This window comes from Ruditapes philippinarum, unplaced genomic scaffold, assembly GCF_026571515.1.
Source record: "Ruditapes philippinarum isolate M1 unplaced genomic scaffold, ASM2657151v2 ctg566_1_1_1_1, whole genome shotgun sequence".
Taxonomy (NCBI): domain Eukaryota; kingdom Metazoa; phylum Mollusca; class Bivalvia; order Venerida; family Veneridae; genus Ruditapes; species Ruditapes philippinarum.
In genome coordinates, this window is record NW_026858381.1 from 59,403 (window position 1) to 179,651 (window position 120,249).

The following is a 120,249-nucleotide window of genomic DNA, read 5'->3' on the forward strand; positions in this document are numbered from 1 at the left end:
GTAATGGATCCAACACAAAATTTACCCACCATCAGACAATGTTGACCCTAGACCTTGAAGGTAGGTGTCAGCGTTTTACACAATACACATTGTCTTATTATGGTGAACAATGTGCCAAGATCTTTCAAAATCCTTTGATGGACTGTAACAAATATGAACCTGACACAAAATATACCCTCCACCAGACAATGTTAACATTTAATCTCCAAGTATGACCTTGACCTTGGAGGCAAGGGTCTGGGTGTAGTGCATGACATGTCGTGCCAAGTTAATTCAAAATCCCTAAATGAATGGCTGAGTTATGGACTGGACAAGAAGTGTGGCAGACTGACCGAGCCAACATTTGATTATTATGAGCTTCATTCCGTAGTTAAATAAAGAACATAAACTCATAAAATTTAAAATTAAGAGCTATTTTTTGTTTTTATGAGCTTATTTTGCTTATGGACGTTGGTCCAGGTGGTGTTTATGAGCTCATTTGCCTCATAAACATCAAATTTTGGTACGTCCGAGCTCATTTCTATATCCCCCATTTTTCTTCTAAAAGGCAGGGGACAAAAAGATTTGATCAGATTTGGCCCCAAACCACAGCATTTACCCAGCAAGATGGCTCTTTTTCCCAAAAATTAAAGTCATTGGATGGAGAATTGACTGATACATTGTATCATACAAGTTTACATCAGATGTGCTTCGTGCTACCAATATAGAGACAATACCCCGTTATACCCACGAGAGAATTCTCACGCAGACCTAAAACAAATGTGCCTGTCTGGGTCAATACATTGCTCGCAATCACAGCCAACATGTTATATGATTAGAAAATATCCTAGCAAGACCCATGAGTAATTAATTTTTTCAAGAAAATGATATAAGCTACTTTGTTAGTCTGCCACTTAAACCACTGAAAAATAAATGTTGACATATCAGTGTTCAATTTTTTTTATTTTGAGAGTAGATTATTTTGAAGCTTTCTTAAGACAAAACAAGATTACCACAGAGATATTACAGTGTCTCAAAATATTATTGTAATATCTTTTGTGAAAAGGATTTTTTTCTATTTCCAGCTCAGCTCTAAAAGGGGCCAATCAAACTTATTTGAGCAAACTTGATAAAAACCCTCTAAGAAATTGCATGCTACAGACAAAGTTTGGTGATCATCCATCCATCAATTATTTCAGTTGAAGATGTTTAAAGGTTTTTCTATTTTTAATTCTAAGAGGCCCCTAAAAGGGGCCAATCAAATTGATTTGAACAAATTTCAAATAACAGACGTTCCAAGAATGCTACAGACAAAGTTTGGTGATCATCCATCAAATAGTTTAGTAGAAAAATATGTTTTAAGGTTTTTCTATTTTTAGCTCTGTAAAAGGGGCCAATTAAAACTAGAACTATCACTAAATGTGATTAATACCCCCACAAGTCTGCTTCGGAAATGAGGATATTCCTAGTAACAGAATACCTTGTAAAAGAATTGAAACATAGAGTTATAGATGTGGGCAATTAAAGATAATTGTGCTTCATGTATGTTGCATTTCCTTTCAATGTGGTTGGCCATTGATGAAGTTTAATTGAATTACTCTGTAATAAGTCCAGAAAGACAAAGAAAAAGAACAAAGGGCAATAACTCTATAAATACTGAAGATAGAGTTATAGTTCTTGTGCACTGCACTTCCTCTTATTGTGCTTGACCATTGTATGAAGTTGTTTTGGATTCCAACCAGTACGTTTTAAGTTAAGCTCCGGACAAGGAAAAGTATCAAAGAGCAGTAACTCTGTATTTTGTCAAAATGGAGTTATGGCTCTTGTGCACTGCACTTCCTTTGAATGTCCTTGACAACTGTATGAAGTTGTACTGAATTCCAAACAGTAGTTTTCAAGTTATGCTCTGGACAAGGAAAAGTAACAAAGGGCAATAACTCTGTAATTAGTCAAGATGAAGTTATGGTTCTTGTGCACTGCACTTCCCCTTATTGTGCTTGACCATTGAATGAAGTTGTTTTGAATTCGAACCAGTAGTTTTCAAGTCATGCTCTGGACAAGGAAAAGTAACAAAGGGCAGTAACTCTGTAATTAGTCAAGATGGAGTTATAGTTCTTATGCACTGCACTTCCTCTCAATGTGCTGGACCATTGTATGAAGTTTTAATGAATTCCAACAATAAGTTTTCCAGTTATAGTCCGGACAAAAGAAAGCAATGGAAAAGTAACAAAGGGCAATAACTCTGTAATTAGTCAAGATGGAGTTATGGTTCTTGTGCACTGCACTTCCCCTTATTGTGCTTGACCATTGTATGAAGTTGTTTTGAATTCCAACCAGTAGTTTTAAAGTCATGCTCTGGACAAGGAAAAAAACAAAGGGCAGTAACTCTGTAATAAGTCAAAATGGAGTTATGGTTCTTGTGCACTGCACTTCCTCTCAATGTGCTGGACCATTGTATGAAGTTATAATGAATTCCAACAATAAGTTTTCCAGTTATAGTCCGCACAAAAGAAAGCAATGAAAAAGTAACAAAGGGCAATAACTCTGTAATTACTTTAGATAGAATTATGGTTCTTATGCACTGCACTTCCTCTCAATGTGCTTGACCATTGTATGTAGTTATTTTGAATTCCAACCATTAGTCTTCAAGTTATGGTCCGGACAAAAAAAAGAAGGCAATGGAAAAGCAACAAAGGGCAATAACTCTGTAATAACTTTAGATAGAGTTATGGTTCTTGTGCACTGCACTTCCCCTTATTGTGTTTGACAATTGTATGAAGTTGTTTTGAATTCCAACCAGTAGTTTTCAAGTTATGCCACGGACAAGGAAAAAGTAACAAAGGGCAATAACTCTGTAATTAGTCAAGATAGAGTTATGTTTCTTACGCACTGCACTTCCTCTCAATGTGCTTGACCATTGTATGTAGTTATATTGAATTCCAACCATTAGTCTTAAAGTTATGCTCCGGACAAGGAAAATGCCAGGGAAAAAAAAAAAAAGCAATGGAAAAGCAACAAAGGGCAATAACTCTGTTATTACTTTAGATAGAGTTATGGTTCTTGTGCACTGCACTTCCCCTTATTGTGTTTGACAATTGTATGAAGTTGTTTTGAATTCCAACCAGTAGTTTTCAAGTTATGCCCCGGACAAGGAAAAGTAACAAAGGGCAATAACTCTGTAATTAGTCATGATAGAGTTATGGTTCTTGTGCACTGCACTTCCTCTCAATGTGCTTGACCATTGTATGTAGTTATATTGAATTCCAACCATTAGTTTTCAAGTTATGCTCCGGACAAGGAAAATGCAACGGACGTCTGGACCGACCGACCGACCGCCCGACCGACCAACCGACCGACCACCGGGTGACTCCTATATACCCCCCCAAACTTCGTTTTTGGGGGTATAATGATATGAGCAAATTTAAGTGTGACTGTCACAAGAATGCTACAGATCAAATTTGAAGTAAATTTGCTCAGAAGTATCAGAGAAGAAGATGAATGTTAACGCATGACGAAGGACGACAGACGCCGGAGCATCCCCCTGTAATACTAATAGCTCACCCTAAACTTCGGTTCTTGTGAGCTGAAAGAATGAAAAACTGGGTTGTCACTTCATATCTATAATCTTACATTTAACTTGTCCTGAAAATGTTATAAAACTCTCCACAGACTCCCTTTAAAGCACTTTCCTAGACTCATTTATTTATTAACTATGAAATATTGGATATTGTACTGGCTTTCTGCTCTTCTTGTTATAGGAGATATAAAATGAAGAAAAACCAAATCCCTAAAGAACCTCTGCAACAACAAAATTTAAATGTTGTAGGCTTGGTTTCATTGAAGGAAATATATTGTAACAAAGTGTTAATATGATATGGTCAGGGCATATAAAAAAAGGAACAGGTCCATTGCTAAAAAGAGACAAGGATTTAGATAAATAGTTTTCAAATTAAAGAGCGGAAACCATACTAACATTAAGAACCCTGTGACCTTGACCTTTGACCTGGGTACCCCAAAGTCAATAGGGGACATCTACTAGTTATGACCAATCAGTATGTGAAATATGAAGACTTTGTAATAAATACTTTTCAAGATAATAAGCAGAAACCATTCTAACATTTAAGCCACTTTGACCTTGACCTTTGAACTAGTGACCCCAAAAGCAATACGGGACATCTGCTGGTTATGACCAATCACTACTAGTACATGAAATATGAAGACTTTGCTATAATTATCTTTCAAGATAATGAGCTGAAATCATACTACCATTCAAGGACCCTGTGACTGTTGACCTGGGTACCCCAAAGACAATAGGGGTCATCTACTAGTTATGACCAATCAATATGTGAAATATGAAGACTTTTTGATGAATTGTAACCATGATAATGCACAGAAACCATTCTGACATTTAAGGTCCCTGTGACCTTGACCTTTGATCTAGTGACCCAAAATCAATAGGTGTCATTTACTAGTTATGACCAATCACTATGTTTTGAGATGAATACTTTTCATGATTATCAGGAGAAATCTGACATTTAAGGCCCCTGTGACCTTGACCTTGTGACCCTAAAATCACTAGGGGTCATCTACTAGTTATGACCAATCAATATGTTTTGAGATGAATACTTTTCATGATAATCAGGAGAAACCATTCTGACATTTAAGGCCCCTGTGACCTTGACCTTGTGACCCCAAAATCACTAGGGGTCATCTACTAGTTATGACCAATCAATATGTGAAATATAAAGTACTTTTCAAGATAATCAGCAGAAACCATGTGGTTTACCGACAGACAGACCGTCCGACATAAGCAAAACAATATACCCCGTCTTCTTCAAAGGGGGGCATAATTAATTAAATATATAGGGAGATAATTAATATAGCAAAGTAGAAAGAGTTATAGCTCTTGTATACAAAACTGCATTTATATGTAATTTTAATTTTCAATATTTACAAACAAAAGACCCAACCAAAAAATAACAAATTGACAGTTTCAGGTTTTTTCATGGTCACAAATGACATAAAAAGTAATTTTCATGGAAGCTTCATCTTTCAAAGCAAGACATTTTTCTTTCAAAGTTTCAAAGTTTTACTTCACAAAAGTTTAACATATGTTTGTGACTTTTTGTCTCTATAAATGTACTTATTAACTATAAAGAATATAAGGTATCGTAACCAGACTACATTTACCTTTACAAAAACGTTGCTACTTCTTGAGATGCACTTTTATATATCAAATCTTTACTTGCTTAATCTAGTTCATTTTAGAGACATTCAAGGATGAAATAAAAAAATAAAAAATAGAAATGGAGAATCAATTTTTTGCTCTCAAGTTGAGAGGAAACAATGACTAAATTATTACAATGTCTTTCAAAAAGTCCCTGGAGGTGATTCACCATTAGGTGGCTAGATGGTGAGTGTTTAGGAAACAAGTTGCTATCTCTTGAAGGAATACTTTTAGCTGATCCATGGTAATGGGCAGACAGTCTATTATATGACCAATATTTTGTAGACAGAAATTTGATGATAAAATTGTAAGGTACAATTCCAGCCAGACAACAGTTACGTGACCGTGCTTTTATTATTAATGGAATATCTCAGGTTTTTTTCTGAAGTCGCAAGAAATCTATAAGAGGACATGTAAGAGTCTAGTGCGTGTCATAAGCCGAGCCATTACAGACGGACGGAAATAAACCTGCCCAAGAACTGATGTATAGCTATCTTCAGGCTACAATCAAATATTGCCCGGCTGTAATTTGATGTATATTGTATTGATACTAGACAGTATAAAGTCACAAGGTCTATAAAACAGGATTTCCTGCCACTGACTTCACCAGTTGGCAAATGACATTTATGTAACAATACATCAATGTCAGACATTATTTCATCATAACATATCCTTTCTTTTTTTTCTTCTTTTATACCTCTACACATGACATTGAACGAGATAGACTGATGATGCGTGGAAACATTGTTCAGTTCACTTTTAGACAAAAGTTGGAAACCTGTCCTCCTTGTTGCCCCATCATTCAACACCAATCTTCACCTTCCAGAACAAAAGGGACATAACTCTGACGATAAACAAAAAATATATTTGAAAGTTGTTTTTTATTTTATTTTATTTTAAAACTGCTGCAATATTTCATGCAAGTATGTATAGTAACATCAAACCATTTCAAAATTATGTTGAAGTTTCAAGCGGCTTTGTCCTTAAAAGAATTATGCATAGCATTATCATTACGCCCCTTTTTGAGCATTCTGATTTAAGCCATTTTTAATATACTAGTCATATAATCATAAAGACAGAACAATCACTTTTTTGTCTTTTCGGAAATGCAATTGATGATTTACAAAAAAAACTAGAACTATCACTAAATGTGATTAATACCCCCACAAGACTGCTTCGGAAATGAGGATGTTACTAGTAACAGAATACCTTGTAAAAGAATTGAAATATAGAGTTATGGTTGTGGGCAATTAAATATAGTTGTGGTTCTTGTATGTTGCATTTCTTTTCAATGTGGTTGGCCATTGATGAAGTTTTATTGAATTACTCTGTAATAAGTCCAGAAAGACAAGGAAAAGGACCAAAGGGCAATAACTCTATAAAAACTGAAGATGGAGTTATAGTTCTTGTGCACTGCACTATCTCTTATTGTGCTTGACCATTGAATGAAGTTGTTTTGAATTCCAACCAGTCTGTTTTAAGTTATGCTCCAGACAAGTTAAAGTATCAAAGGGCAGTAACTCTGTATTTTGTCAAAATGGAGTTATGGCTCTTGTGCACTGCACTTCCTTTTAATGTCCTTGACAACTGTATGAAGTTGTATTGAATTCCAAACAGTAGTTTTCAAATTATGCTCTGGACAAGGAAAAGTAACAAAGGGCAATAACTCTGTAATTAGTCAAGATGGAGTTATGGTTCTTGTGCACTGCACTTCCTCTCAATGTGCTTGACCATTGTATGTAGTTATATTGAATTCCAACAATTAGTCCTCAAGTTAATCTCCGGACAAAAAAAGCAATGGAAAAGTAACAAAGGGCAATAACTCTGTAATAAGTCAAGATGGAGTTATGGTTCTTGTGCACTGCACTTCCCCTTATTATGCTTGACCATTGTATGAAGTTGTTTTGAATTCCATCCAGTAGTTTTAAAGTTATGCCCTGGACAAGGAAAAGTAACAAAGGGCAATAACTCTGTAATTAGTCAAGATAGAGTTATGGTTCTTGTGCACTGCACTTCCTCTCAATGTGCTAGACCATTGTATGTAGTTATATTGAATTCCAACAATTAGTCTTCAAGTTATGGTCCGGACAATAGAAAGCAATGGAAAAGTAACAAAGGGCAATAACTCTGTAATAAGTCAAGATGGAGTTATGGTTCTTGTGCACTGCACTTCCCCTTATTGTGTTTGACAATTGTATGAAGTTGTTTTGAATTCCAACCAATAGTTTTCAAGTTATGCCCCAGATAAGGAAAAGTAACAAAGGGCAATAACTCTGTAATTAGTCAAGATAGAGTTATGGTTCTTGTGCACTGCACTTCCTCTCAATGTGCTTGACCATTGTGTGTAGTTATATTGAATTCCAACCATTAGTCTTCAAGTTATGCTCCTGACAAGGAAAATGCAACTGACGTCTGGACCGACTGACCGACCACCGGGTGACTCCTATATACCCCCCCCCCCCCCAAACTTTGTTTTTTGGGGTATAAAAAAACAGCAACACGACCTACACACATGTATAATGTCTTGGTCTAGTCATTTGATTTGTTAAGATACTTCAATCGGTTGTTATCTGAGTGTGGCCAACAATGTTATTATGATTGTTAAGGTTGAACAAGGTGACCTTTCTGCAATCAATAACTTTGACCCATGTTTTTCTTGAATCCATGTTTTTCTCAAACAGTAACCTTGACCCATGTTTTTTCCTACAAATAATTTCACAATTTGAAACATAATCTTATATGTATCATATATACATATATATCTGTGTAAGTGTGTGTGTTGCTTTTTTGTGGTTATTTTTCCCTTTTTTGTAACATCAACACTGCCAAAGCACATGGCTACTTTTAATCTTTGCTGGTCTCCAGGAACAAAATCCTCTTCTATGTTTGCTGGATAGCTTTTGCTCTTGAAAAACTTCAATGTTTCAATGCTAAAAATATCTTAATTTAAAATAAAACAAAGACCTTTGAGAATCAAAGCACAGAAGGCGCTGAATTTGTTTGGGTCTCAGAATGTCAGAAAGGTGAAGGTTGTGAGATTACAAACCAATTTGTTTTTGTATAGTGCCACCAATGTTTTCCAGTGTTTTAACTGTAGTAAATTGGCTATAAGACTAATTGCAACACTGATATTCAATTCAATGTTTATTTGACTTAAAAAATTTAAAAAAAAATGAGTTGCCTCAACTGGGATTTGAACTCCAGACCTCTCAATTCCTAAGCGAGAGTGCAAACCCCTCGGCCACGGTGAAGTTATATGTTAACGGCCTGAAGAAAACCATATTATTCTAAATTATGGTTTGTAACTCTTATTATTTCGACGCTAAACCTATTGTTTAACACTGATGTATATAATCATGGAGCTTACTATTAGCATGTATATCTATAAAGAATAAAACAATATTAGAAATCTTTGACCATTCGGGAACTATTTTGCTTGAAAATTAATGCGCCTGACAATTGACAATCTTTACGCAGTGATCTCCCCTGATATTTTCGGCATATGTGTACATATAAAGGGAAGTAACTGCTTCAAAAAAGCGGACTACTTTCAGCATTTGCAATTAACAGCATCAGGGTCTGAAATTTCGCTACCATTATTTGTTTGGTCTGGCGACCCAAACAAATAAAAATGTTAAATTGCCACAAAGAATCTTAAAATTTAAATGTCTAAATAATGAAGGCAGTGTAAATTTACTAAGAAGTTACTGCAGATATAGAAATGTACCACAGGATGCCCTTACCATACAACATACTTACCTCAAAGTACAGTTGAGAATGACATACCCTACTTTGGTGAAGAAATCTGCAAAATGTTTAGACAATCCTGGAATAAAAGCTATATAACAAAGATGAAAGTCAAACACAATTTAACCTCCAAATGTGGCATGGGTCTTGCTGACCTTAAAGTACAACCTTGACCTTGAAGGTCGTAACATGGGGTTTTCCATACAGCATCTTGTCCCTGAGTAAAATGAAGGCATATGCAAAATATTTCGACAATCCATCTAGTTAAAAGCCAAACACAACAAAATTCTGACCTCTATGCACAACCTTGACCTTGATGAGTTGGTCTTAAAAAATACTGCAGTACAAAGGTAATGTATTGTGGTATGTATAGGTGACACTGAATGACAATGTACTAGTATATCAGTTTACTATTGTACCACTAGTCACATATCGTCTTGTAAAATAAGCAACAATAAGCTTCTGTCTCTTAAGATCTGATTGGTTCTATACCGATGACATAGAAAAGTTATTTTCAATGCCAGCTTTCTAACAGTGAAAGAACTTTGGCATTCTGAAAATTAAATAGATATTTTAATGGACTAAATGATAATTCTTCAAAATAAATTAAATTCAATTAACTTAATATGATCCAATATATGACTTCTATGATGGAGAAAATTAATATGTATTTTAAATGAATCATTATTGAGCATTTGAAAGTCACTGTAATACTAAACTTATAGCAAAATAAAAATCAACAAAAAACAATACCAGTATCAGCAAACAGCAAGACCAATATCAGCAAATAGCCAAACCAATAGTTGACAGTTAAAAAAACAAATTAAAAACACAAACATTGTCAGCTTATAGCCATACCAATATCAGCAAATGTACTAAACACTGTCCGCATATAGCCATACCAATATCAGCAAATGTGCTAAACACTGTCAGCTTATAGCCATACCAATATCAGCAAATGTACTAAACACTGTCCGCATATCGATGGCATAGTGCTAAAAGGGGATAAGTGTTACTTAACGCCTTCTTGCATGATAACATATTTGAATACTACAGACTTGGGCGCATGTGCCTATCTAGTTCCCGTCATTGTACCTACGTCACATAAACCACAATGAGGCTTTGAAAAAAGGTGATAAGTAAAAATAGAAAAATATTAAAAGACAAAATGGTGATATCTACCACATATCACCTTTTTATCAATTAGGGTATTCAGCATTGTGTCCTATGCTAAAAGGGGATAAGTGGTAGATACGTCTTTGTATAAATGAAAATTTTGTTAAATCTCTACTAAGCTAACCGTTTAAAATATCATAACACGCATTTCTTAATCATTTAAAGTATTTATCATTTTCATTTCTTGTTCCAGAATAACATGGAAAGCAATAATTTTAATGTTTATGTTTGGTAAACTCTAGAAAATAACGTAGCTAAGATCAAATCATTTGGATTCTAGATTATTAAATGTTAATTTCAAGGCGCATTATTTTTGAAAAGAAGAAACAGTTTACATGGATGACTTTTGGTGCAGCATCTACTTTTGCAGATAAACAATTTATATAGCAGGTATTTTGTCACATTATATTCGTATTATAGTGAAGATTTTGATGTATATATTTGTCTAAAATTGATTTCATTGAAAGTGTTATAGTACTCGGATAAATTATATTGGATAACACATTAGAGGTAAAGTAACATATTGGGTTTCCTAAAGCCGTGACAACAGTATCATTTGTATTGAGAATATTCTGTCACTTTTAAAGATTAAAACTTTCAATCTAATTCCAGTTTTATTTGATATAAAAGAAAATGATAACATTCTTTCAAAGTTGTTCAAATTGATATCTTACTTATTTCTCTTTTTTAGAAATGGACCTACCAGAAGCAAGATATGCAAGTCACGTCTTTTACAACTAAAGCAAAAGAAGATGCAGGTGAATGAAATGTATGAGAAGTCCCTCGACCGCTTTATTCAATGTCATGAAACAATGTCAGAGAATCTTTACTTAAACTGATCGCAAACCATATTTTTCATCTTGAGAATATACTCGCAGTTGTTTGTGAACAAGAATATGAACAAAAGCTGATTTTAAAAAGATATACCAGTAGTTCATGTTAAACAGAAAAATGGGAGATACATTTTTGAAAATTCAGATTCAGACGATGATGTTCCTATCAATGAACTTATTAGAAGAGAAGCGATAATGCAAACATGAAAGCAATTTTTCTGATAAAACAATCGAACCGAATTTACCGCTTGAAGATATAAACTTAGATGAATTCCTTATACAGGTTTATGTTACAAATGATAATGAAGAAGATAGTGTTTCAGATTTTTCATTGCCGATGAAAATGGTAATATTTTATGCAACAATTCCTCTCTTAAAGATGAACTAAGATAATGATTTGTATGCACCAGTTTTGATGGGCTACCATTCGATCCTATTGATATAAGTTTTAAATGATTCAATAGGAAGTGAAGTTGAAATAAAGTCTGGATATAATATTTTATCTAGTATTGAAATACCAGAAACAGAAAGTCAAGGTTCCGAAAATAATGATTCAGGATCTGAATATGTGCCAAGTAACTGATGATTCTGAATATGAAAATTTCACCCAAAGAAAATAATAATCAAATTAAAAATTATGCACATACAAACCTTGAGGAACCATGTGTACATTCATATGCCAAAACTCCTGAAAATGAAAAGAGCAAACTCTAGGAAACGCACCAGAGAACCTGATAAATGGCAACTGGTGAAATTACAAAAAGAAGGCGGGGCAGCATGGACAATGTTATCAAAATGAGAAAAGGGGTTACAGTTCCGATGAAGGCATCAAAGGAAATCAGTTGTAAATGCAAATACAGATGCACAAGTAAAATAAAAAAAAGAAAGAAGAGGAAATATTCAACCATTACTGGAACTTGTCATATAGACTCAACGAAACTTTATATCACATCATATAAAAGTTATAAGTAAAAAACGGCGAACAACAACTAATGATGAAATCTAGAAGGAAATTAACTTATGAATATTTTTTCCGCTCAATGATGATAGTGATGATATGATTCAAATTTGTAAAAGTAGCTTCATGAATATTTTAGATGTTGGACCAAAGGTGATCGAGTACACGATGAATAGAGACAAGATATATGACACTACAGATAGAAGGGTCGGCATAAAAAGATGAAGTTTCCAAAGCAGCCAGAGATGGAATACGGAAACACATTAGACAAATTCAGAGAGTAGATTCACATTACTTGCCGAAGGGATACCGAGAGGCAATATCTTGAAAAGGGCTTGTCAGTAAATAAAATGTATAGAATGTATGTGGAAGAGTGTGAGAAAAGCAACACAATTCCTGAGAAGCTCTGGCTGTATAACTCTATATTCAATAAGGAATTCAATCTTGGTTTTCATCACCCCAAAAAAGACTTATGCACCTTTTGTGAAGTGTATAAAAGTCCTGATGATGCCAAAAAGAAAGAAAGAGAGAGTGGATACCTTGAAACATCAACAAAGAAAAGAGCAAATTCGACAACAGAAACAGAATGACAAAGAAAAGGGGCCTTGGAAGATACAAATACACGTGTAATAAATTTTTGATCTTCAAAAAGTTTTGATTTCACCCAAAACAGAAAATAGGTGAAGTTTACTACAGCCGGAAGTTTAGCTACATATAATTTTACTGTATTTGACATAGTCTCAAAGCATGCATCATGTTACATGTGGTATGAATCAGTTGCTGAAGCGAGGGAGCAATGATATCTCTTCATGTATATACAAATTCAATGAAAGTCTTGGAGCTGTTGATCATTTGATATACTACTCCGACAGCTGTTCTGGGACAGAACAGAAATCTTCCTTTCTCCAGTATGTGTTTATATTGTGTACAGAATATGCCTATTAACACAATCACTCACAATTTTTTTGAACGTGGACATTCGCAAATGGAGGAGACTCTGTACATGCCACTATCGAAAAGCTACGAAAAAGCATGATATGTTTGGTCCTACGGATTGGATGTAGCTGTGTCGAATAGCAAAGCAGTGAGCCAAGATATAAGTAATTGAAGTGGCTACATCTGATATAAAAGATTTTAAGGATTTAGCAGATCATACTGTGGCTAATAGAAGCAAGGCAGCAGATGGTTCAACACTTCAGTGGACAAAGGTACACGTATTTGAATACCGTAAATCTGAGCCAAACAGAATTTACTACAAGTATGAAGTTAATACTGAATTCAAATTCATTGAAATTGCACGCCCTAATTTGAGAAGAAAAATGAGAACAATAAATATTGAGGGCTATGCATTAAAGAATGCATATGATAGTCAGATATGTATATCGAAAAAAAAATATGACGATTTGTTGAGTTTGTGCCAAAGGCAAATAATACCGCCAAGATACCATTCATTTTATGGTAGTCTACCCCACAGAGAAGACCATGAATCGGATGAATGTTGAACTATAACTCAGTATAAAGATTTGATTTTTTTTTTCAAAATGATTTAATTGTAAGGAAACGGTCCATTGGCATTGTAATAATGAACACAGCATGAACTACGAAATCATGCAAACATAATGAAATACTTTCATTTATCAGCATAAACACTTATATAAATACACTTCTAAGTTGTTTTAATACATCATGAATAACATTATTATGAATGTGAACTATAACATGAATTGTGTTTCAAACTTGAGATTGTGGGCAATTAATTAATTACAATTTGTTATCCTGTTTCTTTTTAATTGTTCTTGTTTACGAAGGTAATGAATTACTTGTTTTAATGTTAATACATGATGCTAATATAAGCACATGTCACAAATTTATGTTAAAGGTTTTGAAATGAAATAAATTTAATTTTAAAACTTGGCGTCATTGTGCATTATTTTTCCTTCAGCTATGCCAAAATAGGATTTAAAAAATACCTTTGAACTAGTTTGTTATCATTTGTTACTGACAGCTAACAGGACACAATCACTGTTTCAATAATTTTAAGTGGAGAAGTTGAAAGTTGCATGTCGGCATATACATGTATGTTAGAAAGGCATATACATGTATGTTAGAAAACAACCGAAACATTGTTAAACACCGAGACATTCTTTGATCATTTGATTTCAAAAGTAATAGAAAGTCAGGTGGTAAGTGGCAGTTGTCACTGTATGTTGACTTATGATATGGTTACATTGTTTATTCTAAAAGGAGTGAAGTGGCAGATAACGCCTTTTACCGAAATGCAACTTGTCATTTCAGCAAATGTTATAAGGTGTTAAGTAATTATTAAATGATTTTTGAACTAACAAACGACCACACAATAGGTAAAAATGATTATAATGCTTCTTACATTACTCGTTTACAAGCATGCAAAGTCATATTTAAAAATGATAACAAATAAAAGCAGCAGACAGTTTTTCTTGATTATCTCAAAACTGTCATTTTTCACTTATCCCCTTATAGTACTATGCCATCGATATAGCCATACCAATATCAGCAAATGTGCTAAACACTGTTACCATATATCCATACCAATATCAACAAATGTACTAAACATTGTTACCTTATAGCCATACCAATATCAGCAAATGTACTAAACATTGTTACCATATATCCATACCAATATCAGCAAATGTACTAAACATTGTCAGCTTATAGCCATACCAATATCAGCAAATGTACTAAACATTGTTACCATATAGCCATACCAATATCAGCAAATGTACTAAACATTGTCAGCTTATAGCCATACCAATATCAACAAATGTACTAAACATTGTCACCTTATAGCCATACCAATATCAGCAAATGTACTAAACATTGTCAGCTTATATCCATACCAATATCAGCAAATGTACTAAACATTGTCAGCTTATAGCCATACCAATATCAGCAAATGTACTAAACATTGTCAGCATATAGCCATACCAATATCAGCAAATGTACTAAACATTGTCAGCTTATAGCCATACCAATATCAGCAAATGTACTAAACATTGTCAGCTTATAGCCATACCAATATCAGTAAATGTACTAAACATTGTCACCTTATAGCCAAACCAATATCAGCAAATGTACTAAACATTGTCACCTTACAGCCATACCAATATCAGCAAATGTATAAACATGTCACCTTATAGCCATACCAATATCAGCAAATGTACTAAACACTGTCACCTTATAGCCAGACCAATATCAGCAAATGTACTAAAAATTGTCAACATATAGCCAAACCAATATCAGCAAATGTACTTAACATTGTCAGCTTATATCCATACCAATATCAGCAAATGTACTAAACATTGTCAGCATATAGCCAAATCAATATCAGCAAATGTACTTAACATTGTCACCAAATAGCAAACAATTATCAGCAAATTTCAAAACAAATATCAGCAAATACCCAAACCAATATCAGGAAATAACATCAACAAATAGCTATGTCGGTATCATGTTCAATTAGGTAACAACTTTAAGTTAATACAAGCGAGTATGTTGGAGTAATGTTAGATGTTTCTTTTTATTTGTGTACAAGTTAGCTTGTGTAAATCCAAGTTTCCCTCCATTTTTGTACAATATTTTCTCAATTTGTACATTTGAACAAAATTAAATTGGTTATTTCCTTCCATTTTTGTTCAATTTTCTCATTTCGTACATTTGAGCAATATTAAACTGGTTATTTCCTTCTGTACAATTTAGCTATCATCCCTTATTTTGCACATTTGATAAACAATTTCCTTCCGTCATCTGTAAATTTGAGCACACATTGTCGCTAAATGACCTTCACCTTGCACCTGAACTACAACTTGGGACACACAACCAGTCTATGGTCCTCAAGTTATGGTCTCAGGGATAACGAAAAGGTTGTATTCTTGTGTGCTCAAAACCATGGTCTAATTTCATGTAGTGACAATTGAAAAAATAAGTGTAAAAGTTTCCAATTTGCTGAATTTCTGAATTTGTTGTGTTCCAAAAACCTCCTATCAGTTGTAACAATACAGGCAGGGTTTTGCGTCATCTTAGGTCTTGTACTTTTCCATTTCATAAAAATGTTCTTAAAAGACATATCTAACTGTACTTTTTGTTTCAGTATTAAATAAGGCAGGTGAAAAAAAATCCTATGGAACCCTGGAAATTCATGCATCACTTGATATTCTCTGATCAAATAATCCATGTTCTCCAATCCATTAGTCCATGTTTTGCAGTCCATTTATCCAGGTTAATACATCAATATTAATGTCCTCTGATCCATTATCTATGTTTCACAATCCATCAATCCATTAATTTATATAATGCCCTCTGATCCATTATCTATGTTTCACAATCCATCAATCATGCCCTCTGATCCATTATCCATATATTGCAATCCATTAATTTATGTCCTCCATATCATTCATCCATGTTATGTGATCCATTGATGCATCAATGTCCTCTGATCCATCTGTTTTGTGATCCATTAATCAATGTCCTTTGATCTTCTAATGTTTAGAATCAATGAATAACCACGGGTAAAAGATTTTTTTTCAATAATGTAATTTTTATATGTTGTGCAATTAATGACTGATTTTGCAGTATTTGCTCATTGACTAACAAATTAATGGTTATTTTCACATGTATTGACCTCCTTTGGTATTTTACTTGGATTGTAAGTCCTCCTTTGGTATTTTACTTGGATTGTAAGTGCAGCCTGCAATATGTAAACTACTTTCTTTGTTCACTTCACAATAATTTACTTTTAAATATCTTAGCATGATCCTACAGGCATGGTGCTTTTAAGACTTATGTAAAATAAATTTATGACAAATAGATGTAGGAAATTTATGTAAAAAATATAATGGACTATGCTTCAATTAACAGAGATATTGTGTCAATAGTACAAAAAGGTTCAAAAAGGTTTTTGTTGTAATGTATCTCTATTTCCATTGTCAGCATCTTTTAAAGACCAATTGTTAAAATCTATATTGAAAAAAAAAACAACAAAACAAAAAACTTCTTTTTTGCAGACAGAATATTTGGATGAAATGCAATAATAAGCACTCAAAGATGATTATAAGAAGCGTAAAAAGCCTTGTGTCGGAGGTGCAAACACTGACAAAAGAATGACAAAGATTTGACAACTTCTTGAGATCTACCGACAGATAAAATTTCATTAGAGGTTTACAGATATAGTCTTACTTTTCTCTAAAATCTTGGAAGCAGGTTGACTGAAAGGAAGGAAAATACCCCTTTTACTGACATTGGGTGAATCCTTTGTATTTCAGAGGAAATTAATAAGTCTTTTTGCAATTATTCATATTCATTGTCTGCAAAACCACAAATTATCTACATTAAATCTTATTTCGTGTTTATTTCTGAAAGTCAAATTTTTTTTGTCCTATATTACCTAACAATGTCAACTTACTGCGACATAACCCAGAAACAAGGACTGTTTCTGATGGTAGTGAATTATATGCCCCATCTCCACAGCCCCCCCATGTGAAGGTGTTTTCTCATGATATGCAACATAATGTTAAACGTTTATCAGAAAACATGTAAATGGTTTGTTCACAACTGTTCTTATAAACACGAACAAGAAATGAAGTCCCATTTCTATAATGTGACAGTATATTTAAATAATTTTCTCCTGGACCATGATCCCAACCAAACAAATCCCAACAATAAAATGCCAAAAAAATATCAAAAATCCGTAAATGAAATTTATAAGAAGACCTTATGCAACATTTACTAAGACATTACATAACCTTTGTGGTGACATTATTTTACATTTACCCTGACAATATGCAACATTTACATACAGACCTTGCATGACATTTGCCATGCAAAATATAACCAATTACGTGATATCGTCACCCTTAGTCCAACATTACATGTAGAAACTCTATGTTACGATAATCAATCTGGCATTGACTGTCAGCGCCCTCTGGTGGCATGGACATTATTACAACGTCTATTCAACGATACCAGCTTTCCTCAGTAAACCCAATACTCTACATGTAGTTCACTTTAATATAGGTAATCCCAATAATTTCTCCCTTGGACAAAATTAATTATAGGAGAATCTTAAGACATAACATAATCCCAGGAGATAGGTTATTTGGTCTTAGACATGAAAGGTCAGAAATAACAAAGAAGTCAGACCATCAAGAAAGTAATGCATTACACAAGTTGAGACCTACTTGAAGTGAACTATAAATGTATATACTGTTGACTCATTAAGTTATGCACAGATTATCTTGTGCCAAATCCTCATGCGCTTCAAATATGTTGTTGTTGTTGACACATAAAAACACATCAAAGGAAATAGTCACAAAACAAGGTCTTTGACCATTATTACATTTGTGAAAGGAAAAACATAAGCCAATAATTCTGCCAAAAAACGGTCAAATCACAAAATAAAGTCAAAATGCTATGACATCAAATCACAAAATAAGGTCAATTTGCTGTGACATCAAATCACAAAATGAAGTCAATATGCTATGATGTCAAATCACAAAATAAAGACAGTAAGCTATGACAAACATACTGTGAAAGTTTGGTTGAAATCCATTCCGGGAATTGTGTAATGAACCACAAGATTTTTTTAAAGCACAAGCTTCATGATTACTGACGTTCACATATGTAATTACCAGTTTATCACTGAATAACCATGTTCAACCAACATATGTTACCATATGACCGCAGCCTACATGGTGAGAAGATGGTTAAGGTAGCTGACCGAGTCATAAGCCCCTGATTGTTGTGGGTTTAAATCCTACAAGGGAGTTTGGAGTCTTTCTAGTCTAAATACCAGTTGATATCTAACTTAGCTTATCAAAAGGTCTACGTTATTTCACCTTGTCATTATAAGAGGCATGAGATTTTTCTTCACCAATAAAACTGGAAAGTTGTCGTATCACATTAACAGTGTTGGTGTAACTTTTTTGGGAGTAGAAATGTCAAAGTAAAAACACCAATAAACTATCATAAAGAGATTATATTACCCCATGATTGAACATGCTAGCTGCAGTTACTATTACAATGAATTGTGTTGGAAAATATACACTTTATGAATAGATAAAAAAATTCAGTACATCTGTTGTCTCCAAGACAGTGGCAAACAAAAACCAACTTCTAGTTAAATAGCAACATCATATGGAATTTATGTTTAATTTGTAGGAAGTTAAAAAAAACAAACACCCTTTTTATTAAAACAGGTGCATCATATTTATATAACATCTTTGTCATAGGTTCTTTGCAAGTTAAAACAGCACTTTGTCACATTAGGTCAACAACAAAATAATTGAGAGAGAGCACGAGGAAAAAAAGAGGGTTATCAAATAAGTAAAGTTACATGTCAGCAGTGTACCAGCAAGAGCTTAACCTACTCATAAAGGACACGACCTTGACTATTACAAATTACAACTACAGTTCAGTTGTGTCCCCATATTACTGATTTGTCTTACCCCAAGTTGCAGATCTATGTGCACAAATCTTGTGTTGTATGTATTGGCAGTGATATTCTACAGCAGAACTGTACAGTGTAACCTCTATAGAGCTGCCCTCTATAGTCCAATAACCTCTATATAACAACCATATCAATTTTTATCACCAAGAGATTTAACCTGTCTACAGCAACATCTCTAAATGACAACCATGTTCAATGTCTCCAAAAGAATATTGCTCAGCAGAAGTAGTACTGTATCTTCAACACCTGCCTATATTATTCCTCTTCTAAAATAGATTAAGTCACCCCTTACTTATCTTTACCTACAAATATATGATATAAAATCTACCATATTCTATCAGTCACCTAATTCACTTATCATTATGAAAAATTTTCAAAACAAAGTTGAACAAATAAGTACCATTTAACTGAAACACTTTGCTTATAACATCTTTAACAAAACTTTGCATATAGCATTATTTTCTTTGTTTTGCAAATAATATCTAAAACAAGGCTTTTATCACATTGACTTTATCAAAGACTTTGCTCACTAAATCTCACACGGGTTCTGCAAGTAACTTTTTTTTTCCCCAGAGTATTCATGGCAATTCAATCAGAGAAAAGAGTGTAAAACAAGTTTCAAACTTCTTCGTTCTTTCAGTCATAATCTGTTTCAATTTGATTTTCCTCAGCAGACATTTATATATTCAGTATAACAAACTACAATGACTAGACTGCATACAAATCAGTATATTAGAAACAATTATGCCAAAAGAATTTCAAATCATTCCCGTTTATTTGAAATGTAATCATTTATTTACAAGCTACATTACATTATCAGACACAGTTATTGAAGAGAAATTTGAGAAAATAAAATTAACTTACTTTCAGGTGTTTATACAGATATAGACAGTTTCTATTGGATTAAAATGTTACAATTTCTGAGCGATCTATTCAATTAAAGTTAGAAAATTCATTTAGAGACCAGTTATAGGTGTATTAGATTAAATAGCTCAAATGTTGGTATTAATTTTGAATTTGATCAGCAATGAAAATAGCTTTAAATATTAGATTATTATTTTTCAATATTTTTATACAATATCATTTAAATATCAAATTATCTAAAATTATTAAAACTTGAATCTTTCTAGACATAAGCTTTTGAAAGCCAAATTGAATAAACTGTAAGCAAATATAGCTTCTGTATAAAAGGCAGGTTAAACAAAATTATGACTTTTATTCCATCTAATTCATGTTTGAATTTAGAGTTGTTTCCCTTATACCATATGCTGATTCCTAATATCTGTACTTTCAATATATTTCTACTTCATAATTTTTAAGATTTTTTTAACCGTAATTTGTCAAAAGTTCCTTTTTTTTCTTCTTTAAAACATGGATCACTCACATTTTTATAGGTTTATCACTGTATTGTTTTTTTTGTTTGTTTTTTTTAAAAAGTTAAAAAAAAAGGAGATTAAACTTAATGCAACATTAGATGCAACAGGTATAATTAAATTAAAATGTAAAAACACAGAGACAAATTGAAATCGGAATTATTTTCATACTATACATGCATCAAGTGATACTATTTTGGTTACAACACAACATCATGACCTGTAATCACCATACATAACACTGCATTTTAATGTATTTAAAATACGCTGATATCAGCAATTTACAAATCTTGTCTTTATCTCATCACCCAGTAACCTTAGATATATGACACACTTGGATGTTTTTCAAATTTGAAAAACTAGGTTACACCACAATCAATGAATATCTTGTTTATATTGTAAAGATAACGACCAATAGTGTTTATTTCCTTGTTTTAAACTTCATGTTTGCCTTGATAACAACTTGCCTCAGTATTTGTGCAATCTGATCAGACCGTAATATCATTGGTTACTTTCTTTTACAATTACACATACTGAAACCCTTTAAATTACAGATACTGAAATCCCTTAATTTAAACAAATTAATTTTATTTCCAGATTATAAACATATTAGCATATTTATAATACAAGTCAAATCATAAACTCAAAGGAAAGGATTAAAATGCTTGAAATCCCTAAAATTACAGATACTGAAATCACTAAAATTACAGAAACCAAAAACACTGAAATTACCTGTAAATCACTAAAATTACAGAAACTGAAATCCCTAAAATTACAGAAACTGAAATCCCTTAAATTACACATACTATCCCTTACATTAAAAAATCTCAACTGAAGTTAGACATTTTACAATTTTAGCCAGATTTAGGTTAAATTGGCCTGCTAAATTTATTTCATAACATCGGAAAAGAAAAGGATCATGTGCTCCTATGGATTGAATTTATTTTATTTGCATAATTTATTTTATTTGTAAACAAAAAAAGAAGAAAAGAGAATATTACCTTTAACATTAAGATATAACACCTGCACTGGCATACTAAATAAGCAATTTGAAACAGTCCTTTTCAAGAGACTATACATCAGATCTGAAAGGGGAAAAATCATTTATTCAATTATCAATCCCTTGGAATAAGGAAGATTTGAAGAATTTTGTTTGTGATTTGAACATTAAAAAGCACAGCTGTATGAAGTAAGACAATTATAAATGCGTATTAGAATTATTAATATTAAAGTAAAAATTATTGGTAAATATCATCATTTGAATTGTCATTTGAATAAAAACCAATTCTCTAGTTACTATATTTGTAATAATGGTAAAATGAATAAAATATTTTAAACATAAATCCCAGCTTTTATCAATTTTATTTTTTCATACAATAAAATTAATTAGAAAAATCTTTTGACATCTGTGCTCAATATTAACCATGGAAAATAATATCCAAAATGATGATACAAATACTTCCTGGACAACGTACAAATTATTTTACCAGAGTTGTCTCCCTTACACCACAAAACATACTATTGATACCCAGTAGGTAAAGTTATTCCTACAAAATAAAGATGATTTCATTTTATTATTATGAGCCGCGTCACGACAAAACCAACATAATGGGTTTGCGTCCAGCATGGATCCAGACCAGCCTGCGCATCCGCGCAGTCTGATCAGGATCCATGCTGTTCGCTTACCAACTCTATTACAAGTAGAGAAACTGATAGCGAACAGCATGGATCCTGATCTGACTGCGCGGATGCGCAGGCTGGTCTGGATCTATGCTGGTCGCAAACGCATTATGTTGGTTTTGTCATGACGCGGCTCTTATCATCATTATTTTAAATTCAATATAATGATTAACCAATTATAATACCATTTTAAGCAAGTTAAGTGCCACGAACATCTGCAAACCTATCTTATATCCGTGTACTCTGTAACCGCAAACATCTTAAAATCTATCTTAAAGCCCCATTCTGTAACCACCTCATTCTGTAACCACAAACATTAAAGCCTCACTCTGTAGCCACTAACATTAAAGCCCCACTCTGTAACCAAGAACATCTAAAAATCTATCTTAAAGCCTCACTCTGTAACCACGAACATTAAAGCCTCACACTGTAACCACGAACATTAAAGCCTTACACTGTAACCACGAACATTAAAGCCTCACACTGTAACCACGAACATTAAAGCCTTACACTGTAACCACGAACATTAAAGCCTTACACTGTAACCACGAACATTAAAGCCTTACACTGTAACCACGAACATTAAAGCCTCACACTGTAACACGAACATTAAAGCCTTACACTGTAACCACGAACATTAAAGCCTTACACTGTAACCACGAACATTAAAGCCTTACACTGTAACCACGAACATTAAAGCCTTACACTGTAACCACGAACATTAAAGCCTCACACTGTAACCACGAACATTAAAGCCTTACACTGTAACCACGAACATTAAAGCCTCACTCTGTAGCCACGAACATTAAAGCCCCACTCTGTAACCAAGAACATCTAAAAATCTATCTTAAAGCCTCACTCTGTAACCACGAACATTAAAGCCTCACACTGTAACCACGAACATTAAAGCCTTACACTGTAACCACGAACATTAAAGCCTTACACTGTAACCACGAACATTAAAGCCTTACACTGTAACCACGAACATTAAAGCCTTACACTGTAACCACGAACATTAAAGCCTTACACTGTAACCACGAACATTAAAGCCTCACACTGTAACCACGAACAGTAAAGCCTCACACTGTAACCACGAACAGTAAAGCCTCACACTGTAACCATGAACATATTAAAACCAGTTGAATACTGATCTCACCTGTTTGCTATTGTTATAAGTGACATAATTTCATTTTGCCAAAATTTCATTAAACACATATGTACAGTAATCCACACATTGGCTGGCTTTGCAACAGAATAGTATGTTTTACTTCTACAGCAATGCTTAGAAAAAACATTTTGTGTAAAAAAAAAGCATACACGAATAAAAATCCTAACTGTTCTTATAACAAACAAATATAAGAAAACTGAAAAATGTTGGCTTTTACACGAGACATGCTAAAAATAGCTTTGCAAGAAAAATTCTACCTTGAACTTTGCAAGAAAGTAAGTATGGAATTGATACCGACCTATCTATAAATAATAAAAGTTTTAATATAAACATTCCAAGGCTGTCTATCTATTTTCCAAAATGATTTTAAGAGAATGTTTCTGTTGAAAAAATGATTTTATGTGGACATTTCTGGAAACTACTTCGGTAGAAAATATTTCTGTTATGATATTTCAACTTTAAGACTGATAATAACTCTGCCAGTTTTATCAATTAAAGTATGGGTTGCCATTTATATGTGGCATGTTTATGGTCCCTTTATATCTTTAAATTCTGCATGGTAGGATTCTTGTAACATGTACATTTTGATTACAGACATGTATGCTTGTTTAAAAGCATTCCCGTAACATAAGCAAACATCACATCCTTATAGATGTTTAATCTTTGACACAATACAAAATGCCATTGCTATTGCCGATTAAAGAAAGGAATGTGTATTTTTTATAGGTACCTCTTGTTGTGCAGATGGAAGAAAGTGAAATCCTCAAATTCCTTAAAAACTGAGTCGGTTTTGAAAATGTGCTAGATCAGAAACTAGGCCAAAATTTTGTTCAAAGATTCTGATGATTTTTAAGAACCTAACGGACACTGTCACAAAAAAATGCCCAATGTTAAGAACATCATTAAACCACTTCCAACATCTCTAATGTTCATGCCCTGTATCAAACTGAATTGATTACAAATAGCTGTAACACATCCAATAATTATAATTCTAACTAGCCCATACTTTCTTAGTGTACTACTAAACTGTTCTAAATTTAAGACACTCACATAAGCTATAAAACTGAATGCTGAAATATTTCCATGACTTGTTTTCTTATATGGTAGATTTTTTCTCTGTGTTGTCAGCTCTCCAGACAAGATGTGCGACATATGGCCAGACTTATAATCCTTAGTAATGGGAGAATCAATCTAGTTATAGCTCGCGTGGGTGTCTGGGATTGTTATTACATATACCAATAATAATAATCTGTCAATATTTTCAGTTTTTCCCCCCCTAATGATATCCACCATACTACCTTGGCAAATAGGGCGTAATTGGACTATGCACTCAGTAATTTGCGTCCCCCGCTATTGTCGACATAATTGTTAGTTCTTAATAATGGGAGAATAATATTGTCTTTTAATAATAATGAAAGTCTAAATTATAAATCTTAATAATAATAGTTTTAACCATGACATAAAATATTTATTTCTAAAATAATGAAAACTGTACTTCTTGATGCCAACTTAATTAATGAAGAAAAGCCCAGGGTCAAAAACTTGAAACATGCACACCAGTCTAAAATGCTGGCCTTTCATTGGTTCATTTGATGATTGTGCACAAAAACAAACAATTAGATGCTAGCATTTTCAGACTGGTATCTATTTCAAGTTTTAAGTTATTATTGTTTTTTGTTGTTGTTTTTCTGTACCTGCAACAGTTCTAGTCCCACACCATCAAGAAAACCTGTTCTTCAGCTTTCTCTCTCTTTTTCTCTTAGAATCTGTTCTCTTTATGCCCACAAACAATCATCTATGGATAATCACATCACACTGTTACCTGAGATACAATATCAAAACCTAATTCTATCATTATAAAACTTTACTTGAAGAAGAAAAAACACAATATAGACCGTTCATGACACTCAAACAATATAATGTTTTCGACCAGCATGGATCCAAGAAGCCAGGCTCTCACAGTCGTAATTAGCTTTTTTTTTGATTGCCTTTCATTTGAATACTGTTAAGCAGGGAAAAATTACAGCAACAGATGATCCTGTTAAAGACTGTGCGGATATTCAAGCAGGCAGCTGACTCTGATATTCAATGCTTGTCTTCCCCTTTTTGGTTTTGTCATGGCACGGCTCATATTTTTTTTTTTTTCAAGTATAAAACCATTAACCATCAACTTACTTGCATTGAAAGGGATAAGTCTTTGCCACCAGTATAGAGCCATGATCCATACAGTCTGGCCAGGCTCTGTACAGTTGGTAATTTACCCTTTTTTCTCTCTTAGATATTGAACCCTTTAAAATTTGAATGGACTGTTCAAAGCAGGAAAAAACAATTACACAAAGTCAACAGGTTAAGGGCTTTTTCCTTTTGTTTCAAGACTGCTGCCCCTTAGGATATATTTTTCAAACCATGCAGCATGACTCTTATATTCAATTTATATCAGGCTTTTCTTCCCCTTTTGCATAAATGCTGTGTTATTTTTCACAAAATTTAAGGGAGGGGCCCTTTCCCATTCAAGTGAAAAAAAAGTGCTGAACAGAGTGTTTAATAAATAATTCTCCTTTCTTTTTGTCTTGAAAATGAATATTCACCTTTAAAACAAAATCATTTTCTAGAAATTTGAATTTTCCAACTAAAATGAAAGAAATGTACAAGTATGTACAGACTGACACAAGATACAACCAGGAAGCAGGAAAACATCAGTTTAAATTATTGGCCAGATTATAAATCACGCAGAAAAATATATAACATATATACATGTAAAATGGAAATAACAAGATATTTCAAACCATTTCATAACATGCATGTATTTTTAATAGTTTTTTTTTATTTTTGGTTGTAGTTTTTTCTCTCCTTTTTTGTTGGGTTTTACATCTTACCAACGCAGTATAGATCATATGGCGACTTTCCAGCTTTACTTGTGGAGGAAGACCTAATGTGCTCTACCATGAATTATCTCAAGTATGACGGGACACTAGCTGGATAGCTTCCAGGTTCCAAACCCACAGCAGTGTAGGACAAGTCATTTGAAGGGTTACTATATAAATGTTTTGGTCGCATTAAGATTAGGAAATTATTTTTTGTACCCATACATCTTAGGTTTGCAAAATCTCACAATTTTCTGGCCAATTGAGAACCAGGATTTGGAGAAGAAAAATTGTCCTATTTCAGCAATAACTCATAATACCTGTTATATATACATTTCAAAGTTAACACACAAGTTCCAGGCTAGAATGAACCTGAATCACCACATAATCAGTTGGAGAAGAAGTTGTAATGTGTAAATGTCTTCTTTTACATTTTATCTAGCAACATTGTGCCAACACTTGACTAAGGAAAACACAAGTATGCAATATATACTGTATTTGGTTTTGAAAACATTTCTTAACTCGCTGATTTTTTTTGTTATGGATTTGCCCTGTTGTGAATCAAGAACAGTCCATTCAATGTTTTAATATACAGTAGTCTCTATGGGAGTGTTGACTCTACACTGGTGTTATGGCAAGTAATGGGTTTATCAGTAAACCCTGATCAAAGATTATTTTTTAAAAATTCTCTACATATTCATTGTTGAAATATATATTGTTGACATAACATAAATATTCATTCTCAGGTTTATTAATAAACCCACAAAAATGAGGCAATTTTTACCTTACTCGATTAGGGCAAGTGATTTTCTAATTCCATACATGTAGAAAATGTTCATCAAACATATCAAAAAGACATTCTTGACAAGGAATTCCAGCATCAAAGATTACATTTCATAACAATTTGGTCCACTTTTTCTTCAACATCCTGCAAAGAGAAAAAGATAAACCTTGGTTAATATCAATGCTTTTCTTTTTTTTAGTATAATAATGATAATATTTTCACTCTCTTTTTTTAACACCTGTGGGCACAGCTGTCAGTAAACAGCCTGGTCAGTCTCTGTCAATAAACAGCCTGGTGAGTCTGTAGCTGTCAGTTAACAGCCTGGTGAGTCAGTAAACAGCCTGGGGAGTCTGTAGCTGTCAGTTAACAGCCTGGTCAGTGTCTAGCTGTCAGTAAACAGCCTGGTGGGTCACTAAACAGCCTGGTGAGTCTGTAGCTGTCAGTTAACAGCCTGGTCAGTGTCTAGCTGTCAGTAAACAGCCTGGTGGGTCACTAAACAGCCTGGTGAGTCTGTAGCTGTCAGTTAACAGCCTGGTCAGTGTCTAGCTGTCAGTAAACAGCCTAGTCAATGTCTAGCTCTCAATAAACAGCCTGACAAGCCGGAAAGAACTTTCTCCAGCTATGATTGAAAGAATTGAAACTGTTTTTTCTTTGTACAACCATAAGTATATTGAATTTACAACATGACATTCTTCTTTTTTTCCACAATAAATCAGTATGAAATCAAGACTTTTTTCCACAAGAGAAAGCTTCATTACAGTTGTAAATCAGCAATAATGCTATGGGGGTTTTTGTGTGTTGTTTTTAAATGATTTACAACAAAGTTGATACTTTTTTGGAATAAAAATGCTTCAGGACTTATTCACCAAGAAAATCTTAAAAAGTCTTTACTCAAACACATTAAACACTGCCAAACAACAATAAAAATGCATCCATCATCATATATTTAGTCTAGGTTATAAATAGCACATAATATATATGTATTTATATATATGCGAGGTCAGACGAGGTAAAGTATTCAGACAGACTAACCTGGCCTAGTTTTCAGTTAGTGTATGCCAACTATATGGTTTAAACTGATCTATCTCACTGAACATACCGACAGTTAAACATATAGGCTATAGACTAATATATATGAATACTGTACCAATATATGTGTTAACACCAATGTTTTATAACATTTTTATTACATAAATCAATGTTTATAATGTCTGAAAAATGTTTATTAGACCATTGAAAGATGTGTATAAATGATCAATTGAAAGATGTGTATGAGTGATCAAAACTCTTTATAATTCATTTAAACCTAGCTAAAACAGTGAATTCAAGCCAAGATCAACTGGCACAACCATTCAGTTAAATCATGGTCGGCACTGAATTTTATTCAGCCAGTACACATTTAAAAATTTTATAAATGAGGGACCATAACCTTTTCCTCAGTCATCTTAGCTAGAATTAAAAGTTTTCTTTCCAAAGTTTACAATACGTTCCTACATGATTAGTTTCAATCTAAAGATGGTGTGGTAAAATGAACATCATTACTATACTATTCCATCTTCAGGGAAACATAAAAAACTTTTTTTTTTCAAACTCCAAACATTACAATTGTTTTTAAACAGCAATAAAATCACCATTAAAATATATTTTTGCCCTTTATAAAGTGCCTTGGGCACTGATGACTTCTGCATGCCACCAACATAAACCGCCACGTCAGCTAGAACATCCAGCAGTTTGATCCAACTTAGCTGAATTTTTGATTTTGAAATGGGATGGATTGCTCCAAATTTAAAGCTAGACAAATTCATAAGGTAAAGGGGTAAAGAGAGAAAAAGAACAAATTGTTCATGAGAAAAAACCTATCAAGCCCATTTTAGCTTTTATATTTACTTATCGCAACCAGACAAATCCTTATTAATTCTTTTTTTCCCCATTTAACTCCTGTATCAAATTTCATCTGCAATCGGTGTCTAGTCTTTTTTCAATGTATCACACTGAACTAGAGATCAATCAACTCTGCAATTTTTCACCCTCAGTCTAGACTGTTAGTTAATCTGACAAAATAAACACACCACCTTTTTAAAAACAGATTCATCACTTTATAATTTATTTTATGTAATGTGTCTGAAGATGAATCCCCCCTAAAAAAATTTATTTTATTGCCTTTTTTTTTCTTTTTGTTTTATTAAACCCCCCCTCACATAAAATGTCCCGAAAAAATTTTTGAAAGGTAAAAAAAGTTTGGGTGCAAAAATTGGGAAATTCCCCGCTGAAGTCTTTCTTAAGAAAATGCAGTTCCCTGCACCATATTCGATTCCTAATACTAATAAACCTGCAGTCGAATAATCCTTTGTAAAAAATAAAAACAAACAATGCCCGGCCTGTACTTTCAAAGAAATAAATGTGATACTCTTTTAACTGGGTCCAAAAAATGGCCATCTACTATTTCACTAAAAATCCCCATCAAAATTTGAAGTCCCCAGAGTCATTTTAGGAGGAAGCAATGTTAACGGCATTCCGAAAGGCTAAGTTAAAACCCGGAAAGTTCTTCAAAAAGAATTTTACACTATTGCTCACTATTATTTGTCCAAAAACGGATTCAGGGTGGTCAAAATGAGCATTTTGCACCCTACCAAATAAAATAAATAGATTATAATAAAAATTAGCAAGTGCTTACAAAAAAATTTAAAAATTTATTTTTTTGTAAATGTTTCAAAAATTTTAAAAATCATCTTTATAAACCACCTTTTCCCGTGTCACAATGTTTAATGTCATGGCATTTTCAGGACATTTTAGCTTTTTACATTTTTTTAAGAAAAAAAAAAACCGGCTTAATTTCCCCTACTGCAATACAAATTTTAAATGTTCCATTTTTCTAATCAAGGCAGCAATTTTTATATAAAAAGAAATTTTTCTAAATATGTATTTTAATTGTGATCCAGAGAGAAAAAAAACAAATTTTAAATTTTAAAAAATCTTGGAGTTTTTTTTTAAAAAAATTTTTTTTAAATTTTTTGTTTTTTTTTTTAGATGAGTTTTTTTTCTCATGTAGGAGAATACATCTTTCTATATTTAAACATACATTTAAAAAAAAGCACATAATAAAATGAGCAGGTGTGTCGCTCACACCTTCTGCCCACAATACATGTATTTTCACTTATTTTACGTCACTACAACAGGCAGTTCTTAGTAATCTAGAATTTTTTGTTGTAATCATACAACCTTTCATAGATTATGTAAAAAATGAAAATAATGATAGTTCAGAACTCCTAGAAAATACTCTATAATGGAAATTCAATGAACTTACTGTTGTTGTATCCTGAAATATGACCCTAATTTGAAGCAATAATCACCTCAATTGACCCAGAAAGAAAAAAAAAAAATTAAAATTTTCCCCTTCACCTCATTTGACCTTAATCTGACCGAGAATAAAAAATTCTCTCACAAATGAAAAAAATGATTCATGAAAGATGATTAGAAAGTGGGGGTCTCATTGGCTTAATTTCGACCATGATAGCCCTCAAATTTCAGGGGTGAAAGGAAAATAACAAGAAAAATTACACAACCATACAATGTGTATCTTATATTTTCAAAATTCAGCCATTTTAAACACAACCAAACCCGTATAAGAAATTTTAAAAGTTCCCCCCACTAATAGAACAGCTATGATTTTGACATATGTAACGTCCCCGATAAGGGAAGCAAAATGCTGACTCGGTGAAATCTCACATAACATATGATTTATGTTAAGAGCATTGAATCAATTTGAGGTTTAACAGAGTGTGTGTTTTGTTAAAATTTTTAGGTTTAATTCAAAAAACCAACAGTTCATTGTAACAAATAAAATCTGCTGAATGAAACTGTGTAAAGACATAAGTTTTAAAAGAAAGGCAAAGAAAAAAAAAAAAAATTTTAAACTGTGAAAATTTTAATCAACACTAAAAAACCAAGGTTTCAATTGAAAAAAAATTATTATGATGTTCCTATCTCAAAACAAACAAGCGGGGGGCAACTTTTTGCCTTTTTCTAAAGAAACTAAAAAAAGGTGAAACTTTTTAAATGATTTCCTTTTTAATTTAAAAATTTAAAATTTTGGCCCTTTATGTTATAATTTTGAAAAATATTAAAAATTAGAATTTAAAATAGAAATCGAATTCTTTGTGGTGGCAATTCATGCAACATGGGAATTTTTAAAAATGCGGCAATAGAAAAAAAGGCTTTTTCAAGACTCTAAAAATTAAAAAAATAACCTTTTAAAATAAAAAAAGGGAAATTTAAATGCAACAAACAATTCGAAAAAATTGGTTTAAGAAAGCATTATATTTTAAAGGTTCAAATGTTTAAAAAAAATTTTTATTTGAAAAAAGAGAAAAAAAAACCTACAATTCAAAAAGAAAACCCGAGTTCTGAATGGGAATTCAAAATTAAATTTAACACAAAAAGCAAAAAAACATTTTTAAAAATTTGAAAAAGGGGGAAGTCCAAAAAAGGTTTTGCCCAAATGCCAATGGAATCATTTTAACAATGTCTCATCACAAACATTTCAGAAAAAAATGGATTTTTCCTGAAAAATTTTTTTCATCTTCAATTTATCATCCATGTTTTTTTATTCTCTCAAGATTTTCAAACACCCCTTCAGATAATGAAAGATCGTAACTGCCTCATTATATGAAACAATAAAAAGAAACACAACTTGATAAATGCATGTTGTTCACCTTTGTTCTAGCTGTTCTATCTCCGTCATACACAACCAAGAATGAACACCTTCTTCCATTTATTGAAAGTGATAGTTGACAAAAATATCACTATTAAAAAGGTATTTATTCTTAAAAGACTAGACTCTACAAAAATATATATACTTGGGAGGAAAGAACTCTCGTAAAAATCCAGATATAGTTCATATAACATCATCATTGTCATCATAATTTTTTCTATTAAGAAAATATTAGTAGGTTTCAATAACTTTATTTCTTAAAAAAGATATAAAAGAAATGAAGATAATTACAAAAAGACAAAAAAAGAAAGATCATGTCATTCCCAGCTTTTACATAAATGAATGTCTCACAAAAATTGATAATTTTCAATTTCTCTTTTGAATTTATTTTATACCGGTTTATATAAAGAATTCATTTTACTTGGATTGCGTAAGATCATAAACCCAGGACTAAGCAACTGGTGTAAAGAAAACAACGGCTTTGACGAACATGGCCAGCAATTCTTAAGATTGATAGTAGTTCTACTAATGTCTTGTTAACAACTCTGCCATGTTGCCACTTGTATTATTATTGCAATATTATTAGATATTTGGTTAATATTTACAGCTTCAAGTCAAACTGTCACTGCAGAAGTCATGAAATTACAGCAACTTGCAGCTTTATAATGGTTGACAAAGACCGCAGATGCTTATGCCTGCATTATTTCATGCATACATTATTTTTGCTGGCATCTCAACCGTCTATAATCTGGCTGTGTAAGGAATTGAACGTCCCCAACAGGATTTAAACCTGCAGTGATTATTGGCAAGTGAAAGACTTTGACCAGCCAGTTAGACAGCTGGAATACCTTCTGTGACAAAAAAAAGTTTGAAGTTTGAAAGATGAAGTGATGGAAAATGTTAAATCTGACTTTCTGTTAAGCCAAATATTGACTGGTCTTCTGGCTAAAAGTGCATGGCCTTAATAGCAGACTGATTCAGAAACAATTTGATGTAAAATACTGATGAATAGAACATGGTTTCCTCTCTAAGAAAGACAGTTTCCCTTGAAATAAATAATAACGCCACAAAAATCTTTTATTATACGTAATATGAAACATGTCGTGTGAAGAAATTTTAACTTTTATTATTTAATTTCTTGTATGATACAGTTACGGCACAGTTTTTGACTTATGTAACTTGTTGGATTGAAAAATTAATAAAAACAAACTAAAAGAATTCCCGTCTTGAATTTCATACTTATGTTATCAACAATATTTAATATCTGATATTTAAGAGGGTAGTTCTGAAGCTGGATTCATTCAAAATCACAGAATTTCATTAACATGATGATAAGTATGTGGAAGGAAGTGAAATATGTGGAAAGGAGTGAAATAAGTATGTGGAAGGAAGTTGGGGAAGGAAGTGAAATAAGAATGTAGAAGAAAGTGAAATAAGTATGTGGAAGGAAGTGAAATAAGTTATAAAATGATATGAAAGTGGCAGTAATGAAATTTTTACACCAGTTTCCATGGAAAACAAACCTTCTTGCTTGTACAACGTAGATGACCATAGGGCAAAACATTACATAGAAGAGCTTTAATTTCTTGGACTAGAAATTTCATTGAGGAAATCAACATGTTTTTACAGTAACACCATTTATCAGATCTTTGCAAGGATATGAATGAATTCTCTGAAATAAAGGCCATTGTCAGGACTTTGCCCTCTTGTTTGTCACAGATGACAATACATATAGTACAAGTGTACTTAGATTCAGCATAAAACATAATACAATATATACAATATATACAGCATGTCTGAGCAATAAAAAACCTGTGTCTTTATGATCTGATAACTGATCCGAAATGTCATTTCTGAACAATTATTAAATCATATAGCTGACACAAGTATAAGATATAAAACGCTCTTTCCTTATTATTTCTTAGAATGTTTTGTAAAAAACTCTAGCAACAAGACATTGTGTTTAAGTATACTCTCAAAAGTAAAATCTACTATCAATAGCAGACAAGAAATTTAATAAAAAGGAAGTCATATTTTCACAGCAAAAATTTCACAATATTTCAGAAAATTTCAGTGCAGACAACATCGTATTTCGTTAAGTAAATTTTCTATTACATTTCAGACATTCAGTCCCAATGAAATTGCAGCAAGATGTAAAATCCTACAAGACATTCTGCCCACATTTTAAACCACATAAAATTATCCTACCGGCTTTAAAAATATGAACTTACATTAAGCAATAATTACCAAAAAAAATAATAACAATAACAATTTTCATACTTACCCGTAGTCCAAGTCATGAAGAATCTTACAATCTTTAAAATAATCATAATGTTCTAACCAAAATATGCTAAGCAGAAGGAAGAAGTTCCATAAATGCTTAATCCGAACATATCAATCCATCCATATATATGTTATAAAGTAAGACTATGAACATCCGATACAGTATATTTGTGTATTATCTTCACAACCAACAGCTGTTGCGCTATACAGTTCAATACCAACAAATGACAGTAACATAACGTAGACAAACAAGTCAAGCATGACTACTTGCGGAATAAATTTCTTCAAATACCATAAAGTTACGAACACGATTTTTATTATTTTTTTTCCGTGTGTCTCCATTTCACATCCTTCCAGTGTCACAGTCACAATCAGATTCAACATGATGCTTGTTCTAAGCAAGCATCCACATCATCTAGCTGCTTTGTGATAAAATATTCCTGACGCGAGAATTGATTCTGTCTAGACAGGACCGGTATTCTCACAAAATATTACAGAGGTGAAAACTATTCTAGAAATTCCGATATTTTGCCAATTCCTGGCAATATTCTTATGTCTGTACATAATTACTTAGAGGTATGTGATAAAATGAATACTGTTGCTTCTTTTTTACAAAAGACGATAAAAAATATTCATCTCCTTCAAAAATGAAAGAAATTGAAGAAACTCCGATATCTTTTCCGATATAATTATACACTGATCTCTCCTCAGTTTAATTTTTGTAATTTCTATATAACTGACAATTAAAATCAAACATTTTCAAACAATCATTATTGCATTCTTTTCAGATACTGACAAAATAAAAGACTTCTTGCAAAACTTAAACAATAATTTATTCTACTGAAAAACCTACCCAATGGCGATGTCCCTGTTGCTCCGACGAATTTATCCGAGCAAAAAGACAAAAATATATTAATAACCAAAACCTTTTCCAGATTATAAAAACGAATTACTTTCCGCAGTAATAAAAGTATTATTCCATTATTAATTCTAAAACAAAATCCCCGATTTTCCCATTATTCATACACACAGTCACAATTCACAACTAAATCTGAAAAATATCATCGACACAATGTTATATTAGAAAGACGATTCCACAACTATACTATACCACTATGTATTATCCATTCTATTCAATCATTTTCCAACATCTCAATTCTATCCCAATTTTTCGACTATTACATAAGAGTTACTCTGTTATACAGAAACATGTTTTTCTATACAATATGAAATCTGCTGATACAGCAAGTTGTAAGCATACTGTATCCAGAGACATGAATATTCATGATGAAAATTTCTCGGCAAGAAATAATGGAGTCTCGCCAAAATATTTCAATAAAATAATGTCTTCCCGAATATTATAAGAGACAAACCTCCACTGTGGCTCCCAATAATTATTTATGGTCTTGAATTAAGAGAAATACAAACAAAATACACAACTAGTGGAATAAGATATCCAAAAGCTATACAGAAATCCTTGTATTCAACTGAAGAGAATACATAAAACCGGGCAACAACCTTTATTCTGTGGAAAAAGATCTATCTGACACATAGAGAAAAAGATTATTTTTAGATATATTGTTGCTAATCAGTTCACTGGGTCGCCAAGACAACCGGGTCAATCAATAATTGTTATGTCCATTTAGCAGGACATTTCTCTCTACGAGGCTTGTCCCCAAATGACCTTTCAAATTTTGTTAATCAAGTTTTACTCAGTAATTATGTCCAAGTGAAATGCTATATCAATTTGTATTCTTGGGTCCACAGCTCTGTAAAGAAAAGGAACATAAGTAGGAAAAGAAGAAAAAAATTCCTAAGATAATAGTTTGTTTCATTTGTACCATGAAATGCCATGTATTTATATACTGAAATAAATTGCTATTACTATATTACAAGAAACAAAAGTTGCAAGAAAGGAAAAGTATTTGTATTGATACATATACAAAATGTGAAGCAGACGCCAAAAAAACAACATGACCAATAATTGTATAAAGCTACTAGACTGTATAATCAATGAGACATCTACGTCACTGGTCACTGTAAACTGAACTCTAGTGTCTCTTATGTAAATGACACTGGAGACTGTCTCAATGGAAATATAAAGAAAAGCTCTGGACAACCGCTCACTTCACATTTCCAAACAACATCACAGTATAGAAGCTTCAAGAACAAATTATAACTTGGACGATTTTATGACAATTTTGTTCTCATCCCACTACTCACAACTACATTTGTTAACACCTCTCATCAATTTGTTTACATCACTCATCACTAAGAGTTTGACTCAGTCTGAGATATTCATTTTTCCCTACAAAAATGCTACTATACTGGGATGCATGAATGTGCTTGAAATAATGCAGAAAAGGGCAACTAAACCAATGAAAGCAAAAAAATTGCCATAATTATGAACTTTAGATTGTTCATGTAACTTTAGATGCAACCAAAATAAGTGACCTATACTGCACAGACGGTACCAGTAATCAGACTAAAGTTTCTCAGTTAAACTTATTAATGAGCCAAGTCATCAAGACCATCTACCTAGACAGACAACTGAGCCAAGTCAGCAAGACCATCTGCCTAGACAGACAACTGAGCCAAGTCAGCAAGACCATCTGCCTAGACAGACAACTGAGCCAAGTCAGCAAGACATCTGCCTAGACAGACAACTGAGCCAAGTCAGCAAGACCATCTGCCTAGACAGACAACTGAGCCAAGTCAGCAAGACCATCTGCCTAGACAGACAACTGAGCCAAGTCAGCAAGACCATCTGCCTAGACAGAACAACTGAGCCAAGTCAGCAAGACCATCTGCCTAGACAGACAACTGAGCCAAGTCAGCAAGACCATCTGCCTAGACAGACAACTGAGCCAAGTCAGCAAGTAATACCATCTGCCTAGACAGACAACTGAGCCAAGTCAGCAAGACCATCTACCTAGACAGACAACTGAACATTACACAGAGTATTTGTAATTTAAAAGATGGACAGTGATATATAAGAGTATAGGAGACTAGACCAGGGTTATGACACATGGAACAATTATAAAAGCAAAAATGTATTCCTAATAAAGCCATTTAAACAGTTTATAAAGATCATTACATTAATTACTCCTCACAGAAAGGTATCTCTATGTAGACTAGACTTGTTTTGCTTTATAAATTAACTTCCAGTAAAAAGCGAAATTCCCCAAGCCAGAAGTGGTTTTATGCAAAAATTCCCAACTGATTGCTTCAATTTGGACATTACTTATATATATATTTCTTTAAAACAAACTGTTCTAAAATATGAATACCAGACAAATAGAATTTAAATGCCATGTCCTGTCCTCAGACATATTAATAAATAAAACCCAGTAATTTTACGAGAAGTTTCCATTTTCTACAAATCTCAATTGTGACAATTTTTTTTTTCCAATTCCATCAGCATTATTGGTATTTCTAAATGAATATCCAATTCAATGTTTCATATGACATACAATTAGACTACAGACATAAAAAACCTAAGCACTGAAAATAAATGTATATTCTAATGGAATTGTCAACTATTCTGTATAAATTTTAAATTTTGTATTCATATGTATTTCCATCATCCAAACTATGTCTTTGGCACCACTCTGCTTTGACTGCTTACAAGAATCAAAATCGGTGTTAGAAAATTTATTCAGAATCTATGAATATCTAAATTCCTCAAGCAGTTTGTCACCTTTTGCTTTATTTTGTTGAGAAGAAGCATATGCATTATGTTTATATGATGGTTAGATGAAATAAATATTGTTATACCAAGTTAATGATGTCCCTCTAAACTAAAGACAAAACATAGCCTTTATTAAAAGAAGTCAGAATATTTATTTTTAGCTTTGGACACCTTGAGTGATCTAAGCGCAGATATTAAGTTATCGGGTCAATAAATCAATTTGCTTTTGGAAAAGTGTCACCCAAAGATATAAAGAACAAACCTGACACCAAAATTTTGGACAGAATTAACACACAAATGTACAGAACATTCTTGTAATTTAGTCTGACCACGCTCTATATGTATAATGTTGGTCAATCAAGTCAAAATCTTCCCTTTTGGTGATAATGGGCAGTTCTTAAATAGATGCAACAAAACTCCATTTAAAAAATTCGAAAATTAGCTAAACAACAAAAAAACTATTTGAAATAAATCAATGTTTATTCCAGCACATACCTGATGTGAAAATACATCAACAACAGTCCATCCAATGATATTTAAGAGAATGTTTCTGCAAACTTGATGACAAGGTAATGTCCAATGACAAAATGTTTAGTTGTTTTTAGAAAACTTCACACAAAAGGTAAGACTGTTTTGTTGTGGATACTTGTACAGTTGGAATGAGGAAAATGTAGACATACCTGAACAGTGTAATCACATAGCAAGGTGTAACAGGTACATCATCATATTCAAATGAATGTTTTGGCATGATATATGATCCCACTAGTTTCAATTTGCGTTTTTCGCATTTTTCTTTTTTTGTGGCGACTTTTTTTTCACGTATGTCAAGTCTTAAACTATGAAATAAAATTCAAACTTTTCTATGTGTCTTGTCTGTTTTTAAATAAAAACCAGTATTTATCTACTTTCTACCCATACATACAAAGAATCTGTTTCTTCAATGCAAAAATATTGTTATGTCTACAAATTTTACTAGATCTTCATTTACCACCAATGGGTTTCCACTTGTTTATCCATGCAGTAAAAGGTTTAGATAAAAATAACATGTCAAGGATCAACCTCAAGAATACTCCATGCTGGTGTCAAAAAAATGATTCTGTAAGTCTATTTTTATACCTCATTCTTATTATGTTGTTGCTGTTTGGTATAAAGTCAACATAAATATAAAATAGCCACTTCACTAGATGTGAGATTTCCTCCAATCACTGAGCAGAACCATCTCTTCCTTGAATGGTTCAGCAGAACCATCTCTTCCTTGAATGGTTCACCACCATTGGCATCTCTTTAGAAGTATTTTTTTTTAATCAATCGAAAAACTGGTGACATTACCTTTAATTCTAATACTAAACACTGATATAAATATCTTTAGAGCACTACGACTGCCACAGAAATTATTTCTTTATTTCAATTAAATTGTACACTGTCACATATTATACGAATATGACACTATGAATTTTTTGTTTTACTATGTTTGTAAAAGTGTCTAAAGTAACAATTTCTAGTACCAATTTCTAATATCTCTTTTCAAGGAAAAAAGTACAATCTAAAACTATTTGTACAATAACAAGGTTTTTGTAATGCAGAAGAGAATAAAAAAGCACAAGGTTGTAAAAGTACCTTGATCGAAATATTAAGTCAATGAGTCATTTTAGCCTTAAATAGAGGACCAAAATCCACATCAAAATTTGACGAAATTGTTGAAAATTCCAAATTTCATCTTGCAAATTTCAAAACCTGAAAGGATTTACCCCAACAAGCTCAATCTTTTACCATATGGTTGTTCCATTCACCTTCACCTCCTGTTACTTTGTCATGATAAGACAGGCAAGATGCAAGCCCTAAAAGGTGACTGGCAAAATCATATTTGAATAATAACAATAACAAGAATAGAAATCACACAGCAACTAACTGTTGGTTTAAACTGGTGTAGTCTTGTTGTTTACCATTGCCACTCCCATCCCAGAACAGACTCAATCTAACAGCGCTCCTGCCATATTTTCAATTTGAAGAAGACCTTTCATATGGGTTAACTTATCTGAATATGTAATTTTAAATGTCATGAATGTATCTGCATGTAAAAGGAAACCTTGCTATATAAAAGATATTCCTTGTAACCTGATTCATAACTTCCTCTAGACTAAACCCATTCATCCCCCATACTTCATATAAGTAGAGATATTTAAAGGCCAAGAGCTGGCAAGTACTTGTAATGAATGATGGCTCATCAAGGGTCAGGTCAGCATGGCCAGACAGGCTCTTAAAAGATAGCGCATTACATACAGAAAGACCAAACTTGACAAAAAAAACATCATTGATGTAACTTTCACCAAGATAAGTTCTAACCTTGCTCCTTTCACCTTGTCCAAACTTCAGCAAATGCAGATTTTTCTAAGGTAACCCCTGTTTCAAACAAACAATTACAGTTTCATTGTGCACTACCATTCACTATAGATAAATCCACCCAATGTGTTAACCTTGGTGCAACTTAAGTTTGTTTGTACACCCCAATTAACTGGGCAAACTCAAATATCTTCGTTCTGGAGGAAGTCCATTTTTGACATTTGCAATTTACATCCAGACATAATATTAAGATATAATTATATACAATGCAGCAAGTTTAGATACAAATTGTTAAGGATTAAACTGTTGTTGTGTTCTTCAATCTTTCTAAGCTACTTACATTGCATGGGTTCTTCTTTTCAGTTCTTCTTTTCAGTCAAATGCAAAAAGAAGCTTTTCTATCCAGAATTATTTTATAGATACAACATCCAATAAACTGTAAATAACTGAACACACATATCGCAAACTAAGAGAAATGTGATCTCTTTTTTTGCGTAATTAAAAGAAAATTTACTTCGCACACTATTATTGATAGATTTCTATCAAACAATAATGTCTGATTTTTTTATTTCCTAGTCACTTGGAACTGTTATCAATATTCCCATCTCTTATCATAATGTCTGTTACATAATGATGAATCGTCTCCAAAGACCTTCTATCAAAGATACTCGCACCAGACAGCCAACATCAACTCCCGTTATATGTCCTTCAGGCAGGTATTTTACGCATTGTAGACTCTCCGTCCAAGGCCTGCCTCGAAAACTTTCCAAAGGCGTCATTCTTCTTGCATACAATGATTTGAATAAATCTAATTCCAAACAATTTTTTTGATTGGAAAATATTTGTGCAAATCCAAAGTTCTCTCTGTATTAAAGTGCTTACTCGGGAGATTTGTCCAATTTATGGCGCAGACAATTTGATTTATCATGCTAAGGCCATTGATAAATACTGCAAGGACGCAATAGGCCGGCATCTGGTTTTATAATTCCGCATTCAATAGCATCGGAAACTCTTGTGCAAATTTTTTATTTGTAGTTGAAATAAAAAGCTTCATTAGCTCCATAATACAATTATGTATGGTACTGTCGCAACCTCACAAAAGAGGGAAGTTTTTAAACAATATACTGAGCATCTCTGTATATAACAATCAAACATAGATCCGAGCTTTCCAAATATTTCGGAAAACACTTAATCAAAACTGCACTTCCACATTATAATATATATTATTCAATATTAATGATAGTGAAAAAGAAAGACAATACAAGTTAAGGTATTGCATACAAAACGTTGTGAGCAAGATTTACAGTCATTATAAGATCCCTTATATACGATGTTGAAGATGTTCTGTGTCTACCTAAATAACCCCTACATATACCAAATCATTGTTAATTGGTTACTGCAATCTGAATACACTATATTAAAGCAGTCAACATTTTAGTGCCCTGGGTCCTAGTGGCATGGCTATTATGATTATTACTACTGGTATGGCTCTACACTAGTGGCAAAGTCTCCACAAGGTAAGGGCCGAGTAGCAAATATTTGCCAAAAGAAAAACACAGACAAAAAAAGAAAATCACATTTTTCTAGTATCAAATGAATACCCAAAGGAATGGAAAACAATAAATTAAAATCCAAATACAAATTATCCCAGCAAAATAACTTTCCTCACCAAAAACAACTTTTCCAACTTATCCTTCAAAAATGCTCATAACAAAATATTGCAAGAATTTCAAAATTGCAAGAATTAAACGTTCTTTTTTATCATTTGTCAATAGTAGATATTGTTGTCTCATATATGGCATTTGATGACACCTAGCAGTTTTTTTATTTGGTTAAATAAATGGCACTTAACTACTGTATAATATTCAGCCACCTAGTTGACACATCCTTGAGAGCTGTTCACATTTGGGTATTCACAATACACCTTTTCTTCTGTATAGATGTAAATTATCAGACTCATCCAAAAAAAAAGAAAAAGAACAAAAAAGATCTCCCTCCAAAAAAAATGTTAATTTCACACATGACAGGATTCTGTGTACCTTAATGGAGAATTAAACATACAAACTGTCGCAACTCCTTCCACGTAAATATCTAGGTTTAAGGCAGTCTTCTTATGAATTTTTTAATATATTTTCACAGCTTCAATGTAAAACTTCAAACAATTTGTGCTTCCATAAAATGAAAACCTTTCAGAAAGAAAATATATTAGGCAAGCTAACTATGTATTTCTGTCTGGGTCATATTGAAAAGTGTCCAGCTTATTATTATGTTGCCTTAAATTTACATATAGCTTAGTATTTTAATGCAGAATTTGTTAGTTTTGTCAAGTTTTCAATAATTTACATTAAGTTTTAGTGTATTTTATACTAGATAAATGCTGTCAGTACTTATATGTCATCTCTGGTAATGTTACCTCAAAAAGTACAGTAAACTGTAGGATACCAGACGACAATTGGGAGGTAGTTAATGATTATAATGCTTAAAATGCTTTGCACTTTTAAAATAAAAATCTGTACTGTTAACTTACAATAATTACAGTGAAACAATGAAGACAAAGTCTAACCATTTTCTACAGATACACCCAAAATTACCGGGATTCCATTATATCATTGAAATACATAAAACAAAGATAAAAGATAAATATTTAAAAATTATTATTATACCAAAGAAAGTTTTAATATACTGTAACGAGGGTTAAAATTTTGTTGAAAAAAAGAAAAAGCAATCCAACAACACAACAAAATGACAACAACACTGTCCGTATGATCTCAGAGTTGACAAATGAAAATATTTAAATTCTTGACTGTTTGACAAAAAAAGAAATGCAAAATGTATTATCAGTCATTGATAGTACAGCTAACAATTCAAGAGCAAATATTTTCTTTACCTTACTGGATGAAGAAATCCTCGCTATATCAAGTATTTTTCTAAAAAGATCCATTTGTAACAATAAAACTGTTTAATAAATAATAACTAAAGGCTAGCACACACAGTTTTAAATAATATTCCAAGTCAATTCCAGACAGACAATGCTTGTGTAGCTTGAAACTGCGGAATAGAATAACGAAATTCAAAATCGATGAGATAATATTCCTAAATTCCTGCAGCGTAATATCTGCAAATGCACTGTGCATGCTAGCACTTCCCGTCCAGACGTGAAATAATTATATTCCCTATCTCTAGCTAGTCACCCAGCAATTGCGCAATAATTCAAGTTTCTCTAGCCTACAATACTGTACCATCGCCAAACTTTAAATGATCGTGGCTTTCTTGAATCATACGGTTAAGACATGTTAGACAGGTTACTGTAATATTCATGACCCAAGATTTTTTGGGAGTGTCTCAGGGCCAGCTCGGCCACTTGATTCGGCGAGACAATTTTTTCATTTTTTCCACACAATTCAGCAGAATGCAATAATTACTTCTAGCTATATTAATGTATTCGATAATAATATTCACAGCCATAAACCTTCCAATAGCAACAAATCAGAAAAATTCTGATTTAAATCACTTTTTTTTTTTTCCGCCTTATATTTCCTCTGGATGTTTAAACATTCACAATCATCAGGAAATATTTCACTCAGATTAATATTACATTTGCAATGCAGGTAAATTATTCACAAATATTTCAAATCACAAGACACATAGTCAATGCAGAAGAGAAAACAAACAATACAAGAATAGACATGGCAGTACAGACAAAGTTATTTAATTAACTTCAGCGGGAACCAAAAAAACAACAACAACCCTATATAAGCAGAATTTTTTTAAATCAAGACAACATCATCCGGGAGCTGACTGTTGTGAAAATTTCTGTTGCTAAACTAAGGCTGAATCAGTCACTTCCTTTAATATTGTGCGTTCAAAACTTTTTTCCTTACGCAAATCCAGTTGAACTTTTTTTCTAGATAAACTGAAAAAAAAAATGGGATTATTTGCGACTTTTAAAAATATGCAGACAAGAACAATCAACCAGTTTAAATGATGAAAAAATAAATGAAAAGACAAAATGTTGTCATCTTGACCTTAGTGAGTTGATCTTATGCTACTGCGCAGTTTGCTACGAGATTTTACTGAAAAGAATTTGGGAGCATTCTTATCCTTTATCCCGTCCCCTCTACAGATTGTGTACATCCAAATATCAACCGACAGAAATAAATTTAGAGGCAAAAACCCCCTTTTTTACCACCAAAACATAACCATATATCACTGATTTTCACCGTTTTTATTTATTTTATTTTTTACTTGCAACAGTTACTGCTAAATCCTTGTTTTATGTTATGTGTAATGCATTGACAGGGTGCAGAACAATAAATGCCAAGCTGTCGAAAACTGCTGTGCATGGAATTCCCGAAATTTCTAAATCCAGAATGTACTTCAAAACACTTCTGATAAAAGTAATATGTCCTCAACAAGATTACTTTTTCAAAATTCAGAGAATTCATTTAATGTTTAAACAGAGTTACTTCAGCAAAGAATGTATAACAAAGAAATTTTAAGGTATTCTGACAGGCAGATGATAAATCTTTTTGAAAAACCAAGACCAATTCTCCTCTAAATCTTCACTTCTGGGGCTCTTGTAGAATTCAATTTGGTGGACAAATGACTCGAGATAACATTTTCACAGGAAAGGTGCCATGTTGAAAGTTTGAACAAACACCTGAAGATGAAGAGTGTAATGACAAGAATGATTATAAAACATTTTCATGACCTTCATACTCTACACCTTTGATGCAATGATCAGATCTTCTAACACTTTCACAACATTCATATGATCATCTTCTTTAAATTCATATTTTCAAACCTTTCATAAAAGTACAAAATCTGGAACCAAATTCTCACACTTTTGATATATCTAAAATAGCATTATCACTCTTAATACACAAGGACTTTTGTGCCTGAAGTTTCATACTCACTCTTTTGATACAAGAACCTTCAAATCTGAAATAACATTCTCACACTATTGATGTATCTGCAAGAACATTCTTTCTCTTTAGATACAAGGATTCACAAAATGATCCACACACAGTACAAGTAGGTTTACTTTATTCTTACATATACTGAAACCACATGGCAAGATCTTTAAAATCATCCACAATACCTCATTACTAATATTAATACATGTTCATTTTCAAATTGATCTAGTCAAGATGTGCCCTAGAATTAATCAATTTAGAAACCATTTTTCTCTCAGAAAACTTGGTCTAAAGTAGAACAAACTAGAAATGTGTCCATAGGACACGGATGCCCCCACACGCCACTGTTCTGTCAATCTTATGACTCTAGGTCAAATATTTTTTGGACTACATGTGCCACAAGTTGAAAACTAAAAATCAACAAAGGGCCATAATTCTGTTAAATTTGGTCGCAGCAAAAATTCCTTCTTTAACACCATCTACACATTAAGGTTGTTAATCCCTGGAAGTTTAAGCAAAATCTGCCATCCGGTTTAAGAGGAGTTGCGTTCACAAAATTTCTACATAGTATATAATGAAAAAATCAACAAAGGGCCATCATTCTGTTAAATTTGGTTGCAGCAAAAATTCCTTCCTTTACTGCCATCTACACATTAAGGTTGTTCATCCCTGGAAGTTTAAGGAAAATCTGCCATCCAGTTTAAGAGAAGTTGCATTCACAAAATTTCTACATAGTATATAGTGAAAAAATCAACAAAGGGCCATAATTCAGTAAAATTTGGTCGCAGCGAAAATTCCTTCCTTTACTACCATCTACACCTTAAGGTTGTTCATCCCTGTAAGTTTAAGCAAAATCTGCCATCCGGTTTAAGAGGAGTTGCGTTCACAAAATTTCTACATAGTATATAGTGAAAAAATCAACAAAGGGCCATAATTCTGTTAAATTTGGTCGCAGCAAAAATTCCTTCCTTCACTACCATCTACACATTAAGGTTGTTCATCCCTGTAAGTTTAAGCAAAATCTGCCATCCGGTTTAAGAGGAGTTGCGTTCACAAAATTTCTACATAGTATATAATGAAAAAATCAACAAAGGGCCATAATTCTGTTAAATTTGGTCGCAGCGAAAATTCCTTCCTTTACTACCATCTACACATTAAGGTTGTTCATCCCTGTAAGTTTAAGCAAAATCTGCTATCCGGTTTAACCCATTGCTTCATGAGCATTTTGTGAAAAATGGCTGTTTTCATTGAAAAGTCTCCCGTTACAAGTTCAAATTGCTATAATACTATAAAAACTGCTTCAACACTAATCAAACTTGGCACAAATGTTGACTGGACCATTGCCCTTGCAACAACATGCTCAGGCTTAAATTTTCTGTTACCATGGCAACGAGGGGACATCTCAAAATTGCCAAAAATCACTATTTTGCGTTGATTTTTTCCATCAAAATTGATTTCAAAGTGCTGCAACTTCTCAATGGATTGAGATAGAGTCAAATGCTTTTCAGCGTTGGTTACACGTTACCTTATGATCAATCTGGGGTCATTTACAGCCTCTCACAAGTCCAAAATTTTCTTGGCGATGAGGGGGACTCCGCCCCCCTTCAAACCCCCAAACAGAAGGGGGCACATCCCCCTTCTGGCAACCCCCTGATGTATCTTTTGGTTGGGGGGCCGCGCCGAAAAAGAGGTCACTTTTTTTAACAACATTTCTCAAACAAAAACAAGTGTTTGGGGCCTAAATAAGGCATTTTTTCATCATTTGAGACAAAAAAGTGGGGGTGAAAAAGGCGTTGAAAGGCGTGTATATGAAGTAATGGGTTAACAGAAAATGATGAAAATACTTGAAATTACCCTAAATCGCGTTTTTTCATGTTTAAACATGGCCTGTCATATAAATTTGAAGAAAAATTGTTGTTTTGTAGATTTTTTGATTTTTTTCATTAACCCATTGCTTCATGAGCATTTTGTGAAAAATGGCTGTTTTCATTGAAAAGTCTCCCGTTACAAGTTCAAATTGCTATAATACTATAAAAACTGCTTCAACACTAATCAAACTTGGCACAAATGTTGACTGGACCATTACCCTTGCAACAACATGCTCAGGCTTAAATTTTCTGTTACCATGGCAACGAGGGGACATCTCAAAATTGCCAAAAATCACAATTTTGCGTTGATTTTTTTCCATCAAAATTGATTTCAAAGTGCTGCAACTTCTCAATGGATTGAGATAGAGTCAAATGCTTTTCAGCGTTGGTTACACGTTACCTTATGATCAACCTGGGGTCATTTACAGCCTCTCACAAGTCCAAAATTTTCTTGGCGCTGAGGGAGACACCGCCCCCCTTCAAACCCCCCAAACAGAAGGGGGCACATCCCCCTTCTGGCAACCCCCTGATGTATCTTTTGGTTGGGGGGCCGCGCCGAAAAAGAGGTCACTTTTTTTAACAACATTTCTCAAACAAAAACAAGTGTTTGGGGCCTAAATAAGGCATTTTTTCATCATTTGAGACAACAAAAAGGGGGGGGGGGGTGAAAAAGGCGTTAAAAGGCGTGTATATGAAGTAATGGGTTAATAGAAAATGATGAAAATACTTGAAATTACCCTAAATCGTGTTTTTTCATGTTTAAACATGGCCTGTCATATAAATTTGAAGAAAAATTGTTGTTTTGTAGATTTTTTGATTTTTTTCATTAACCCATTACTTCATGAGCATTTTGTGAAAAATGGCTGTTTTCATTGAAAAGTCTCCCGTTACAAGTTCAAATTGCTATAATACTATAAAAACTGCTTCAACACTAATCAAACTTGGCACAAATGTTGACTGGACCATTGCCCTTGCAACAACATGCTCAGGCTTAAATTTTCTGTTACCATGGCAACGAGGGGACATCTCAAAATTGCCAAAAATCACAATTTTGCGTTGATTTTTTTCCATCAAAATTGATTTCAAAGTGCTGCAACTTCTCAATGGATTGAGATAGAGTCAAATGCTTTTCAGCGTTGGTTACACGTTACCTTATGATCAATCTGGGGTCATTTACAGCCTCTCACAAGTCCAAAATTTTCTTGGCGATGAGGGGGACTCCGCCCCCCTTCAAACCCCCCAAACAGAAGGGGGCACATCCCCCTTCTGGCAACCCCCTGATGTATCTTTTGGTTGGGGGGCCGTGCCGAAAAAGAGGTCACTTTTTTTAACAACATTTCTCAAACAAAAACAAGTGTTTGGGGCCTAAATAAGGCATTTTTTCATCATTTGAGACAACATAAAGGGGGGGGGGGTGAAAAAGGCGTTAAAAGGCGTGTATATGAAGTAATGGGTTAAGAGGAGTTGCGTTCACAAGATTTCGGGACGTACGGACTGATGGACGGACTGACTGACGGACGGACGGACAGACAAGTGCAACGCTATATGCTCCCACATTGTGGGGGCATAAAAAGGTAAAATAAAGTTAAGTTAAAGAGGTTCAGATAAAAGATTTCAGACACAATTTCAACTAAGTTCATCTAGATATACCATTGTCACACTTCATACTTTTGTAAGCACACATACATACAATATGGAAATAAAATAGGACATATAGGTACTAATGCCAGACGTCACAAAATTATAGTCTGAACCTCTTTATAAAAGAAATCAAAACCCCAGCAAAACAACTCTTATAATACTTATTGGAGACAGTAAGTAGATGTGTAGCATTACAGGTGTGGTTAAATATCTGCCACAGACATCATTTTCTATCTAAAATATTATCTGACATTATGTCAGACTCGTCTCCTGCAGAATTATATACTGTAAAACAAATTCACAAAGGTACTTGAAATGCATCATTTCTGAGTAAAGTTTCCATCACCATTAAAATATACAGCGTGGTTGACATACTTCGAGACCACTGACTACCAATTTTCTCTAAATAAATGGTCATGAATATGTTGAAGGGAGTGTGTGGGGATAGGTTTTTCTGTCGAACTATTCAATATCATCCTTGTTAGTATTTTCCCACCGTGTGACAATCTTTTTACAATGGGTTCAATTGTAATAATTTTTCATCCCTTACATTAAGGTCTTTGCTTAGAGCTTTTAAAGTCTTCCATATTTTCATAATATCATATCATATAATTATTTTCTTCAAGCATTTTCAGAAAACCACAGACAAAAGCTTCCATGTTCCACACTGATCCATGTTTGCATCATACTTGCTACAATATTAATGGAGTATACTATTTGTGAAGTCACTCAGTGTGCCACAATCATGGAATGCACTTTTACTAAATTAACAGGATATACTGAATGGTAAAGTACAATACAGCAATTTAGTGAAGTAACATTCGGTTTTAGAGATTACAACGTTCAATAGCTTCAATTTACAGCATACACAATTTATGTAAATTGTAAGGTATATTTTCCTTATGTAATGGTCTTCATACATATTGTATACCTGCATCAAAGAACAAAATATCAATGTAGGATAAGTCTTCTCCTAACCTTTGGCAATAAGTAATACCAAGGTCTATTTAAATTCATTACAGACTAAAAAGTGACAAATAAAGGCAAATATTTCAAAATGTATGCTGGACATCTTCGGTTAAAAACAAACTTCTTTTGTTCTTTAATTTGGTTAAATTTGGGCAATTATCTACATCAAAGAAGTATTTCAAAAGCTTTTGCTATAAAGAAAACAAAAATACAAAATAAACCAACAAAAATACATTTCATCATATACAAATATCATTTCAACTCTTAACAGCTTTTAGCCTTTGCCACCATCCAGGTCCGTCCAACCAGGTTCTATGTTGTTGGTAGTAAATTTATTTTTTTGTATATCGATACAGACTATCCAAAGCCAGAGCTGGGCAAATCCTTTTCAGAAATAAATAAGACTTTAAAGGCATAAAAACAACAACAAAAAACAAAACAGAAACCATTCTGAAATTTGTCTGCTGGTCTATACTCAATGGCATGAGCTTAATACAACCATAAATTTCAGTTTATATCTCCAAAAAGTCTGCCATCTGTATGGCAGTAGCAATTCTTGCTATCTTCTGCTGCAGACAGTTTAATCAGATTTTAGTGATCTTTTATAAGATGCAAATTTTCCTTTATGTTCCATGTTAATCTGATAAATCTCCAAATATTCTACATTATCTTGGAAAACAAAAACAGCAAAAAAACGCTGCTGCTGGAATAGCAATTAGATTTCGTCTGGTTGAATAACATGCATTTTGGAACCAGCCTGGTGTAATCAGTGTCTTTTAGATGCTTACCATGCCTTTCTAAATCAGATAGACAATACAATCAAGCTTCTCCATGATAATCGCTATTCAGATTGTCTTTTGGCACCAAAGATGTGCTCAAGTTGTATGATAATTGGCTCCCCTTCATGAAGTTTATTGCCCAAGTATTTATGTTATCTAATTTCCAGCACTTTTCAAAGTTTTAGGGCATTTTGTGCCTGCATGCAATATCTTAAGCCTAGTATGGACCTTTGGCTATAAAGGCTGAATTTCCTTCTTCTGCCTTATCCAGTCTTATCCCCATAAAAGAGACTGACTCATAAAATAATCCAGGAACTTTTACATTATTATCCATATGACTAAACTTTACTCTCTCAAAACCTTTAAATCACTAATATCCTCAGACACCTGAACATTTCTATCCTCAGACAACTTTACATTACTATCCCCAGACATCTGTCAGATATTTTTATAATACTATCCTCAGACACCTGAACATTATTATACTAAGACACCTTTACATTACTTTTCCAAGATCTTTACATTACTTTTCTCTGACACCTCCACATTACTTTCCTCCGACACCTTAACATTTACTTCCCCAGACACCTTTACATCCTCAGATATCTTTATATTACTATTACATTACTAGCTAATTTTTAAAAAAAGGTTCTCAGTGTTTCAACATAGTTCAGAACAAAAAGGTCGAGACCTCTTTGTTCAATATATTATTGTTAACAAGGTTATAATTTATTATATAATGTAATTTCTTTCACAATTACAGGGCTTTACTAAAATGTTATCAAGGCCAAATACAAAACTGTTGAAAATTCCTCATTATATTAAGATTTAGTATAATTATATGGCCTTTTTTATAAAAACAAACACCATTTTTACATTTGTATTATTTGAAAGTAAGCTATGAAGTTCTGTAAAATTGTCCAGATTTCTTACGTTACCATGCTAAAATTTCCAAACATTAGGGGGCATTGGGTTATTGAAGAACAAAGATAATAAAGTTGCGAAAGACTCAAAAACTTTCATTTTATTATAATTAACTGTACTCTTGTCACCAGCTGCCTGCTGGGAGATTCCGTCTCTAACAGTCTCCGTCCATCATTTTTTGTCTACATTCTTGTCTATATCTGTTGCATCGTCAAATAATCTAATTCATGTAATAATGCAGAAAGGGCCATAACTCTTTCAAAAGAAAAATATAAAGCAACAACAGTGATACACATAACAAAAGTTATGGTCCTTCTCTACTGCCCATATCATCAATTGACAACAAAAATTATAAGCAATACCAATATTAACAACAAAAAAAACAGAAAAAAAAAAAAGAATTTCAGCAAATAATTTTTTAAATATTAAAATTTACTTTCCCAAAATATGACAAAACAATACAAAAAATACAAAGTACATACCTTACAACGTTACACTCAAAGACAATCCATGACGTCTTCACTAGACTTCCAGCCAATGACAAATAATATGAAACTGAAAATAAATTCATTGATGCGTAAGAACAACGTAGGAATTTTTTCAAGCAAAAACAAAGCACCAACAATCCTGTCAAAAACACCACAAAGTTTAAAAATAACCAAAAATAACCACATCACATCTATACAAGTTCATCTGAAACAAGTTCTACTCGATGGAGATGAAATGGGAATAGATTTGTCTTAAGTTATCACAAAGGGGAAGGAATTCATAACAGTTCTTCAAAACAGATATCAGTTACTTCCAAAGAAACTCTTGCAGACAGAATTAATAACACTTTAATTCATTTGTCAGTTGATGGGTAACATTTGGAAGTCATCCATAGTTATCTATTTGCCTGGAGGAAATTGCTTTCCTCTTTTACTGACTTATGAAGTCTGGCTGAGATAGAATTTACATCAGCAGAATATGCATATATAATCCTATAGCCTAGACATTTTCTATAAATTCCATGAAAAATGTTTCAAAAAGATGCCCTTCTTAACAGCCCCTTAAATATGAGTTAAGGGAGAATAAAAAGGTTTGTGGAGTAAAGAGTGCAAAACAAGTTGCATTGTATGTCAAGTGATGGCATGATGGCAATACAAACTTTCTTTGGTTTCTCCTTTTTTCCATTAAAAGGGTAAAAAACTTTTTGACCTGAACCATTGATTAGTTCATTTTCTTAAGAATATCAAAGATAGAGAAAACAGACTTTTGATGGAGATTTAAAACCAAAAACTTTCACAAATTGCTACAAACTGTAAAACAAAGTCTTCTACAATTATAGCATAATTCAAAAGCCATGTCCATTACAACAAGTTTACCAAGTGAAAGAAAAGAAAAGCTTAAAATTTCTTCTCAAACCCGGTAAAGAACAATTTCATCCAAATGATCTGTTAATTAGAGAATTCCCAGTTCAGTAGGATAGGATCAATATAGGAATAGCCTAAAAGTGACCTAGAAACTGTTTTCTTAATTAGCAGTCTTAATGTTTGTTTCATAACCATTGCCATACATATATAATCAGAGCCAATTCTCCGACAATCCTTTAAAATTTCGTTCAACTTCAATTAAACATGTATTAAAATAGAAAAGTTTCACAAAAGGGAGATAAAGGAAGAACAAAAAAATATTGTTAAAATTGCCGTACAGCTTTTCATATAGGAATATTAACAGTACACGAGTCTCTAGAAATAGCCATCAGCCAATGATTTTTCTGTCTCCCCTTTAGCAGACAGCTTTATTGATAAAATGTTCTATATTGCCTGCCAGACCTGATAATTGCCTTCAATACCATCAAGAGGTATAGCCTTTTTATTCATTAGGCCACCCCAGAACCATAACTTCACCAGTAAGCATTGTAGCCAGACAGGACCGTATATTTTTTGCCTTCAATCTCAATATTACCTTTAATGATATTATTTGCACAAGCTTATTGTATTCGATGTGAAATTGATGGCCTATGTTAGTTAATTCCGTATTACAGCGTTTTCTCCCCCCACATCCTGTCAAGATGAATTATTTCTGCTTTTTAACCAATTGAAATTTAAGAAAGTCTTGTTATTTTATAACAATAGAACACATAGTACATGTACAACTGCAAATGCAACTGTAAACATATTTAAATACCAGATTATATATGAAATTTTACACTCAATGCTTTGTAATGGTTGGTTCCAGGAATAGAATCAAGAGTGTTTCAATAAGCTTAATGCTTCCAACACAATCAAACTAAATTAAATTTGTAGAAGAACAAAAGACAACAAAAAGCATGTGTTTATGTGTCACAGTGTGCGAGTCTGCATATGTTTAATCAAAAAAGAAAACCATATGTTAAAATTAATTTTACTATAATGAAACAGAAAATATTATTTAACTTTTTTTTTTCCTTCATCATCATATTTCACTCCAAAATCATAGAAGCAAAAAACAATATTCCAAAGTTCTGAAATCTTGATCCATATTGCAAACTAAAGAAATTTTATTTCATTGGTGTGCATCATCATAGTGCATTTTGCTGCCACATTAATAACCAGAAATAAATTTTATTAACTGTATATATTTTCATATGTGTATTTCATTTCTAAACAAAGGTATATCATGGGTTATATCATTCATGTGTATACTGGGTGTATTTTCTTTATGTATATCATGGGTTATATCATTCATGTGTATACTGGGTGTTTTTTCTTTATGTATATCATGGGTTATATCATTCATGTGTATACTGGGTGTATTTTCTTTTATGTATATCATGGGTTATATCATTCATGTGTATACTGGGTGTATTTTCTTTATGTATATCATGGGTTATATCATTCATGTGTATACTGGGTGTATTTTCTTTATGTATATCATGGGTTATATCATTCATGTGTATACCGGGTGTATTTTCTTTATGTATATCATGGGTTATATCATTCATGTGTATACTGGGTGTTTTTTCTTTATGTATATCATGGGTTATATCATTCATGTGTATACTGGGTGTATTTTCTCTATTATGTATATCATGGGTGCATTTAAGCAGTGCATTTCATCTGCTTACATCATGCATATATATTTTGTTTGCTTATTTCATGCACATATACTATTGGGTGTTTTTATTGGTGTCTCCCTCTCGTTTATCTTATATGTGTGTATCATGCATACATTCCATTGCTGTGCATCAAGGATGTTGTTTTTTTATTAAGGTTTATTTTATTGATGTACATCATCATAGGTGTGCTTCATCACTGTATACCATCTGGTGTATGGATGTATTTGCATGTTAAATAGTACTCCTACATCATGTCATTAGGAAAGCTAGAAGGTTGAATAGTTCTCCTGTATGGTGTAGATTATCATGTCACTAGGAAAGTTAGAGGGTTGAATAGTTCTCCTGTATGGTGTAAATTATCATGTCACTAGGAAAGCTAGAAGGTTGAATAGTTCTCCTGTATGGTGTAGTTCTAACTATACAACCTACTACCTCATCTAGTATCCATGCTTTCTGTCAAGTTTCCCCTTCCAGTATTACTGCTATCTTCTGTATGGTCCAATATCCACTGCTTATTTCCTGATGGTCCAATGTCCATTGCTTTCTTCTGCTTGGTCCAATATTCCACTGTTTCTACCAAAGGGTCTGATATTGCCTGCTTTCGTCTTGATGTTCCAAATCCATTGCTTTCTTCAATATGGTCAAAAATATCCATTGCTTTTTTCTGTATGGCCAAATATTCATTGCTGTTTCTGTATGGTCCAATATCCATTGCTTTTTTCTGTATGGTCCAATATCCATTGCTTTCTTCTGTATGGTCCAATAGCTTTTTTTCTGTATGGTCCAATATCCATTGCTTTCTTTTGTATGGTCCAATATCCATTGCTTTCTTCTGTATGGTCCAATATCCATTGCTTTCTTCTGGATGGTCCAATAGCTTTTTTCTGTATGGTCCAATATCCATTGCTTTCTTCTGTATGGTCCAATATACATTGCTTTCTTTTGTATGGTCCAATATCCATTGCTTTCTTCTGTATGGTCCAATATCCATTGTTTGTTCTTGCCATGATTTCTGCTCATCTTTTCACCAGTATTCCTACTTCCTTAGTAAATATGTTTTCTTTTTCTTATTAACCAGTACTTATGTTTTCTTTTTAACTCAAATAATATTCTCAATAAAGATTCCACAAATTCTTGTTTGCCTTCTAGTTTCAGTCACTTTTCATCTTCAGCCAGCATCTTTGACTGTTTAATCCTGTTCATAGTATTCTTTTATTCACTGTAATAATGGTAAACTAGAGCAAACAGTTATCAGGATGTTGTCACCTGCAATACAGACCAGTAGGTACGAGCTTGCGAATATATCATACAAACCACAAGTTCGGATCTACGGGTTTATACAACAGATTACATTTAGACGTTGCTCTTTTCCAAAAGACAACTGGAAACCTTTGCTTCTATCATAATCCATTGAGGAACTTGTTCTTTATACAGCAGATCATGAGATGCTGAACAGGTAGGCATCAAAGCAAGTATGTCAATACATTTGTCTGTGGAGTGCTTCTTCAATGGTCTGTTAGGAAAATCATTTTTACCATGGTCAGGTCTGTGAAGTTAAGTGCACCTTCTACGGGCTGTTAGGGAAATGTTTCTTATTCCATGGTCTGTGAGGGAAGTGCTTCTTTTATGGGAAAATATTTCTTCAATGGTCTGTTAGACTTAGAGCAGAAAACTTGTACTTCTTCCATTATAATATTGTTGTTGCTCCATAAATCATGAAAAAAGTTGGTCTTCTTCCTGTGTCTATTGTTTTGTTGTTGTTGTTTTTTCCCCCATGGATCCTTAAGACTTGTCCCTCTACATTCTGTGCCTATGAATTGCTCACAGAAGTAGTTACTTTTAAAGTAAACTTAAATTGCTAAACAGGTATAAAACAATTTTTCAATATGGAGTACACACTGTAGATGATGATATAATACATAAAGGTCCACCTACACACAGACCAATTAGTTATTTGCTGCTAATTTCCTTTTTTGTTTGTACCAGTTCTATTTCTGATACAGGGACAATTGCTACCATAACCAACTGCTTACTTAATATGGCAATCAGCTGGATTGCAATTTATAAATGCTGGCAAATTCTGCAGCAACAAACCAGTCCTAAATGATATGCTTACCTTTATGACAACTGTCTACAACTAGCACAACTTTCTTCTGACAACATGACACCTGAAAATACACAAGAAATGTATTGTAGTCATATAATCAAATTTTGTGACAGAGCTTTATATTCAAAACATTCTGCCTTTTTTAAATTGAAATAATTTCCGAAAGTAAAATGCTACAATCAAGCAGTTTACCAACCATTATCAGATCATAACTTATTCTATGTGCTGGTTAGGCTGGACTCCATACTAGTGCCAAATGCCTCACATAATGCACCCATCCAATAGTAGTCAATTTATATCATTATGGAAAAGTATGACATTTTTTAATACTGGATCCATTAAAAGAGAAAATATACCTTGATTTTTGCTTTATTGATGAAGTAAATTGGCTCAGCAGCTGACATATACATGATAATAACATTTTTTTCCGATATAATTATCATGTACAAGCAATTGTTGTTTGACACAACTCTATCAAATCAAGACGGGCACTAGTGATTGGATGATTATACAGTGTATATATATTACAACAGGTCACATACAGTAAAATTAAAACAGATAAAATTGCTTTTATTGTATATATAGTTTCTATGCCAACACTTGTATAAGAATAAATAGATAAGCTGAGCTCAGCAAATCAGTCCACTTGGGATTTCCAGCTATGTAATGATCGGAACTGTCTATTAAGACTTCAAGAAATCAATTGCCTAAAGCCCCTCACGTGAACACTTAACCAAGGGGAAAAAATCCTCAGACAATGTGACATATTTCTACTGTTACCATGGAAACCTAGAATTATAATACATTTTTTTCTTTTTCTTTTCCTCTAAGCCTTATCCTATGCCACAACATACACTGATTTCTTCTTTTGCTAATGTACCAATTGTCTAGACTATTGATGGAACTAATCCCTAGGCTTGATGGATTCACCGTTAACAAATAACACTGAATCGCCGTTAACAAACAACATGGAAACGACCAATGACATTTCTCATCAACTACCGCGCAGACACCTTCAGAATCTATTTGCATATACAGCAAATTAAGGAAATTTACTTCACTCTACCCGATGAAGCTCAAGTTCCTGAATAAAATGTAATCAAATTGGAAAATGTTTACAGTAACAGAATTGTGAAACTTTCCACAGACTTAACAAGTAAAAACCAATCTCAGTCAAAGTAAGCACCTTCTTTGCTTGGTAAATGTTCGATGCCACAACTTTAAAAATCATACATTATTAATCTGTCAGTAATGTTCTCCGTTTTCAAGTTAAGACTATTTTCGCTTCCTTCTTTTCCTATTTTTTATTCATTTTCTTTTTTTTCTATTTTTTATTCATTTTTTCTTATTTTTCTGTTTTTACTATCATTTCATTATTCTTTTTTTTTATAAATGTATATTTATACATATTTTTATATAGATATTATAGTGCTGGGAAACGCCCTTCAAGGAGTGCCTGAAACTGATGATGAATCTACTGAACATATATCTATATAGATATTATATATTTAACAACTGAATTTAAAACTCTTACAATTTAGGTAAAAAAAAAAAAACTAAATTAAGAAGCTCTGTAATTAACAATCTATCATCTCAAAAAGATTTCACCAAATGCAAACATACATATTGATACGAAGATTAAAGTTTAGAAGAAGCGCATAAATTATTCTTTCTTACCCATGTGCGTGTAATTAAAAGCCATGTCACATCCGTCGTTTTAAACCAAAATATATTAATCATTTTGTAAATTACCTTAAAACAACTCGAAATTTGGCAAACAATTTACATGCAATTCCATTCTTAAGTGATGTCTAAAGTGACAGCCGTGCTACATGTCTACCTGTCGCTCATTTGAAAATTGTTTTCTGCCACGCGCCAACAGCGTTAAAATATATATATATATAATGCATACAAAGACATCATATATATATATATATATACTGCATGAATACATTTTAAAGTCTGATGAGCTGCTCTACGACACTGTAATGACTGCGTAAATCAAGTATATAGTTGCCACTCTGAAGGTGCGAAATTAATTCCATAGATTTCATTGATTTTAAGCTATTGACTAGACTGTACTAGGAATATTCCAATTAAACCATAAATATCGAACCAACATGAAAGGATTTTCACCTGCTCTAGTGTCTCGCAACGAGAATTAATTAGGTCAAGCCGTCTGTACACTGAAAACTGGCACATGACCTTAGAATAACTTTCAGATTAAAAGGCTGCTCAAAAAGAACAATTAATTTAAAAGGAATCAAGATCTTTGGAAGTTCTGAACATAAAAAAGATGAAAAAACACACAAGAACGATAAAGAAAAAAGCAAAGACTACAAAAAACGATTTGAAATATTTTCAGACAAAGCCAAGAATTCAGGAGAGGATGTCTTCTGAAATTCTCATAAATTGAAAGTTGAAACCGAGATTTTTTATGTAAAAGATCAACTAAACTTTCTTTTCTCAAAATAAGACATAACAAAAAATTTGGCATACAGAATATCTGATTATCAACAATCCTTCAATTCAAACTCTTTTAAACAAAGCACCTTGCCTGTAAAAGCAATTGAGTATAAGCTGGGTGTCTTTTCCATTAATATCACCAAGTATGACAATAAGAATAATCAAGCGAATATTACAAAATACAGAACAGTATGATGTCATGCTTGTTCTTCATTAAACTAATCAAATAAACAAGAAAACTAACCAACAATACGTCATGCTGAGTCAATGCTTACAAATTATTTCTGATTCAGAAGCTTCCAATTCTGAGAACAAATTAGTCGATGACCAACAGTCTAGCTTTATTACCAAGACAGCGGTGGATTCAAAGCAAACATTTCCCATGCAAGTCAGCAGCAACTATCACAGAACATACTTAACACATCAGCGAATGTTTCTAAATTCAAAATTTCACCATTTTAACTGAGTCTGCAACATTTTTCAATTTTGTCTTGTTGTATGTTCTTTAAGGATTTTGTTTTTGTCTATATGACTCTTCAAACTGTTTGATTGAATATAATTCTATCAATAACCTGCTACATGGATAGGACCTACCAGTCTGCCCTTGTACACGAGACAACAATTTAGCGTTAGAGGTAGTGGGGTAAAGGGGGAAAAGATTTACAAGATAAGGAAAAGCAGCTGATAAGATGTACCAAAATTCGAGGTCTAAACCCTTTTTTCAATAAAACAAAATTCTCAGACATCTATGCATCGACTCCAAATGAATATCTCAAATGCCAAAACTTGTACAAACTATTCAGCGTCATGTTTATTTGTCTTTTCTGCATCAGACAAGAAAGATGCACTGTTGGCATTGTGACCCCCATCTCTTTCTAACGATTTCTTGAAGAAACAATAAGACAACAATATACCACATCAAATAGAAGTGAAAAAAAGTAAACTTGGAGAGTTTATAGCTATTTCTTAATGGTTCTGCCATCGTTCTTTTCAAGAAATGCAGACAGAAAGCAACATTTTTTCAAGATACAATTATGAGCCTCTCTCAATCCGACTGGGTTGTTGGATTTCAATTAAAGCCCAGACTCAAGTAAATCATCTCCAAAACTGATCCTGTAACATCTGTGGCTTTTCAATACTGGCTAGACATTCTCTGAAAGCAATAAGCAGCACGCAAATATAAAAATGTCATACGGCCATATTAATAAAACCACTCTGATCGCGACATTCTAGTCTTAACAAATATACTTCCATCTTTAATACACTATTTTTTTCTTATTTTTTGGGAATAATTCTTTATGCATACAATAGAATCATTCCTTAAGTGAGTCTGTGTTATAAAACTTCTTTAACTTTTTGTGTCCCAGACATTATTAGTAATAAATCATCGCAAATTATATCTTAACTAATAGATGGGGATAATTCTTGTCTCAAATTTCCATTTTTGAGTTCAAATATAATATTTATACTAGCGTCATAAAAAAAAAGTTCTAAAAAACATTGCAAGCCCTTATTTGTTTACAAACTTGCATGCATAACTGCAATAACAGTTTGTAAGAACAAACTTATGCATAAAGAATGAAGTGGTATAGACAAGATATGATATATATTATATACGATTTCCCAATGTGGGATGGATCATTAATCGGGAGAAACGCATTATCATCAACAATGGCGCAAACGTGTCAAAGTCTAGACATCTGGATCAGTCATCTATGAAATCACTTTTCCGCAATTAATGGAAAACCGGCAAGTTTAATCAATACTGTGACACTTACAATAGATTTTATAATCATTATTGAATACAGCCTACACTCCATTGTAAAGCCATCTTTGTCACAATGTATCTTTTTCTTTCTTATCATTTGTAATTAATAAATTGTTTGTTTTTTTTTACGCTTGTTGTAACACGTTTTTGGTCATATCTCAGAAGTCAGTCAAGCTAACCTGCGTTCCTGGATGACAAACCAGTAATTAATCATTTTTTCACCCAGCGAGGCGACCAACTTCTAATCCTGCACGAGTCCAATATCAAATATCAGAGAAATTTTGTCTCGCACTAGGACTGAGCCAGTGTCCTTGGAACCTTGGATTCTGTTGCAATTATGACATTATGGTTTTTATAAAATTTAATTAAGTGACATGATAATGTCTATTCTTTAGAGAAAACTGGACACCAACGTTAGATACCTTCATTAGCAGTAATATAATGTTGATCAATTTTAGTAGTTTCTGTAATGCTTTCTTCATCTTTGGTTTTACAAGAACAATAAATTTGTGATAAAGTATCTGTCAACGTGGCAAGAACAAACATTTCTGTCAACAATACGACCACCATCTCCATCTTAGTCAGGTTTTCTATGACCATCAATATAGCGCCACAGAACATTTTCAAAATTGGTGAAAAAAGGCGGATTTGTCTAGCCATACGATTAGAGACCAAAAATGTCAATCAATAGTGTAGCCAATGTTAGACCATCCCGTGGAGACAGCAATAGCTAGACAAGAAAAAATAACCTTGTATCATTAGGAATTGATCATGAATGTATCCTGTCACAAAATGTAGATTGGACATTAGATCAATAAGTCTGTCTGCCAATATAATGTAGACTACAATAAAAGCCAATTCCATTTGTATTTGCATAGGATATACTTACTGTGGGCAAATTTTAAGTTAATTAATCCTTAACGTGTCTTAGAAGTTTGAGTTACAAGTTGAACACTATGACTTAAGTAGCCTTAAATGTTTTTTTCTCCCGCAAGTAGAGCATTTAACTTGTCAAGATGGAAAATATATGAGCTATAAAACAAAGCTTTTTTTGATCCATCAATGTCAAGGGGCATCCTCCCTCAAACTATATGATCAAAAAAGAGAGTACAGGTCATGTTGCACAGGTCATGTTGCCACTCAAACACTCTTTGACCTCTAACGGTTAGTGATGAACAATAGCAATGTTTGAAGACTAACCAATATCTATAGAAACTTAAACTTAGTATTTTGATGTCTTACAAACAAATAAAAAAATAACCTATAATATTGTTAAAACATTTACTGGAACTACTGTCAAAAAGAAAAAACTACAACAAAATTTGAATAAAAATTCAAGATGTAAATAAAAACATCACAAAATGGTCCTTCCATCCTTTCTTAATTGGCCTGAACTTTTTAGTTAGAAATATTGAACTGGCTGGGGGCTAATAAGAGAGGAATGGCCTTTCTACTTGTAACTAAAAAAAATCAACAAATGAGTGTTCAAAAACATGTTACTTATTACAATATCTTTAAGGTCACTTGTGGACAAATACGCAAGCAAAACATTTACGAAAGTATTTCTGACCATATTATAAATACAAGTAACAAAAATAATCCGGTTTAGCCTGTAGGAAGAATCTGCGCAGACTACTAATTGGCCTCTGATGTCACTTTAGACATCACAGGAAACTGTTGTCATTAATGTTAAACAGTACAGAATAACAAGTCTATTCCTTAAAAACATTTTTAAAAGTTTAGGCAGTTAAAAGCTGCTTACAAAATAATCACTGTCTAGACGATGCAAATCAAACCAGAATCAAAATCACTGTTTTATTATGTAACAATTCCTGCAGGGAGGCTATTAAAGTGAAGGTGAAAGTGGCATAAAGAACAGTATGATTTATGATGTCATATACCGTGGATTGTGAATTCATCAATGAATTAATTTTTTTAATTATTGCACCTGGTAAAAATAGATACTATAAGATATTCATATCCCAACCTATTAATGGACACCTTATCTTGATACATTCATTTAGATAATACAGGAATATCCCGCCTAGCAAATCCACTAGAGTGCAGGGTGACCTCTCCGGAATTGGAAAGCGTCTTCTTTATTGTCCAGACAAGAAGCTTTCCCTTATGGAATCGATACTTCATAAAGGACGTACTTAATTCTGTAATTACTGTAGTTTGGTGAGAACTGCCATTTTTCACCGCCTTAGTTTTGTCTCGGAATAATCCTCTACGGCAAGACAACTTCAGACAATCTATTACGCAGTCAACACACTAATAATTACATCGCAAAATCATCAAAGCTTTAGTGCTCCTGCTCAATTTTGTTTTATTAGACATCCTATTTCACAATTAGAAAGCACAGATTCACTTTATGACACTAGCAAATTATATCAAACGAATACAAAAGACAAGCTAAACTCCTTAACAAAAATCAGTAAAAAAAATGCAAGTTACATTGTTCTTTTTTTTCCTTTTATTATTAATGATGGCAAGACTATTTAAAAGCCAGACAATTTGGAAAAAGAAATTTTCTTTTAAAAATGAAGCTTAACCTTTAAAATAAGTGTGTTTAATTTGTAAAATGGACTTGTCCTTACTCAAACTTATAACTGTACTATGTTAATACTGATAGGAAGTTTGATAAAATTCTAAAATTAAACAGCTAACATTATTGTCCGTTTGTGCCAGCTGGCCTCCCTCCATTCTGGTGACAAACTGCCTCCCTCTACACTGGTGATATACCACCTCTGTTTATACTAGTGATAAACAGCCTTCCCCCATACTGATGACATACAGTCTACATCCATACCCCCTTGGTCTATACTGGGGACATAGTCCCCCGCCCCCACATACCAGTGACATACCACCTCCCTCTATTCTGGTGAAAAACTGCCTCTCTCTACACTTTTAAAATACTGCCTCCATTGGTGACATACAGCCTCCCTCAATACTGGTGACATATGGCCTCCCTCTATTTTGGTGACAAACTGATGAGCTAAAAATGTGACATTTGAAATAAGGGATCTCTACAATAGATTCAGTGGTCTTACATATTGTAGCTCCTGAATAACTCTGATATGAAGGTACATATCTTTGTACCTTTTGATATCTAAAAGACATCACATATCATCAATTTAATGCCACAGGAAAGCACCAAACCAAGTTAAAGCCTAAATTAATGCTACAGGAAAGAACCAAACTCAATTAAAGCCTTAATTAAGGCTGGAGATATTCCCCCAGACAACCTTTTAGTCACATTGACATTTCTGATTGTTGGTTTGCCTTTAAGCCTTGCTTAGAAAAAACTTTATTCTAGTAATACGTCTAGACCAGTAATTGTATTCAGCCACCTGTTGGCTATATAATACGCAGTCTGCTGCACTTTTAAACAACAAGTTGTTTGTGAAGTTAAGATATTAAAAGGTTCAATAAAGATTGTATTGTTGAAGGCATAGATAAAAACATACATGCCCTTAAATCATGCACAGTCTCAAATACGTATTGTCACCTAAGTGCAATGACGGGTTAAGTCCTTCTAAATTTAATAGGAGTTAACTAGTTATTGCACTGGGCGAGGTGACGCTATATTCTAACTCCTTTTGGCAATCATTCATATTTTCAGTTTCATTTATTATTCCAAGTAAAAATTAAACTATCAAGCCAATCTAAATATTTATTCTAAGAAAAGTTGTACAATCAAATCAATCTAAATTATTCTTGAGGACCATCGTTTCCTTTCAGTTCTCTCTGAAAACCTGAAAAGTTGTCATTTAACTGAAGCTATACAGTTTATAAGAAAATGAAGGTGGACGAGACAGTCTACATGTTGAATGCTAGCCGAAAAGACCTAATAGGGAAAAGATAAGGCTAAAATAGTTCTCCGTCTTTGGCACTCTATAATTTTGCGAGTGTCTGTGCGTATAATTGGAAAGCTATACCCAATTTCCTAGACAGGAACATATTTAATCGTGAATGTTGCTCTCATAAAGTTCTTCACTTGAAAACCTATCCTTAAAATAATAGATAATAACGATCCCTCAGACATCTTAAGGAAATACGATGGGCGACAATTCCTTTTTTAGATAAAATAAAGATATCCGATATCTCCAATACAAGCAATTTCTGGCATCAGCTGTCTAGCCAATTTCGAAGAAAAACTTGCTTAAGAAGCCAATGAAAAGATTATATTCTTCTTTAATCTTTTAACATTTTATTGAAAATGTTCTCACGAAGTAATACTTTTATTATTTAATATGTAAATTCCTTAAACACATATACAATAAGAAAATACAATAATAAAAAAAATCAAACTAAATGAGAAAAAATGTTTTGAATTTACTGTTAAAGGAAAAAAATACTAACTTTTAAGTTTAATATTCCAAAACAAGGTCTTGATTTAAGTTTGCGTAATTAATAATTTTTGTCTGAAATTCCAGCTTCTTTTTCCTTCCATCTTAATATTTATGTTTTATCAAGTCTTTACATTAGCAAACAACAATGTAAAGGTTCAACCAATAACCTGCAAAAATTTGTAAAATGAACTTGCACCACTTTGTATTAGAAACAATCCATTTCTACTTAAAGGGGTATCCATCAGAAAATAATAAAACTGACCGGCCAAGGCTCTGGTCAGACAACAAGAAAGTTCAGGTTGTCCTCACTTTATACATATAAACATGACAAGTTTGTTATCACTGCCAACAATTCAAGTTCGGATTAAAATGAAAAAGATATGAAAAAGAGACTATTGAACCCTCGCAGCAGCTGACATAGGAGTAACTTTAAAATTCTGACAAACTAATTACTATTATTACCTCCGTTTCTTTTTTGTTTCTTTTTTTTTCTTCCCCAGAGCAAAGTACACGAAAACCAGCTACCTATACTAAAACTTCTACTGCAGATAACGTGCTTAACTGTACACGCCTGTAAATTAAATAACGGACAATGTTTCGTGCCAGTGCATTCACCAAATGTGTAATTTTAATAAAAGCTCCACTATTTTCAATAGAACTCAATGTTATGCAAATTGGTTCCAAGAGGTTGATGACAAAAAGCAGTGAAAGCACCATCATCAATAATTTCCCCCCATCAAATTTAAATGCAATAGTGAGTGAACACTTTCATTTAAGTACAAACTTCAAGTAGATGGCAATTTTAATTTAAACGCAAGAAACGGAGCTTCGGAACTTTCACAGAATTAGACAATGATATATCATCTTCATAGATGTCGTAAAATTTTATATGCTCATTGACAAATGCTCTACTAAAGAATTAAATCTTGTTAAACCTCGTTAAGTTTTTTTTTCTTTTTCATTTTTTGCCTTGTTAATTAGTAGGAAAGAATAAAAAAGAACAATAGAATTAAGAACGCTACCTTTAGAGGCAAATCAAAACAAAAAAATATTGATGGAAAAAAAAGGGAAAGAATGAAACATTTAAAATTTTGGAAAAAAGTTATCGTCCGCGCCAAGTAGTCCATTTATATGCATGGACACTAAAACTAAAATCATGTTTTTATTTCAAAACTATTGTTTGATTCGTACTATTAAACACATCATTTACCAGAAGAAGCGAGTATCATATATACATGTTCCCGTCATACAATGTCACACTCGCCTGGCCATTGATTGGATGCCTCAGCCACTAGTATTATGTTGTCTATCCTGCGGACATTGAGACATTAGGTATTGATCGATTTAGCTAAAAAAATATATATACATAACATCTCTCTTCATCCACTTTCATTACTCAGTAACTAGGTCACTTAACTCGATCATGTCACATTTAGCGGGAAATAAGTTTAAAGTCAGGAACAAGCTGAAACGTTATTGATTCAATTTGAAAAATCAACTCCAAAAATAGAACATATTTTATTGGATTTATTAAATGATTAATTAATAATGAATAAAAAAGTAATATTGGCCCTCTTGACAGTTATAAAAGTAAAATTCAGATATTTGCGTTTGATTTCCAACTCATTTTCAAGTCTTGTTTACATAATTTTATGCAATAGGGATGCAAGGGGTGGTCTGTGAATTAAAAATAAATAATAACAGAAAAGGGATGGTCCTATTAGTCTGCTTGTATATATGAAATCAATCTTATTAAATATTGACACAATCATTGTTTTAATGATGAGCCAAAGACAAAAGTTGCCAAAGACAAAAGTCAAGTTGTCATATTTCTGTTGAAATCCCACTGTCATGAAGTAACATTCATCAAAGCCCATGGGCAACTAAGAAGAGTTAACTCATTCCAAGATTTCTGAATAATTCTCAAGATGTTTGCAAGTTTGTTATTTGATAATGCCTGACATACAGAACTCTTACAATTCTAACGATGCAGATTCATTTGTGAGGTAATTTCCAGCAACCCGTGAAAATTTGCTGCAGACGACATAGGAGAGTTCTCTCCCTTACTCCAAAATATTTCCAGCTGGAATGCTTGTCGTCATTCCTTCTTCAAGCTTTTTTTTTATTTAAAGAAAATATACAAAATAGTCTTCACATTATTTTGTGGAAATATAATAAACATATTATCTATGAACTTAATCTATATCCTTGAACAGTAACTGTTGTTAATCAATATTAAAACAAATTAAAAGAAGAAATATAGAATCTAAAAAATTTGGATTTCTACTAAAAAATGTAAAATGAATCTTGCACAAACTTTTTAACTGCCTTGATTTTATACAAAATGCAACATGTAATTTTCCTTTATCAATTTATAAGGAAAAAAGCCCTCATAAAATCTGAATAGAGTCTAAGCCATTACAAATATTGGCAACTTTTTTTTCCATCAAATACAAACTTCCTTGTAATAAATAGATACTAATTATAAAGAGATTTTAAAAAAAAGTACAAGTAAAAAAGTATACTAATAACTAATGCCATTACAATATTGCAAGTAATTGACGACCAGGATTGGAGGATGGAATTTGATACAACAAAGAAAAAACAACAACAACAAAAGCAGCAGCAAAATGGATCATAAATCCGGAACTAAAATCAGTTATAGACATTTTCCTCTCATTTACATATTAAATGCCTTTTGTCTGTGAGCAGTGAATAAACCATTCTTTTATACTAATTTATAACCGGACATCTGACACCTATGGAAGCAATCACACTTGAGTTATGTTTTTCAGCCTGAATAATTGATAATATCTGAGGAACATTTGTCTACTATCCGCTATGACTATTTCCTTTTATCTGCATAATGACGGCTAATGTTTCCATATATGTACACAATATCCAAGTGCCCGATTATTGGGTTACCGTTCACCATTTGCGAACTTCACCGGTTAACCCGTCTGGCAATTATGTGTTCAATATATGGAGATTATTTTCAAACTCGACAATATACACAGAGATCAAAAGATTATCTACACTGTCTGGGTATGTATAGAAAAAAAGCACGACTGGAGTTTGCCAAGTCATACAATATTAAATAAATTGCCATGATCAAGCTCGACATAATGACATACATTTCACTGCTGGATCAGTCGATAAAACCTGGAATTTTTACTGATTAAAAATAAACATCAAAAACAGTAGTGATCACATGCTATTATGACTGTCACCATGGCATCTCCATGCTTGTTTCTATTCTATATGGAATACACTTAATACAGAAAATTACAGTGTAACCTCCATGGAGCAACATCTGAAAATACCACTCACGAAATACTCTTTGTAAACAAAAAGAAAGCATTCACTAGTCTAAGTACTCTTTTTGACAGGCACTTTTAAGGGGAATAGGAAATAATTGTCTCCAATCAATTTAATCTTTTATAATGACCAAGCAAACATGTAAGGACAATTAAAGCACATAATAAATATATACATGTACATATAGAAGTTTTACCAACTGCCATAATACTGTATTTGATTTGCATCTAATCAGAGGTGGAACCATTGAACATTTCTATGGGTTTTTTTTTCGCATGGACACAATAAATTGTTGATTTTATATAAAATTGTCATCAAATACACAGACTTGATAGGACAAAACATTTGGGTACTAAACATAGATATACCTTGATTTAAAATGCACCGCAATTCACAGAAAATCCTAGCCATTTGTATTCTGCAAAGCAAGAACGATATAAAAACACACAAGTACAAATCAAAGACAAATCACAATTGCAAGGTCACAAAGCACATTCTTATTTTCTAGAAACCAAAAATAAAACACCTTTCTTAATTTATAGAAACCAAAAATAAAACACAAGTACGACATAATATAAAATACTAATAAACGCCAAGACTTCAAGTATTGCTTTATTGTGCATGAAATCACAAATCTGAACAGAGCTGCCAAGTGAACTCTGCATCCTTAGCTTCTAGTCAAAACAACCTTCTATTCGTCTCAATGCTTGGTGCAAACACACTGGTTACAGTTGGTCAGACAACTATAGAGAAACAGTAGCATGAAAATGTAACGTTAAAACTTTTAATAATAAGGAGGACACACCCTCACCCATGACACGAGTATAGAGCCAGGCCAGCCTTAACATCCATGTAATTTGACAAGACTTCAGATTGTTCGGTTACATGATCTTATTAAAATTAGTAAAAACAACAGACTGCAGGACAAGTCCTTTTTTACCCTAAATATTTCACTGGTAAATTTAATTTCTTAAACATTTATTTATAAATTTCCAAATATCACTAGCATGGTCATATACAAGTATATAGAAAAAAAAATTTTTTATAAAAGGTAATTTGGCCAGGACTGTGTGAAAAGAAGTTAGGACTTGTTCCTGTAATATCAACTTTTATGAACTTACTTCACTGAAATACAACAGACTTCCCGAAATACGTCGGTCCGACGGACATGTCCGATAAATTTTGATCAGGTCCGACAATTTTTTATTCCGGATCGGTCCGACTGTCCGGCTTTTATCCAAGCCGCATGTATACAAAATGGCGTCGCTACAGGTGCCAAACCTGGGAAAAAACGAAAATCTACGTCAGAAGAGTGCGCAGAACAGCAATAAAAGGATGAAAAGAATAGACCTGAGACAAAATTCAATGAAAAATGGAAGCAGAACCATGAATCATTGGTGTATGACAGGGCGGAGATGAAAATGCACTGTACGAATTGTGCCGATTTTTACGGCGAAAAAATAAAAAACAAAAAGTGTCTTAGAAGTACAAACACAAGTTTTTCTTTGATTTTGATCAATTTTATTTGGTCCGACAGATTTTGTTTCGGTCCGACAGATTTTCATGGTTTGTCAGACCGAATGTCTGACAGTTTTTTTCAACTTTCGGGAAGTCTGATACAATTCACTGAACTTTTCTCTTTCTAGCCTAGCAATATGTAATAAAATTCAAAGTTAAAATGGAATAATTTTCAAATTGTTTCATATCATATATGAAAACTTGATATATAACCAAGTTTATGCATAATCTTCTTTATAAGTTACAATTTTCAAATTCCAAACTTTGATTTTAAGATCCCGAATTGAAGATCAAAACAAGACGAGTTGTTTGAGAAGCATTACTTAACATATTCTTACCTATTTATACACCATTTGGAAACGATACTAATCATCAGCATCTCTGCGGGCTGTTGAACTCCGTCTGAAAATGTACAAGTGAAAATTAAAAGTCTTATTCGGGTTATATCAGATAAATATGTTTCACTAATTGATCATTACAATGTCTGAGAAGTTACCTAACGGCAATATAGATGCTTTTCATAAGTCTTTTAGGGCCTAACTATATCAAAAAGAGAAAGGTGAATTCAATGTATTACTGCTGATATCTTAGTCTAGGCTCTAATTTAACAAGTACAGATAGCTGAGGATTTCTCCCAGTCTTACATCTTCTCATAAAGGGAAGAAGAAAGAAACCTGGCCAAGATTTTCTACATGAAAAGCTTATCATAAAGTATGCATTGGAAACTGCTTTTTTACAAGCTTTTTCATAGTGCTTATCAAAAGATATAAACTAGTGTCTAAGGACAATTCCCTTGCCCAAAGGTATTTGACCTGACTATGTACGACATGAATGTCCTTCTTTGGACACAAAGTTCACCTATACATTGTCAATATTTATAAAGTAAATCTTCTATCCTATGTATTTAAGTATTTAATCGAAACATTCAATAAAACTGTGTCAGGAAAATAGCCGGAGAAAAGAAATTTGCGTACAGAAATCTGAGACGGTCCTTTTATTCTTTTATGGCCTCACTTTAGACAAAGGTTAACTTGACTGTGACCTTATAAGTTGATTTTGTCACAATTTCCTGATAAAGAGACAGACAGTTTGACCTAAATCCAAGTATTCTTTCCTGACCTTTAGTTCGGCTTATCACTTGACAAAGTAATTAAGAATAGGAAAACAAACTCACTGAACTCCTCAAAAGATAAAACCACAGGAAAGTTTATATCTGCAAAGAAGTGATCTCACAGACAGATGTTTTAAATCGATGACCTTATAGATTAATTCAACAAATGAAAGAAAAATAAAATACATTTCTAAGCATGCTATCTCGAAGGACTAGAGTAAGAGACCACCTCTAAGGCACATTACATGAACACTTTTATAGTCAACATAAAAATGCAGTGTACATACATGGTAGTGTTTGTGGACAAGCAGAAATGATAAAGTCAGAGGCATATATTTGAGTGTTTCTTCATGTATGGAGGATTTACATTTCATAATCAAATGCTAGGTTGTTACAATTATGCTTCATGTGTAGCCAGATCTAGTAATGAAAGAAAATATTAGACCCAAGGTGTGTTAAGAAAAGAACACTTGATTTAGTATCAATACCAGTACAATCAGAAGTAAAGAACAGCTAACAAAATATACATCGTCTTAAACTAGCTACACAAGCCAAAAACATGGTTACACCATGGTACTCCAAATTGTGGAGACCCTGACAGTTTTTCCTAGTGGGCTTAACCAACTAGATAGTAATGGGAAGATAATTTTAGCAAAATAAAAGAAATTAACTGTTCATTTTCTAGCATTCTTATAACATAGACGACTGGCTTGTCTGCACTGGTTGTATCCATGGGTAGATTCAGGCTAAGAGTTAATGAAATGTTTCTCTTAAATATAACACCACCTAGCAACAATATCATAAATGGCACAAGTCCTACAATGTAATATAACAATCTCTTGCACTGTAAAAATTATGTACTAATTGTCTGACTCTAGTTTCTTAACTATAAATAATCATTTGGAATTTCAGTCCTCAATTTACATGACATTCACCCAATGATAAAACTATTGCAATGACCTCACCATAACTTTCCTTAAGAGTACCAAGTAGCCACTGGTCAGATTATAAAGACGAGAGCTAGGGTCTGACTTGAAGTTGATACTGGTTGCATAGGTTATTTCATTATTGCGACACATGTTGAAGGAATGAACTGTTTCTCTGAACTTGCTTGAACTGAAAGTAATTAGTTTTTGCCACGAGAATCGAGTCAGGCCAGCCTGCACATCCATGCAGTCTGACCTGGTTCTGTATTTTTATTCCTAAATCCTTTAACCACTGAATGGACTGTTTGACACTCAAAACTTAAAACACCAATGGATAGGAAGAGGGAACTAATGAAATATAAATGATATAACTGATTTTGTCAACTGTTGAACTGTCGACAAAATTGTCACGCTGTTACAGTGCTAGTAACAACTATGTAATGAAGTGTAATAATGAAACATTAAAAATTGAAAAGTCTCGAGTGAAATATCAAGTTTTGCTTTGAAAATTTGCATTATTTCAAAAAAACTTGTAAAAAAATCATATATAAACTTCTCTATTTCAAATATCATATTTAGCAATTGGTGACTGAAGTATATCGTGTTCAGCAAGTGAAATACTTTGAAAGGAAAATTATTTTAAAAAGTATAAGTAATTTATTCAATATAAAAGCGAAACACCTCTACTTTTGCCAGCTGGCTATTATCACCTCATGAAAAGGAAATTACTCCAAGCATAATTTATTTCAATACATTTCAGGTCAAGAAACATAGAAACGCCTTGTTAAGCTGTCCTTTATACACACCGATAGTTCAACATTTAAGTTAAGGAAAATAAACTGAAGTATCACCCTACAGTAGCTGCCAAAAACTTGTAAAATTACAAAACTACACAGATATATTCCCCTTCTTAGATTTTGGGAACCTAAATCATAAATAAGGAGGAACATAAAACAGTGTCAATAAACAAGGCCGACATAAATGACATAAAAAAACAGCTACATTTTGTCAAGTTTTCTACCAAAGAAAGCAGAATTAAGGAGGGGGAGAAAAATGTATGTCTTAATAAATATTTGGTTATCATAAATACGTATATACATATTTATATACATCCTGTCACTTATAATATATAATTTCTATATAAACTCATCTCGTAAATCAATTATGTTTTTACCTTTTCTAGTTGTTTACATAGTTCTTTACAAGTCACCTTGTCACTGTCGTCTGCTCAATGTGTCACCATACAATCATATAGCTTGTTCCTCACTTCCTTCAAACTGGAAAATATACACATTTCACTCTTGTACTATTGTATGTTTTTTTTCTTCTAAAAATGCATCATTTCTTAGATATCTAAACATCATAATTTAGAATATTTTGGGTTTTCCTAGCTGAACCAACTTTCACAAATAAGTGTGACTGACTATTGTGACATGTGAACTATTGTGAGTGGCAGAGCACTATGAAGCTGCTCAGTAAAAGTTTGTTTGTACTTATGGATAAGCTTCAAAGAACCCTACTTCCTACTTCTTCTTCCTAAATTGAAAATTGTTAATTATCAACAAGATCAATTTGCCTTTGGTAGGAGTGCATGATAAAAAAAAAATTTGATGGCTATAGTTTTTTTTAAGAGCGCATTCTTGGCAAACAAATGTCAACTGCATTGTTCGTTAATGTATGTGACAAAATATGCTAACACTTGTATCAGATCAACAGAAATACCAAAATACCACATCTGTGTTGACCATTAATCAATGTAATGAACATTCATCAATTTTCTCTTTACATTTATATTATCAAGTTTTGATGAAAAATACTTAACAGTTACAGGTTAAAGGTTCATAGTTAACAGTTACTGGTTAAAGGTTCATAGTTAACAGTTACAGGTTAAAGGTAACTGGTTAAAGGTTCAGTGTTAACAGTAACCGTTTTAAGGTTCATTGTTAACAGTTACAGATTAAAGGTAACTGGATAAAGGTTCATTGTTAACAGTTCCAGCAAAGGGTTAAAAGCTAACAGTTAATTATTAAAGGCTAACAGTTATAGGTTAAATGTTCAAAGTTAACTGAGAGAAAAACAATAAAACAATATTAAATTCTGTCTGAGCATGAGGCTGATCATCAAAGGTAAAATAACCTAGAAATAACTAATTTACATATAGATTGGTATAAAAACGAGTCATGGACTAAAATGATAAACTTAAAGACACCTGAACTAATTTATATAATGGACTTACCCTGCTTACAAATTTTTATTTTAAAGGGTTTCCCTGTCAAAATTCTAAATTTGAGCATCTTATAATGTACAGTTTATGTTTGACTGATTCACTGAGCAGACTTGCCCAACTCCTACATTACAGGACCAGCAACCACTCTACTAGAAGCATAGGTCTCTATCACCACCAGCACTTGTCAAGTTAACTACCTATGCTAAATAAAACGATAGGTAACAGTTTCTTACAAAGTGGCATAGTCAAAACAGACCTTTCATAAACTGATATTTCTAAATTCCAATCAAACATAGTGATGAAATCAGGAGTCATTCAAAACCTATTTTCTAGTTTGATTCACCATTGTCGAAGTTTCGCATTCCAGATATTGTCACAAAGTTGGTCCAATAGACTGAGAATTGCCATCGGCAGTAATTTTACTTCTCAATAGTTTTTTTTCGTAGATTTTTAAACCAGTGAAAAGACCAGACTATAAGAAATGTCTGGTCTCTGAACACTGTACCGAAATATTACATCATCACAAAATTTGTCAGCTGTGAAGTGTTATAACCTAACTGAAGAAATAATGTGACCACATCAGTTTAAAATCATACAATAACAAGGACATCACTTACCATAAACGTTGAATATTTGATTATGACTAATCGCGCGTCACTGAAACAATATATCAAGCTGGCACATTACAAATAGATAGGAATAATCCAGACAAATGTTGATCAATATCATCCGACTACCTTGTCAACCTATAGCCGTTCTTTGACAACAATGTCATCCGAGAAATTCATTAATACTTTTTCATTCATACACTTCAATTGTCTCCGCAATTCCGTCTCAAGGAACAGATTACGCCAACGTCAACAGGAATATGAACTTCTCAAGAACTTTTAATCCACAACAATTGAAAACGTTGATCCGGACTCGGGACAAAAGTTTAGTAGGTGGCTATTGCCTCATGTATATATGACTACCTGTATAATACATAAACTATGTATAGACAGTCATAACAATGCCTCCGGTAACCAATTACTTTTTACAAAATTTTATAAATCATTAGACTCGAGGCTAACAAAACGAGACAAACTTCAGTTAAGTCACGACTGACTTATAAATAAATCTATACATTTTCCGGTTAAAATATCCAACAGCTTTCATTAATACACAATTTTCAAATTTCCCTTAATAAACATTTCTTATGTTAAACCGATTTCTTACTCAATACAGTATTTCAATGTAAACACTAGGTTGAATGAAGAACGTCTATACGTGCTATACATAGCTCGAAAAACAGAGACAACGTACATGTATTATACAGCCCAGACTATAACCTCATGTATATAATAACCCAGACCGGAGTGAATGTGTGTATTTATAAAACATATTCATATCACCTAGTGAAGGGTTAATACAGTACTGCAGACAAAGGGTTAACCTTCATATGTCAGACGAAAACTTAAACTTCTGTAGATAAGACTTTTGAAAATATTTGCACTCTGTATACAGTGTATTTACTTAGTGGTTTAAAAATGTATACAAGCAGTATAGGCTGACAGACTTGATTATTGGCTGTTGAACATGTAATCAAGGGAAAGGTCAGTCAGGGTCAAGTTTCAGCCGAATGACCAGACAGGACAAAGTATGACCTTACATCCCAAAAGTTACCTTAAATGACCTAGGCAGAGTGGTTCGGACGGGAATGTTCAGACGGGAATATTTGAAGCCGCTTAGAAGTTATTTAAAATTCTGTAGCTCAAACCTTTTGGTACTTTGGTACAACTAGTGATATAAATGGCATGATATAAATGGAACATAAATACCAAGTCTGAACAAAACTTCTATTTGTTTGTGTATGTGGTAATTTTGAACAATAAACTAATTAGACCTGTCAACTTGACCCATTCTTAGACCATAATCTGCTAAATTTCTCTAAAGTACTTGACAAACTTCCATTTTAGGAATTGTCCATTATCGATGGTCAGGATGTTATTCAGCCAAAAGTATAGGGAATAGTCGGATTGTGCAAAGGTGCTAGCTGGTCCGACTCTATAACTGGTCACAAAGGCTAATCACTCTTTTATTAAAATTCAAAGTTCTATGCAGGAAATGAAAAAAAATCAAAAAAATTCAGATTACACATGTACAATAATAGTATTTTGGAATAGAAAAGTCTTGTACATTACAGGAAACAGCCACACAATCATTCAATATGTACTCAAGACTTGAAACATATAATTTTCTGAACTGCAGTGTCTTAAACACCAGTCAATTACAACATTGGCTGTTTAACCATTGTGTAAAAGTGGACATTTTTGGGTTATAAAGACCCAGCCAAGGTAGATATAAATGACGAAGGATGTAACTCGACAGTGCCTTAAGGTTACCACTATTTCTACATTCTGGTTTATTCATTTACATTACGTGCTGATGAATATATATAAACACACTTAACACTTCTAACTTCATTACAGGGAAACCTAGCAAAAACAGTAACAGCTAATGGAGACAATAGGTTATGGATCTATAATTCGCTTCATTACAAACTAATAAACAATATCTTACCATGCCAGTAAACAGAGCTGCTGGTTTCTATAATAACGCTAGTGGAGTCAACAATCGTCTAACAAAAACCAACACCATTTTTTTTTGTTCAAGTCAGAAAGCGTCTAACTGGTCCTAGAAGCTTGGCATTCTCACGACAAAGCTTGAGTGCAGCATAAATTGTCCTGTAGGGTAGGCATTCCAATAACATGGCTTTTTTTGTGCAGCATACAGTGTCCATTATCATATTCATTGTACAATGAACAATCATACTGGTAACAAGGATTTCTTGCAACATAAACCAGTCTATGGAATATTATTCTCATAAAAGTGTGCATTGTTTTTCTCTTAATTAGGCATTCCAATGATGCAGAGATGGTGTAGCATTCAGGTCTAACAACAAAGCTTTGATGCACTTCAGATTGTTCTCTACTCAAGACATTCAAAGAAACAAGGCTTTGGCACAATATACATTGTCCTCTTGCCATTTTTACTATCTATGTATGTCATTAAGTTTATACAAAGGAGCTTCATGTCATGTATTGTTGAAGATGGCAAGATGGAGGTTTTGAGGTAGACAAGGTTGGTCTACTGATCATAGATCTTTATCAACTCACAAAAGCAAGATGTCCTTTTTTTAATAACAAGCTTGATAGCATAACCTGGTATAATATGCTAGGTGTTCATATAACTTCTAAGTAACTTCAAAAGTATCAAACATAGCTATGCCAAACAGTGTCTCTTTTAGTAATCAAATATAACCAGCAAGCTTTTTAGTAACCAGGACTTAAAAAGACCTATTACTAAGTCTAAATTACCATAGTGACCAAATTCAGCTGCCAACAGACTTAGCAACATGATACTGTCAGACTGGACTGATATTTGACAAAGTGCTGCAAAATGCTAAGATATGAAGACTATAGTGGTCCATGTGTCGACTGCTGGCAATAAAAATCTTCTGCAGAATATTGAGACATCAGGGTCCACAAAGTACTCACGACAAATCTTGCATACTGCTGCTAATGAAATGCTGCAGGCTGCTGACAAGTGTGACGGCATACTGGTCCTGTTTTCAACTGAAATGGAAATGTGCAGAATAATTAATTACCACTACATATAACTTTGGGGCATTGTTATTGCAAATATTCAAGGGAAAAAAAAGTATTTTCCTTGTCAACTGCTCCAACCGCCAGCATACATGTACTAACTCTATTCCATGTCATTTGTAACTATTTCAGATTGAAGCAATGATTAAAAGTTGTAATTTCTTTTTAAATTTAAACACTTGGTTATGCAACCTTTATTTTTTCATGTGGAACTTTTACAGGAATTGTCTTTCTTTTCACTTTTATATACACTTGAATTCTTTTTGGTTTATATAGAAATGTTTTACTTTGCAAAAGCCAGTTTTGAAAGTTAAACTCAGAGCTCCTGCCGAAACCCCAATTCCCCCCATTTGACATCATTTTCAGCTGGACATGCTCTTTCAACAATCACGTGTTGAGCTCTTTTTCTTCTTTTAATATACTGTTCAAGATGACACAAGAATTAGTTTGTTTTGCCCGTCTTTCATTTAAATTCTGTAGCTTCAAGCTTTACATGTTAATAAAACTTTTATCTTTATTGACTAGGCCCTTCCTAGTACAATATCAATACAATCAAGATTGAATAACTAGCCTACAGTAGAATAAACAATAACATGCCTCAACTTTTTTATTTCAATATATTTTTTTATCTTCTACATGGAATCAATTTTTAATAAGAACCATGAAAATATCATTCCAAATCAACAATAGGCCCTTTCCCTACCTTCGAAAAAAGCCCTTTTATTAAGACAATAATCACTTTTATCACCATTTTTATGTGGGATAAATGGACATAAATGGAGAACATGTCACTTATACCCCTGAAACTCTCCACACCATCTCTTTTCTTTCACCTTCAGACGAAATTGTTCAATATTAATAGATTTTCATATTCTTGGCGATACAAATTTTTCAATCTTCTTTTCATTATATGTTTTTGGTAAGCGAATTCAAACGGCACTAACTTGACAAAAAAAACACCTTTCAACAAAACTGGAAATAAAACTGAGTCTGTCAATTGCTTATTTATTATTCATGAGATGGCTTGTAAATCAAGGTCTCTCATTCAACCACGATTCTTAATACTTATTGGTATTAAAACTTTCCTGTCTTTTCTTAATTTGTCTGTAACTTAGAGCGAAACCGTCCTACGTCAATGAATCAACTAGTACTAATTCAGTTATGGGTGCGAAGATGCCGCTGAAGCCGCAGAAATGACTGAGTAAAACAATCGCGTTAATTCTATCCTGTCAATAGCTTTGCCAAAGAACAAAGAGCTGTCGCAACCGGTGTAACTTTTTCAGTTTGAAGGTATGAAATTTAGCGTGGGAAAATTGTTGTCGTTCTTTTTTCTTTTTCTTTTTTGTCATCTACTCTTGATAGTAGAAATGGAAGACAGCAAGATTTCAAGCTGGGATTGTCATTTACCCCAGTCACAAATTGTTAAGGCAACTATATATTAAATGCAGAAGCTGAATTTAAGATTAGGTGTAAACTACAAAATAACAATGTAACACTTGTAACTAAATCCGCCAATTTTTCTTCTTCTTTTTTTCCTAATATTAGCTCAAGGGCATAAGCTCTTATTTTTATATTTTAGTATTTCACATTTAAAAAACTTTCCATTTTATATTTTGTAATTGTTATTTCGTCACTTAAGTAAATTAAACTAAATTATTGTCATTAAAGATGGAAATGACAAATGTGTTATATAACATGCAAAACTATGTGACAAATGTTTCTTTAGGTAGTTTTAATAAGATCTTGAGTCAACTCAAATTATACAATTTGTAACTATATAATAGGAAATATTCAACTTTTCTCTGCCAAGTTAAGTTACTATAAGAACATAAACTATGTAAAATACCAGAAAAAGTCTTAATGAATAACTTGCATTTTGTATTGGAAAAATTCAAGATAATATGGAACTATGAAATGTATCCTTGCAAAAAGATTACAAACTATGCCGTAAGACTTGCGTTTCTGCTGAGAATTCCTCAGTCCCTTTCATTTAGTTAGTTAAATAAATTCAATTTAAGAGAGCTCAAACCAAGACTTTAATGGCAAGAAGACTGTTTCATCTTATTCAAAATACCATTTAGTTTTTCTCTCAACAAATTATTGACAGACAATCAGGTTTTCATACTTCTCACTAGAATGACGTAAAAACAAACGCTACTATGGTGCCATTTCACAATGTGATCACACAAACACCCACTATCACATTTGACAATATTAAATAATGGTTTTGTGAATTGAAGCATACGACAAGATTTGCTTTGAAAATTTCAAGATAGACAGTTGCTTTTAATACATAGCAGATTTAACTTGTTCAGGTGAGCAAGAACTGTAACTTATGAGAGAGTTATGAAGGTTCTTGCATGGCTCAACTCAGTCTGATTAATTAACCTTTAGCCTGCTGGCACCCTTACAACAAGTCCAATATAATATCAGCCAATGCCGTCTAATCAAAAGACTTGTCTATCAAAGATATTATGCATAGTAAATTGTAATGGTTAAAACGATTATCAAGAATGACTCTACAAGGTATGAAATTAGTCTCAGTCAAAAGTTCAAAAAATGTTTGTTACAGCAGATAGTCAATATATTTACAAGTAAATCAATTGTTTAAAACCGCAAATTTCAGAATCACTTTGATAAAACAACCAATCATTTGGCACCAGAATAAATAATTACTGGATGACTGTTGCAAGTTATCAAATCATTTCACACAATAACAATTGAACTTCAAATCTTATATAGCATACCTTTGTTTCTTTCCTCTTGGTCCAAACGTGTTCACCAATTCTACTGCTACAGCTGGCTATTTGAAACCATTCTGGAGAAAACTGAAATAAACAAATGATACTCATTACAAAAAGAAACAAGAAAAGCATTGATGCAAAGCATCAAAGGGCGTCCAAGCAAGAAATGCAGCAAGTGAAGATGAACTAGTACACATATGATGACAAGATATTCTTATAAACTACCAGAAATGTATACCACTTATGAATGAGCGGACGAAAGACATTGTTCATTATGAACTTTGATTGGCATGCTAGAGATTAGAATATTACTTGTTATTTCTTTATGATCGTGGTTATTAATAGCAACGGATATACATGTATGCAATCATTTATAATCCATATGTGTAACGCATGATCAACACGTACCACACATTTGTCCCTTATTATGTACATGTTATCGCTATTAGCGAAGACCCCCTTAAGGTATCTGTTCACACTTTAAGTTAGTAAAAATATGACACTGGTTATATTACCATGTTGATCATGTTGAGCATAATTGTTTATTATACAATAATTGTAATATCTATTAATTTTAATTTAAAAAAAATACAAATTTTATGAATATTGTTTCTTTTATTCTTTTTGTGTTTTATGTGCTATTTTAATACTGAGTTTTTACTACTCTTTTTTATTAAAATTGTAAAATAAATTTTAAGAATTCAATTGTCATATTGACCGACGATTATAAGTAAAAGCTTAACTGGAAAAAGTCAGTAAATTATGGTTTATCTTTCAATATATAATATTGTTTATTCTTAAACCATGTACATGTACATTGTATTTTTCTTTATCATTTTTTAAATTATCGATCAATTGAATAATTCATAAAATCTAATTTGTAACTTTGAATAATTCCTCGGCATCTTTACTAAACACGGATAACAAATTGAATAATTAAATAAAATGTTTCAAAGTTGATAATGTCATTTTAATACCATAAAAAATGTACCTTTTTCTCAATTATTGTACATATCACGGATTTATATTACATATAAATCCGTGTACATATTTATTGTTTTTATCTCATATAGATAAAATGAAACATGCTATTGTTGTTTTTTTCCAATTGTAACGATATCAAACATCTACTCCAAAATCGGAGAGACCGGACAATAAACGTGTGGTACTATTCGCCGGTCACTAGTAAATCCTGGTCAAAATAGACCGGGAGAGACCGGCATTTACCGATAGGAGTGATAAAAAGATATATCTATAAATAGGTTTTTGGAATATTTAGGTCATCAACTGATCATTCTAGGATACATGTACAACAATAACATACCATGACATGATAACCGACTGTGTACTACAATATGATAAATAAAAAACCCCGAAGAGCGTGATTTATTGACGGAAAAGGTTATTTCATTTGTAAATGTTTGCATTGCAAAATTTAATTGTAACATATCGCGACATTTCATTCTTATTTAATAATCAAGCACCCTCATACCGATCGGAATTTTCGGCTTTTATTATGACCGACTAAAAGGCTCGAGAAGTTGCTGTCGCCCTTTCACAAAATCTGATCTCATTCCATAAGAGCGCCGCGCTTCGGCGCGGACGCCAATGACAGTTTGTACAACCATGCTTTCTTACCAGACTTTATACTGTCGACAGCTCATGATGACAAGACCCTGCAATAACAATTGAATAGTTCCAAGGTAAAAAGGAGGACCAGTCCACTCCAAGCAATGTATGTCTAGCATTCTATTTAGAACTGTTGAGTGCTAGACTATTTTGGTTGGAACAATCTCCAATAAAAGAAAAAATGTCCCTAGACCATGAAATTGCCTATGATTATCCTAAATGACAAAGTCTATTTTACAATAAACATAAAACTTATTGTATCATGTACAAAGCAAGACTAAGTAATGGTCCCAGTGCTGTGATTCAAACATATAAAATATTCCTTCCACATCAAATTACATAATATCCGACGGGAAATTTCATAATTTGATGTAGATCTTCAAATAAAAAGTGTTTTTTCTTCAAATCAACTAGTCTGGCAGTATAAATAATAAATGAGAAAAGAAATAAAGAAGGGGGAAAAAGGGTGAACTCTTCTTATACTGTTAAGCAAACTGTGGTGTACGCCTAATAGAGTTTATGATTCCCCTGCTGGGGTTTGAATGAAGTCTAGACGCAACTTAGTGGCATTATAAGATTACATCTTGATGTTATGATGTCATTAGGAAGACAAGCTGTATTCTGACATATAGGTACGAAAAGAAATTAATAGTGTCTGACGTTCTGATACAGTTTAATCTTTGACTAATTCACCACAAATCACCCGTTTAAACACTGTCATTATAAAATATAGTTTTCTCGGAAAGGTCGACATACTCGGGTTTTGTTTATTTGGCGGCCAGACACTATGTCAATTTTAGTTTGTCTTAATTCCACTCCAATCGTTTGGTTTATTACATCACATATTCTTCAAGGTGTCAATTAGGAAATAAATATCACCAAGTCAAACCCACAACCTTTTTATCAGACAAATAAATAAAATAAACAAGGGTTATCTCCTCAATATTACACCATTTTCTTCACAACTTTTGACCAAAAATGACAGTCTTTTATCCTGCTGGTTCAACAGCAGATGGTTAGCAAAACTAAAACTTATTCTTTTTTTAAATTTTTTTTGACAAGTTTTCATATATTTTTCATTTTTTGTAGTCAAAATCTTATATATTGACTTTTGTTGTGTTAAAAACTCTTCAAAATACTGAAAGTAACAATCTATTGGTCTTGAAAAACCAAATAGATTTGATTTTCCCTGAATTTATAAAGCCTTTAATATAACGTAAGATGACTTTTATTACATAATGCATTTTATTACATAATATTATCATCATTTCAACAGCTCAATAGTCCCTTCAGACTACTTTTTGTCTCTTAAATTATCACTTTAGATTGAACATTTTGCAATAAAATAGAAAGGTATAATGCCTGGTATAAATAAATATACACATTTCCCAAGAGCCTCTGAAATTTGTTGAAAATTAAAATGGTTGTTAGCCATTGAATTTTACAGTAAGGTGAAAGCGATTAGTTTTTCATAATAAAAATAGGGGCCTAATTTAAGTCGGCAAAATATGTTTTTGATTTATTTGTCTGTTTTAATCTAAAGTATTTTTTAACTTGTCCGTATGATATTCATATAGTAAATTCTTAAAAAATTTTCAACTTGTCCGGAGAGGCTGTGGGGACAACCTGGGCAATACAGACGCCCCTGCTTTATCTAAATCAACAAAACTGTTAAAGCTTGAAAATTCCATAGAATTTTGATAATTTTCCGTTCTAATTCCTTTTCTGTTTGTCTGTCTGTCTGTTTGTTTGTTTGTTGTTCTGTTTCATAAGCTGATTTGAGCATGTATATGGTCTGACCTCAGTCGTCAATTTACCTAACGGGCTTTTTACCAGTAATTATCAATTTGTCTGTATGTGATCAACTACAGGATTTCTGAATCAGTGATGACAGACAAACTACCATCAGACTGTATTGTGGGATCAATAGTCATGTCAAAAATTCACCTCACCAGAGCATCAAACCAGTCATCTCTTGGATGCTCTCCCTATTGAGCAAAGCTGGTGTAGTAGACCCGAGTAACAGTGACTGTTTTATTTTTTAAGTTCAGTTTATACTTCCTAATAATCTGACATTTCTGCACTGAAGTTTCACAATATTTAAGATATCAAGACTTGTGTGCTATTAAGTGAAAAAAACTCTTATGATGAACCCTGAGGAAAGTTATCACCCATATTTCTGACCTGAACAGACCCAATTCTGGAGAAACAAAATTATATGAATTATTGTACTTCTCTGACCCCAATAGACCCATTCTTACCCCCCCCAAAAAAACAAAGTCACGAAAAAATGAAGATCTAAAAGATCATTAATTGGAACTCTCATTTATTTTTACAATCTAAATTAACACAGATTTTTCATTTTTGTTCAGTCGTTTTAATGTGAATTTTTCAGCAGAATGCAGTTATTTAGTTTGCAAGGACAATAAATTGGCAGAAAGACCAAGGAAACGAGCTAATCATTATACCCGCATGCACCTCGTGTCACATGTCGGATAATTATTACAACATCCCCCCTCCCCTCCCCCACCCACATACCTCCAGCATTTTTCAACTAATATGCTTTATTTTCTGCAGTTTCCCTAAAAATCTTAGGGAGGAATTTTATTTCATTCTTATGGAATGCACAATTTATAATAACAGATTTTAATTAGTTTCCAAAAGAATGTTGCTCAATCAGATTTTATGTGTTACAAGGTCAGCATTACTTTTTTGTACAAAGATCAAATTCTTTGTTTTCTTCTTTATTTAGACACGTTTGGTAAACAGACTGGTTCCTTATCACTACAAATAAATGCCATCAATAACTAAAGTTTTGTCAAAACTCTTTTTCAGCTTGCAAAATAGTATTTAAATTTTCAAGATTCAAGACTGAAATTTCCAACACATCTGGACCTGTTTCCAAAAGGGTGGGAAATAAACATATTTATTACTTGTATCAACTTTTACAGTTTCACATTATCTACATGTAATGTTTTATTTGGAAATCAGAAAATTACATGTTAATTTATTGGTGCACACTTATAAAACCCAATGTTATTAATGTGTTATCATTTTAAGGTTATTTCCCCTTCAATTAAGCAGATCATATCAATCAATTGAAAAAATACAACAACTAAAGTACATGGCAATTTTAGTGAAAATCTCAGTCTATGTCTTATGAATTGCTGTCGTCGTTACAAACAAGATGTTGCCACATTCACAGTTGAAAATAAATAATTATCAACCTCTCTGATAATTAATTAACACATTGTTCAGAGTTGATAATTCACAATTATCAGACTGTCCAAAGAATATGCTCTGACCCCCAAACCTGCAGAAACCAAAATTTCTTCAAACAGTAAATGGACTGTTCCAAATTCAAAGTAGGGCAAATCCATTTCAGAAATTCAGCAGGCTAATGCAATAAGACAACAAAAAGATCTAAAGTGTTTGAAAATATCTAAGAATATATACAACAACTAAGGTATCAAAATTGTATGTTAATTGGATCAATTATCACAGACTCACTTCAGAGCCTTTGTTACAATTAATGAAATATAGGTACAATTTCTAATTCTGCAAAATTGAAAATGTCTGTGGCAATAAGTATTAAATATCAAGTTAAGTTTATGCAATGAAAATGTATATTTTAAAATGTCAGTGACACTTTTCAGATGTCCTTACATAGATTTTTTTTTTCCTCAACCGAAATCATGATCCCAAAAACTTTTGTAACATTTTTCACATTTAGCTATATTTACAAAACAAACACTTTATTAATAAATTTGTTTCCAAATCAAAACATTAATGCATGTACTGACAAAAAACTGAACAGATAGAGTATGCTTCAGCTCCATTAATGAAACCAATGGTGTCCATTAATCAATTCAAATCATTGTCAAATCAATAAATTTCAATGCAACAATAAAAGAGCAACTGAAGATTTATCAATAAATCTGTCTATAGCTGTATGAACAAATAGAAAAAAAGCTTGTTTCTTTACCTTTATGGAATAATTTCAATGTCCAGTGTCACACTGTGGCAGTTCCGAGTTCACACTAGTTTTCGATTACTTTGGGGGGGTTAGTCTCACAAGTCTGGACATCAGTTAGCATTGGATAATAATGTGTCTGGATGCAGATACCTGAAATTTCAGATCAATATATTGATACTGTATACGGTACTATACTGTCTACTATATATATATCTACCACATTGCTAGTAGTACGTTAGTACTTTACAGTTACACCTGTAACTTATATCTGTCACAGTAGCTACACTAGTATTGCAGCTTCATCTGTATCAGTTGCTAACGTCTTACGTAAATATTGAAGTCACAGAAGCTAACTTGCGACACTTTTATTGTAGCTACATCTATCTCAGTTGCTAACTTCTTACAGTAGCTAACTTCTTACACTTGTAGTGTAGAAGCATCTGTCACAGCAGCTACAAATTACTTTGTATTTGCATGTGTCAATTTCTAACTTCTTACACTAGTGATGTAGTCACAGTAGCTAATGCCTTACACTAAAACTGCAGTAACAACCTGTCACAGTAGCTAACTTCTTATACAGCATTGTAGTCTCATGTGTCAAGTAGTCAACTTCTTACATTAGCACTGCCCTAGTTATGTAATGTACTTGCTACAGCAGCTATTAAATTACTTACACTAGAATTACAACTAGTACCATACAGTCGCACTGGATTCAGAAAATAGCAAAGTAGCAACACTAATCTGTTGCACAAGGAATTTTTTGAACTAATGGTTTACTGTCACACTTGTAACAGTAACTTATTGTCTCCATTAGAACTGTACCATTAGAACTGTCCCAGTATTTCGCTTCTTAAAATAGTCACAGCTGTCACAATTAACTAAAGTAAAACACTTACAGACAAAGCACAGCTGGGGTATGAAAATAGATATCTTTAATCTAGATATGAAAAGAACAGGTATTTCCAGAATTGATATATTAAGTAGACAAACAAACTGCTTCTATATGAAATGGCATTTGAGTCAAATTAAAAAATGAACATGCCTTTTGGTGGAAAATGTTTAAACTTGCATCCAGAATACATGCAATTTATTATCGGCTATTTCATCAGGAATCGTAAAACAAAATTTTTAAATTTGTTCTTTAAGGCAAAATTTACCGTGGTTGATGTGACATTTAGAAGACAAATTTTAGCGGTAGATTTATTTTTGACATGTCCATTTTTATGTTAGTCTGTGTCTAAATTTTTTTATTAAAATCAATTAAAAGTGTTTTTTGTAAATTCTCGACTTACAGATAGATAAAGGTTAGCCATCATACCGTATTTCTGTACGGTGAATTTGCGGTCTCCGATCGGCAATTATTTTAGGCTAAATAATTCAAAGTGTTGGACTACTTTTTGGAGTTTTTTACACCGATTTCATTAATTAACAATTTGAAATTAAATTCTTGATGGGAATTTGTGAATTTTTCATCATATTTTTGTGTAATTTTAGCATTCCTTAGATTGTGTTTAGACATTTTCCGGCTCAAATTTCCGTGCGAGATTTTCTCTCATTTCACAAATTACTCTGAGATTTTGGTGATTTTTTTGCGAGAAATCGCGGAAATCGCCCCCTAGAATGATCCCTGCTTTTGGTGGAAAATGTTTAAACTTGCATCCAGAATACATGCAACACAAATTACAGCAGCATTTATAAAGACATCAGGAAAATATAAACCTATCTCAATGGTATAATCTCAGTATCTAAATGAACATATATGTACTGTTCTTGTAGCTGACGTTTTACCTTTTCTGACCTTCTAATCTGTCTGACAATAAGTTCAGTGACATCTGTGGCTTAAGTTCTGAACTCTCAATGTTAGCAAAGTCAATAATGACTTGCCAAGACAAAGCCTGTAACAGAAATCCACCTTAAATAGCCTTGACAATATTTTAGCCAGAGTTACACAGAATGATCCACCTTTCATAGCCCTTACAATACCGTAGCCAGTTACACTCATAGCCCTGACGATACTTCAGTCAGAGTTACACAGAAATAAATGTTTCATAGCCCTGACAATATCAGCAAGAGTTAAACATGAATTAAACCTTTCATAGCCCTGACAATACATTAGCCAAAGCTACACAAAAATAAACATTTTAATAGCCCTGACAATACTTAAACCATCCTGAAACAAACTCTCAAAGGAGCTATTATCAATACTTAAGCCGGAAATAATAGCCTGTCAATACCTTTGCCAGAGGTAAACAGAAATAAAACTTTCATAGCCCTGACAATACTTTAGCCAGAGTTAAACAGAAATAAACCTTTCATAGCCCTGACATATTTTAGCCAGAGTTAAACAGAAGTAAACCTTTCATAGCCCTGACAATTTTTTAGCCAGAGTTAAACAGAAATAAACATTTCATAGCCCTGACAATATTTTAGCCAGAGTTAAACAGAAATAAACATTTCATAGCCCTGACTATACTTTAACCAGAGTTAAACAGAAATAAACCTTTCATAGCCCTGACATATTTTAGCCAGAGTTAAACAGAAGTAAACTTTTCATAGCCCTGACAATTTTTTAGCCAGAGTTAAACAGAAATAAACATTTCATAGCCCTGACAATACTTTAACCAGAGTTAAACAGAAATAAACATTTCATAGCCCTGACAATACTTTAACCAGAGTTAAACAGAAATAAACATTTCATAGCCCTGACTATACTTTAACCGGAGTTAAACAGAAATAAACATTTTATAGACCTGACAATACTTTAACCAGAGTTTAACAGAAATAAACCTTTCATAACCCTGACAATACTTTAGCCAGAGTTAAAAAGAAATAAAACTTTCATAGCCCTGACAATACTTTAACCAGAGTTAAAGAGGAATAAACATTTCATAGCCTTGACATATTTTAGCCAGAGTTAAACAGAACTAAACCTTTCATAGCCCTGACTATACTTTAACCAGAATTTCACAAAAATAAACCTTTCAGAGGAGCATGGACAATACTTTTGCTAGAATTAAACAGAACTTAACTTTTCATAGCACTACACCCACACAACAGAAGCATTAGAACATGATCCAAGTACAATAGAAAGGCTTGAACATTTAAATTACATTCCCATACAACATTTTGTGAGCAGCTTTTCCAATGGTATAGCGTTTTGAGCATAAGAAAGGCTCCCATTCATTTTAAATAGAGGCAATCCAATCTAAATACAGAGCATGCTTGTCAAAAAAAGTTCTTAAAGTAATAACACTGGTCAACAAAATGCAAAAATGAATCCTTTAAATTATAGCCAATAGTTATAAACATTTAATTATTAAAAAATGCAATTTTACTTGGATTGTTGAAAAGACAGATAAAATTCCCCAACGTAGGTCTTAAAATCGTATCACTGCAAGTTGTTGTAAGTTGACCCTGTAATATTTAATATATTAAATAGTGCAGTTTACCTGTGCAAGAGCCAATTTGCAAACATGCAAATTACGATTCATTCCAGAAACTTGCTGAAGGCGACAGTTAAAAGAACAAAATTAAATCCAGTTCCACAGATTGTTCACGTAAATATTTTTTTGAAGATGTTGGTACATATATGCCATTAATTATATATACTGTATATTAGGGTATAAATTTTATTAATATAATGTTTTTTTTTCATACAGTTGACCAGTGTTACAACTTTAAAGGGTGCCAAATGCAGCAAAATTGAAAATTTTCATTGCACTTGTTCAAGGGAAGCAATGCTTATTTTTGCTTTAAATAAAGTTTCGAGTGATTATAATGATAAAGAATTTAGAGAAGTTTTCATTTCTGCAACTTTCAAAATGTTGTATGTTGTTTTATTTAGAAAGTTCTTGCTTTGCCAAAGAGAGATAAAAGTTTTATACTTACATAGATCAGGGCAATTATTCTTTTCTTTATACAATAAAGTTTCACTGGCACCCGTGCTCCATCCTTTCCACTAGCAGCCATTTCTAATCTGAAAATACACAACAAAAAAAAATATTAGATTTCAAACACTCAAGTACTTGTCACAATTATGGCATGCTTTTTTCCCCTTTGGTACATTCACTGACGTATTCTGGTTGCCCTAATCCGAGACGCTAGTTGTATTCAGGGTAGTGCATGGCTACAGCAGTTGCCCAGATCTAGAAATGACCCTGCAGAATTAATGTACAGCACTGACCCAGACAAAGATTTCATGTAAAACACTGTATGTATGTATAGCCTTAACGGAGTATCTCCTAGTTGAAGGCTCGAGTCTCAACAGATCACACAGTCTGACTGACTGTTCTACTAAGTATGACACCACTACCGAGAGCTAGGTCAGCTATAGATGATTTAGGTACAGCCTTAGATCAGTATGTTTCCTTCCTTCAAAGAAAATATGTTATCTTGGACAAGTTCAAGCATCTATTCTGAACCATGGATCTAAACAAATCTACAACTGCTAAGCCACAGTTTTAACATATAATATCCTGCAATCAAGCAATGTGTATAGACTTGACAAACTTAAAGAAACTATGCACAACCTTGTTTTAGAAAATATTCTTCAATAAAAGAATAATGATTTGTCAAAGACAAGAAAAGAAGAAAACCCATTTAGAAAATGAAAGAGTCATATGCTAATGAAACTTTCTATTTTACAATAGATTAAAATGAAAATTGTAGACCAAAAAAGTGTAAACAATCATGTTAAAATTTCGACAACGAAAAAAGAAAATCTGGGCATTAATTTTTTTATACACAGACTACAAAATACTCTTCTACTCTAAACATGATATCATTATAATTGGAGAAGAAAAAATAACTGACAATGTAATACACCAAAAAAACATTCAAAGTGAGTAAGAAATATTTCTTTTAAAGAAAAAATAAACTAATAACTATTGTAACGAAACCCTTAAGTGACAATAAAATGTGGTTGGCCTTAATACAATCAGCTGAGGTATACATTATATAGAGCTAAATCAATCAATACAAGCACAGACGTTTATATTGATCAAAAAATACCTGAACAATGTATGATCCAATACTAGACATATACTTTATGCTAGTCACTATGAAATAACCGTGGTCAGACATATTGATTTTTGTGCGCGACCTACCGAGGTCACGCTAGCCACATAAACTTATCTGCCGGCAATTCAGTCTTACAAAATCAATGACAACTTTTTCCGATAATGAACAATTTCAACGGCATTGGGTGACAGAAAAAAACGAGAACAGTTAATTAGAAGACGTATTGGATAAAAAGATGTCAAACTTTACGTTTCCTTCTCAATTAATGAGATTTTAAATGTATATAATAGACTTGTTTGACATTAAAGACTCCAGTTGTCTCTTTATAAAATCATACATGTACAGCAAACATTAGATGTCTATAGTCTCCTACCTTTACTTTATGTCAAAATGCTCGAGAGATGATAATAAAAACAGCTCTAATATTAAAACATCTTTAATACATTTTTTTACTTTATTTTCATTTTTGTGCAGTTGTTTTTACTTTCCATTCATTTATGTATATCATCAAGACATCACTTGAAAGCAAAAAAAATACAGTAAAATGATTTCTTGACTATTAATAAAACTTGAAATTAAAAGAATAAAATTTTCTCATTGGATAAATCACAATTGTAAATTCCATATTTATTTTTTATACTCTTCTTATTAGAAACCGTATTTGTCTACATATTCTTATGTCTACAATACGGGGAAATTCTTGCATTTACTTATAACAATGAAAGAGAAAAAAAATTCAATTCTGTTTGAAGTATAACAGATAAATACCATATGATTCCATATCGTATCTATGACAACATATAGACAGTTCTTTTTGCAATTTCAATAGAATAGATATGTAGTAAAATCCTACTTTTTAATAAGCGTTCATGTATCAAGATACAATGCAACATAAAAGAGTATTCTTTTGATTTCTTTCTCAAAACAAAAATGACTTCAAATGATGTTTTCTCATATTTTTATTTATATCAGAAAGTAAATACTTTTTTATTTTCATAATTGTTTCCAAATCAAAATCAATAAGTTTAAGTCTTTTTTCCGATTTTAGTCTGTTCACAAATTAGAAGACAGTATGCCGAAATTTTATCTTTTGACAGTCCAAATATGGGGTTTGAAAAATCCTAAAATTGAAGTTTTCCTCATTCCATGACAGTAGGGGGCCTTGCTTACCAGATGAAAAAAAAAATCAAATCAAATCATTGTCAATCAAACTTTCATTGAGAAAATTGTCAAGTTGACTTCTTCAACAAAACAACCAAAAATGTGAGTCAAGTGTTGCTGCACAACATTTTAAAATTCATAGAGCGCAGTTTTCATTCTTTGTAAATTGATATCAATACCTGACAAGAATTTATTATGATTATTAAAATACATCATGGTTTTATTGGTCAGTTGTTTAGTTAAAACAAAACAAAGGTCTGGAAAAAAATTAAGAGACACACTCCTATGATATAATAGACGTGGGTTATGTCATTCATAACCATACTTTCCACAACTATTCCAAAAGGATTCAGGTACCTGTAAATTGAATATGTTGATATATAATACAAAATTATCAATCAACAACCTTAGTGAACGACATAATTTCTGGTTCAACTCTTGCACAAGTCAACAAATGTGTCTATTTCATAATGACCAACAATTGTCAAGTTCCAGGTGAGAGACTTTTTTCTCCATCAACTAAACTTATTACAACATTAAATTCTGTTTTAAATAACCATACTGTAGAAATGCCTTATTTCAATAATTTTCCCCTGTATTATTTTGCCAGCTTCTCAACATTGTCACTGTCGTGATTTGACTATATATCAACATATAACACGATAAATACAAATATCAAACGCTCAAACTTTCTTTTACCTGTTTATATATCATTAGCATCAAATCCTTTTCAACGAGCTCACAAATTAAACCATCCTTTCAAGATCCTTGTGAAAAATTCACAGACATTTCAATCACTTTGATAGTTAACTTCAATAATGAAGGAATTTGAACTATTCAATTCAAACATTTCCTCCACATTCCATGATTTTGCAGTTTTCCCTACATCATGTTTTTCAAACGATTACCAAGGAAAGATTCTTAAAGAGATAATTTTAGAGTAGTAATATAAATATGCAATAAATCGTCTCAATGCATCCTATTTTTATTTATCATGATGATAATATTTCAATTTTCTGCCAGTATTCCAGACAGAGTATGGTAAGTAAATCTTTTCAAATCATGTCCCTATCAAAATTTACAGAAAAACGGGATATCATAATAGCTATGTATATCAAGGTCTCACCACAGAAGTACATATGATATGTTCTGAATATCTTCTCTTCATATATACATTTGAAAATTCTTCACAAACCTCAATTCAAAGATAGGCAATAACTGAATAACTGTAACGTACCTATTTTTCCATGACCTTAAAAAGTAAGCCCATACCCCTTTTGTAACCGTTTTTCTGAGTAGTATAACAGATACGAGATTGAATATTATTTCAAATAAATTAAGATCATTATGCCATTTAAGTCTAGATGCTTTAATAGATAACTTTTTCTGCCCGTCTATTATGTAGTTATAAAAAGTGTTACTTTCAACTTTAGTCTACTAAAAATTAAAGACTTTAGTAGTCACTGCACAAATGTTCATATGAGCCCTGTCACGACAAAACCAACTTAATGCATTTGCGACCAGCATGGATCCAGACCAGCCTGCACATCCGCGCAGTCTGATCAGGATCCATGCTGTTCGCTATCAGTTTCTCTACTTGTAATAGGGTTTGACGCATTAGGTTGGTTTTGTCGTGATGCGGCTAATATGGGTCTGACCCCCTACTGCCTGCTCTCAGCTGTGTCATCACCACTGCTCGTACTCAAGGTAAATCAACAGTGCTTTAGACTGCACTTAGCTTACCATATGGAAATAATGGTCCTTTAACTTGACTTCAAAACTGCTTTATATAATACAAATAACAGTTGCATGCATCTGTAATTTAATTTAGATTGATGCGGGCTGATACAATTTTTAGGTCCTATCATTTTTTCTTGCTTTACAAATTTGAGGACCTTATAATTATAATAAAGAACGCAATGTGCAATACAGTTTATCATTTCAAGGACAAGATTAGAAAAGCAAACAGCAACTATAATCCCAAACCATGACAGACCCTAAAATGATAAAACATTTAAAACTATTGTAATGAAACAAATTACATAGAAAGATAAATTTGTTACCATAGCAAACAATCCATGTTGTCAAATCCCTAACACTTAACTTTTTAAAGAAAATATTAAACCTTGATCAAACCTACAACATCTGTTTAAGCAATAATTATTATGTTTAATCATCATTTTATAATTACAAGTCATAGAAATTATAGCTACGTGTAATTATTGGTCATGAAACATTACACGAAAATTATGCAGATAGCCCGAAATACATATAATATGGTAATCTATACAGTTGAGTGGTTCCCAGACAGATGTATTATAAAGTTTGTGGTTTCCAAGTTCCGACTGACTGGTTTTACACATAAGATTACGAATCGTCAGTCTCGACAGAATATTTGTCCTTGTCATTCCATGGTAATAAATCACTACCACATGTACGTAGCGATACGTATCGCGCCAGTACTCGAGTCAGTCTGACATTCTAGTATATTTTAATCTGTGTGTAAATTATCACGTAAAACTGCACTGGCAAGACAAATAGAATGTTAAATACTTATGGTGCATGTTACTTTGACAATTTCCCAAATGTATTAAATCTGCCCCCAATACAGTAAAATTATTTTTTCAAATGAATTTTAAATATTTCTATCTAAAAGTTTATGAACGATTGCTTTCTTTTTTGGACTCATTTTGGGACTCTTTGAATCTTTATCTTTGCTGGCAATAAATTATTATTTTCATAACACTTAGAGCACAAGATTCATTCATTTGCTATGAAATGGGAGAACTATTAATTTATATTGTCTTACTTTTAATAGTCTTAACACCAGATGTCGAACAGTGTCAAACCATTTTAGAGCTAATTCATTTAAACATGGTTTCTTGACTAGTCGTTGATGATGTTTTAAGTTTTAATGATCTTTTCTTTAGTCAAAACTTTTTCTTTGCTAAATTCCCACAAATTCTCTTGAATGAAAATATTAAACCAAAGTGAAGAAAATAAAATCGAAATGAGTAAAACTGCCAAAAACCATTTCATTTTTTCCCTTCGAAATTGCAATTTTAATCTTTCGATGTCTGGACTTGATATAACCCTCTCCAGACTCAATCCAAGCATTATTAGGGAGGGAAATTACTAAAAGAGTACTTTTTTCCAGCGAATTTCATTTAGTCTGGCTGTCTAAGCAAAATATAAAGCTATTAGTTAGCCGTCACAATCTTTGTATATTCGCCCTTTATGAGCAGTCAAAATCGTCTGCCTCTGAATGGCTTAATGGTTGTATTTATTACTACATGCTTCAAAACTTTCCATCATTTTCCTTTACAGACGATGCTCCATCAAACCAATCGAAACTTATTGTGTCTTTAATCGGATTGCGTTTCAATACAGTTCAAATGCAAATGACTAATCATGTCCTTCTCCCTAATGTCACATAGCAGTTTGACAATCACATAAATTAAGGGACCTGTAAATGCCGTCTGCAACTCTAAGGAATTCCTACCATTTATAAACATTAATAGCTTTCTTAATGACAATCTTTCTCGGCATTTTCTAAATTTGATATCTTGGAATTGCAGCCATTTACACAGTTGAACAAACAGAAATAAAAGATAATACTGTTCACTATTCAAAACATTTGGTCAAGTTTTTACTATGTAAAATTGTCCAATAGAATTATCTAATGTTTGTAACATACCATTTACCTGATCATAGTGCCTGCAGCTTGTATGTTGGAATGTCCAATATTAATTTAATTTGCAAAAAAACAAAACTGAAAAACATAGAAGATAAACACTGAAAACATAAAAATCAACACTGAAAACTTTGCACTTATATAAAATGACCATCAGCAATTGTTCCTTATATATTTGTCACTGAATGGCTTATGGAAAAGAACAAATTTAGGTTCTTTCCAAGGAATAACAAAACTGTTGAATTTTCTATCTCTCCATATTTTATAATTATAGTCTTAAAAATTGCCAAGTACTGTGGAGGACTGAACCAGGAGAAACACAAAGCCTTATCATGACTAAAACACTATTTAAAGTAACTAAATGTTTTAATAGTTTCTTCAATTTATCCAAATGTGTTAAGATTACCATATACATAGGTTGTCACAAAGTGAGAAAAATAATTGTTGGTAGAAGGGAGACTATTCCATATAAGAACTTACTCCAATATAAGTAACTATTTCCTGTAAGAACTTACTCCAATATAAGTAACTTTACAATGATATTACAGCAACTCTCCAAAGGTGGCAACAGATTATATTCGTGCGACAACTATGACATCAATTTCAGACTCAAATCAGCCAGCATGTCCTTGCCGTCTGATCATTTTCTGCACAGTTCGCTATTTAATTAGGACAATATTATTTTGAAATAGTCACTAAAAATGATGAACAGTTTTGTCCAGAATGAAAGAATGATGCACTTGTCCATTTCAATATATTTAGCATGGATAATATTAAATGATCAGGAGCTGTCCGAGGAGCAACAAACTCTAAATTTTTTTCTTTTGATTTAATTACTATTATTTCTGGTACTAGTGATTTTTACCTCTAGAAATTGTCCGGACAGGCAGAACTCGTCAAGGTGCATCTACATGATTAAGATTTATTTAATAAGTAAGTATTCAATTAAATGATCATGAATGAAAACTTGACCAAAAATGTTAATCAATCGGTCCTGACTGAGCCTTATGTTTTCTTTGAAAATTGGGAAGTAAAAATTTAAACATCTGGTGGGGAAAAAGGTTGTGGGCTGTTAAACTTTTAAGAGTTTTTTATTATTTTGTTAAGACTTAATGTAAGGCAAAATTGCCACTTCTCATCAAGAATAAGTTCCAAAAACAAAAATGTATTTCACAGGTCAGTTTTTTTTCAAACCCGTTATACTAAAATATTCTGAAAATCTTTTCCAATAAGCTCCGAATTAGTATGAATTCTTTCCTCCTAGAAATAGCTCTTAACTTTCTTATCTTTAAATTTATTCCAAATTTTTCAAATATCTGAAATTTACAGCCATAATAAAGTTGCTACAGACTTTAAGCTCTTAAGATTAGGAATGTCATAAAAAAATGTTTGATTATTGTTTTATTATTTAAAAACTTTTATCAAAAATATTCACTGATTTAAAAATAGGACCAATATATTCTATAATATGTTTAATATGTAAATCTAAAATAATCGAAAATTATATTATTAATTTTTTAGTTCTCTTTAAGGATCTTTTCTATTTTGGAAGAAAAATCTTATCTTTTTCTAATCAGTATTCTCTTCCACAATTTTTTTTAATATAGTATCTTTCTACTGTATTCTCTTCCACAATTTTTTTTAATATTCTTTTAAAAATTCAGGTGCCCATAATTCGGTTGTCATTCTCTGAATTCTGGACACTAGAATGTTGTTCCACAGAAGAGCTAGCTTCAACTCCAGTACCTTACCCATGCCCTTTTTTTTAATTTGACTTTTCAAATCTTGAACTACATAAGCAAATACAATTAATACGATGATGCACAAGTTGAACAAAGGTTGTCAGAGGAAGAACTCTGTTTTGAATTATCAAATGTTGACCTAGTAACTAAATACAATTAGGTGCACTTAACAACAAACAGCTGTCATCCAGATCATAAAACTTAACTGGAAACATTAAAACATTAAAAGTAGTAACTGTAAAACCACTGGTTCTTTCCAGTTGTGAAAGGTGCATAAGATCAACTTCATTACATGTTGATGTTCAAAAACAGTTTTACCCATGACAATCTTTGTTCAACTTGTGCATCATCGTATTGATATGGATATAAACTAATAACAGTAATTGTTGTGGTTCTACAATTGTTCTTTTATTCAGATTTATTTCTGCCTTACCATAATGTTGACTGTCTGGCAATGATGTTATTCGGTCAGATGAAATATGAAAAGATTGCTACTGAATATTACAGCGCTGATAGACACGTTTACAACACACGATCAGACAGCATCTTGAGTTATCTGCAACATCTTAATACTATTTGAGAAGTGTCTGAATCAACTTGGAAAGCACATAATCCTGCATTCCGTAATAATTAAATACCAGAGGTTCGATACAAAAATAAAATCAAAGGAATTATTCATTACGTATTTTGTCTGCATGCAAAATTAAGAAACCATCAATAAATCTGTGGTTTGCTAGACTTTAAATGAAGCAGCATCTAAGGGGAGTAACTGTACAAGTCTTCAGTGGTAAAATGATCAAAATTTTGGCCCATTTACTTCCCTTGTTCCATAATCGTAATCATTCATTATTATAATTATACAGAAGTTTACTTCCTGGGTAATTTTCCCCTCTCATGAAATCAATTACTGTACAAATGGTATTTCCCATGCTCCTGACAAGTATATAACCCAGAAAATAAACACACATCTCAATATATAGAACATATTAGAGGAATAGTAACCAAACACCTTGAGAAAATTGCTTTATTTTTCTATGATTTCTCAATATCTAAATTAGCTTTTATACTCAATTCTTACTTGTTTAAAGAGATGATAAAAATTCTGAATTTCCATTATGAATCATGATATTCTGAATATCTTTCAAATTATGAAAAAACAGAGAAAGGGGAAGATGATGACTATGGAATTTATCTGATGTCCTAGAAATTTAATTTTTACCACCCTAAATATCTTAAATGCATTTGTCCACCTTTCAATCTGGACAAAACCAATCATTATTTCAAGGGACAATTTCAAAATATATACTGACTGAATTGTGAAACAAGGCAGACCAATATCAGACAAAACAGATGTACTTCATATTATTTAAAATCTAATTCTTTTATTTTAATATTATTTCACTGACATTTTAATATTATTTGTTGCCTGAATTATTGTACATTCAAGCAGTTATGCTGAACAAAACCACCACTTTCTAACCTTGATTATCATTTATTAAACTGAACAAAACCACCACTTTCTAACCTTGATTATCATTTATTAAACTGAACAAAACCACCACTTTCTAACCTTGATTATCATTTATTATACTGAACAAAACCACCACTTTCTAACCTTGATAATCATTTATTATACTGAACAAAACCACTTTGTAACCTTGGTTACCATGTAGTTTACTGAACATAAACACTTTCTAACCTTGGTTTTCATTAATTTTACTATACAAAACCACTTTATAACCTCAATTTTCATTTAAATTACTAAATAAAAACACTCTAGTTACTTTAATTTTTTTCATATATTATACCATACAAAGCCACTTCCTACCATTGATTTTCATGTATTTTATTGGACAAAGCCACTTCCTTACCTTGATATCCATGTAAGTTATTGGACAAAGCAACTTTCTAACCTTTATTTGAACAAAAAGACTTTCTAACATTGATGTTCATTTTATTCTATTGGACAAAACCACTTTTTAACCTTGATTTTCATTTATTTTACTGAACAAAACAACTTTCTTACCTTGGTTTTCATGTATTATTCTGAACAAAACCAATTTCTAACCTTGATTTTCATTTATTTTACTGAACAAAACAACTTTCTTGCCTTGGTTTTCATGTATTATTCTGAACAAAACCACTTTCTAACCTTGATTTTCATTTATTTTACTGAACAAAACAACTTTCTTACCTTGGTTTTCATGTATTATTCTGAACAAAACCACTTTCTAACCTTGATTTTCATTTATTTTACTGAACAAAACAACTTTCTTACCTTGGTTTTCATGTATTATTCTGAACAAAACTACTTTCTTACCTTGGATTTCATGTATTATTCTGAACAAAACTACTTTCTTACCTTGGTTTTCATTTATTTTACTGAACAAACTTGATTTGTATTATTCTGAACAAAACTACTTTCTTACCTTGGTTTTCATTTATTTTACTGAACAAAACTACTTTCTTACCTTGATTTTTATGTGTTATACTGAACAAAACCACCACTTTCTAACCTTTATTATCATTTATTATACTAAACAAAACTACTTTCTTACCTTGATTTTCATGTATTATACAGAACAAAACACATATCCCAAAACATAGATTGCCATGCAAAATAAGAGACATGATTCCCTCTGAGTTTGGTATACCCATGTGTTTCAATACATGAATACAACCCTTTCTAACTACCTAATAAATTACTTACAACCTGTAATTATATAGAATATTAAAAATACTGTTTCTTGCAACAATCTAATTTTTTTTCATTTCATATTTTCTTTAAAAACTACTTCTTCCAATTGTTTTTCCATATATAATAAAATATACACCCCTGTTTACATTCAATATTAATAATACACCCCATCTAACAACCTGATCTTTTCCTTGTACATTACAAATATACCCCTAGATCTTATCCATGTCATATTGGAAATGCAACTGGTTTTTCTATTTCATTTATATTAATAAATAAATACACACTTTAAAAACAATGTTTGTCTCCATTTAGTAGACACATCCCTTGTTATTAACTGACCTTTTCCATATGATATTAAAACACACCCCTTCTTCACAACCAGTGTTTCTATGCATTACTAAACATATCCTTTTCCATCAAACTGTGTTTCCATTTATAATAAACACACCTTTTTTAGAACATCATGTATCATACTATGTATTATAGTACAAACTGAGCTTCAATGTAATATATAATAACAGCAACACATATTAAATAGTAATTGTTTTATATAATTATTTAATATTTAATTTAATACATGAAAATCAATAGGTTGTTGAAAGGACAACTAAAATACATGGCAACGGTACTATTTGACTACCTGACAATGCTTGAATAAATAATTATATACACCAACATATTGATATGTTTGAATACAAACATTTAACCCCTAACTTACACTTATAGTACAACTAGAAATAAAATAGAAGAAATATCTCACATATTCAACCTTAACATATTCAACTTAAATATATTCTTACTTAAATATATTCTTTGTGATTTTGTATTTCTAAAATATCTGTTTCTCAAACAGTTGACAACTGAGACCACACAAAACAAAAATATACAGGACAATAAGACATACAGCTAAATTATGTAATATATATACATTGGACTGATTAATTTAAGAATTACTTGCATCTATATGATATATTATTACTATAATTTTATCCCTTTTATTTGCTGCTATCTATGTTTCAGTTGCCCATAGTTTTACTTTTGTTTCATTTTCTTGTCAATTTTGTTTCATTTCTCTTTATTTTATTTCATTTCTTCTTACTTTTGTTTCATTTATTGCTGAATTTGTCACATTTTTAGCTAAATTTGTTTCCTTTTATTACTGAATTTGTTTTATTTCTTCTTATTTTTTGTTTTATTTATTGCTGAATTTATTTTATTTCTTACTTTTGGTTCAATTATTGCTGAATTTGTTTCATTTCATCTTACTTTTGTTTCATTAGAATGTCTTGTTAATTTCAGATCAGTTTGAGCAGGGTTTGGCTGGTTATCTTTTTTTCTTTTTTTAATTTTCAAATCTGCATGATAAAAATATTATACATAATTTAAAAGGTGAATTGGGAGATTACAATAACAAAAAAACAAGAAAACTTCTCTCTAATTATAAATTACCACTTTTAGTATATTTTGCAACATTGATTACTTATTTAAAATGTGATTATTTTCAAAATCAAAAACAACAAAATATTTTTTCTAATTGCTTCATTTTGTATATAAATCTATATAAATAAATATTTTATCTCCTTTTTAGAAACCACTGCTTAGGGAATTTTAAATCTTATTCACACACAATTTTAAACCACATACAATTGTGACAAAAGACCAGTTGACTGTTAATGAAAAAAAAGCCTGCCAATTTTCAGAATTTTGTTTTCTCCAGTAAATAAGCAAACATTTCTGCTTCCTTCAACACTGATCCTTTAGATAACAAATTTTGAAATTTCCCCCACCAAATTGAGTAATCTAATTCTTTTTATTTCACTATCAAAATAATTAATATAGAATATGGTGTTGGGTTTTTTACATTTATTTAAGAGAAATTCTTATTCCAAAATAAAAAAGATAAGTTACTGTAAATGAAAAACAAAATTCCTTTGTCTACAGTTATATTTCACCATGAAACTTCCTTATAATAATTTATAATATACATGTATGTAGATTTATATATATTTAAATCAGATAGTTCCTGGTATTAAAATAGTAATGTGTTATCATTAATGTTACATTCACACATGTCCTTAAACACTGAGAAAAGGGTGTCATATAAACCATGTATTTATTTCCTCCTAAAGATATCCAACCAGGCTTATTTTATGCTCAAGGAACAGTAACTGTTTCATGTAAAAAAAAAAGTGCAAAAAACCCAAACAATAGCACTTGAAGGCTCAAAAAAAATCCCCTACTCCCTCTCCCCCCAATCCAAAAACAGAATAACAATCAAATTAGTATATAACTATATATGTTTTATATAACTATTATGCATTATAAAACATACAATTTGTATATTATAATATACATGTATAAAATAACCTTGCAACACTTGAAAACTTATCCTGTAGTGAAGTAGTACCATTAAAATATATACACTTTCAAGGATAAAGCATAATTATGTACATATAATGTACATTTCCTTGTGAATTATTTAGCGCCTTTCTTCCGCCACTTACATATTTTCTTTAAAGCATTTTTTTTATATCTTGTTCCCTTTCTCACTGATAAATTAACTAATGTATAATTTCTTTCCATGCATAAAAATAGATTTTCAAAAAATGAATTGAACAGCCTTACATGCATGACATAAATGTAAGATTGTTAACAATTGCGCCATTTTGACAATCTAGCCCTGATATGTTAAAGGCCAGACATGGGAGGGGCTTAAATTACCGTAGCTACTCTTGTAAAAGGATTTTAACAAAAAACAAACATAACAACTATGGCTGGCAAGTTTAAGTGAATTTTCCCTTAGTTATCAGACAATTTAGATAAGCCTGTGGCCAATATTTTAAGAAAAATAAATTTTGGATGTTTCTCACTTAATTTTTTAAGGTTGAATATAAAAAAAAACAAAAAAAACTTAAGTTGGTTTAAACACTTGAAAATGGTGGAAGAATTTGAAAATCTGGAGAAAAGCAATGTATGGGCAAAATACCACATTTAACTTTAAAATTATGGCATTTAATTTTTAACTTTTAAATCATGAAGATGATTTAAAATAATCTAATATGATTTTAAAAAATAATATCTGTAACCTATGAGAAGAACTTTATGTTTCTGAAACATTTATTCTAAAATAGATTATTTAAAATATCTATTGTCTTAAACTTTGATATTTATTCTGAAAACAGACTATTAAAAATATATATTGTTTTAAATTTAAATTTTAATATTGAAAACTACACTTCTAGAGGTTTTTAAAAACAATACTTGAGAAAATTCTTCTTAAATATAAATTACCTGAATCTCTACACAATAATAGATCTAAATTTTTAAAAAATATATGTATTTTTCACAATTATAAAACTTTACTCAGCTATCTAAATCATTTATTATCAATTTTAAATAATCAAAAATATGCAAAGTTTTTTTCAAGAAGAAATTTTTGAAGAAAATGGTGAAACAACTTGAAAAAAGATGGAAGAATCATTTAAGTTCAATTTTTTCCAATAAAAAAAAAATCTGAAAACATGAATTTTCAATAAATAACAGTAAAAACATTCAAATAAACAACAAACAGATACAAACATACATATAAATATGAAGAAAAAATATTTTCAAGTTTTTAAAATTTTATTCCTACAAGAAACTAGGCATACAAAGCATTTCTGATAATTAATTTATGAAACATGTAAAAAAAAAATGCTGCATGTCAAATAATGACTTCTGACACCAAAATTTCTGACACTAATTCTAACTAACATGATGGCAATACTGGGGAAACAGTTGTCTGTGTTTCTTATAACATTATCCTTTATTTTCAGACTTAAAAAACAGTCTATATGTTTCCCCACTTAGTACTCTTCATGAAAACTACCTGGAGCCAGACAAAAATGTTAATAACAGTTATACAGGTAACAGAATAAAACCGTCCTTTCCTTAGTGCCATCTTCAAAATATATGTTTGTAGTATTTTAATAGCATTTCTATTAGTAGTAAGATGTTACAATGTAACTTGAGTTTTAATTTTATATGCATTTCTTTTTTATATTTGCCATAATTTTTACACAATATTGATAGTCTGGTTTCAGAGAAAGATTTGTGTGAAAATATTTCCCTTCTTCTGCAAACATTTTAGTCATAAATAAAAAAGATGTGATATGAAATTTTTAAAAATATATATAAATTTCTTTTTAAGGAAAAAATATATTTGATTTAATATCTTCATAGATAACCATAATTATAGCAATATTTTCCAGCAGAAAATATAAAACTTACTTCACTTCTTAAAATGTAATTCCAATAGCAGCTTTCCTATGTGGCGTTTGAAATGAACTGACCACTTGAAAGCGCGGCGCGCACCAGCATTCTGGTCCCTGCATCAGGAACATTTGAGCGCGCATGCGCGTTGAAATTCTATTTTACAGAATAGCGCAATGCGCAGTTTTCTTCCTAAGCGCGCAAACTGCTAAAATTGGGGCAACCGCGAATCTCCCATCTGGAAGTTCTGAGCGCAGGACTGAGAATAATAGGTATTGATATTCCTGAAAATTCTAACTCAAAGGAATCTTCAGTCAAAAATTCACGAATAATTCTTTATAAAATCAAAGAAAAAAAGAAAAATATTCAAACCATTTTAAAATGACTGTAATGAATACCTTTATACTATAATATCAAAATTTGTAAATAAATATTGTTCAGAAATTTCCAATCGACATCTATATATTTTGTCATTACTTTTCTCGGAAAATGTAATTGTTAAAGAAATATTGCTGAAAAAATATTAAAATAATTTTCAAAGCATACCTTTTCTTCCAAAATTCCTTAAAATACTCATGACTTGTAAACTGAAGAACGTGTCTTAAAGAAACACAGCGCGGACTGCGTATAAGCCTTCTTGACGATTCTGGTCAAGGCGCGAATTAAAGCGCATGCGCGCATTTCAACTAATTAAATTGTACAAAATTATGTTAAAGTAAATTTCCAGGAGCAGTTTATTTTATTCCAACAATAAAACATTTTGTAGCAGCTATAGTCTGTTAATATATTCTAATTTCAAACAAGTAAGCCTTAGAATCTACATTGTCACTTGGTTTAATTCGCGCGACGCGCCATCATCATCTATTAGCATGCGGACGCATGCGCGCCATGTCTGGAATTTTGGCGTTGAAAGTGGAGACCCCATATTCTACCCAATTTCATACATTATATGCATTTTTTTTATTTCAATTAATTTGAGCATCATATCTACTTCATTCCAAACTTTTTATTTATCTAAATTAACAATTTCTAACAACTGACAAAATTGACAAGTCCAAATAGTTGGTAACATACACAAGCAGCTAGACAAGACCTTCGGCAAGCTCTCGTGCAACAAATTTACTGCATTAAAATAATTTAAATAAAATTAAATTTAAAAGAAATATGCGCTTCAATGCTAAAAGTAAAATAACAAGAAGTTAAGAAAATTATTAGAATATTTTAATGAAAAAAAAAAAGATCAGTTTTTATTTAATTTCAAATATAGATGTAAGCAAGGTTTAAAGATTTGTCTTACCTTACACTAAAGAGTATCCATTTCTATAGCTTTAAATATTTAAATTCACAATTTTTTGATCTAGGAAAGCACATGTTGTCTGGAAAGTCAACTAGATTTTGTGCGCCGCGCGCATGCCCCGCGCTTCTTGCATAGTAATGTGGTCAACCCGCACAAGTAATACGTATATATTATATACTGAACAAAAATTACTAATCACACATCCGCGATACAACGATGTAAAGAAAATAAGAAAATAATAAAAACAGTAAACTCTTAATAGACATGACTTCTCTGTTAATGAACTTGGCGCGTGCAAAATGTAAATGCGCCCAACGCGGATCGTCCATTTTGTGCAAAACATCCTCGAGACAGGTGTTCTTGGCATTGCAATCAAGAAATTTCTTGCCATTTAAATTCCATATCAAAGCATTTAGTTATTAAATTAACTATTTATATAATTTGCAAAGAACTACTGATAGTTATCTTTTTCTTATTCAAATTCATTATAAAAGTATCTATTACACAACTAGTATCTATTCTTTTAGGCTCTAGATATAATGTAAACGCGTACGTGCGCATGCGCGTTCTTGAATTTTAACATGTGCGCCCCACTCAACGAATGCGCATTCGCGCCTATGTCTGGTTCTAGTTTTTTTATTCTTAGCAAGTGTCCTATATAAAACGTATGATAAACCAGACTAAAATATTCAAAATAAATGTGCGCATGCGCATACGTCGTTATCATTAACATCCAGACGGATACATTTCCGCTGCACAATACAGCATAGACAATTTTTTTCAAACCGTTTCATGTAGATTATGCATAATCTAACAATAAACTGCATCAGTGCAATAAACACATGCAGTAGCAAGTGCAACCTTTCTATTCTGGGTCAAAGATTCGCAGTCAAAACATAAATCGTCATTACCCATGCGTATGATTAAGTTTAACTTATCATTTTATATAAAATCTTACATAAATTTAAACACATCAGGTGTGGAAATCTAAAATAAGTGGAAATAAAATAAAATATTGTCAGCATTTACCTAAAGAAATACTGTAACTGTACATAGTTATAATGTATTATATATACAACATGGAACACTATACAATTCTTTTGTTTCGTACGTGGTAAACCAATATATTATCAATAAGTTTATTGGAAATAATAAATTTACAACAGATACATGAACAACATTTAGAATACTTAAGAGGGAAAAACAGTTAAAACAGTTATTATCTATTAAAATTAACAAGTTTATGCTCACCTTTTCAAGTTTCGTGTACATCACGCCATCGTTAAACCTTGATAACATATCCAAGATGGCGCACATCTTAAGACGCTATCACAATTTTTTTTTTTTTTAAATCACAAGATCAAGCACTGCACTTGGTTTTGTTTAAATCCACAAAATCGTATAAAAAAACTGCTTTCCTAATAGCTCCAAAATTTACAATTACCAAAATTTTTCTTACCATATTGAATGAAATAAGGAGCACCGAACTGGCAAACGACAATCTTTTTGTTTTCACACAATTCTACATCACATTATTTATTTATTCAAATATTATATTAATATCCACATGCACAATCTATAATCTTACAATATAAATTCAAATCCGCATTTAAACTTGGTAAACTTTATAAATCCAGAAGTATCATAAATTTTGAATAAATCAAGTTAAGAGTTACACATGTGCACGTATAATAATCCAGACATTTCGTATTCAGAATATTTTTTAAACCAAATTCAAAAGCATATCAAGGTATCATGTATAACACGGCATGGTTTAAACATGCAGTAGCTATAGCAGGTCAGACAGATTGTGCCCCTTGTTACACCCTTTCCCACTGCTTTTTTAAACAAAGTATGCACATCCGCGCAAAAAAATAGTTCCCAATAAATAAACCGTATCTAATAAAAATCTCTGCACTTAGACTGACAAAAGATATGCTAAGTTAACGACATGCAACATTTATGTAATCACGATCAAATACCAAGACTACTATGCAGGATATTTTATTTTGTCAAAAACAAAAAAGTCACTGTATATAATACAGCACTGTCAGTGTAATACGCACCTATCTCGAGACATCTAAAACTAGACACGCATAATCACTCCATGATATTTCACTAGACATCCCCAGCGCAACCTCATATCCTTTAAAACCACGTTTTGGCGGTTACCATCGATTGCGCATATGTCTGACATAGACAAACTTACGCGCTTATGCGCGCATGCGCGGCGCATCTACATTCATATGCACTTTTTACAATTTTCTTATTCATTAATTTATTCTTAAATTTCATGAAAACTTACAAACATAACTCGTTACAATACAAAAACTTAAGGTTTATTCATTAATTGCGCCCCCTTCTCGACCTTGATCACGCGCGCAAACATGGCCGACAAATCACATACATCTAACTTTCAACTATTAACAAATGCATACACCAAACAGTATACATCTGCATTAAATTTCAATGAAATTGTATGCCTCAGGAGGCAAATTGCATAAACTTTGTTACAGTCTAGCAATCAAGATGCCGTGACGATTTAAACTGCATTCCTAGACAAAACATTTTACTACATGTGCTTACAACTGTACCGGAATCCGCCATTTTCCTTACGTACATGCACCTCGAGAGCCCGCCTTTTTATATCTGCTAAATCGCGCATATAATGAATGTTATACAACAGCAACATACAATCTACTTTTTTTTTTCCCTACACTAAATTATTAAATGTTTTAAACTAATGGTTTCATATCCCACAAAATATATCAACTGAAAATTATCTATTTAAACTACTGAATGTTTAATGTCGGCAAGACTACATAAGTTACAATCCGTTTTCCTTCATTTCCTATATAAGATTGCATGACATAGAAATTAGCATAAAATTTATCAAAGAAACCTGGGTATGCACCAAGTGATGGGAAACAGAAGCTTGAAAATGGACCTAAACCTGTACTTATGCTCCAAACGGATTTAAACAGAGATGGTAGCAGTTTGTGTATGCCATAGCTCACAATGACACAAAATATGGTGAGCGTTGGCCATGTGCTAGTGTTAAGTCTAGACATTTCCCTCTATTGCTCCTCATATACGCTTATCCAATGATTACACAAGTGTTGTATCAAAAAAAATGTCGGGTAAAAAATGTAGCTAAAGCAGTTCAGACCAAGCATTTACACTATGCATATACTTCGTAACAAATCCGTTAAACAATTTAGTGTGCAGTGTATGAAATATAACAAGCATAGCAGAAAATACCTTTGTTCACTGTGAATATATAATCTTAAACCTACTGTTCAAGAGGAAAAGGGCTTTTTCCTTTCATCACTTTACACCAAAAATTTACTTTTCTGACAACGATTTAACTTTCACTACCCAGATGATTTAACAAACACATTCGAAAGAAACGTAACTTACCATAAGAATAGTAAATTCCTTCCTATTGAGGCTGCATTTTGACCTTCGCACAGCTAAATCCGTCACAGAAAACCTTAATACATTCTAAATCTCTCCTACATTCTCGAAGAAAAACCCCTTTTACTACGCACTTTTAACAGAATACACCTCGACCTAACCCTAGTCTTGCAAAGACTGGACTTTTTCGAGTGCGCTCGCCCATCCATCCAAATTTTTTTGCATACATACGAAAGCCACTGATAGTTTTACTCGGTCTGATCAGAACTACTACCCTTCAACACATGCTAAATCCAACATGGCCGCCAAGTCTCTGTGATAAAAAGCTAACACGTGACCAAATAGGCGGACTAGTATAATAATATGTAATAGATACAACTACTTGACTAGTTACTTTAACATTTTTTTATATTTCTTTACAATTTAAAAGTCATACAAGCAGAGTAAATATCGGGGAAATTGATCGGTGTAACAGAAAGTTGCATCTTTTAATCAATATTATACATCACTACATGCTACACGGCAATCTGCTGTTGAATAATTTGTTGAGATCTTTTTCTAGTATTTTTTCATTCTCAACATTTCTGCAACTCTGTTAGGTTTGGAATTCCGAGTTCATTCAATTCTTTCATATCTGATTTAAACTCTCCATTTTTTTGCTGATTTTTTTCGCGTTATTTAAGAATAAATTCATTGAAAATTATCTTTCTATTAATATAATTCTATTTTTAGAAAAGTTTCATTTCCAATAAATATTCATGATAATTTTTTCCAATACCTGTTCTAATTATACAACAACTTAGAACAAAACAAATCAGTTTGATCAACTATATTTTAAACTTCCAATACTATTTTCCATTAAATCTCTCTAAATATTACTTCATTTGAAATCCTTACTTAAGATTTTGTACTAATAAGCCATTTTAGAATCATGTGTCACAGAAACAATGGTTTTAAAAATTTTCTTCACCAATGACCAGGTGCTGAGTTATAATCATTATCAAAAATAAACTTTTCTTATTCAAAACAAAGAGATGCAAATCAAATTTTCCCAGTATAAAACACTATTTCAAACACCTTTTTAACTCATCCTTAAATTTCCCTTAATCCTCAGACTCTTCACAATCAATATAATATCCAAAACTAACTTTTCAATTTTCTCTTTTCAACTTCATCAAAGTAGCTTAATAAACGCTATACATGTAAACGCCTTTTTTCCATTTGACCTGACCTGATTTCAACCTTAATCTTCACAACAAAAAAAAAAATAAAGCAGTGTATGACGGGAACCAGCAGTGCAGCTATTACACAATATGCTCAATATAAAGCTGGGCTAAAGTCACTTTTTTTTCCTGCTACAGAGGGTTTAATATTGATAATTTGTATCCGTTAAAAACTGTTTCACAGCAAATCTTCAGTTTTCTATAGTGAGATGTCAGTGGCATCTTTAATTTAGGAAAAAAATCTGTCACAATAAAACCAGCCTTGTGTCTCATATTGAACTGAAGATCAAGATATTTTTCAGTCCAACAAAAGTGAAGCATTATTATTGATAGCTTTATGTGACCGAAGACAATTTGTTTAATTCCCCTTTAACAAAGAAAATGACTAACCTTTGTTTAATAGTTTAAAAAGTTGTAAATTATTTTGTAATAAATCTAACAAGTCTTGTTAAATCTTTCAATTCAAGTATTTATTATCAAATTGTTAAGTTTAAATTTTTTTATTAAAGATGGCATATAAACTACCTGCCAGCTAATAGGAATTCAAACAAAAACATTCAAAAACAAACTACAATTTAGACCATTCTCAATCAAATACATCTTGAGATGTTATCTAATAAAATACAAATTTGCATTGGATTCTTCCCATCTTCAATATATGTTATTGAATTTTTAAACATTATTATTACCAAATCAATGGAATAAAAAGTAATATTAAGAAACTTGACAAAAAATAATACCCCAAATTTTACAAATGTTGCATTTCTAATGAAGAAATGTAGAAGTTAAATGACAATTTACCATCATCTTCAAACCAATCCACAATGTCCGACCAAAAATCTAAATTAAATGCTGAATGGTCAATTGAAATCATCTGTTATCTTATTGGCTATTTAATTCATGCTTGTGTGCCTTCCATGTCACTGACCTATCACTGACCTCTACACACTGAATGGTCATTTAGAATAATAGCCTATTGCCCACTTACTTCACACCTCGGTGCCCACAGAAAGTAGCCACCTCACAAGTTATCTTTGGTTGTAAATGACAGGTTATTAATCAACCTTGTTCAATTCTGAATGGTCAGTTTAAATCATCAGTTATTTTCTAACACATTGCTGTTTGATGCTGCTATTTGATCAGTGACCCACGAAGATCTCTGTGGTTTTATGAGCTTACTGCTGACTGGTCAGCTGAAATTAACTTTTATCTGATTGGCTTTCTATTTCACACATGGGTTATTTCTGATAAGTGACCTATTATTACCATTTTCCGCTGCATGTGGTCATCTCGATTTTGACTGGTCAGTTGAATGTGACATTTATCCGATTGGCCAGTTGTCCATGCTTTGGTTGTTTCATCTTGTGGCTATTTGATAAATGACCTATGGGAGACCCCTTTTTCCCAGCATGTGGTTAAGACATCAAAACTGCTGAGTGGTCAGTTGAAATTGCCTTTTATCTGATTGGCTAACTTTCTCACTCAGGGTGTGGTTTGATCAGGAGGTTATCTGGACAGTGACCTATAGATGACCTTTCCCACTTAAGAATGATTGGATAGAAACTGCACATGTGTATTCACCCTATCCAATCAAGAGCAGTTGGTCAGGTCATTGACTTGTGGGGATTTCTTAGCTGTCAAAACATTATTTACCTGTATGACTCCAGGCACATTCACAGTTTATTCAGTAACATTTAGTAGCATACTGGATTGTGTTTTACCATGTAGACTAGGGCCTTTATTGACAGAAATGATTTTGCATAACTTTATTATGATCCCATACAAATTAACTTACCATCTTCACTTAAACATCTGGACAGTCCAGTTCACAACAGGGTCCCCAGAACTGACCAAAATAGGATAATCACTCATAATCCAACTGAACTAGATTTCAGATTTGAATTTCACAACTAGCCTAGTCTTTTAACCAACGCTAAATGAACATAATTTCCATAAAATTCAAGTAACAAATAAGGGTAATAATAAGAGGTTCTTGGAAAATTATTAAATTTATATATAGAAACATTTCAGTGAAAAACCCCAGTATCACAAACATCTTAACTGGAAACACTTGTGCGCTGATGTATTTTCATATTAAGACCAATGCATTTTAAAAGGAACAGTCAATTTAATGTAAGAGTTTCTTATTTTAAAAAGAACAGTAAATTTAATATGTTTCATGTACACTGCTTTAATGCACATGTCTTCAATTGGTGTATTTTTTCCATGTCACACTTTTATGCTAATAATTGAATTCATTTGTTTTCAAGTCATGAAACATTTCCTTGACTAGATAACCTTATTTAAAATCATCTAACCTCTGAAACTAAGACACCTTTCTCTTTAATATTAAGGAATATTTCCAGCAGAACATTCTCTTTAATATTCAAAGAATATTTCCAAGAGCCTTTATCAATATCCCAAATGCCTTTAATATTCAAGGAATGTTTTAAACAGACCTTTCTCTTTAATATCAAAGAAATGCATTAAACAAACCTTTCTACTTAATATTCAAGGAATGCATTAAACAGACCTTTCTACTTAATATTCAAGGAATGTATTTAACCAACCTTTCTCCTTAATATTCAAGGACTGTATTAGACAGACCTTTTTCTTTAATATTTAAGGAAAGTAGACATTTCTCTTTAATATTCAAGGAATGTATTAAGCAGACCTTTAATATTCAAGGAATTTATTAAGCAGACCTTTCTACTTAATATTCCAGGAATGTTTAAAATGTTTTAAACAACTTTCTCCTTAATTGTCAAGGACTGTATAAATCAGACATTTCTACTTAATTGATCCATCAGGCAAAGCATTCTCTTTATTCAAGGAACATATATTATTTGATCGACCTTTCTTTTTATAAAAACATTTCCAACAGTTAAAGCTCCAAGTAACATATTCTGGCATACATTCTATTACATTTCCATAGAAGTCACACATGTGCAGAAAATTTTAATAAGACTTTTTTTAAAGTAAGGAATATTTTTTATATACTTTCATTTTAATTCAATTGCAATAAGAACACCACTAAAACAACCAAATTCCAGTCAACACATAAAATTATTAATTCAATCATATAATATATAGATGCTTTTTCAAAGAACATTTACTTTTTTTAATCACAAATCCAGTGACAATTACCAGCTCTTCTTTATGCAGAGTGTCACTTAAATACAGAAATAAATTTGTCTAAGTAAGCAAATTTTTTTAATGTGTATTTGCTTATCAATATTTGCCAAAGTCTGATCAAGATCTAGAGCAAGTTTATTTAAAACGTTATCCCATACATTTTAGTATGGTATTGTTCAATGTACAAGAATGTGGGTTTAACAAAACCACCAGACTGTAAATTCACACTGGATACGTTATATAAATGTCTCAACCTTTCGAGGACTATTTTACATCTCTTTACATTCCCACTAGACATAAATCACTTAAAAAAAGAACCTTTAAAAATCTTAAATGGTATGCGTTAGTATAGACAGCATAGTGTATATAGAGGCCAAGGATAGCAAGTCAAGGGGGAAAAAATCATGAATTTATTAATAATTTTTTGCAAACCATTATGAAATGCTCATCTTTAAAACATTGTTTCAAACTCATAACATGTTAAAAATTAGCAACATGTTTAATATTAAGAACATGTTTAAAATTAAACCTTTTGTATGCTGTAAAACAACCAAGTTCGATATACTTTAATGTAATGCCGTTTTAAAACACAATTTTTGAAAATAACAATATTCAATCACCTTAACTGAAAATCACACTGTTAAATCACTTTAACTGTATTGAAAAAGACACCGCTCAATCTCCCCAACTGTTTTGAAAATGACATGATTCAATCACCTTAAGTGTGTTGAAAATGGTTTAACTGTATTGAAAAGGACACTGTTAAATCACCTTAACTGTATTGAAAAGGGCACTGTTAAATCTCCTTAACTGTATTGAAAAGGACACTGTTGAATCTCCTTAATTGTATTTAAAATGACACTGTCCAATTACCTTAAACTGTATTGATAATGACACTGTCCAATTATCTTAACTGTATTGAAAATGACACTGATCAATCACCACAACTGTTTTGAAAATGACATGATTCAATCACCTTAACTGTGTTGAAAATGGTTTAACTGTATTGAAAAGGACACCGTTAAATCTCCTTAAATGTATTGAAATAACACTGTCCAATTACCTTAACTGTATTGAAAAAGACACTGCCCAGTTACCTTAACTGTATTGAAAATGACACTGTCCAATTCCCTTGACTGTATTGAAAATGACACTGTCCAATTATCTTAACTGTATTAAAAATGACACTGTCCAATTATCTTAACTGTATTGAAAATGACACTGTCCAATTAGTGTATTGAAAATGACACTGTCCAATTACCTTAACTGTATTGAAAATGACACTGTCCAATTATCTTAACTGTATTGAAAATGACACTGATCAATCACCTTAACTGCATTGAAAATGACACTGTCCAATTACCTTAACTGTATTAAAAATAACACTGTCCAATTACCTTAACTGTATTGAAAAGACACTGCCCAGTTACCGTAACTGTATTGAAAATGACACTGTCCAATTCCCTTGATTGTATTGAAAATGACACTGTCCAATTATCTTAACTGTATTAAAAATGACACTGTCCAATTATCTTAACTGTATTGAAAATGACACTGTCCAATTAGTGTATTGAAAATGACACTGTCCAATTACCTTTACTGTATTTACTGTACTGTACTAAATTATATAAGCTAGGTATAGGTGGCAAAGTTTTGCGAATTTTAAGAAGTATGTATTCACATGTTAAAACATGTGTAAAGGCTTGTAACTCTTACTCAGACTTTTTTGCATGCGCTGTGGGCTTGAAACAAGGGGAGATAATGTCGCCTCTACTATTTTCTCTTTTTATAGAGGACCTAGAACTGTTCTTACAAGATAGTCCTTTGTGTGGTTTAACTCTTGACGATATTACTTTTATTCTTTTATTATTTGCTGACGATATGGTTTTACTTGGTAAAAGTCCTGTGGAATTACAGCATAGTCTTGATTTGCTAAATGAATATTGTGATAAGTGGGGGCTTGAAGTCAACACTGATAAAACAAAAATTGTTGTATTCAGAAAGCGAGGCCCGTTAAATGCAAACGAAAAATGGACATACAAAGGTAGCTTAATAGAAACTGTAAATAACTTTAATTATCTAGGCACTGTTTTTAATTACACGGGCTCTTATACTTTAAATCAGACGACATTAGTAGGTAAAGGATTAAAAGCTTTGAATGTTCTAATACATAAAACAAAACATTATGCCGTTAAACCCTCTGTTATGTGCCAACTGTTTGATGCTTTTGTTGCTGCCACCTTGAATTACGGATGCGAAATATGGGGCTTTGGAAAATCGAAAGAAATAGAACGTGTTCATTTAAAATTTTGTAAACAATTATTAAATGTTAAAAATGTCAACATGTACAAATAGTATTTATGGAGAGTTAGGTCGATTTCCAATGTATATAAATAGATATGTTAGAATTATTAAATTTTGGGTGGCAAAACTGTATCGACGGAAAATATCTTGATCAGTAAACTATATGATTGTCTACTTGAAATTAAGAATAATAAAAATAATTGGGTTTATAATGTTAAATCTCTTTTAGATGAAATACGGATTTTCCTATGTATGGTACAATCCAGGTTTTAGTTGACTTGAAAAAATTTCATATTTTGTTTAAAGGAAGAGTAACTGATGTTTTTAAACAAAAATGGGAACGTAAGTTATCTACCAGTGAAGTATCGTATGGATATATTAAAAATAGTTTTGAATTTGAATCTTATATAGACATTTTTACCCAAAAAGTTTAGAATTGCTACATCCAGACTGCGTTTATCATCACATAAACTGAGAATTGAAACAGGCCGATATGCGCCAAATAGAATAGACCGCAATCAAAGAAAATGCCTACTTTGTAACAAAAACGATATAGAGATGAATATCATTTTGTAATCATTTGCCCGTTTTACGATGAATTAAGAAAGACTTTTATAAAATCTTATTATTACAGACATCCAAGTGTGTACAAATTTGTAGAATTGATGCAATCTAGGAATTTTAAAATAGTAAAGAATCTCGGTAAATTTTTGTATAAAGCTTTTCTGTTAGAGCGAGTCAAATTGTTTAGTTTTCATATCATTTATACCATCTACTAGTTAATGTTATTTGCATATTGAACTTTACTAAAATCTAGGTTGTGTATAATTTTTGTATTCATAAACTGAATTGCAACTGTATTCACATACCCATCCTCCTTCTCCATGTGATAAATATTATTTTTTTACCGTGGCGTGCGTGTGTGCGTGTGTGTGTTGGTGTACTTGTGTTCGTGCGTGCGTGTGTGTGTATGTGTGTGTGTTTACTTTCTCCCACTATGTTATGCACTAATTTCAATGTTCCTATGTATGCCATTGTCATGTGATTGTAAATTTGTATCATATATTATTTGTTATAACGAAAAACTTGTAAAAGTTTAAGTTAATAAAGTATCTATCTATCTGTATGTCCAATTACCTTAACTGTATTGAAAATGACACTGTCCAATTATCTTAACTGTATTGAAAATGACACTGTCCAATCATCTTTACTGTATTGAAAATGACACTGTCCAATTACCTTTACTTTACTGTCACCTTAACTGTGTTGAAAATGACACTGATCAATCCCCTAAACTATATTGAAAATGATACAGTTTAGTCACCTTAACTGTGTTGAAAATGACACTGATCAATCCCCTAAACTATATTGAAAATGATGCAGTTTAGTCACCTTAACTGTGTTGAAAATGATACTGTCCAATCACCTAAACTATATTGAAAATGATACAGTTTAGTCACCTATACTGTTTTTTGAAAATGACACTGTTTAATAATCTTTTCTGTGTTTAAAATAGTCATCTTTACTGTGTATAAAATGACAAAAGTTTGACATAACTTTTTCTGTATGACACAATTAAATATACTTTATGCTAGAGAATTACACAATTTAACAAGCTATACTGTATTGAAAATGGCACAGTCTATAGTGAACAAACATGCTTCATAATAAAAATGACAGTTTTAACATGTTTCATTGTAAATGATGTGTAGGAGTTTTCCTTATCAAAACTTCCTATCATAGCTGTTTCCTACTGTAGAACAAATGTTAACCACCAACAGACAAGCCACCATATAGTTGCACTTGGGAAAGCCAAAATGTTTACATAACTTCACCAAAATGTTTATATACTATCATGTATTCAACATTGCACCAGTAAATAATCTATGATCAAGGCACTGTCTACTGTTTGGTTCATTTAAGATCTGGGTAAAATAAAAATTAGCTTTACTTTATCATATCTGTAGGGCGCTGAAATGCTGTTAACAATGGTCCTTACCAAATATTCATGTACCATTGCAATGACTTCTATGAGGCGACCATGGCCAAGTTGTGTCATTGACCTCAAACCACTTACCCCTCAATACTGTGGGCTCGAATCCCACAGTGACTTTGTATTCTTTCAAAGAAAAGGAAACTATCTAGCTAGCTTTCGGAAATGAGGATGGTTCTACTTGGGTGCTGGTTGTGCCTGAAATAATGTATGGAGAGATCTTTCTCCACCAGTGAAGCCGGGAAAGCTGCCATATGACTATGTCTGTCTACATAAACGGGTCTATTTCAATATTACAACCCATCTAGACACTTTGGTTGACCTCCAACCTACAGGCAATCATATATAGAACAAAGCACCAAGAAAAACCTACAGCTATCAACCTTCAGGTCATACGAAAACAATAACAAGGAACACAGAAAAGCCTACAACCTTCTTGCATAGTAGGCATAAAAAACGAACTTACAACTTTTAGGCACTATTGTAGACATAAGTAGGCATAAAAAACGAACTTACAACTTTAAGGCACTATTGTAGACATAAGTAGGCATCAGGAAAATCATATAACCTCGAGGCACAATTTAGAAATAATCCACAAGGTAATATTTTGTACACAACCATCCTGCATTATTTTAGACAAAACCCGACATCAGACCAACCTTCTGTTATTTTTTTACATAAATGAGCACTGTTTAAACTTACACTTGCAGGTACTTTTTTAGACATAACCAGGCTCCAAACTTACGGTACTATTTTAGACATAATAAGGCACTCTGTTTAATCTTCATGCAAGTATTATTCAAGACATAACTAGGCTTTTTGATGAAGGTAATGTCTAACAACATTAGGTACCACATTTAACCTTAGATCTGTAAAAATCTAGACATTACTAGGCATCTTCATGCATTTCTGGTTTTCAAAAATCATTTTAGACATAATTACCATCTAACCTCTAGTAATCATTATAAAGATTACAAATTTGCACACCTTCAAGCAAAGAGAAAAAAGAATATAATTAAAATGTATATACACAAACTTCACAATGTTATAGGTTAATTATAATATAAATTGATTGCATCATTTTCTTCTGCTGTTGTCTCGTTTTTTTTTGGTAACAGGTGATCTGAATCACATTAAAATCATTACTGCTTTTCTATCTTATTTATCATGCTATGTATCAAGGATCACATTTCTATTATATAGGTATCAATTATAAATTTCATCATACCTGTAGTCACTTCATTCACATTTCACCTAGGACAACATTTTTTTTATTGCTACAGAACAAAATGGAGAAACAGTTCTTAATGCATTAAGACTCGAATGACAAGCTCTTTCCAGTTATCTGAAAGCAAACTAAGTAGGTATTGACATCCACAGCTTGAAAAAACAGGGAAGTGATGCCTTTATTCCATTAGTAGCCCGTTTCCATAATGTTGGGCAACACTATCCAAGACAATGGGGATTCTGGAGCTCAGGTGATTCAAAGTGTTTTAATTGTTCCTTCGTGATATTTTAAACAACTGCTATTGAAAACGATAAAACAAGAATTGTCACCGTGTTGATTCATACAACAAAACAGAAAAATACACATTAGATTCATTTTTCCTCAATGGCATCTTAGTCCCTTGACAGATAAATAACGAAGACACAACATGTTATGGATACATTGAAGGAAACCTCATTCATGATAATCTTTAAAGAGCAATAATTTCCCTTTCAAGGAAAAATATCTTAGCTTTTTTCATTTTCCAGTAAAGATGTCATATTCATTAAAGGCATGTAAAGGGTATTTTCAACTTTTGACAATGATTCAAATTGTATTTTGGTGATCTATCTTTTATATCGTAAGTTACAAAGATGTCAGACAGGTTATATGGCCCAGTTTAAGTAGTCGCAGGTTTATACAACCAGAAGCAAGTATAAACAGTTGCAAGTTTATATAACAAAAGACAAGTATAAACTGTCACAAGTTTATATAACCAGAAGCAAATATAAACAGTTGCAAGTTCATATAACCATAGCAGCTTAATTATAAAAATTATGAACAAAA

General features: G+C 32.2%; 2 long non-coding RNA genes across 2 annotated transcripts; both read right to left on the reverse strand.

Annotated features, from left to right (window-relative positions):
- Positions 1 to 26,876: 26,876 nt before the first annotated feature.
- Positions 26,877 to 87,317, reverse strand: LOC132753034 (uncharacterized). Its single transcript, XR_009628894.1, has 8 exons — positions 86,269 to 87,317; positions 80,658 to 80,738; positions 76,826 to 77,880; positions 73,214 to 73,316; positions 70,341 to 70,404; positions 56,587 to 56,638; positions 51,874 to 51,946; positions 26,877 to 27,413 (listed from the first exon to the last, which is right to left on the reverse strand). It is a non-coding gene; the product is annotated as an uncharacterized LOC132753034 (long non-coding RNA).
- A 2,769-nt stretch (positions 87,318 to 90,086) lies between these two features.
- On the reverse strand, positions 90,087 to 111,170 carry LOC132753035 (uncharacterized). Its single transcript, XR_009628895.1, has 2 exons — positions 107,376 to 111,170; positions 90,087 to 90,235 (listed from the first exon to the last, which is right to left on the reverse strand). It is a non-coding gene; the product is annotated as an uncharacterized LOC132753035 (long non-coding RNA).
- Between the last annotated feature and the right edge of the window lie 9,079 nt (positions 111,171 to 120,249).